The sequence below is a fragment of the Neoarius graeffei genome, chromosome 3 (genome assembly GCF_027579695.1).
Source record: "Neoarius graeffei isolate fNeoGra1 chromosome 3, fNeoGra1.pri, whole genome shotgun sequence".
In the NCBI taxonomy this organism is placed as follows: Eukaryota; Metazoa; Chordata; class Actinopteri; order Siluriformes; family Ariidae; genus Neoarius; species Neoarius graeffei.
In genome coordinates, this window is record NC_083571.1 from 96319320 (window position 1) to 96463498 (window position 144179).

A 144179-nucleotide genomic window follows, 5' to 3' on the forward strand; every position below is an offset into this window, starting at 1 on the left:
CCCACTGACAGTTACATCATTCTGTCGCTAAATGAACAGCTGATCACACCGAGGTGCTCGCTGACCGCCGATATTTATTAGTTTGGTCCTGCGTTTCCTTTCCTTCTCAACATAAGATATTTTCTTCTCGCTTTCTGCTACTGTCGTCGGTCTTCCACTTTTCATTTGCACACTCACGTGTGCACAATGCCTTGCGCAAATGGGGAAAGCCCACCACGTGATGCATGACGTAGTGTCTTGAATTGGGTCATGATGATGAAACAGGAAAAAATAGCAGAGAATTTAGGGCCACGTGGCCTTAAATTCATTCATTGTTCTATTAAAAAAACCTAATAAAATTGGAAGTCTGTGATTTGAACTCAGTAGCTTTCAGTCCACTAAACAAAAATAATTGGGTGTCAGGGAAAATTGTTTTTATGACCTAAACTTGAAAAATCTGAAAGGCAGTCGACCTTTAATAATTTAACAAGTGTATCTTTGACATATCATTGTGGTATAAGAGGAATAAAATATTTCTGTTGGGCTACATCGCACATCATGGAGCCTTTTTCTATTACACCATGTCCTGTTGTGTTTTATTACTTACTTTTAATATTCACTAAAGCTGTTGAAAATAAATGTGCAATGAATGAAAAATGTATATTCAAAAGTTACACCCACTGTCCTGCCTTTCTGTATGTTGCCTTTCCTAGTCTATGTTGCAAACAATACAACAATGAAGAATGCTAGCCACTGACAGATACATTTGATTTCTAAAGGATGACAGTAGTCATTTTGGGGGAACACAAGCAAATTTGGCTATCGTCATGGGAAACGATCAAACATGTTGAGTGTTTTTTAATACCCCGCTCTTTGTTGACACTTCCTTCTGGCCACCCGGCCCTAGCACTGGGCCATGTTGGCCCAGAGCGCCACCCTTATCAGGGATGGCGTACCGTGCTGGTGGTTGACAGCAGGGGCACGTACAGTGGAGATCAGATAATGGTATCCCTGTTTAAATAAAGCACGGGCGGCTGTAAAGTGGGCTCGGAGGAAGGCTGCATTCTGCTTCTATCACAATGGAGTCATTCTTTAGGCCTGGGGCAGAATAATATTGCCCTTCTGAAGCGGGTGGCACAGGAAGAGACGGAGCTCCCAAGGGAGTTATCCGAAACCCCTGGCCTTTATTTATGGCCGTTCGAGCACTGGCATACAGTATGCACCCATGGGAGAGCTCAGGAATCACAGCCTGACCAAATGGCCTGACTTGTAGAATAGACCTTGGCTGCATTGTGCTTTTATCAAGGCCTTGTGACTGCGGCTGTCCAGACTGCTGGATTGTTGTACTTTTGGCATCTTATGAAGGTTTCTGTGCCGCTATACTAAAGGGATTATTCTTGGCAATGGTTGGGAAAATTTGGAGGTGTGGTTTTTAGAGCAAATAATTGATTAGTGTTTGTGATCTTGGGCTTCTGCGAAGGTTTTTTTGCTTCTTTGTCTTTACATGAGATTAAAAACACTAAAGATGAGCATCAACACAGAGCTGAAAAAAATAGTCATTATAGGTCACCGTTTTAGCTTGGTTTTTTTTTTTCTTAAGAGTCCTGAATGAGTCTCAACTGTAAACCTCAGAGAGGCACACAGTCTCTTCTACAGTCCTGAGACACTGGGCCATGAGGATTTACTGTAAATGCCAAGAATGACTGTGTTATGGCTAACCATGAGATTTCCGAAATGACCAGTTGCTTTATGAGTACCCAAAGGAAAAACTGACAATGAACAAAACCACTATGAATAAAAAAGAAGCCAATGTTCAAAGTTGAATTAAATTCAAAAGGATGTGACATCCACAATGGTCCTCTGTGAGATCTGTATAACACGCCAAACTCATTTGTGTTAAACAATTTGCATATCCTTATAGCACGGCACCTGATGCCACCACCTTCACCCTCTAATGTATGTGGATTTGCTGTCTTTTCTTCCATTTTTAGCTTATAGAGATGTTTTATATAGCTCCAGGGGACATTTTCTCTCTCTGAGCTCAAGGTGAAAATGAAAGCTGATAGATCAACAAAGGTGTGAAACTCTTCTTTCACACTGCTAATGAATACAACTCCTTAGTGATTAACAGTAGATCTGTTTCCCGAATTATCTCGGTGTCTTTCATAAACTTCTTTGGTTAATGAACATAACAGTCTAAAGATGTTTTGATCCCCACATCGAGAAGTAACAGCTGGCATGTGGAAGGGGATGAAGCTTGCTTCAAATGAGCCCAGGTTGACATAGAACAGAAACCCATGCTATTGTTTTATTATGACTGATAACTCTTGTGCTGTGCCTGTGCTGACTTTGCACACGTCGAGCTCTTCATCTGCAGTCGATCACATGACTGTGCTAGAGTGTGTCATTAACATACCACCGCCTTGACAAAAGCAGTAATTATTATTCCTAGTCTGCAGTTAATGAGACCAGCTGCAAGTGAGGCCCCTCTGTCATTGTCCCCAAACCCCCTTCATATACAGCACTACATCCCCTCCCACGCCCCACACACCAACCCCCCCAAACCTAACTTGGGCACATAATGGACTCTGGAATTAGAGACAGGGCTCACATGACTCTGTCATTCCTCTACGCCTGAACAGTTGGTCTAGTGTGTCACATAATCTACTATATACTACACTTCTTTTCCTGGTCCTCTTTTCCACTCTAGCTCTCATCTTCTTCCTCCTACTCCTCCTGCTCCGCCTCTTCATTATACCCTTTCCCGCCATGTATGCAGACTACACCCTCCATGCAGGAGCTCAACTTTTGGAGATTGGGTTACGTGTCATTAACAGTGTCTCTGTAGACCCATTCAAGCAAGTAATTAGCAGGGGAACGTGCATTCCCATGGTGATGCAGGAACCAAGCCACCACTCAACACACACACACACACACACACACACACACACACACACACACACACACACTTCAAAGAATCGAGCCTAACATCCATTTATGTCCTGACCTAACTGCACCAGCAATTTGAGTGACCATGGCTGCATATCTATGTACAGTTGAGTGCAGAAAAAAAAAGACTTTCAAAGCAGTCAAAATATTGGCTCACTATAGCAGAAAGCGGGGACACCTGTCTCTTTTAGTAAACTAAAAGAGAGATCAAAGTTCAATGGGCTTGTCAGCTCAGTGGCCATTAATCCCCACTGACTGCTGTCACTTCTGCCTGATATGTCTCTCTTTCACTAAAAATATCATGTATACCTTCATAGTGGCACCCAGGCCTGCACTGGAGATACATATTTGTCCTTTGTTCCTAACTACACTCTATCTAATTTCTATTTGGTTCTTGATAGAAGCTGGATGGGAGTTAGTACCTTGAGACAGAATGGGCCCTGGGTGGAGTGGTAACCATTCTTGCACCAAATAAAGAGGCGAAAGCGAGAATTTCTATCCTTGTCTAGGTAACACATCTGCAACTGGGAGAACAATAATAGCTCTGCCTGCAAATGCAATGGACAAAATAACAGCAAAGGTTTCCATTACAAAGGCCTTGGATGGACAACAGGCCTGCTGCTTTGAAGGCCTATTCACAAGAGGTGAGTTCCACACGGATCAAGTTGCCTTTATTTTGGCCCTACCTGGAAACAGAGGAGGGATAGGACCTCATTTGATGTGACAGGCAATTGCAAATCTTAACCTGCCCTCTGCTGCACAGCCACACCTGTCTGCATCATGTCAAATACATTGAACAATTTTACACTTACTCCTTTGAAAACCTTTTGGCTCACAGTGCGTAATACACATTACGCAACTACAGTTATGTATGTATATGTATATATAAAAACTGTAGTTGAGTCTGACTCTGTGTCAAACTGATGGCAACTGATGGCAAGCATATCTATGACTCTGTGCCAAATTGATGCGACCATTACCGGTATGTTTGGGTAAAGTTTGGGTAAAATGTTGGTTTTAGTCCTACAATACATTCCTCAAAAAGGGCGTAGAAGAGCAAATTAATCCATCAACGTGTAGCATTCAATTTATTCCGGACCATTAAAGACGCCGCCTTCCGCGTAGAATCATACGTCATCCTCGCCGCCATATTGGATAGGTCAAAGCAGAGAATAAAGATTAGCTGCGTTTAACTGTACCAACAGGTTTGCCGTCCAAACGAGATCACATAGGATTACCTTTCACAGGTGAGACTGGAAAAATACTTTTCATTGTATTTGGTCATTATAATGTAATTTTGCGAACAGATTTTCCTGACTTTGTGGCTAATATGAAGTCTCGCGCATAATAGCTTATGCGCATGCGTCCTTACTTCTTCTATTGTTCTGGTGTCTCCGAAGGGACCGTCTTACAGCGTCCCTAGAGGTGTGGCATGTGTATTGCATCGTTTTCAGCAAGCGTTGCGTTGCCATATGGACCTGATATTTTACTGATCGTTGCCCATTTGGACGCGATATATTTTTAAATAACATCTCGTTGCCGTTGTCGTGTGGATGTAGCCTTCATCAACCTGGAATGACCATCACTGAACAGAGGAGGTGGTCTGAGACACCACTTATCAGCCACCTACAATGCAGTCCTTGGCACACTTCCCAGAAAACTGAATACACATCCACACCAAGAGCTGACTTCGCCCATGTTTGCATTAGACCATATCAGCGGATCATCAGATTAACGTTTTTAAAACGATTAGTGTGCACACAGCAACACCAATACACGATTTGCGTGCACACAGCAATACCAATACACGGATACGCTCGGCTCCGCAGGCATCCTGCGCTCCAAATCACTCCGCCCTGAACAGCGAGTGCCCTCTGGAGGGTGCGCACTCCGGCCTTGCGCAGCTCACAGAGCACGCGAGTGAAGTGAACAAGCTGTGATTCGGGACTGAGCCGCTGTGTGTGTGATCCCAGCGCACATCACTTACCACTTGCAAGTGGAAGGATGGCAAGCCTAAAGACAATCATAACTACACAATGGGCAGTATTTGCATCAGTATTTGCAGTATTTTCATACTTTTATACTCTTTAATGAAAGTTGATACAAGGTGGAAGTCCGCGCCGTTTTTCAGCAGTCGCGTCACATGACCAACGCCAGCGAATCAGGAAGGTGGATGTCACAGTGACGTTGTCCAATGAGACGCCAGCTAGAGCTCAGCATAGCGTATCCGCGTATTCTGAATGTTTACACAGCACCGGAGCTGACACGATCTGGATTGAATACGTGGACGCTGGCGGATTCCCGTTTCCCGGCGTTTCCAGGCGGTTTAATGTAAACGGACAGTGCATCCGCGAAGAAAACGAGACAGATACGGTCTAATGTAAACGTAGCCTTCAATAACTTGCACGATGGCAGAGAGAGCCAACGACCCACAGATCACCCTAACAACTCTCTAGGCTGCTAATACTGTTCACACCCGGTCCCCAGTGACCTACACCTACAGGATGACTTAACGACCCATGTGACCTCAACGACTCTCCTTAGAGTTGCTTTTGATCCACTAGAGGATAAATACCTGGAACTCCCCACTAGTCAGACAGAACTGAAGAAGCTTTTCGGATGAGAGGTGAAACATCTTCAAGAATTTCAAGCAAGTCCAGTTGCCTTTTTTAGCACCTACGCTTTCGCCAAGTCATTTGTGTCACCCTTACACACAAGCTTCATTACTAATGAAATTGTTTGAATAAATTACTAAAGACATAATTTGAATGAATTTAAACCAGCTTTTCAGTATAATTAACACAGCACACCTACATTTATGTTGTCAATCTTTCTTTTTTGAATCATTGGCTATTTAAAATCCAAGCTTTAAACAAACACTGGATGAAAACAGGTAAGTATCTGAAAGTGGTGTGATATTTTTGACCTCATTTGTACACATCTTGACATGGCGACTGGCTGTCGAGACCTTGGTCTGCTAAGGATGCCATGTCAAGCTGGACACCATGGGAGCGCTAACAGAAACGCAGCAGGCACCTTAGCTAAGTGCATTCCCAGAGGCCGTCTTTCTCTTATCCATGGGCATGGCTAAATCCCTGCTTGACCCTGACTGATAAGCTCATGGTGAATAAACTGCTGTGAGAGACAGGGGAAAAGACAGGACTACAAAAAGACAGAGAAAAGAAGGGAATGTTTCAATGACCCTGGGATGTGGAAAGGCCTCCTATGGTCTGGCTTGCGTTGTAGAACCATGGAGGCTAATTTGGAATGACAGGATGGGTAGATGGACAGTATCGCCTTGGGGTGCTCACATGAGACCAAGCTTAGCATTCTACTGCGATCCCTTAGCTAAAATGATATTTAAGATAAGATATGGGAGGTCTTATGGGGAGGCCTGCAGATGATTGGGCACAATGATCTCATGGCTATTTTCGTTCACCTTTAGTGGATATGGGAGACCGGACACATTTACAACACAGGTTCAAACTTTGCCCCACATAGAAAAGAGTCAGTATAATGTCATATAAAGTAAATTTTAAAAACCACTCTTTTTCTGTCAGTTAGTTGAAACTCATATGTATTTATATGTATTTGTGTACTTCTATTTGTTACATTTCAGTGTCAGTGCTGTTTCATATACTTAATATAGCTCACCAATCAGCTCATCAGCTCTCGTATACTATTCTCCTCTCCTAGTGAAGTGCCTTGCACAGTAAGGTAAGACAAACAATGTTGTGCCCCATCGTGTTGTCTCTCTGGACTTCCAGACCTGATGCCAAGTGGTGTACAAAAGTGCCACAGACCTGATGGGTATGGAAGTTGCCCCACAGTGACAACTGACTTGCCGAGAGATGCCATCCGTTGGCTATTTGAGTGGCTCTTCCACATGCCATCTGGTGGTGTGCCAATAAGCCTGTTGGGTTCATCTGCCACATTGCACCCTGCTGCCAGTGCCTTATTGGTGATGTACTATTTAACTTAACCCATAGCTGGAACCTACCACTCCGGGTCACAGCGGACCTGGAAGCAATGGTGATTAAGGGGTAACTCCACTTTCCCCAATACTCAAGTCCTCCTGGACCTGAGACTCACCACCAGTTGCAGTTTAAAGTCATAGTGGTAAGAGTACAGACTGGAAGGTAAAGAGGAGTTACATTTAGAAGCTTGCAGTCATTTCTCAAATCTATTTTAAAAACAATCATTTTGACTGCTTTAAAAGATAGGTATCTAACACACTATATAACATATTTAGTTATAAAAGAGCACTCACCGGGCGAGGATGCTGCAGTACTTGAGGTTGTGGATTGACATGAATCTTGTTCGATTGACTCTGTGATCATTTGGGAAGATTCTTCAATAATTTTGCATTTCTTTCTGCACTCTGTAAGCCTAGCATTTCAAGATACCGCTTGAGTACCATCTTTGATTTTGTTGTGGCCCATATTTTGTGTTGGAGCCCAGCAGGGGCGCCGCCAGAAATTTTGGGCCCCATGAAAGATTAGAATTTTGGGCCCCCCAACTTTGCCCACCCTCGTCACAATTTTGATGCATTTAAATGAACTCCATACTCAGTAGCCTTACAAATGTTACCCATAAAAGACAGGAAACATCTTATTATAAATTTATTTTGAAGTGGCACGGAGTGACATTTCAATTTGATCAATTACGTACGTATTTCTTCATATGTTGTAACCTCTATCCCTCTTTTATGTGTGCTGCGCTTTCTCCAGCTCCTCAATTTGAAACCAATGGTTTAGAATGTGTGAACATTCCACACACGTAACCATGTCAAACACTTGACTGGTGTCCGTTATTAGCAACACTTTAATCTAGCAAACTGTATATGGCGCTCGCTCATTAAAAACTTCAATCCTAAAGCATTTATGGGTTGTATTGCTGCTTACCTCCTTCTCCAAAGGGGGGTTCAGTGGTTTGGTAGGGTGGAGGTCCCCCTGAGGCTGAATCTGTGCATATTTAGGGCACCCCATTAGTTATGAAACTGGTTATTAGCACTAGTTATTAGCACCAGCATAACGTAATATTTCATCTTGTTTATCACACAAGTCAGTTCAGTTATTAAAATGGAAAAAATGTCACTGTACAAACTGTAAAAGTGTTCTCTTGATAGGCTAATCCAACCACGTTCATACTGTTCATTTACCATTCGCTAATATTTTGAACACACATGTGAGCGATAGCTACCTTTCTTTAGGAAAAACTGAGTGACCAGTTGCCTGCCTCTGCGGTCCCTCTCAGCTTTCAGCTGCCTTTCTTTACGTTTTTGACAGCCACTCTTCATATTTAGCAATCATAGACTGTACGCACTCCACTGCTGGCTGGCTGCTGCACCGCGACACAGCAGCAAGTAGCGTTGCACTCATAGACATATAAACATAGGCGCCGCATTGAGCTGGTGGCCCAGTTGTTGGGATACGTCAGCGTGTCCGCCATATTTGATGTGGCAAATCTTCCCTGTAAACCAATGCAAGTAAATAGACTGAACTTCATAAAGCCCCTTTCTACAATAATATTTAACTCGATGCCTTTTATTCACCCATTAAGACACACACATATATTTGGGAAACAAACAGGCATCAAAACAACATATATAACTTTTAATGTGATGGTTATAAATAGTGTGCGAAATACCTGTCAATATTCCGTGGGAGGTGTGACATAAATTTCCTCAGCATGCAGCAGGCCTATACCGGAATCAAGCTATCGGAAACTTGTTTTTTTTTTTATTCCGCTGCTACTATCGTAGGCTACTAACGATATCTACACATCAAGGCATGTTTTGGAGCTCAGCGGGGATCATGTAGAATAATGTGCTGTGCTTATGCTGCTGAAGCTGTGCCATCTCCGCATCACTTTCATTAAATGCCGTGCAGATAGGCTATAAAATGTCTCCAAAAACAATTTTTCCAATATACAGTGCTATATGGAAAAAAAATTCAATTAAACCATATTACAATGGGATTGCTCCATGTGATTGCTTCACAGTCTGACATGCTTCCAATCTCTTCTATTTTTGAGTGTGCCATCACCATCTGACAGCTGGTGGTGAAATTGGTTGGGTGGGCTATGAAATAAATTATATTATATTCGTTGTTTGGAGACAGGTTTCACCGAGCGGCTATTATGCGCGAGACTTCATATTAGCCACAAAGTCAGAAAAATCTGTTTGTAAAATTACGTTATAATGACCAAATACAATGAAAAGTATTTTTCCAGTCTCACCTGTGAAAGGTAATCCCATGTGATCTCGTTTGGACGGTAAACCTGTTGGTACAGTTAAACGCAGCACATGAATGAGGCATCTTTATTCTCCACTTTGCCACATCCAATATGGCGGCGAGGATGACATATGATTCTACGCGGAAGGCGGCGTCTATGTTTATATGTCTATGGTTGCACTGATCAGCACACAGATTTAACGCATCGCGCTTCTACCAGAACTGGACCGTACCATTTTGCAAAAGGGGGAGGGTTAAATGACAATATGTTGAAGAACTCAAGAAATAGACAACCTTGTTAAATTAGCTCATTTTACCAGATGGAATATTGCATTGTTGTTATTTCAAAAGTCTTATTAAAAGCATATTATCAGCCCCTTAAAGGGCCCCATGGCAGTGCTGGGCCCCTAGAATTGTTCTAACCCCCCCCCCCCGGCGGCGCCCATGGAGCCCAGTCTGGATCCGTAAAATTGTAGAGAAATACTTGTCATTTTTAGGGCATACCTAACAACGTGTTTTCTTTCTCTCTCTCTTCCCCCCCACCCAATCTGTCCCTCTGAGTTACATGTTGATCCTGGGATTGAGATGCTGGCCTCTTCTGCCCCTCGGACCTGCTTGATCCATCCTGGTGCCCTGTGTCTGGTCGGAGTTTTATCGCACCGGTCCTGTGAAGGACGGCCCCATGAGGAAAGTTGAGGGTTATACCTGTTAAAACTGTTAATATTATAGTCAGGCTGTCTGTTGTTGCCCAAATGAGGATGGGTTCCCTTTTGAGCCTGGTTCCTCTCGAGGTTTCTTCCTCATGTCGTCTGAGGGAGTTTTTCCTTGCTACCGTCGCCACAGGCTTGCTCATTGGGGATAGATTAGGGATAAAATTAGCTCATGTTTTAAGTCGTTCAAATTCTGTAAAGCTGCTTTGCGACAATGTTTATTGTTAAAAGCGCTATACAAATAAACTTGATTTGATTTGATTTGATTTGATTTAGAGATCAGCTGGTTTCCTTAATGGAAAGAAAAAGCGAAATAAAAGCATCATCATCATCAAAACTTATATCCGGCTCTTTTTAAGATTAAATAATTGTAGAAGCCTTTGATTGTCGGCTCATGCACTCAATGATCACAGCTTTGTCACGTTTCATAGCGGCGAGTTTCTGCACGACCAGGCTATTAAACGATCCAATATTTCTTGTATATTGCAATTTTTCATTAATAACTACTTCATAGCACTTACCACTGATAAACTGTTCACTGCACACTCGTATGGTATTTGCTTTCTCATCGCTTAGATCAGCCTGATTTACATTGGACAGCAATTGATGTCTACACTCCGTGGACAACTCTTTTGTTTTTTATTCCTTGATTATTTATAATTGCTAGAATTCTAAAGAACTTATAAGTCTCCTTGTCTCAAATAGATTTGTGCCCGTATCCAGTTACAGCACAAAGAGTCGGCATAGTGAAGAAACACAAGGAATTCTTGAGTGTAAAAACCTCTCAAGCATATCTTCCCTTTTCACTCACGTGACCTTCGTAAACGCGACCGCCATTTTGGACATGAAGAAATAACGGTTTATGGCACAGACCCTTTCGGTTCTCGCTCATCTAGCTGCTACAATGACTGCTTAGACTGCAACAATAATACCTAACACACATTTAAGTATCCGTCGTAAAGACGTGAAACTCGTCGAGTGACGAGTGTGTTCATTGATAAGCTAACACAATCTAAAAGTAGACATACCATCACACTGCCCTGGCGCTGTGTACAGTTTACCTTCTATGGTTTGTGCACTCACTATTTGCCATTACTTTCTCCAACCCAGTGTTCGAACTATGCTGATATTTTCGGGGGGTCCCTTTTTTTCCCTTGAGGGGGGGGTGCTTGCGCTTGCGCTTGTCTCAGAGCGCAGATCTCCAAACACATGAGAAGCCTATCTTACGCACATATCACACGGACTCCACACCTCCACACACGCATCGTGTCTGAAGTCATAACTCATCAGGGGAAATCGTGTCCGCATTGGCATGTTCAAAAAACAACCTCGCGTCAACAATGATACCACACGCAAGAAAAAAAAAAACAGTCAGGCTACTCAACACATCTGATCCACAGCAGCACCAAAGCATCACTGGAAATCATGTCAACAACCAATCTTCCATTTCAACACGCGTCAACAAACAAATGGCACCACAAACATGAACGAATCGGTCAGGCTACCGATTCCAAACCCACAGCAGATGAATAATTAAATGCATCTTACCTTAAAGCAGAATTGACCACAAAGGAAGTCTGTTGGCACACTTCCTTTCTACTAGTTTGTGTCCCCAACCTGGCAGCAGCAGTCGTTGTCATATCGGTTTATTTTATCTTTGATGTAAACACAACACTTCGGATATGCAAATGCTTCCCGTTACACACGATTGCTATGTCAATAAACATCATTTTGCCAATATTTTAGAGACCATCCATCTTCTCCTTTGGTCAGCATCTGTCGGGATCCGATAAAATGATAAATCTTGCCTTGTATGTTGATGGTTACTACATCCAGGTGCACAACAATATAATGGCATGATGGAAGTCTTGCTGAAAGTAAAAACTTTCTTTGATGGCTATATTCCTTTCGATGCTTCACCGTCGTTCCTCGTTGTTGGCTGTGGTAGACTACTGGTAGTACATGTCCAAAATGGCGGCCGTGTTTGTCGTGACGTCACGTGAAAAGGGTCCATAGTAAATGTGCACTGCGTGAGTTTGTGCATATCCTCCAACATGGCCCACTTCTGGTTCAAAGCCTCAAACATAATTAGCTATAATGTCACGTGAAAATGAAGAATAAAAGATATATACACCCTAGGAATATCTACCTATTTGCCAGAAAGAATCCAAAATGGCGAGGCATTGACTGAAAAGAAGTGATTTTTGTTGAACTGCTCATTAAGGCTTAATTAGTCCATAACTTCATTAATTATTGTAATTAAGCAAATCTGGGTAGAAGTTATATGCACCCTAGGTATCCCTATGTTCATGCCAGAAAGAATCAAAATCAGTAAAGAATTGAGAGAGAAGAAGCGATTTTCATGAAATGTGGACGACGCCAGACGGACGACGGATGACAGGCGGATGACGGACAACACATGATGGCATAAGCTCATCGCCTGCCATCCAGATGAGCTAATAATAGTGAAAAAAATTACCACTATGAAGTTATTAGAATTTATTAAGCTTTGGACACACTTGGCATTGTCGCGGTGACCTGCCGCGAGGAGTGTCTGAACGCAGGCTCACATGATTGACAGCTGCCTCCGCTACTCCTTGCTACGTTGAATCGCAGTGCTACATTGCCAGCGCACGGCTTGGCAACACGCTGCGCTGAACAGGTGAAGCCAATCACAATGCTAATTAGCAGGGCAGTGGTCTTTCTAGAACAATAGGCAGAGTTGGCGTTCAGTCGTCAGTTTGTAACGAAGCAGCAGCACAGCAGTTGCAAAGAGAATTCGCTACTAACACAAACTTTACAGCACATTGGGGAAAAAAAGGATGGAAAAGGCTACCGTTACTAAGCCCACTGAACTTTTTTATCTGCAAATGCAAACGCTGCGCTCGCAGTAATCCGTGGGCATGAGAAATGTTTGTTTCTTACCTGTGTTTGGTTTAATGGTTTAAACTTCTCAATCGCCAATACAGTCAGGCAGAATCTCTGGTGTTTGCATGTTTCCATATTTAGTAAACTTATAGCTTGCTGGTAGTTGCTAACGTGTGTCCTTCGTTTCATTACATTAGTTTAATTTCATTAGTTTCCTTTCTCAGTGGCGTGCATTATCTTCAGTTAAAGTGCACAAACTGCCTGTTAAAGGGCTAATGGTTAAAACGGTTAGATGTAAATGGTTAAAATATATTTAGCTTACCTTATACTTACCTTGTTGCCTAATTAACTTGGGCTTTGTTGTGGAAAAACAGGCATTTATTCATACATGCTGAGTGTAAATAATGAATCATTGAACAATGGACTTTTGTTAATCATTTTATTTTTGTGTTTGTATGGTTAAAGGCTTTCACCTTCTACTTCTTCTTCTGAAAAAACCTCTACTATACTTCTACTACTACCACAATTCTGCTACATGCCAACTTTCTACTACAATGTCAACTCCACTGAAAATCAATAAAAAACACAAGACAAGTGGAATCCTGTGTCCGAGTCCTTCCCTTTCAAGTGTGGGAAACCCATGATGCTCACATACACTTGACAGGCATCTACGTAACAAGCTTCATGTGGGAACTTCACCGAGTGCTCAGAAATGGTAATTCCAGCAAGTGCTAATAGAGGCCCATTCGGACAGGCATCACACTGAACCATGCTTGAACATTCGCATTGCAGGAGGAGCAGTGAACAGGATAGTTAATGACAGGGTTCCCAAGGGGCTAGTTTAAATACACTCCACCACCACCACCAATATCTTGGTTTTGTTTCAGCGAATAATCAGATCTAGGGCGGCACGGTGGTGTAGTGGTTAGCGCTGTCGCCTCACAGCAAGAAGGTCCAGGTTCGAACCCTGTGACTGGCGAGGGCCTTTCTGTGTGGAGTTTGCATGTTGTCCGCATGGGTTTCCTCCGGGTGCTCTGGTTTCCCCCACAGTCCAAAGACATGCAGGTTAGGTTAACTGGTGACTCTAAATTGACCGTGAGTGTGAATGGTTGTCTGTGTCTATGTGTCAGCCCTGTGATGACCTGGCGACTTGTCCAGGGTGTACCCTGCCTTTTGCCTGTAGTCAGCTGGGATAGACTCCAGCTTGCCTGCGACCCTGTAGAACAGGATAAAGTGGCTAGAGATAATGAGATGTTTTCACCATTGATGCATGTGCTCACTTTCCAACATGGCCGCTGTTGTTATTGTACTCTGAAGGCAAACAAACGACTTCAAGAACAAGCACGATAAGTTGTGCCAAACAAGGCTTTAAACCAACGCTTACCCTGGCAATTATCAGTCATAGATTTCCTTCTAACACTTTTACATCTGGGCGGCACGGTGGTGTAGTGGTTAGCGCTGTCGCCTCACAGCAAGAAGGTCCTGGGTTCGAGCCCCGGGGCCGGCGAGGGCCTTTCTGTACGGAGTTTGCATGTTGTCTGCGTGGGTTTCCTCCGGGTGCTCCGGTTTCCCCCACAGTCCAAAGACATGCAGGTTAGGTTAACTGGTGACTTTAAATTGACCGTAGGTGTGAGTGTGAATGGTTGTCTGTGTCTATGTATCAGCCCTGTGATGACCTGGCGACTTGTCCAGGGTGTACCCCGCCTTTCGCCCGTAGTCAGCTGGGATAGGCTCCAGCTTGCCTGTGACCCTGTAGAAGGATAAAGCGGCTAGAGATAATGAGATGAGATGAGATGAGACTTTTACATCCAGGTCATGGACCCAGCCACTGGTGAAAAAGTTGTGAGCCTCCATGCGCTTGTGGTTCTTGAACTGCTTGCGTGTGTAGAACGACATCTGTGCGACCAAGTAGTTTGAAATGTCTACTTCTGTTATGGCCAGTAAATCTTTAAAATCATAGGAAAAATCTTTCTTCTTGAGTGTATAGGGATCTATATTTTCACATTTTTATATTTGTTGCCAATATCTAGCTTGAACAGTGGGTTCTAAGGTCTTGTAATAATCTGAGAACTTGCATACGCATCTTGCCTCCAAGGCCGCCATATCAGAATGTTGTGAATGAAGTGGGAATGAAGTGAGGCCGCACATCAAAAAGTCACATGATTGCAACCCAGCAATCCATCCATTCATTTTGGCATATCACGACAGTGACGTGGCCGCTCTGACAGCTTCGGCCATCAAAGTCTCTAGGGAACATTACAGTAGTGGTTTCCCGTTGCCTTCTACTGTATTATTATAGCGGTTTTCTCCTCTCAACCATTCACACACACATATATTCACACCTATGGACAATTTAAGAGCCACTAATTAGCCTAACCTGCATGTCTTTGGACTGTGGGGGGAACCAGAGCACCCAGAGGAAACCCATGCAGACACGGGGAGAACATGCAAACTCCACACAGAAAGGCCCCCATCGGCTGCTGAACTCGAACCTAGAACCTTCTTAACCCAGCAACATCTAGACTAAATTTGCCAGGAAAATGAGTACCAGCAGCACACTGCAGGGTTTTGGACCTTTTCGTGTTGCTAAATGCTACATCATTCCAATTTTGGGTCCTCCTGCTTCCTTCTCATTTTTCCCTTGACCTCTTGAGAACACCATGGACCCTTCTGTGTGTCTAGAACTTATCCAGCCTTCAGAGTCAGTGTTCCCCTCCCATAGCGCTTATCAGAGCCTACAGTCTGGGCTAATCGGGCCAATATCAATTGACCGGGTGGAGAAGAAAAGCCAATGTTCCCTTCCAGATTCACATTGTTTCATTCTGCAGTGTTTATTTAGATGTAAATCAGTGGGCAAAAGTGTTACATCCTGCTTGTGTATGGAGGGTGGGAGTCTCAGCCTGCAGAAAAAGGAAACTGGCCAAAGAAGATTGTGACTTGGGGAATGTTTGGGACAGAATACTATACTGCATTCTGAGTGACATCATCTCTTTTCCCCCCAAGGTTGGGCATCCTGGCAGTGACACACCTTCCCCTCCACTCAACACCTCTACACGTCCTCAGTTCATGCTGCTGAATGTTGAGACTGCAGTAATTAGTATAATTATAGGCAAACCCAAAAACTGTGCCACGCAATATTATTTCAGCCCTAATATGTGGGGAAAGTGGCACACCCAAGGGTCCCTACCAAGTTAATTTCCTTTCTTAACAACCCATTTTTATTCAGTGTTCGTCAAAAGATCTCATTTGGATTAAATGAGAACTTGCTTGCAGCTGAGAGAATCGTGGCAAGTTGGAGGATGGGTGGAACAGTTTGTGTGGGAAAGAAAGCCTTCAGAGGTAGGACTGGTAGCTGGCTATTATTAAGTAAGCAGGATAGGGAGTGGAATGTGTGGACCAAATGTATTGTACTCTGTCCTTCAACAAGGACTGAAGTGTACTGATTCAAAGACTGATATCTTGAAACTGCACTTATGGTCACAGAACACACATATATAATTTTTTTAAGAGAATTTAAAGAACCCATGCAGTAAAGAAATAAAAGGTATGGGTGTTAATAAATAAAATAATTCATGCTGCATCAGGAATAACAAAAATTAATATCGTATTATTTTAAGCATTGCGGTAATCATTGTTAAGATGCTTCTATATTGGGTGTCACGGTGGTGTAGTGGTTAGCACTATCGCCTCACAGCAAGAAGGTTCTGGGTTTGAGCCCAGCAGCCGACAGAGGCCTTTCTGTGTGAAGTTTGCATGTTCTCCACGTGGGTTTCCTCCGGGTGCTCCGGTTTCTCCCACAGTCCAAAGACATGCAGGTTAGGTTAACTGATGACTCTAAATTGAGCGTAGGTGTGAATGTGAGTGTGAATGGTTGTTTGTCTCTATGTGTCAGCCCTGTGATGACCTGGCAACTTGTCCAGGGTGTACCCCGCCTCTCGCCCATAGTCAGCTGGGATAGGCTCCAGCTTGCCCGTGACTCTGCACAGGATAAGCGGCTACGGATAATGGATGGATGGATGCATGCTTCTATATTTCAGAATCCATCATTCCACTTTTCTCAACACCATATCATAACAAGGATGATTTTGGTTATATCATGTACATGGTGCTAATTAGTGTTTATAATCTTTGTTTAGGGTGGTACGGAGGTGTAGTGGTTAGCGCTGTCGCCTCACAGCAAGAAGGTCCGGGTTCGAGCCCCGTGGCCGGCGAGGGCCTTTCTGTGTGGAGTTTGCATGTTCTCCCCGTGTCCGCGTGGGTTTCCTCCGGGTGCTCCGGTTTCTCCCACAGTCCAAAGACATGCAGGTTAGGTTAACTGGTGACTCTAAATTGACCGTAGGTGTGAATGTGAGTGTGAATGGTTGTCTGTGTCTGTGTGTCAGCCCTGTGATGACCTGGCGACTTGTCCAGGGTGTACCCCGCCTTTCGCCCGTAGTCAGCTGGGATAGGCTCCAGCTTGCCTGCGACCCTGTAGAACAGGATAAAGCGGCTAGAGATAATGAGATGAGATGAATCTTTGTTTACGTACTAAGCCATGTTAACTAGGTAGCAAACGTGTCTTTGGTGAGAAACTTTGGGACTTGAAGGGAAAACTTTTGTCTGCACACAGACGGATGGATTCATTCATGAACCATCATCCTCGTCATCATCATCATCAAACCTTTTATAATAGCATGTTAGAGCTCATAAGCTGGCGTTTCATACCATTTAACCTTCAGGCAAAAAAGTGTACCAAATGCATCCTTCATTTCATTTTGATTTCTACCTTGAATGTTCCCTGGCAGAAACTGGGCCAGTTAAACCTATTTTCAGCTCTTCCTCAAAGGGACAAGAAGATGAAGTGCCTTGGTGTGGTATAACAGCTAAATGCATTTCTTCATACATTAAGCCATAGTGTGCTGCAGTTTAGAGGAAGACCACATTCAACCTGGCGAACATTTAACAAGACATTTAACAAGAATCCTGGTGCTACAGGTCCTTTAAAAGCTCGCACTTCCAGGTTCTTGAAAAGTTTTACCCAAGTGCCATTGGAGAAATAAACCTTTCCATGATCATGAGTACAATAACAACACAGTAGATATCCTGGAGGTGCAATAATATACTGGATATGTGCAATATTATTTCAATATATGCAATATTTGTTCTTCTTTAATACCCCACTGTTTAATTTTTATATTTATCTATTGCTGTTTTATTTCTTTTTTTTATATAGTATGTAATGTGTTTACTTGTCTGTGCCTGTTTACTGCATATACCATTGGAGATACCTAATTTTTGTTGCACATTGTGCAAGGACAATAAAGGCATTGAACTGAATTGAATTGAATCCAAAACATGTGTTTGGCAATGCAACGTTCAGAGAGGCTGAGCAGGAGTAAAGGAGAAAGTGTAAAAAGTGAATGAATTAGAGACTCCTCAGAAAAGAGTGGCTAAGCTTCTTCAGCTGGTTTTGATGTACCATAAGGTATATGGTCAGATAAGAATCCTGGAGTACCATGAAATAACTTATCTCTACTCTTTTAGAAAAGCCAGAGCTGTCAAAATAAACTAAAAACCTGGCAATCACGGGCATACTTTATGCTTTGTGTTTTTCTGGCTGATAGCATACAAACTAATGACTCAAGAGAGAAAAGAGAGTGAAGGCAGATTTATAAGAAGAATATCATTTATTATGCATTTCATGAGTTTGAATAAATACCATTTCTATCCTAGTGAACAGTGGGTATAAAAAGTCTACACACCCTTTCATGTGATATGGCAACCAACAAAATTCAAACAAACAGAAAAGTTTCAGGGAGGAAAAAAAATTATATTCAAAAGTAATTATTTTCAAACTGTCATCGGTGAAATGATTTGGGTTAACCCTGAATAAAAATCTGTAGGATTTTCTTTACATCTTGTTTTCTTCTAACTGATAAAGCCATGTTCAGGAAAGAGCTTACAAAGCATGTATGGGGTCTCATTGTCAAAACGTATTGATCAGGACAGGCGTACAAAACAATTTACGAAAAATTAGATGCAGCATTAGAAAATTAGAAGAAGGTGAAGAAGAAGAAGAGGAGGAGAAGAAAAGAATTAAATTTCAAAAATCCTTTATTACAAAAGTTAAAACACTACAGATATACAAGAATCTCACTGTCATTTTTTTCAAAAAAGATGTTTTTAAGTAAGATAGATAGATAGATAGATAGATAGATAGATAGATAGATAGATAGATAGATAGATAGATAGATAGATAGATAGATAACACACAGAGGAAACAAAACATATTAATCAGTAGGTATAGAAAACTCTAATAAGTTATTAAATTGCACCTTATCTTCTATGACAATATACAAAGCTCTTTTCTGACACTGTATATTCTTGGAAGTTTCAAGAATATATGGTGTCAGAAGGTGAAAAAGAAGAAGAAGGAGAAAAAGAAGGTGAATAATAATAATAATAATAATAATAATAAGAAGAAGAAGATGGGCGGCACGGTGGTGTATTGGTTAGCGCTGTCGCCTCACAGCAAGAAGGTCCGGGTTCGAGCCCCGTGGCCGGCGAGGGCCTCTCTGTGCGGAGTTTGCATGTTCTCCCCGTGTCCGCGTGGGTTTCCTCCGGGTGCTCCGGTTTCCCCCACAGTCCAAAGACATGCAGGTTAGGTTAACTGGTGACTCTAAATTGACCGTAGGTGTGAATGAGAGTGTGAATGGTTGTCTGTGTCTATGTGTCAGCCCTGTGATGACCTGGCCACTTGTCCAGGGTGTACCCCAGCTTTCGCCCGTAGTCAGCTGGGATAGGCTCCAGCTTGCCTGCGACCCTGCAGAACAGGATAAAGCGGCTAGAGATAATGAGATGAGATGAGACGGTTTGATCAATTTGAACAACCTAAAAACAATGCCAGAAGGCATTTTTCATCCGAGCAACACACCTTCTCCGTACAAACGCTTTGTCAACTGAGCTTCAGTAGACCACCAGCTAAAGTTTTGAGGTGGATGTGACGTCACGTGAAACCCAAGAATAGTGTTAGACACACCAGACTTGTACCGTATTCGAGTCCAACTGAACCAGTGGGTATGCAGTTATCACACTCATTAAACGAACTGGATTTCGTGGGTCAAACGTGCTCGGGCATGTTACGGCTCACCTAGTGTGAGTATGCCCTTACATGCTTGGATTTGTTCCTAATTTCACATGAATCACATTATATTCAGGTCTTTACACTAATGGGTATCAAGGTTCTCTAGCACTGACATGCTTACGTGACTAAGAAATAAGAGATGAAAAAAATGTGAGCATGCATAAACATCACTCAGAGGGTTGGTGTGGTGTGTTATATGACACCTTAAAGAAGTGTGCCAGTGTTGGCGGGAAAGAGGGCGGGGTGCTGAAGGCACGAGCCGCACGTTGCTTCGTTCACGTGCCAAATGTCCCTCAGGTCACGTTCCGGGCGGGAACAAAACCCGCGGCTTTTTAATTCCTTTTAAGGAAATGGTGAAGAAGGAAAAAAAATATTAGTGCAAAAAAAAAAGTGCTTTTTTAAAATTTGGTTTGCACATTCTCGGCCTCAGAGTGAGCTCCTGTTACGGTGTAAAAGTAAGTAAAATTTATTAATATAGTGCTTTTCCCAGACAAAACAGTCACAAAGTGCTTCACAATAACAGAATATTTAAAAGGCTAAAACACAGTAACATAATAACACAATGAGACTTAATGAAGCAATAGGTATACAATGTTAACCAAAAGCTAGTTTAAAGAAATGTGTCTTTAGCTGAATAGGTAGGGCATTCCACAATTTAGGGGCAACTGTCTCAAACGCACAGTCACCACTGGTTTTTAGACGAGTACGTGGGACAGACAGAAGGTTTTGATTGTCAGACCTGAGAGAGCGTGCCAATTATGTGAGGGTGAATTAAGTCTGCTAAATAGGCAGGGGCCTGGCCACATAGTGTTCTATAGGTGATAGTGAGAATTTTAAACTGAATCCTGTACTGTACAGGAAGCCAGTGAAGGGAGCTGAGAATGGGAGTGATGTGGGAATATCTGCTTGATTTAGTAAGTAGCCTAGCAGCAGCATTTTGAATGGACTGTAAGCGAGAGAGGACAGATTTGTTAAGGGAAGAGAAAAGAACGTTACAATCATCAATGCGGGAAGAGATGAAAGCATGAAGAAGCATCTCTAATTCTGTGTAAGACACCATAGATCTCAGTTTACTAATGTTACGCAGATGAAAAAAATATGATTTGGTTAACTGTTTGATATGTGTTTCAAAAGACAAGGACTTATCAAAAGTCACCCCTAGGTTTCTCAGACTGGACCGAACAAAAGGTGAATAAGGCCCGATATTCTGTATAATCTCAGGTGTAACATTATCAGGAGCAAATATTAACACTTCTGTTTTACCAAGTGCTCAGCTACAAAAAATTTCCTGCCATCCACTCCTTGATGGCATCTAGGCAGAGCCTTGACGCCTCCTTGGGTTTAAAATTAAAATGAAGTTGTAAATCATCTGGATACATATCTCATCTCATTATCTCTAGCCGCTTTATTCTGTTCTACAGGGTCGCAGGCAAGCTGGAGCCTATCCCAGCTGACTACGGGTGAAAGGCGGGGTACACCCTGGACAAGTCGCCAGGTCATCACAGGGCTGACACATAGACACAGACAACCATTCACACTCGCATTCACACCTACGGTCAATTTAGAGTCACCAGTTAACCTAACCTGCATGTCTTTGGACTGTGGGGGAAACCGGAGCACCCGGAGGAAACCCACGCGGACACGGGGAGAACATGCAAACTCCGCACAGAAAGGCCCTCGCCGGCCACGGGGCTCGAACCCGGACCTTCTTGCTGTGAGGCGACAGCGCTAACCACTACACCACCCCTGCATATATACAGTATGATCTCATCTCATCTCATTATCTCTAGCCGCTTTATCCTGTTCTACAGGGTCGCAGGCAAGCTGGAGCCTATCCCAGCTGACTACGGGCGAAAGGCGGGGTACACCCTGGACAAGTCGCCAGGTCATCACAGGGCTGACACATAGACACAGACAACCATTCACATTCACACCTACGGTCAATTTAGAGTCACCAGTTAACCTAACCTGCATGTCTTTGGACTGTGGGGGAAACCGGAGCACCCGGAGGAAACCCATGTTGACAACATCCAAACTCCGCACAGAAAGGCCCTCGTCAGCCACGGGGCTCGAACCCGGACCTTCTTGCTGTGAGGCGACAGCGCTAACCACTACATCACCCCTGCGTACATACAGTATGACCTCATCTCATCTCATTATCTCTAGCCGCTTTATCCTTCTACAGGGTCGCAGGCAAGCTGGAGCCTATCCCAGCTGACTACGGGCGAAAGGCTGGGTACACCCTGGACAAGTCGCCAGGTCATCACAGGGCTGACACATAGACACAGACAACCATTCACACTCACATTCACACCTGGGGGAAACCGGAGCACCCGGAGGAAACCCACGCGAACAACATGCAAACTCTGCACAGAAAGGCCCTCATCGGCCACGGGGCTCGAACCCGGACCTTCTTGCTGTGAGGCGACAGCGCTAACCACTACACCACCCCTGCATACATATGATAAGTGATATTAAAACTTTATAATATGACCCAGCAGTAACATGTACAGAGTGAAAAGGAGTGGGCCCAGACACACACACACTGCTTTATGCAGTAACAGCGTTGTTATTATTATGTACTTCACGGGCTTCCGTAGACATTACATTTAGCCAGAGTAGGGCTGCGGTTGAGCTTGACTTGTCTGTTTTGGGAACCCTGGTGAGGAAGCGTGCGTGTGTGTGTGTGTTTGTATGTGTGTATTTGTATGTGTGTGTACTGCATGTGTGTGTGAACCATGGAGCACATTAATAATATTCAGGTGGTTCCGTGCAGCAGCTCGAATTATCTGAAACCGTTCACGGTGCATTATAGCCAGGTGAGTCGGAAATACAGCTCACTCGCACACTGTCATCTGTCAAACTCCAGGCATTTTAATACCCAGCCCCCATCTCCCTCTCTCTCTCTCTCTCTCTCCCTCTCTCTCTCTCTGTGCTGTTATTGGGAAACGGCGTGTTTGTGCTTGAAGCCATACAGTATTTTGTTTAACCGGAGGTCGACCGGTTGCTTTTGCGCAGTGTCGTAAAAATGTCGCTAAAAAAAACCCATTGAGCTTTAGCTTGGTTAGCACCGTGCTAGCATAAGCTACAGGGGGAATCCCTTTCTCTCTCCTTTACTCTGTAATATCCAGGGGTTATAAACATGCTAACTAGTTAGCATGCTGGAATAACGTCTTGGGTGCATGTAAAGAAGTGCCGTAAACCAAAACTGGCTTAAAAACAATACAGTGGTGCTTGAAAGTTTGTGAACCCTTTATGACCAAAAACAGAAGCACCCAGGTCTTAAAAGCACCCAGTTAAATAAATGAGACAAAAATATAATACTTGGTCAATTTTATTTATTGAAGAAAATGATCCAGGATTACATATCTGTGAGTGTGTGAAGCTCTAGGATTAGGAGTTAATTTAGATTGTGAAATTAGATTCAGGTGTTTTCAGCCAATCAGGTGTGAGTGGGCGGTTACAGTGAGAAGGTCCTGGGTTCGAGTCCAGCAGCTGGCGAGGGCCTCTAAATTGACTGTAGGTGTGAATGTGAGTGTGAATGGTTGTCTGTGTCTATGTGTCAGCTCTGCGATGACCTGGCGACTTGTCCAGGGTGTACCCCGCCTTTCGCCCGTAGTCAGCTGGGATAGGCTCCAGCTTGCCTGCGACCCTGTAGGACCGGATAAAGCGGCTAGAGATAATGGATGGATCTATCAAAGTGGGCGGCACGGTGGTGTAGTGGTTAGCGCTGTCGCCTCACAGCAAGAAGGTCCGGGTTTGAGCCCCGTGGCCGGCGAGGGCCTTTCTGTGTGGAGTTTGCATGTTCTCCTTGTGTCCCGCGTGGGTTTCCTCCGGGTGCTCCGGTTTCCCCCACAGTCCAAAGACATGCAGGTTAGGTTAACTGGTGACTCTAAATTGACCGTGAGTGTGAATGGTTGTCTGTGTCTATGTGTCAGCACTGTGATAATCTGGCGACTTGTCCAGGGTGTACCCCGCCTTTCGCCCGTAGTCTGCTGGGATAGGCTCCAGCTTGCCTGGGACCCTGTAGGACCGGATAAAGCGGCTAGAGATAATGGATGGATCTATCAAAGTGGGTGGCACGGTGGTGTAGTGGTTAGCGCTGTCGCCTCACAGCAAGAAGGTCCGGGTTTGAGCCCCGTGGCCGGCGAGGGCCTTTCTGTGTGGAGTTTGCATGTTCTCCTCGTGTCCGTGTGGGTTTCTTCCGGGTGCTCCGGTTTCCCCTACAGTCCAAAGACATGCAGGTTAGGATAATCGGTGGCTCTAAATTGACTGTAGGTGTGAATGAGAGTGTAAATGGTTGTTTGTCTCTATGTGTCAGCCCTGCAATAACCTGGCCACTTGTCCAGGGTGTACCCCACCTCTCACCCATAGTCAGCTGGGATAGGCTCCAGCTTGCCTGCAACCGTGTAGGACAGGATAAGTGGCTACAGATAATGGATGGAAGGATGGATCTATCAAAGTGGGCAGCACGGTGATGTAGTGGTTAGCACTGTCGCCTCACAGCAAGAAGGTCCTGAGTTTGAGCCCAGCGGCTGACCAGGGCCTTTCTGTGTGGAGTTTGCATGCTCTCCTCGTGCCTGCGTGGGTTTCTTCCGGGTGCTCTGGTTTCCCCCACAGTTCAAAAATATGCAGGCTAGGATAATTGGTGGCTCTAAATTGACTGTAGGTGTGAATGGTTGTTTGTCTCTGTGTCAGCCCTGCGATAACCTGGTGACTTGTTCAGGGTGTACCCCGCCTCTCACCCATAGTCAGCTGGGATAGGCTCCAGCTTGCTTGCGACCCTGTAGGACAGGATAAGCAGCTACAAATAATGGATGGATGGATGGATGGATCTATCAAATGCCGTTTTTCCACTACAAACACGGCTGAGCCGTGCCGTGCCGAGTCGAGCTGAGTCGAGCTGAGCGGGGCTGTTGGAGTTGCATTTCGACTACAACCGCGCTGAACCGTGCTGGCTGGAAGTGGGTGGACACATTGGGTGGAGTTAGCGAAAGTGGGTGGACGTCACGTGATGTCGTTAAGCAGCGCAAACAGTGACATCAGTGACAGTGGCGGAACAAGTCAGAGCCGGGCCGGGGGCGGGGCAAATGACCGGGCCCTTTATTAAAGCTTATCATAACATCATTTTAGGCTACAAAATGTCCGCAACTGCGGTGTTTACCAATTTCAACACTACCGGGTGCAACTATGTTATTTAGTACATCAAGTCCTTCAAACGAACATGTAACTCAGAAACAAAAAACATTAGGATACTGTACATGGCTCATAATAAAACATCAATAGCCTATACTGCGCACATTATTTGAAGGGCATACGAATGAGCGCTCAGAGTGGTGACAGGAAGAGTCAGAAATAAAAGGAGGGCGGTGCAAACCTCACTGAATGCACTGTGTTTACCAATTTCAACACTCCGGGGTGCAACTATGTTATTTTGTACATTAAGTCCTTCAAACGAACATGTAACTCAGAAACAAAAAAACATTAGGCGACATACTGTACATGGCTCATAATAAAACATCAATAGCCTACTGCGCGCATTATTTGAAGGGCATACGGCGAGCCTTGCGCTCCGCGAACTCGTCCACGATGCTCTGTATGTCACTGATTCAGTGAGCTTTTAAGCGGTAGTCTCACGACCCGGATAGTAAACAATAAACATGGAGGACATGGAGTCGTTAGTGTTGCTGGTCTTGGTGCTGTGGCTTGTTGTCACCGACAACGCGGACAGATACTGGCAAGAGCGTATAGATGAGGTGAGGCGCATAAGGCTTCAGAAATTCTCGTAATTCGTAATTCTTCTTCTTCCGGGTTTGCGGTGTTTACAGATCCCAGCGCGCTCGCGGGGCGTGTGTGGGCATGTGAGGACACTCCTCCTCACCAATCAGTGCACAGGGGAGTGTCTGCTCACGCCCCCAGCCTCACTCGGCACGGCTTGGCTCGCTTCAGCCCCACTCCAAAACGGTGCGAGTTTTAGGGGCTAAGCAGGGCTGAAACGAGCTGAGTCGTGCTGGTTTTTGGTAGTCGAAACGCGAGCCGTGTCGGGCTGAAGTGAGCTGAAGCGAGCTGAAGTGAGCTGAAAAAGGGTAGTGGAAAAGGGCCATATGTGTCAGCCCTGCAATGATCTGGCAACTTGTCCAGGGTGTACCCCGCCTCTCGCCCATAGTCAGCTTGGATAGGCTCCAGCTTGCCCACGACCCTGCACAGGATAAGCGGTTACAGATAATGGATGGATGGACATTCAGGAATGACAATGAAACTGCAGTAGTATGAAGACTCGAAGTCTTCAGATTAACAGTTGTACAATACAGCACTTTAAGACCATTATACTGACTGGCTTTCCTTTTTATTGTTGTTTGTTTATTGCACATACAAGAACAAAATTGGCTTTAAATAGAAATAGAACAAATACAAAGACATGCAGGGGAGGCCTGAAACATGATGGTTTTTCTTGGACCTCCTCTTATTAAAATAAAAATGACAATATTAAGGTCAACTTGTATCAAGCATAAAAAAAGTTCATAATTAAAGTAAATGATCAATAGATAGCCGGGAAAACAAGCATACAGTTTGCTCCAAGCAAATATATGAATACATGGTAAAATAACATTAACGACATCGATTTGCTGAATAAAGTAATCGGACTAAGCTAAAGATCAACTTGCTGAACAAATCTAAAATTTAACATGAAAACATCGTCAATTATGAACAATTAATTGATCACAAGGATTTGGAAAGATGGATCAGTGTAATTTTGAGGTTGGATTATTCAAGAGTTCCTTTATCAATTGCTTTTTGAAAAGGGGCAGCAACGTACTGTGTTTTATAATAATTTTTTTTAGACTATTCCATACAAAGGGTCCTCTATACATTAAAGTAAATTGTCGCTGATTAGATTTGGTTAAGCCAGTATCTCACTGGGCTGCGACAGCTTGCGACAAATTGCGAACGTCATTCGCGAGAGAGTTTCAAAAGTGTCTTGAACCATTCGCGGGGCTTCTCAATTTCCTCGCATGAGTCGCAAAGTGTCGCTCCTTTGTCGCTGAAATTTTGAGCATGTTCAAAAAATTCGTGCGACAAAATTTCTCTCAAAATAGCCGCAGATGCGTCGCTGGTGTCGCAAAGCCGTCACGAACCCTTCTCAAGTCAGTTTCCGTGAAACAGGAAGTGCGAGTGTATGGGTAGTATCTCACTGGGCTGCAACAGCCTGCGACTAGTTGGAGACGCAACAATTGCGATAAAATATGCGAATATCAATTCAGTGTGATTCCAAGTGAAAATTGTCCCTAATTCGCATATTTTATTGCAATTGTTGCATCTCCAACTAGTCGCAGGCTGTCGCAGCCCAGTGAGATGCTACCATTAGAATCGGTCTTAAGTTATTGCACTGTCTTGTGTTGTGTTTGTGGATATCTGAGTTAAATGTGACGCTATATCTGTAATGTGCTGGTAAACATGAACTTCCATAGATGATTTTGTGAACACAGAGGCTAATCTGTAATTCGTTACTGTCGTTTATTGTTAATACTTTTAAATCATGAAACAAATTTGCTGAAGGGAATGTACCGTATTTCACTTGATATGTATTGTGCACGCTGGACAAAGCTAGTCTGTACCCATGTCGTCAACGCCGCTGGAAGTTCCCACTGCGCAGTGCATGCTGGGATTTGTGAAAAGCGAGAATGGAAAAAATATATATAGGGTGCCTATATATATATATATATATATATATATATATATATATATATATATATATATATATATATATATTTTTTTTTTTTTCAATCTCAAATAATCATACTGCTTTGGAGCCATGACCTGTTTATTACTGAACTTACAAAACACATGCTGTAGATTCAACATATTTGCATATTCATAATAAGAACTCATCTCATCTCATTATCTCTAGCCGCTTTATCCTTCTACAGGGTCGCAGGCAAGCTGGAGCCTATCCCAGCTGACTACAGGCGAAAGGCGGGGTACACCCTGGACAAGTCGCCAGGTCATCACAGGGCTGACACATAGACACAGACAACCATTCACACTCACATTCACACCTACGGTCAATTTAGAGTCACCAGTTAACCTAACCTGCATGCCTTTGGACTGTGGGGGAAACCGGAGCACCCGGAGGAAACCCACACAGACACGGGGAGAACATGCAAACTCCGCACAGAAAGGCCCTCACCGGCCCCGGGGCTCGAACCCAGGACCTTCTTGCTGTGAGGCGACAGCACTAACCACTACACCACCGTGCCGCCCCCATAATAAGAACTGAATATTAATATGTTGTATGCATATGCATGAATAAGAATATTTCCTAGTTTGTATACAATCGTAATTGGATTCAAATAGAGATTAAATTACTTTCTGCTTGTTTTTAAGGTTTCAGTTTAACCCATTAACCTGTCAATGAGGCTTACAGTGTAATAGCTAAATAAATAACTATTGCAATGATGACAGTATTTTTAGTGGTTGGTCTTGATCTCTACTGAAATTCATTAAATTAAAAAAGATGCTATTATGACTCCAGTTGTGAGAGTTGTGGACTCACTGAACCTGTAAAAGGGCTTGAATGTCATGTTTTACATGAAAAATAGCATTTGCATGAGAAAAAAGTGCAAGTGTATTTAAAGGGGGAAAAAAACCAGCAACAAAAACCCACCTCAATGATCTGAATAACACAAATGACTCCGTGACCTTTGCGGGAGCCTGTAAACATATTTTGGATCCTCTTCTCCATAGCAGCACGTAATTTTATTACCTCGCCCGCGACGGAGTAAGCAGGGCGAGGTATTATAATCAGTGTTGGTTTTTTGTTTGTGTGTGTGTGTCTGACTGTTAACAGTCTAGTGCCTAGACGGTTGCACCGATTGGCTTCAAATTTTCAGGGTAGGTGGGCAATGGTCCGTAGATTACCTGATTAAATTTTGGGGGTAATCAGGTCAAGGTCACCAGAAAGGTCAACCTTTCGTTCAAAATAATATACAGTGGCTATAAAAAGTGTACACACCCTGTTAAAATGATGGGTTTTTCTGATGTTAAAAAAAATGAGACCATGATAAATAATTTCAAAACTTTTCCCACCTTTAATGTGACCTATAGCCTGTACAATTCAATTGAAAAACAAACAAATCTGTTAGGGGGAAAACATAAACCTACAATAAGCTGGTTGCATAAGTGTGCACACCCTTAAACTAATACTTTGTTGAAGCACCTTTTGATTTAATTACAGCATTCGGTCTTTTTGGGTCGGAGTCTATCAGCCTGCCACATCTAGACTTGGCAATATTTGCCCACTCTTCCTTGCAAAAGCGCTCCAAATCTGTCAGACTGCGAGGGCATCTCTTGTGCACAGCCCTCTTTGGGTCACCCCACAGATTTTCAATTGGATTTAGGTCTGGGCTCTGGCTGGGCCATTCCAAAACTTTTTTGGGGTCACTGTCATGCTGAAAGATGAAACTCTTCTTCAGCTTTCTTGCAGACACCTGAAGGTTTTGGGCCAAAGTTGACTGGTATTTAGAACTGTTCATAATTCCCTCCACCTTGACTAAAGCCCCTGTTCCAGCTGAAGAAGAACAACCCCAAAACATGATGCTGCCACCAGCATGCTTCACCGTGGGGATGGTGCTCTCTTGGTGATGTGCAGTGTTGTTTTTGCGCCAAATATACCTTTTGGAATTGTGGCCAAAAAGTTCAGCCTTGGTTTCATCAGACCATAACACATTTTCCCACATGCTTTTGGGAGAGTTGATGTATTTATTTATTTATTTATTTTAATTTAGCCGGGCCTGGATGTTTTTCTTTGACTCTACCTCATAGTCCAGACATATGGAGAATACAGGTGATTGTTGCAACATGTAGTACACAACCAGTACTTGCCAGAAATTCCTGCCACTCCTTCAGTGTTACTGTAGGCCTCTTGGCAGTCTCCCTGACCATTTTCGTCTTGTCTTTTCATCAATTTTGGAGGGACGTCCAGTTCTCGGTAATGTCACTGTTGTCCCATATTTTCTCCACTTCTTGATGACTCTTCACTGTGCTTCATGGTATATCTAATGCCGTGAAAATGTTTTTGTCCCCTTCTCCTGACTGATACCTTTCAACAATGAGATCCCTTTGCTGCTTTGTAAGCTCTCTGTGAACCCTGGCTTTTGCTGGAGGATGCAACTGAGTAAATGTCTGAACTTTATTTGGGGTTAATCAGAGTCATTTTAACTGATGGCAGGTGTGAACCCAAAAAGACTGAATGCTGTAATTAAATCAAAAGGTGCTTCAACAAACTATTAGTTTAAGGGTGTGCACACTTATGCAACCAGCTTATTGTACTTTCTAAAATTTTTTATGTTTTTCCCCCTAACAGATTTGTTTGTTTTTCAGTTGAATTGTACAGGTTATGGGTCACATTAAAGGTGGGAAATTTTTTGAAATTATTTATCGTGGTCTCATTTTTTTTTTTACATCAGAAAAACCTCTAATTTTAACAGAGTGTGTAGACTTTGTATATCCACTGCATTTTCCATTAGAACTCAAAAACGGTTGCCGATACACAAATGTTTACTATTATGAGCATATAGGAACACTCCTATATGGCCTTTCATTTGGCACCATGATGTTTGACCTTGAGTGACCTTGCAAGGTCAAACTCAAGGTCACGGATTTTCACAGGGCTGTAACTTGAAAACAGTTGACAGTAGACAGATGTTTACCATTATCAACTTATAGGACGTGGCATATGGGCTTTCATTTGGCAACATGACCTTTGACCTTGAATGACTTTGAAATGTCATACTCAAGGTCATGGATTTTCATAGGACTATAACCTGACAGCTGATGATTGAGAAATATTACCATTATCAACATATAGGCATAGAATAAGGTGGCATGGTGGTGTAGTGGTTCGCACTGTCGCCTCACAGCAAGAAGGTCCGGGTCCGAGCCCAGGGGCTGACGAGGGCCTTTCTGTGTGGAGTTTGCATGTTCTCCCTGTGTCTGCGTGGGTTTGCTGCGGGTGCTCAGGTTTCCTCCATGGTCCAAAGACATGCAGGTTAGGCTAATTGGTGGCTCTAAATTGACCGTAGGTGTGGATGTGAGTGTGAATGGTTGTTTTGTCTCTAGGGCCAAGTTTACATTAGACCGTATCTGTCTCGTTTTCTTCGCGGATGCACTGTCCGTTCACATTAAAACGCCGGGAAACGGGAATCCGCCAGAGCCCACGTATTCAATCCAGTTCGTGTCTGGTCCGGTGCTGTGTAAACATTGAGGATACGCGGATACGCTGTGCTGAGCTCTAGCTGATGTCGTCATTGGACAACGTCACTGTGACATCCACCTTCCTGATTCGCTGGCGTTGGGATCACACACACAGCGGCTCAGTCCCGAATCACTGCTCGTGCGCTTCACTCGCGCGCTCTGTGAGCTGCGCAGGGCCGGAGTGCGCACCCTCCAGAGGGCACTCGCTGTTCAGGGTGGAGTGATTTGGAGCGCAGGAGGAAGCGCTGAGCTGCACTGAGGTTTATTTACACATTTCAACCTCCTTCAGGCGCTTAAACTCAGTGAGAACATGAACATCACAGCCAGGTGTGTTTATCTGCTGGAGAAGGTGTTCGCTTGCCATCCTTCCACTTGCAAGTGGTGAGTGACTTGCGCATGCCCGATATGCACTGGGATCATGTGACGTGCCGTCTAATTAGTCATGTGATTAGCATATCCGTGTATTGGCGTTGCTGTGTGCACGCGAATCGTTTTAAAAACGTTAATCTGATGATCCGCTGATTCGAAATAATGTAAACAGGGCCTATGTGTCAGCCCTGTGATGACCTGGCGACTTGTCCAGGGTGTACCCCACCTCTCGCCCATAGTCAGCTGGGATAGGCTCCAGCTTGCCTGCAACCGTGCACAGGATAAGCGACTACAGATAATGGTTGGATAGGTATAAAATAAGTGCTGCTGGGCGAGGTTTGTTTTGCCTGGCAACACTTGTTTGTTTATTCATTTATTTATTTCTACAAATAAAAATTTTGCATGCGTTTCAGCTATTCTCGTTCTTGGTTGTTTTTAATAAGGCAGTAAAGGTTTCGCTTATGTTTTTCACTATGGAAGTCCCCAAAGGTGTTTGCTATTATAATCACACTTTAATCTTTTCCATAATAGGCTATTTTCTGTCATTGTAACCTTTGTCATCTGTTCACGAATGCATTCCTGTTAACAAATTTATTCCTCCCTCGCTATTCTCCGAGATGTCAGAGCTGCAGTAAACTTTTCAGCAAATCCATCAACATTTCCTGATATAACGTCTTTTTTCCTCCTGTTGTCCTGACATGCATTAAGTGCCCGGGTTTTGTGGGGCACCTGCTGTCGCTTCCTCTCTGATTGTTGTTCTCCATCTGTGCTTGGCACTATGTGCATTTTTAACTGTGTAGTAATGCTTCCTCTAAAGTAAGAGCGGCAATCCCCAGGTCGAGGCCTATTGTTTTTTTGCGCGATGTCTTAGTCAGCCGCATCCGGCGCTCGATGCTGGCATGGATGGAATGCATTGCGCAGTCACACTCCATGCTCACGGGACTCTCGCTCATTTTGGTAATGCAGAGTCAAAGATGTGATGCACGTCGTACAAGGAAATCACTCCCAGGCCACATGTCCTGAAAGACCAAAATTTCAAATTGCTGTCACTGGAAAAACTTTCGTACGTGGGGCAGGCCGTGTGTAGATGATGTTGGGCAATCAGCTAATGATATCATATGTGTGACTTCTGTGAAAAATGGAAAGATTGTGAAAGATTTTGCACAAGACCCAGAGGAAGTTCAGAGTATAGTGAATTTTTTTTTTTTTTAAGTTTCAATATTAATTGAAAATATCAAATGAAAGTTGGAAGGATAATCCATAAAACTGTGAGTTTACTGTGAGATGGATTGACACTGTATCAAAAGACCATCGCCATTCAGTTCTATAAGAAAAGAAGGGCATTTGGTCATTTCATTGTCTTATAAGAACCTACACTCCTTCTCTCTAGTTAGTAGTCGTTTTAGTCTAGGTTACTTTACTGTAGTAGAGTTATGAGGCCACGAGCTCAGTAATTTTAGTCATAATTGACAAATGTTCAAAGTGAAAGGTTGCTGTGGGTAATATAACTGGGTAGTGCCGCAGATAGTATTGCCGTCTCGCAGCTACAGCCCCCCCAGTTCGATCCTGAGCTCGGATCCTGTTCGGAGTGTTGCATGCTCTCTTTGTCCACATGTATTTCCTCCTCGGGTTTCCTCCCACTTTCCAAAAACATGCTGGTAGTTTGATAGTTGTGATGTGAGCTGGCGTGGATTTAAGGGGGGGGCGCACCCGGCGTTTTAGTGTTGCAGATACTGAGATATGCCCGCCATTTTTTTATTTAATTAATAAGGTTTTTAAAAAAATAAACAAGATAAATTATGTGAGATTGAGCTGAAGAGTCTAAGGTATAAATTTATATTTAATAGTAGCCTGGGCCCGCCCATCCTAAGCGTGACGCAACACGAGGGCCTGTTGCGAGCTTAGTTTGGCCAGGCAAGCTATCTACAGCTCTTCCAAGCTCCCGAAAAATCAGGAGCCAATCAACTTTGAGCATCTCCAACGGCCCTGGGTAGAGGTGTGTTCAAGGCAGTGACGTAGTAGAACTGCGACCGGAAGCCATAGATTGTTTACAGAATCTATGCCGGAAGCGCTTCATTCACTAGAAACATTATGAACATGGAGCAAGTTCTCATTGAAAAGTTCTCATTGAAAACGGAGCATAGAGCAGCCCTGGAGGTATTTATTGAAAGGAAGGACGTTTTCGCCTTGCTCCCGACCGGCTTCGGGAAAAGTTTAATCTACCAGTTAGCCCCGTCGTGTCACATACGTCAGAGGAAAGAGTGATGTGATTGGTTTAAGCTTCGTCACAGCCTTTTCTGGCTTCGACCTGTAGCAAACTGAGGCATTTCAGGGAGGCGGGTCAACCATGCACTTTGGGAAACGGTTGGGCTTAATATCTTTGCCAGACCAAATGCTCGCAGAGCTTTGAAGTCGCGTTAGCCAGACTAATTTAATAGTAGGTCTTAGCTTAGTTTTTTTCACTCGTGACACAAATGCAGTGAAAAGCAAGCTGGGTGAGTCCTGTTAGATTTTAACAGGGCGTGGAAACTTTGTGCATCGACATAATAACGTACCGTATTTCTGGACTGCACTGTAGACTACAAGTAAAGGGTGTGCGCCATGCTTTTATGTTTATGGTATCGTTCACACGCGTGTTCAGAAGCAAAAATGATAAGACATTGCACAGGCTTACTGCGTACAGACACCCAAATGAGGATGGGTTCCCTTTTGGGTCTGATTCCTCTCGAGGTTTCTTCCTCATGTCGTCTGAGGGAGTTTTTCCTTGCCACTGTCGCCACAGGTGTGCTCGTTGGGGATAGATTAGGGATAAAATTAGCTCATGTTTAAAGTCGTTAAAATTCTGTAAAGCTGCTTTGCGACAATGTTTATTGTTAAAAGTGCTATACAAATAAACTTGACTTGACTCGATGTGTTGGCTGCCCGGCTACTGCTCGTATTCATTAATGGGGTATCCCTGTACTTACTATGAGTGTGTGTTCATGGTACCCAGAAATGGCCTGGAGTGCCATCCATGATGGTGTATTCCCACCTCACTCCCAGTGTTCCAGGGATAGGCTCCAGATCCACTGTGACCCTGATCAGAATAAAATGCTTACTGGAGATGAGTGAATATTAAAGTTAATAAGAACAGGGCTGGCTCTGACTTTGATGATGTCATAGGCATGACTGACATTGTCAAACTCTGTCAGCCTGGGATGTTATAACACACTCTGTCATACTTGTAATTCACAACGAATCTCTTGGCTTGTACAGGAATTATCCACTTAGTTCACTCCTGTTGCCTTAGCGTACGTCACCTACATCACCATTTCTCAATCACTGGGCCACAGCCCATTAGTGGGCCGTAAAGTGCCATCTTATGGGACGCGATTTTTATTATTTTTTTTCAAGTTGAAGCTAATTTTTACTCGTAGTAGGGTACAATTGCTGGGTTGCATCCGACGTCACATCCGCTTCATTAAGCTACAGTCACACTACAGCTCGCGATGCTTTTCGATGGGTTATCAATGAAAATGAAGCATTTTGGTGGCGATATGAATGAATGAACCCTTTATTATCACTGTACTAGTGAAATTGACCATCAACCTGTCCTTACATACATACATACACATAATTGACAGAGGGGGAGTAGACAGGACAGGAAGACAGGGAAAAAAGAAAATTACAGAGTAACAAAAGGAAAGGAGAGGAGAAGAAAAGCAACCCCCACCCTATGCTCCTGTGAGGAGTACAGTGTGGGAGCATTTAAAAAAAAAAACCTCAGCACATAAGCACAAAAAAAACCACAAGTACACTTTACAACATGAAAACCACATAAACAAGTACACATTACAACATGAAAACACGGGATATCAGGGGTAGTGGGGGGGGGTAGGGGGAGAGGGGAGGAGGTAGAGGTAACCCAGCGCAAGCAAGCAGCCGTCCGCTCCTGCAGCCATGAGGGCGCTGGTCACACACCCGCTTGTCACACTGGGGGTGAAAGCGACGAACGCCGGAAGTGGGGGAAGGAATACGAGAGAGAGTCTAACAGCAGTGTTCTCCAGGGGAACTGTTGTCCCAGCAACGACCTTGGCCAAGGCCAGTGCTGGCTAGGGAGCCGAAATAGATCAGATTGGAATTTGTTTGGTCTTAGCGAGCAGACGCATTCTTTTGTACGCCTACGCCGCATGTCCACTATGTCCATCTTGGTCTCCAAAACTATCTAATTTCCATTGCAAAGCCGAAATACGCGTGATATACACGCAAGCTAAAAGTTGTGGTCACACTTGACTGTCACGGTTTTGCGCACTTGAGTCTGGCACAGCTTGAGCGGCTGTGCTCGCTTACAGAGCACGTTGAGCGTACTCTTGGGTCCCAGTCGTTATGGGAAACACCTGATACTGATTTGAGCGCAACCAACATGCACAGATACGGACGCTGTTTTAACAGAAGCTTTGCAAAGGATTATCATTATCACTGTCACGTTTGTTTCTAGCCATGTTTATAACGCTGTTTAAATACTCTGCTTTCTGTTTTCCTTCCGTTTTTGTAAATATCACACCTGGTAATACACACTCTTCCTGCACTTGGATCAGTCTACCGCCGTCTAGCTTGTAGTGTCCTGATCCCCAGATCTTTAACCCAGTTACATATAAAAAGTTATACAGCTCCATGCTCTTCCAGGTTTTCATCTGTGTCCCTGTGTAGAGTGATGTCTGCAGCACCAGGTAGTTTGAGATGTCGGGGAACTCAACGGATGAATAATTTTCCAACTCGTAGGAAAAACCCTTCTTTGTTAGCGTGTAAGGATCTATCCTATTGAGTGGTTTCTGTATCCACTTCTTTTGCGTGTACTTCTTGGTTTTAATAATTTGCTTGTTTGCTGTACACAAACATGGCAATAAGTTCTTGTGTTAATCGCCCAGACTCCACTTTTGCATCATTAATCCCTTTTGACTGAGAATGCCCAGCATGAATGGTTTGGCTTCTGGCACATCCATACAGTTTTAAATACAATACCTACAATTAAAAACAGTTTGTTTTTCTCATCTCATTATCTGTAGCCGCTTTATCCTGTTCTACAGGGTCGCAGGCAAGCTGGAGCCTATCCCAGCTGACTACGGGCGAAAGGCGGGGTACACCCTGGACAAGTCGCCAGGTCATCACAGGGCTGACACAGAGACACAGACAACCATTCACACTCACATTCACACCTACGGTCAATTTAGAGTCACCAGTTAACCTAACCTGCATGTCTTTGGACTGTGGGGGAAACCGGAGCACCCGGAGGAAACCCACACAGACACGGGGAGAACATGCAAACTCCGCACAGAAAGGCCCTCGCTGGCCACGGGGCTCAAACCCGGACCTTCTTGCTGTGAGGCGACAGTGCTAACCACTACACCACTGTGCCGCCCAGTTCATTTTTATTGCATTTATTTAATTCCTGGGCTCCCATCTGTAACAGGGAGTGATGTTACATCACTTTACAATAGATTATTAGATTCTAATAGAATAGATGAGCCAAAATAATTGGGGATGTTTTTTAATGGGCCCCGATTCGTTACAAGTATGAATACGTGGGCCTTGAAGCAGAAAAGGTTGAGAACCCTGACCTACAGCACAGCTTAAAAGGAGGGAAAAGGTGCCTCAAAAGCTAAAATCAAATAACCTTACATAGTCTTTTTTCATCAGGAGCTGCATTAGATAAGTGGCAGCTCCCCCTCCTCTTCGATTTTGCAGCAGCCACAGCAGCCGCAGCACTGAGTCAGTGTGCTGTGCCACCCACATGTCCCTGCTGGCACTGTGTACCCAGAGACTGCTGCTACCAATGTCCTTACAAACTGGAATCCTTCATACTACCATCATTGTTTGTGAAGCTTGGACCACCTGAACACAGCACTCTCAACTGGGGTCTTCGGCTGTCCGATATCCAGTGCCTTTTGTCACTTGGGGGCAAGTCTACCAACAACTAAGGCGACCAAATTAGCTATTTCTCACACAGTGGAAATCCATTGCCAGACATTCATTTCAAGGGCCTTCACTATGTGTATGAAGGGCTTGATTTATTAGTTTTGAGAACTGGTCCAAGTTTAGATATCTCGAGTAGCCTTTCTCATCTCATTATCTCTAGCCGCTTTATCCTGTTCTACAGGGTCGCAGGCAATCTGGAGCCTATCCCAGCTGACTACGGGCGAAAGGCGGGGTACACCCTGGACAAGTCGCCAGGTCATCACAGGGCGTAGCCTTTCTCGTTGTAAAACATTTCATTAATTATATTTAGTATTTCTGAAATGATTCCCTGCAAACTTCCAGTATATGAGCAGACACAGCAAGCTGTTTTTGGTCACAGCATCTCAGGTACAGTACTCATTAAATGCTGCCCCACTGGTAGATTATGTCCTAATTAATTAGTCGACACATTGGATAATGAAATTTGTGTCGCACAGAGCTCCCCGAGTGGTTCTCATGCGAACCTGGGATTTGCTTATGGCTTGTAAGCCAGCAGCTGAGCCAACATGGTCAACTGCTCCAGCTGCCAGCCTGCTGCTTTAACCACAGGGGTCTGAGCCAGAGAGAAGGGGTATCAAAGAGAGCATGTTGTGGAGAGGTGGGAGGAGGTGGTGATGGATTAGGACTGGGGCCGGTGGACGGACAACAGTACAGATCAGGTGGGGAGGAACAATGGGGGCAGACACGCTGGAGCGAGCAAAGGGTGAAGAAGACAAGGAAACGTGGTGGTCATTGGTCATCAAGCACCAGATTGTTGAGTGTTCGTAACGGGCAGATGTTTGTGAGAAGGAAGAGAGATGAGTAAAATAGCAGATCTGGATGGACTGAGCAAGATATTTTCCCATGGGATGGGCACCATTCTGGAACACTTGCATGTTCACAGATCAGAAGGAAAGTATCGTAGCTGATGGGGATGTCTGAGTAGATGATATTCTGAGATGTCAGATGGCTGTTGCACTGAGCCTTGTTAAGGTCATTCTAGAGAGCTCATGCACAGGTGGTCAGTGGGGTCAGCGATGTCCTTTGACCTCTTCTGATGATGGGGCGTGTGCTCTTTTATTGACATGCCGTTAATCAGTTGCGGTGAAGGAAAGGTGAGATGCAGAGCTGCTGTTCAGTTCTGTTGTTTTGGCCATCAGCTTGTTAAGGCATGGAAAAGTGTCTGAGGGTTTGGTGTTTTTTTTTAAACACCTTGTGTCTTGTGTTTTATTAGTGGTTATAACAGCCTTTTCTAGTGTATTAGTTATTACTCTGGATCTCTCGTAGGACTTGCAGGGGGAACGTATCGCCAGCGCCACCCATCTTACGGGTGCGAGTGAATAAAATAGGCATGTCTATTTCTCAACATTGTATGACCTTCGTTTGCTGGTAACCTCAAACTACTTCCTCAGCCTGTCTGAGACCTACGAGCTATATAATGGTGAGAGCTGTGTGGCAACTAGTTCGAGAACATTTTCCCACTATGTGGAGTAGCTTCGGCCATGTAGCCGGGCGTTTTCAGTCACCGCTCATGGCATTGTATTTATGTCCTGTGTATCACTTCCCTGTGAGATTACGGATTGTTCGTGGGAACAATGACTTTTAGGGGCTCTGAAAGACTTCATAAATCACTCACTTGGTAATATAAAGTAGAGTTGTCTTTCTTTGGATAGTGCTGTTGTAGTAAGTCTTTGGAAGAGAACTGATCAAAATCTTTATCACGTTTTTTTTTAAACCATCTTGTAGGTGAAGCTCTAAATTGTTAGGAAGTGGTGGACAAGGTACCGTAGCATGCTCATGGAAGGGTCGATATGGTGGCCCAGTATCCCTAAGCTTTTGTCCCGCACCATGGTGGTATGAAGGTTAGAGGATGAAGGTCTAATTTGAGCATTCACACCTGTAGCATGGTGTAGAACAAGAGTAGATGTGTATAAGGGGGCGTGGTGGCAAAGACAGCAGACGGACGCAGATTGAACTCCCTCTGCTCTGCTCTGTTCTTTCTTTTATTCCCGATTCTGTTCTCTGGTGCTCAAGAGTTGAGGTTTGAAACCCACAAATCCCTTTTAAGCTCTTCTCGGCCTCCCTATGTAATTTAAAAGCACACACACTTATTTTGTTTCAGGAAAAATTGAATGTTTTTTCCTCATTTAGTAACCTCCTTTCCGTTCTGTACTATAGTGCTCATTAATTTCTACACAGAGTCCATGTGTTTGTCGAGGCAGCTTGTGCTCAATAAGCAGGCGTCCTCTGGTTGTTTATACAGCGAGAGGTTTGTTTGATAGCTGTTAGGTTCTGTTACACTGGTTGCTACTTGATGTAATGAAAGCCGTATTGTTTGCCTTAGTGATCTGGCCTGTTTATACTGAAGCAGTGCACAGACTGTCATTAACCTGCGTACACAAATGAGATGGTGGGTGCCATTGTTGGTCTGGTTGTCTGGAAATGTGTAATTGCTCAGGATGAGACAAAGTTGGCTGGATATCAAGATGTCCATGGAAACGCCCATATTGGTCAACTCAGATTTGCTTCTGGACACTGTCTGTTGCAGGGGTGGACTATCAAATTCATATCATGATATTTTTTCATGATCCAGATGATAATGATATGATGCCAAAAAGTAATAAAAATGTTGACCTACTACTACTACTAATAATAATCTCATCTCATTATCTCTAGCCGCTTTATCCTGTTCTACAGGGTCGCAGGGAAGTTGGAGCCTATCCCAGCTGACTACGGGCGAAAGGCGGGGTACACCCTGGACAAGTCGCCAGGTCATCACAGGGCTGACACATAGACACAGACAACCATTCACACTCACATTCACACCTACGGTCAATTTAGAGTCACCAGTTAACCTAACCTGCATGTCTTTGGACTGTGGGGGAAACCGGAGCACCCGGAGGAAACCCACGCGGACACGGGGAGAACATGCAAACTCCACACAGAAAGGCCCTTGCCGGCCATGGGGCTCGAACCCGGACCTTCTTGCTGTGAGGCGACAGCGCTAACCACTACACCACCGTGCCGCCAATAATAATAATAATAATAATAATAAGTGTTGCCAGGCAAAACAAACCTCACCCGGTAGCACTTATGATGAATATGAAGGAAGATATCGTGAAAAAAATAGGTACCCTTTGAGTACATGTGGCTACTGCTTATAAATAAAATTGTTTTCTGATCCCATGTCCATACAGTAAATATAGCGTATATATTTACTCTGAGTCAGTAGCCACAAAAATGAAGTGTAATCCAGAAATGAATAATTAAAAAAAAATCACAGACGTAAAATACACCAAATGTCTGTACTTTATATTATTCTACTCTTACCTCTTACAGTTTTCAAAACCGAAACCTCCGAACCGAGGCTGACATACACACGCTGTCACCATGACCAAAACTCTTATTTCCTGGAAATGGCCCGGCGCTAGAGCTCAGTGGAACGCACTTTCCCTCTGTAATAAGCATAAAAATGTCTGAAAGCGATTTCTTTAGTCTCGTCCATTTATTCCGAATGGTGAACCGAATTGTGTACACTCACCGTCCATTTTAATTGGAACACGTGTATGCGCAGTGCCGTTCTGGTGATCCACATGCACAGTGCGCGATTGTTACACTCTTACATATGAGTGTATGAGGCAGTAGCTACCAAAACCTTGACCGGATGACCCCCAAAATGTTGGAGGTTCTATTTGAGACCAGTGCCCAACTATCCTGAAATTTTCATGAAGATTGGTCTAGCCGTTTTCCCGTAGTATCGTTAACAAAAAAAACAAACAAACAAACCCGACCGAAAACAATACCTCGCCCCCTGGTGAACTCCGTCCCAGGTGAGGTAATAATAAAGAATAATGCATATTCAGTATAATATTTGTATTTTTATTACCCATGTATCTCACTGTAGCCATTTATTGTACTCAATTGACGTAATATTTCTAAAAATAATTTAAACTAATTTTTTTTTTTTTTAGCTGTTATTCAATCTGAATCTGCTCTTAAGCCCGTTTTGTCTCAGATCACAGTGGTACTGTGTCCAAAATGCTGTCATCCTAAAGCTAGATGGCCTTTCGATTTCATAAAATCGGTGGAATTTAGTTCCCTCTGAAATTTGGTCATTGTGTCATTGTTTATTTCTGTAATATCTCAAAAAAAAAAAAATCCCCAGGCCATTCTGTGGCTGGGAAGTGATTTAATTTGAGGGGATTCCAGCAAATAATGTGCATGAAATCTCTCGCTTCAAGCAGACAGAGGAAGTCCGTGTGCGCATGCGCAGGTTTAACCTTCTTTTGGGTTTTACGGCAGCTGGCATCCACAGTGTTGCATGACTGGCACAGGTTTATCCTTGACCGTGCACTGACACTTCCATCATTCTGTCGCTAAACGAACAGCTGATCACACCGAGGTGCTCCCTGACTGCCAATATTTAGTAGTTTGGTCCTGCGTTTCCTTTCCTTCGCAACATAACGTCTTTTCTTCTCGCTTTCCGTTACCGTAGGTGGTCTTTCACGTTTCGTTCACACGCTCATGTCCTCCATTTTTCTCTCCTGTTTCAAATTTGTATCCCACAATGCCTTGCGCGAACGGGGAAAGCCCACCACGTGATGCATGATGTAGTATCTTGTATTGGGTCATGGTGAAGCAGGAAAAAATAGCGGAAACTTTAGGGCCACGTGGCTTTAAATTCATTAATTGTTCCATTTAAAATAAAACTAATAAAATTGGAAATCTGTGATTTGAATTCAGTAGCTTTCGGTCCACTAAACAAAAATAATTGGGTGTCGGGGAAAAATTCTTTTTATGACCTACACTTGGGCGGCACGGTGGTGTAGTGGTTAGCGCTGTCGCCTCACAGCAAGAAGGTCTGGGTTCGAGCCCCGTGGCCGGCGAGGGCCTTTCTGTGCGGAGTTTGCATGTTCTCCCCGTGTCCGCGTGGGTTTCCTCCGGGTGCTCCGGTTTCCCCCACAGTCCAAAGACATGCAGGTTAGGTTAACTGGTGACTCTAAATTGACCGTAGGTGTGAATGTGAGTGTGAATGGTTGTCTGTGTCTATGTGTCAGCCCTGTGATGACCTGGCGACTTGTCCAGGGTGTACCCCGCCTTTCACCCATAGTCAGCTGGGATAGGCTCCAGCTTGCCTGCGACCCTGTAGAACAGGATAAAGCGGCTAGAGATAATGAGATGAGATGAGACCTACACTTGAAAAATCTGAAAGGCAGTCTAGCTTTAATCGACTTGGACACCGACACCACGCACAACAGCTATTAAACTGTCTTTTGCACGGTACAGTTGTAGTTTCATGCTGCAAAAACTACAAAATATAGTAACATTGCAGTGTATTCCTATCATTTAAACAGTAGACGGGTGTTATTTCAGCCTGCTGTGCTGTAACGTTGTGCTGCCTGGCCTCAGTTAAAATCTCGACTTTGTGTATGAGTGAAAAGTCTCATTAGAGTGGTAATGCATCTTTATGATAATAATAATCTGACTGGCATTACAGGTATTTAAACTAAACTATACTAAACAGATATGATAAATCAGTGCAAGAAAGCTCATGAACAAATGCTCACACGTTATCCTTTTTCCCTTTTAAAATATTGTAATAAATGATGTAATTGTCCAGAACCAATGGGCTATAAAAAGACAGGAAGACAAGCATGTCCAGCATTTTCGGTTTAAGGGGAGTAGGAGAGGGCGTAATAATATTGCCAGCTTTGAGGTTGGGAGCCACATCATTCATGAAAATTGGATTGTAAGGGAAAGTTTTTGAACAACTGCAGTGACCATTGCAGGGGAGAGAGAGAGAGAGAGAGAGAGAGAGAGCAGATGTGCATTTTAATCACCTTCTAACTGTCAACACTGTTAAAGTTATTTGTTAAGTGTTAGATTTACTTTGTTGTCAAGTGTTCGATATGCTTCTTTCGAGATCGGATTAATGTTGTTTGGGTCAAAATCATCTTTCGTATTTCTGTTTCGGCCAAAGGAAAAAAGCAGTTTGTGACTGTTCAAAAGTTGTCCCTAATTAAATATAATAAAGTGATGTTAAATATGTACCTGTCTAATATTTCAGTTATTCCACAAAATCGAGTCGTACATGAGCTGATAGCTGATGAGACGCGTAGCATCGAGTTGGCTATAAGCCATGTACGACGAGACTGAGTGGAATAACTGTTTTATTCTATCTATATTCACTGGATTTTGAGAAACGGAGCATTTTTATTTTTTGCAAATTTGATCAATAAAAACTTTATACAAAATGTCTTATAAAATCGTTTCCGCTTAGAATGTAAACAAACTGGCGAAATGACAGTAGCAATTTGTGTAAAAAAAACAAAACAAAAAAATGCTTTAATAATAATTATTGAGGGCGGCACGGTGGTGTAGTGGTTAGCGCTGTCGCCTCACAGCAAGAAGGTCCTGGGTTTGAGCCCCGGGGCCGGCGAGGGCCTTTCTGTGCGGAGTTTGCATGTTCTCCCTGTGTCCGCGTGGGTTTCCTCCAGGTGCTCCGGTTTCCCCCACAGTCCAAAGACATGCAGGTTAGGTTGACTGGTGACTCTAAATTGACCGTAGGTGTGAATGTGAGTGTGAATGGTTGTCTGTGTCTATGTGTCAGCCCTGTGATGACCTGGCGACTTGTCCAGGGTGTACCCCGCCTTTCACCCGTAGTCAGCTGGGATAGGCTCCAGCTTGCCTGCGACCCTGTAGAACAGGATAAAGCGGCTACAGATAATGAGATGAGATGAATGAATAATTATTGACAAATAAAAAAAAAAGATATGTTCATACCATCAAATACTTTTATTCCATATTTTGTTGCCTTTTTGCCTTTGGCTTCTTCACGATATGGTAAAATCCATAGTGTGGCACTGCGTCGTGCCAGTATTCACTTTAAAGAGGAACTAAAGTCATTTTTAAACTTGCTTTATTTCTTAATTAACGTGTTATTCAATTACGTTTTCGGTTTTAGTAACCTTATATCATGACTCGTATTGGCATATTATATTACACTTATCGGCCTTTTCGGTTTTTAGCCATGTTGAATGTAGTTCGTATGATCCACGGCAGGCATCACTTATCCGCGCGATCTTCACGAGACTTGTGCGAGACTTCAAATGTGAAGTGTCCGTGCCGCCATTTTGAAAACTGTTTACACAGCGGCCAGATCGCCATATCATTCCAATTTAGATTAATTTCGGGATTTGCCAGCTTCATCGGTGATGGAGCTTATTCCATATGACTTCGAACCAACGTGGAGTAGAGAAGAGTTGGAAAGACAACAGGATAAGGACTAGTCTGTCGCGCTGGTATTTACACTACCGTTCAAAAGTTTGGGGTCACCCAGACAATTTTATGTTTTCCATGAAAAGTCACACTTTTATTTCCCACCATAAGTTGTAAAATGAATAGAAAATATAGTCGAGACATTTTTCTGGCCATTTTGAGCATTTAATCGACCCCACAAATGTGATGCTCCAGAAACTCAGGTGGGGTTTACATTAGACCGTATCAGCGGATCATCAGATTAACGTTTTTAAAACGATTAGTGTGCACACAGCAACGCCAATACACGATTCGCGTGCACACAGCAACGCCAATACACGGATACGCTCGGCTCCGCAGGCATCCTGCGCTCCAAATCACTCCGCCCTGAACAGCGGGTGCCCTCTGGAGGGTGCGCACTCCAGCCCTGTGCAGCTCACAGAGCGCGCGAGTATAGTGCACGAGCAGTGATTTGGGACTGAGCCGCTGTGTGTGTGATCTCAGTGCATATCACTTACCACTTGCAAGTGGAAGGATGGCAAGCCTAAAGACAATCATAACTACACAATGGGCAGTATTTGCATCAGTATTTGCAGTATTTTCATACTTTTATACTCTTTAATGAAAGGTGATACAAGGTGGAAGTCCGCGCCGTTTTTCAGCAGTCGCGTCACATGACCAACGCCAGCGAATCAGGAAGGTGGATGTCACAGTGACGTTGTCCAATGACGACGCCAGCTAGAGCTCAGCACAGCGTATCCGCGTATCTCAATGTTTACACAGCACCGGACCAGACACGATCTAGATTGAATACGTGGACGCTGGCGGATTCCCGTTTCCCGGCGTTTCCAGGTGTTTTAATGTAAACGGACAGTGCATCCGCGAAGAAAACGAGACAGATACGGTCTAATGTAAACCTGGCCTCAATCTGCTCAAAGGAAGGTCAGTTTTATAGCTTCTCTAAAGAGCTCAACTGTTTTCAGCTGTGCTAACATGATCGTACAAGGGTTTTCTAATCATCCATTAGCCTTCTGAGGCAATGAGCAAACACATTGTACCATTAGAACACTGGAGTGAGAGTTGCTGGAAATGGGCCTCTATACACCTATGGAGATATTGCACCAAAAACCACACATTTGCAGCTAGAATAGTCATTTACCACATTAGCAATGTATAGAGTGCATTTCTGATTAGTTTAAAGTGATCTTCATTGAAAAGAACAGTGCTTTTCTTTCAAAAATAAGGACATTTCAAAGTGACCCCAAACTTTTGAACGGTAGTGTACGTCATTACTGTCGCACAATTAAAACATGGCTGGTGGGTTTTCAAAATAATAAATACATGCATGTATTTTTGTGATAAATCCATATTATACTGAGCACATTTCCCACATAATCCTCACTAAGGTTTCAGACAGCGCTACAAAATGGCGTCCCTACTATTATAGTGCTCCGTATAGTGAGTAGGGAGCGATTTCGGACACAGGGAAAACTTCCGGCTTGATTACGTCAGCATTCGAAGGAGGGCGCGCGCGTCTTTTGACAACGTTGGCAGATGTTGGTCACTTTGATTTCCGCTGTACGTTTTACTTCCGTCCGATGATGTCTCGCACAGGTCTCAACGAATCTCGTTTATGGCCATTTGACATATGGACTGATTTATTACATAGCGTATTTCAAACACTCATAACTTGCTACAGCAGTGACAAAATAGTTGTCAGAAATGCATTCCTATATTTAATAAAATGAGAGAAATAAAATTATGATAAAAAAATGTGCCTTCAGTTCTCCTTTAATAGCGGTATAACTCCCAGCCCTTGTCAATTATAGGTTTGCGACAGATAATCATGCAGTGTTGGTCTGAGGACTATCATCTGCTCTTATCCCTTATAAATTCTGAGCCAGTCCAACAGTGTTCTAGTTGGTGCTTTGAACTCATCAGCTAGTCCATCTTTCCTCTCATGCGTAATGTCTGCAGGGGTTTAATTGCCACCTGCACTCTTCAGCCACACACTCAGTTAGCATCTCGGTCCCCATGAATACTCATTTCTAATACTGGCTGAGTGTGATTGCCTGGTGGGGATGAAGTGTGATGAGGGCTTTAAATCCTGAGAAGTTGCACAGCACATGGTGGGAATTAAGGGCCCTGATTGTAAACGGCAGCATGCTGACAATTGAATTCATGACAGCTGCTGGGGTCACAGCATTATAAACGGGGAGATGATGGTAATTAGACTTTAGGCATCCAAAAGTACAAGGCCTACCTCGCCTACCATCCCCTTTCACTTCTGATCCTTTATTGCAAGTAGGACCAGGGGAAGAACATTAAATTTGAGGTCTTATCTCCCCCTCCCTTTTTGCCTTCTAATCTCCATCGTAATCAATGTCTTTGGGGATTCCCAGGGTCCCAAAGGGCTTTTCACACTTACCTAGTGAGTGACCCTGATAATGAAGAGCCCTACCATCTGCACATGCACCATGCAGAGTCTTTGGCCTGCCTGGGGGTAGACAGGAAAGCCTACAAAAGAAACTGGTACTTCAGCAGGTCGTTGTGGGCTAGTGTTCCTCAGCAGTGATGTAACATGGTGCAGTTCTAGTGATCAGCTTGACCAGACAAACCAAAGTCCGATCATGGATTATGGGCGGTTTGGTTGGAAATTAGAGCAGTGGTGGTTTCATCCACCTTTTTATGTCAGTGTACACTTTGCACGCAAGAAAGTTGTTTTTGCTGAACTGTTATGTTAGATAGAGCGGTCACAATACTAAATGTTTGACTTTGATACCAGAGTCAGGTATATTGTGATATCAAAATAATGAGTAAGAAAAAAATATGCCTGGATCCCATTGTTTGGACCTGTATTTTTTTTTCGTACAAGTTGAGGGCTTGAAATTTCTCAAGCACTTGGTGTGTGCATCTCAGTTTAGCACATGCGATTTCATTCTTCTATAATAAAACTGTTATATCGATGTTGGTATATTTAATATCTTAGAATAGAACCATGTACCATGTTGCATGACTGAAAAGGTAGATGGAAAGTTGATGGAAACACTCAGTGTTTGAGTTTTTGAGCTTTCATTGTACATTTTGGCAAAATTTCAATTTACAATAGCAATTTTTTTATTTTAAACTGGACGTCCTTCATTGGCTGCTGACGTCGTACTTGCTTAAAAATATACTAATTGAAAGAGAGCGGCAAAGTTTGTTTGTTTGTCTTGAGCTAACGTCACCATTTCTCGACGGATTTTCACCAAATTTGGCAAGTAGGTCTGGGAATGACCTGGAATTTTGCAGATATAAACAAAATTCATGTACGGGGGCACGACATCCACCCACCTCCTCCCTTAATGCCTTTCACGTTACATTTATCAACACAAACTCTCGACAGATCTTCACTAAACTTGGCATGTAGGTACAGGAGATTGCCAAATTGTGGCTGAACTCAGAAATTCCATATTTGGGCCCCAAGGGGTCCCTGGTGGGCCCCTGGGTGGTGGATGTTTGGATTTTTATTTGTCTTGGGTTAACATCACCATTTCTCGATTGACCTTCACCAAATTTGACATGGAAGCCTGGGGGCAACCCAGAATTTTGCAAAACCCGGGCAACCTGCTAGTATATCATATTTAACAGTTCTTCTACGAAATCAAGTTGTACGGCTGTAAGCCATGTATGATGGGATTGGGTGGAATAACTGTTTTATTCTATCCACATTCACTGGATTTTGAGAAACCGAGCATTTCTATTTTTACCTTTTGCAAATTAGATAAATAAAAACTTTACCCAAAACGTCTGACAAAATAATTTCTGCTTAGAATGTAAACAAACCGACTAAATACTTCCTGAAAAAAAAAGATGTTCTTACCATCAAATACTTTTATTCCATATTTTGTTGCTTTTTTTGTATTTTTGTGGGTTTTGTTTTCGAGTAGAGTTTTTATTTCGTCCTCGGTTGGTGCAGCAATATGCGCCACCATTTTGTTTTTCTCTACTCATGGTATATGAGCTGATATCCTAGTAGTAGAGTAGCCAATCAGAGCGCGCGATTGCTCATATCCAGTGAATGCGGGTAGAATAAATGTGTGTGTGTGTGTGTGTGTATGTATATATATATATATATATATATATATATATATATATATATATATATATATATATGAGAGAGGATATTACATGGTTGTGTGAAGATATGAAATTTATCTTCAAGTGGTGAACATCTTCATGAGTGACCGAAGCGAACAAGTGAAATATTTTTCAACATGAGAAGATAAACTTCATATCTTCACGCCACCATGTAATGTTCTTTATATTATATGGACACATCCACAAAAAAATGCACAAGTTAATCAAAAGAATTTAAATTTTGAATCATTTAACCATTTTGACAACGTGCTTCCAGTCAGCGGGAAAACACTGGAGTGAAATATCAGGAATTATTATACATACAGGACACTATTTAAATGGATTAAAAGCATTTTTTTTTTTTGCGGTCCTGTTTCCATCAGATCCTGCGCTCTGATTGGCTGGCGAGCGGGTCCGTATCCTACGATACGGACCCCAGTTATGGACCCCAGTTATGGACCTCTGGCGACTCGCTTGTTCACAACAACAACAAACATAGTAGCAGTTTTTGTCAACATCTATCTTTTTTTAATAAGATTTATTTATAAGATTATCAAAAATCTTATAAATTTTTGCCAGCATTTCTCAGGAGAATAGCATTAATTTTACATCATGGATAGCGATAACGACAGTCTTCACAGCGAAAGCGAGTTTTACTCCCCTGAGGAAGAAGAAATAAAAGAAAACATTACAGGAGAAAGCTAAAAACCTGTAACTTGCTAACACCGAGCAAAAACATGTCTGAATCCTGAATGACTCAGTTTTGTATAAATAGGGGATGACATAGGCAGCAAAATGTAGTTTTTTTCCTGCCATGGAAGTGCACTTGTATACCGAGGAGGAAGCCATTTGCATTACAGCCGTGAATGAGGATTCAAAATGGCGGCTCGGCTCGGTTTTCCCTTTCGGGCGCTCTCGTTTTCTGTTAGAATTTGGTAAAGAAAAAAATTAAAATATTATTTTCCAGCTTAAGGTCGGTCCGTATGGTGAAATACCGTGACCTCGGCCTTGAATACTGACCTCGGCCCAGAGGGCCTCGCTCAGTACTTTCAAGACCTCGGTCACGGTATTTCACGATACAGACCTCCCAGCTGGTAAATAACATATATATATTCCCTTCTAGCAGGTTTCATTCATTTGGTTTGATAGCATGCAATATCGTTATCATATCGCTTATCCTACACATATTACATCACTCTACTCAATGAAGAATGAGCGTTGAATATGGTTTATGATATTGCATGGTTGTCAAGACAACATGACGTCACAAATGTGACAATTTGTATACAAACATAGCCACCAGGTTTGCTTTGTTATATACAGAAGATTTTAAGAGAATTTTGAAAGAGAAAGACCCGTTGAACACCCAAAAGGAATGTGTATGTATAATAATAATAATAATAATAATAATAATAATATTGGCTGGCTTTTTTTCATGGTATATCAGATATATTCCATTCAGCTAGCATGATACTGAACTCGTCTTCGACTAATTATCATGCTAGCTGAATGGGAAATATCTGATATACCATTCAACACCAACCAATATTATTTAATTATGTCACTCAGCTCTGCAATGTATTTTGTTTGAAAAATGTGAGTTTTTCAACAGGAGAAGATAAACTTCATAACTTCAAGCCAACGTCTGATTTTCTTTTTATTATATCGACACATTCACAAACAAAGTACACAAATTTATCAAAATAATTCTTCACTTTCCTCGCGAGTGATATATAGACATATATATGATTCGCATGGGACACGAAGACTAGCCCATATGGTCCAATCCCACAGAAGAACTATTGTAGCACAAACTGCTGAAAAAATTAATGCTGGCTAAAACAGAAAGGTCTCAGCATGAACTTTTTCAGCACTTTGTGCTACAGTAGCTCTTCTGTGCTAGTCTTCATGTCCCATGCGAATCAGTGAGCCTTCGACAACCATAACCCTGTCACCGGTTCACCGGTTGTCTTTCCTTGGACCACTTTTGCTCGGTACTAACCACTGCATACTGGGAACACCCCACAAGATGTGCCATTTTGGAGATGTTCAGACCCAGTCATGTCATGTCAAGTTTATTTTTATAGCGCTTTTAACAATAGACATTGTTCCAAAGCAGCTTTACAGAATTTGAATGACTTAAAATATGAGAGAATTCTATCCCTAATCTATCCCCAATGAGCACGCCTGTGGCGACGGTGGCAAGGAAAATACTCCCTCAGACAACATGAGGAAGAAACCTCGAGAGGAACCAGACTCAAAAGGGAACCCATCCTCATTTGGGTGATGACAGACAACGTGATTTTAACAGTTTTAACATGAAGTCAGTTTTGTTGATGGTATAACTGTTCATTAATGGAAACTTGAGTGCAAAACTGTTCATGACAACTGCAGTCCTAAAGCAAGCAAGTCAACTGTAGTCCTCAATCATAAAAGCATTACTGTAAAGGCCAATTTATGCTGACAACCCAGTCCTCGCAGATGGCGTCGCAGACGGTGTCTGCGTAGCCCCCCCACCTTCGCAGACGCTCTGCGCGCACCTCCCAAAAATTGTGACCACCGCAGAAGCCTCGCAGACAAGAGGGCTCTGATTGGTCCACTCTACATCCGCTGTACACGCACTTCCGCTTCCCTACTTTCCCGGTTTGGTTTGTTTTCACGACCGCCATTTTTAAAAACACGAGGGAAGATGGAGCAGCACGAAGAGCGGTTGATCGAGGAAGTGAGGAAGTACGTACATCTATACGACTCCAGTTCTAGTCATTATAAGTAACCGGAGGATAAACACTCCACTAACCACACCCACCAACTACTCCTAGCGATTTTGCGACTTCGCGCCCCCTTGCGTTGTGGCGGTGAATAACATCGCGCACGCCTGTTATTCCCCGCTCAACGATAAATTACAACTGTCTGCGAAAAGCTACGGTATCTGCGAAAGCCTTGTCGCAAGAGCATGCAGAGGCCTTTAGAGTCCAGAGCGTCTTCCAAGCATGACTTTCAACTGTCCATATGGGGCCGTCCTCCACTGGAGCGACGTGATGAGACTCCAGCCAGACATAGGGCACCAGGAATCAGCACTTTGCTGATCCATGTCATCTCACCATCACAGTCTGGCCCTTGTCAAAGTCACTCAGATCCTTACGCTCGCCCGTTTTTCCTGCTTCCAGCGCGTCAACTTCAAGAACTGACTGTTCTTTTGCTGCCTAATATATCCCACCCCTTCACAGGTGTCACTGTAATGAGATAATCAACGTTATTCACGTCACCCGTCAATGGTTTTGACGTTATGGCTGAACGGTGTATACTGTACTTTTATAGTGTGATGCACTTTGCTGATCCATGTGATGTCCTTTTCCACGTGGCAAAACATACCTTTTGTTCTCATTTTGCAACCATTTACAAGAGAACCAAATGAGAGTAGGTTTATTTATGATGAACCGGACACAAGTGCATGTTTTGTACAGTACTATTTGTTCTCACATGAAGTGAACTCACAGGGGTTAAAGGAGAACTGAAGTCATTTTTAAACTTGCTTTATTTCTTAATTAACGTGTTATTCAATTACGTTTTCGGTTTTAGTAACCTTACAGTATATCATGACTTGTATTGGCAACTAATTGCAGTTAAATATTAGACTTATCGGCCTATTCGGTTTTTAGCCATGTTGAATTTAGTTCGTTTGGCCCACGGCAGGCGTCGCTTATCCGTGCGGTCTTTACGAGACTTGTGCGAGACTTTGAAACGTGAAGTGTCATACTCAGCATCTTATGTCACATTTATTCCACCAAATGAACTGTTTTTTTCCAAACGAAATATTGCACAAAAAGGAGTTTAAATGATGATCACTGCTTACTTTTTTCAAACTTTCCTGATTGCTATCAAAACAAACAAAACTTCCGTCTTGATTACGTCAGCATTCGAAAGAGGGCGCGCGCGTCTTTTGACAACGTTGGCAGATGTTGGTCACGTTTGACAGTGGGCTTAAATTTGATAAACAGATTAGTTCTGTTGTTAGAACGAGCTTTTTTCAACTTCGTCTCTTGGCCAAAGCGAAGCCATTTCTTAGTCGGCAGGATCTCGCGAAGGCAATTCATGCATTTATCAGTTCGAGACTGGACTATTGTAATGCCCTATATGTTGGCCTCAGCCAGTCTTCAATTTTACGTCTTCAACTTGTACAGAACGCTGCGGCCTGATTTTTAACAAGCACGTCTAGACGTGAACACATTCCTGTGTTGTCGTCACTCCATTGGCTTCCAGTTTGTTTTAGAATTGATTTTAAACTTCTGTTTGTTTTTAATGCCATCAATGGCCTGGCTCCCTCTTACCTGTCTGAGATTTTAACTATTCGTGATCATGGTAGGGCCCTGCGTTCTTCGGGTCAGCTTCTGTTAGAAGTTCCAAGGTCGAGATATAAACAGTGGGGTGATCGTTCTTTTGCTGTCGCTGCTCCCAGACTGTGGAACAATCTGCCCCCCCGACATTCGCACCACTGTTGATCCCGGCCTTTTTAAATCAAAGTTGAAGACCTACTTTTTTAGATTGGCATACAATCCTGACTAGGGGAATCTTGTTTTTGAGGGGTGCTTCGTTTCGTCTGTTTTATTTCATGTACTTCTGAAAGGCTTTTGGTAATCTGTAGCATGTTGGCACCTTCCGCAGTCAAAACCTGTTTTTTATGTATTTTGGTGTTCTGTTTTATGGCTTTGATGTAAAGCACTTCGGGTACCTTTTGGTTATTGTAAAGGGCTATATAAATAAAATTTGATTGATTGATTGATTGATTGATTGATGGCGGCACGGTGGTGTAGTGGTTAGCGCTGTCGCCTCACAGCAAGAAGGTCCGGGTTCGAGCCCCGTGGCCGGCGAGGGCCTTTCTGTGTGGAGTTTGCATGTTCTCCCCGTGTCCGCGTGGGTTTCCTCCGGGTGCTCCGGTTTCCCCCACAGTCCAAAGACATGCAGGTTAGGTTAACTGGTGACTCTAAATTGACCGTAGGTGTGAATGTGAGTGTGAATGGTTGTCTGTGTCTATGTGTCAGCCCTGTGATGACCTGGCGACTTGTCCAGGGTGTACCCCGCCTTTCGCCCGTAGTCAGCTGGGACAGGCTCCAGCTCGCCTGCGACCCTGTAGAAGGATAAAGCGGCTAGAGATAATGAGAATGAGATGATTGATTGATTGATTTCCGCTGTACGTTTTACTTCCGTCCTACGATGTCTCGCACAGGTCTCAACGAATCTCGTTTACAGCCATTGCTTTGACATATGGACTGATATGTTACATAACATATTTCAAATACTCATACCTTGCTATAGCAGTGACAAAATAGCGAACAAAATGCATTCCTATATTTAATAAAATGAGAGAATTTTGATAATAAAATATTTGTCTTCAGTTCGCCTTTAATGAGGGCTTGAAGCAAAAGTACTTGTTTGACACTGGCCCAAGGAGAAAGTACTTGGAAAGGTCTCTGGCATTGTTTGATGATGCAGCAAGATCTTAGGGCAGTAATTACAGAGGAGTTCTGTAAACCTAAGGTTCCACTTTAAAACTGTTTTCTCAGCCTTAAGGCCTCACTTGGATTGTGCTTTTCTTGTAAGAGCATGCGGCTGGATGACGGTCTGTGCATCACTTACACTTTCCAGGCGTGTCACGTCGGCACCGCGTCTTCATGCTACTGACGTACCAACTCTGTATGAACTTGCATGTCTTTTCCTGTCGTGAGTCTGCTCTGGTCAGCTGTCATGATCATCACAGTTAGAGAGCGGTAATGGTTTTGCTTTTTGTGGAATCTGATCCCACAACCTGATGAAAAGCAGTCATGCTTGCATCACAGTTATGCAGCTGTACTTCCAGGTGCCAACTGATACAGAAATGCCTGAGTAAATTACACGAGACCTCCGCTTTGTATACCTACAGTAAGTCTGTGGGTTGGCATGTGGACTGTAGACCTGGAAGTGTCCACTTGGAAGCTCACCAGCTATCTTGTCTTGCAACCCCATATCTAAACATGCCTACTTCCACCACCACAACTATGTACTCAAGTACGCACATGCCAGTGATGGGTCGTTTGTATCCTTACTCACTTTGCCCAGTGGGAAGAAATGATGGATTTCACGCCTACACAAAAATGTGTGGCTCACTTTGAAGCATTGAGGAACAGGGTAAACACCTCTGCCCTGGCGTGCATTACGACAGGCATTTATTATAAACCTTGATTCCTTGCAGCCTCGAAGGTTCGTGGAAATTAGCACAAGCAAAAGGTGTGCAGTCTAATTTTAAACGTGTCGCGATTTAACACCTTAAAAAAAAAAGCTGCATAATCCAGTCAAAGAAACGTGTTTAATTAAGAAAATCACAGTTTGTAGGTATAATTGACCTTTTTTAATTGAAAGCTTCTCTAGTTTTCCTCAGTGTAAAACATCACAGCTCTCATGAAGCTCTGTTTGAGGGATTTTGGTCATGTCTGTGTTAAATGAGACTATTTGCAAACGTCTGACATACATATGCAAATTTTCCCTCCAAAAGCGCCAGCTTTAGAGCCAAAATTTGTGTTATAAGCACGAGCAGCAGTGACCCCGTGGGCCTCTCTGGCTGCACGTTGCTTACTGAAGCTTCATGCAGAGTCACTCTCCCTGCACTGTTGTTTTAGTCCAGTGCCTCAGGTTAAGCATGAACGTTTCCATTAATGGAGATTTGCTATTTATTAACCCAGCTCTCCTGCCACTCTGATTGAGTAGGTCATGCTCAGGGTGTTAGGCCAGGACAAGGGGCTGCAATTTTAAAATTGGCAAAACGTCTGTTTTCAGGTTTTAGTGATTGTCCATGTCCTACGAACCAACCCAGGCATTACTAACTGACTAGACATTACTAATCAGTGCAGCCATTTTAAACCCAGAACCACCTGTTGTTGTGTTTCAGGTACTGTTTTGATCCTGAAAAGATTTTCACCGCTTGCATTTAAAGTTGTCGTCAAATTGTTGACTAGATTGAAATCAGATTGCTGAACATGCGTAACACTCAAACAATCTACCTGTGGGGTTTCTCAGGGTTCTCTAGAAAATCTGAAGCAGCTGCCTAAAAAAAAAAAAAAAGTCATGGGCAGCTCTGGAATTTATGGCGGCAAAGCCTCTGTAGCGCGCCAAAGGCACGCTAATGCGCTGCGTTACCACTTTAGCACCGCGTTAGCATTAGGGTGGCTTTGCCGCCACATTCCAGAGACGCCTACAACTTCTTTTTTTTTTAAACCGGCTGTTTCACATTTTCTGGCGGGGGGGGGGGGGGGTCTGTGGGTGTGCCACTTGAAATTTGTGAACCCTTTAGAATTTTCTATATTTCTGCATAAATATGGCCGAAAACATTTTCACACAAATCCTAAAAATAGACAAAGAGAACCCAGTTAAACAAATGAGACAAAAATATTATACTTGATCATTTATTTATTGAGGAAAATGATCCAATATTACATATCTGTGAGTGGCAAAAGTATGTGAACCTTTGCTTTCAGTATCTGGTGTGACCCCCTTGTGCAGCAATAACTGCAATTAAACGTTTCCGGTAACTGTTGATCAGTCCTGCACACCGGCTTGGAGGAATTTTAGCCCGTTCCTCCGTACAGAACAGCTTCAACTCTGGGATGTTGGTGGGTTTCCTCACATGAACTGCTCGCTTCAGGTCCTTCCACAACATTTCGACTGGATTAAGTTCAGGACTTTGACTTGGCCATTCCAAAACATTATTCTTCTTTAACCATTCTTTGGTAGAACGACTTGTGTGCTTAGGGTCGTTGTCTTGCTGCATGACCCACCTTCTCTTGAGATTCAGTTCATGGACAGATGTTCTTACATTTTCCTTTAGAATTCGCTGGTATAATTCAGAATTCATTGTTCCACCAATGATGGCAAGCCATCCTGGCTCAGATGCAACAAAACAGGCCCAAACCACCACCATGTTTCACAGATGGGATAAGGTTCTTATGCTGGAATGCAGTGTTTTCCTTTCTCCAAACATAACGCTTCTCATTTAAACCAAAAAGTTCTATTTTGGTCTCATCTGTCCACAAAACATTTTTCCAATAGCCTTCTGGCTTGTCCACGTGATCTTTAGCAAACTGCAGACGAGCAGCAATGTTCTTTTTGGAGAGCAGTGGCTTTCTCCTTGCAACCCTGCCATGCACACCCTTGTTGTTCAGTGTTCTCCTGATGGTGGACTCATGAACATTAACATTAGCCAATGTGAGAGAGGCCTTCAGTTGCTTAGAAGTTACCCTGGGGTCCTTTGTGACCTCACCGACTATTACACGCCTTGCTCTTGGAGTGATCTTTGTTGGTCGACCACTCCTGGGGAGGGTAACAACGGTCTTGAATTTCCTCCATTTGTACACAATCTGTCTGACTGTGGATTGGTGGAGTCCAAACTCTTTAGAGATGGTTTTGTAACCTTTTCCAGCCTGATGAGCATCAACAACGCTTTTTCTGAGGTCCTCAGAAATCTCCTTTGTTTGTGCCATGATACACTTCTACAAACATGTGTTGTGAAGATCAGACTTTGATAGATCCCTGTTCTTTAAATAAAACAGGGTGCCCACTCACACCTGATTGTCATCCCATTGATTGAAAACACCTGACTCTAATTTCACCTTCAAATGAACTGCTAATCCTAGAGGTTCACATACTTTTGCCAATCACAGATATGTAATATTGGATCATTTTCCTCAATAAATAAATGACCAAGTATAATATTTTTGTTTCATTTGTTTAACTGGGTTCTCTTTATCTACTTTTAGGATGTGTGAAAATCTGATGATGTCATATTTATGCAGAAATATAGAAAATTCCAAAGGGTTCACAAACTTTCAAGCACCACTGTAAATGAAGTGAGCATACCATTGGAGTTTTTGATCTCTCCATTCGACACCGAGTCCCGCTGAATGTTTGTTTTTTTTTTTCTTTCTATATTTAGAAAGCTCTCTAGTCCCCCCCACCCACCCCCCGATGATGAATTACTTTTTGTAAATTAAAAAAAAATGCGATGTCCTCATTTCGTTCAAAACAATTTGCACATCCAAAAACGCAACAAAGCCTTCCCATACTAATCAATAACAACTAACTCAACTGAATAAAGCTCTACAAGTGTGCCCCGTCATGGCGGCGTAGTTACCGTTGCTACGGGGTCACGTGATGGTGCAAAGCCTCTATTGGTATAAATGGCACGACTTGTATGAACTGCACTATGAGTCAGTAAGTAAATGTATACATTTATTTCTGTAAATGGACAAGTTAATGGTGACGCTGAAATTTATCTCTGAAAAATATTTTTACTTAAAACAATCGTATTTAGTTCAAATAACACCCCGCCCGCCCGCCCGCCCGCCCAACTACTTCAAGTAGTTTTCTTAAGAAAAGCATTGAGGAGCTCAGACTATTTGGAAACTATTTAGATGGAGCTTCCTTGGTGAAGCTCCATCATGAAGCTGATTTAGAAGATGGCAAGGATGCAAATACTGTTAAGAATTAAAATATAATTAGGTTGAAACCGTTTAACACTTTTCTCTGTCACTGCATGATTCCATGTGTATGTCACGGTGTTAATATCTTCATTATTGTACTAAAATAGTAAAATATGAAGAAACCCTTCTATGAACAGGTAAATACTTTTGTGCCCTTTTAATAATTTGCATGTAAAGTAATTTACAGATAAAAGTTCTTACACTCATTTGCATTGGGGTTTAGGCTGAAGAATATTGGCAGCTGTGGTGAAAAGACATGAAGCTCTTGCATCAAGAACACACATTTTTTCCTTAGAACATCACTCCATTCAGGGATCATCATCCTTATCAATGACTTCCTCTTGGCTCCTGTTCATGCTCGTTTGTTTCAGCAGGAGTGTCATGACTTCTGTGTCCTCTTGCCTCACCGACTCGCACGTTAAGATCTTGGTAATCAGCCATTCAAATTGATGTGCTGGAGATTCTTTATTTCATTTGTATACAGTACCGGTCAACAGTTTGGACACACCTTCTAATTCAAAGGGTTTTCTTTATTTTTATTCATTAACCTCCTAGGGCTTAGCGGTCACATGCGTGGACAGCACTTTATGGAAATTCGGAACAAGAATCCACATATGTGGACATACTTTTTCTCTAAAAGTACATCTCATCAAAAGATGATGCTTTAGTTTTTATTCTAATCAGGTTCTAATAAGCCCAAATAGCAAAGAGAAATAAAAAATGCATGTAAAAAAACCAGCTTGGGCCTTAGGAGGTTAAAGGACACGTCATGTCTTCAAGTACACTACCGTTCAAAAGTTTGGGGTCACCCAGACGATTTTGTGTTTTCCATGAAAAGTCACACTTTTATTTCCCACCATAAGCTGTAAAATGAATAGAAAATATAGTCAAGACATTTTTCTGGCCATTTTGAGCATTTAATCGACCCCACAAATGTGATGCTCCAGAAACTCAATCTGCTCAAAGGAAGGTCAGTTTTATAGCTTCTCTAAAGAGCTCAACTGTTTTCAGCTGTGCTAACATGATTGTACAAGGGTTTTCTAATCATCCATTAGCCTTCTGAGGCAATGAGCAAACACATTGTACCATTAGAACACTGGAGTGAGAGTTGCTGGAAATGGGCCTCTATACACCTATGGAGATATTGCACCAAAAACCAGACATTTGCAGCTAGAATAGTCATTTACCACATTAGCAATGTATAGAGTGCATTTCTGATTAGTTTAAAGTGATCTTCATTGAAAAGAACAGTGCTTTTCTTTCAAAAATACGGAAATTTCAAAGTGACCCCAAACTTTTGAACGGTAGTGTATTAATGATGAACTTTCGTTTCTCTGTACTTAGTTGAGCGGTTCTTGACATAATATGGATGACTACAGTTGTAGAAAAGGGCTGTTTACTGTATTTTTATTATTTATTATTTGCTGTTTGATCTCAAATGCATTACGAAAGCAAGAAATTGCACTAATTAACTTTAGACGAGGCACCTGTTAATTAAAAAGCATTCCAGGTGACTCCCTCATTAAGCTGGTGAAGATAACGCCAATAGTGTGCAAAGCATCATCAAGGTAAACAGAGGCTACTTTGAAGAATCTAAAATATGCAACATATTTTCTTCTTTTAACTTTTGTTTACTACAGAATTTCATTAATTTTTTTCGCGGTGCAGTTTCCATCAAATCCTGCACTCTGATTGGCTGGCGAGCAGGTCCGTATCCTACGGTACGGACTCCGGTTACGGGCCTCTGGCGACTTGCTTGTTCACAACAACAACAAACATAGTAGCAATTTTTGTCAACATTTATTTTCGCATTTCTCAGGAGAATAGCATTGATTTTACAGCATGGATAGCAATAACGACAGTGTTCACAGCGAAAGCAAGTTTTACTACCCTGAGGAAGAAGAAATAAAAGAAAACATTTCAGGAGAAAGCTAAAAACCTGTAACTGCTGCTAACGCCGAGCAAAAACATGGCTGAATCCTGAATGACTCAGTTTTGTATAAATAGGGACTACATAGGCAGCAAAATGTAGTTTTTTTCCTGCCATGGAAGTGCACTTGTATACCGAGGAGAAAGCCATTTGCATTACAGCCGTGAATGAGGATTCAAAATGGCGGCTCGCCTCGGCTTGGTTTTCCCTTTTGGGTGCTCTCGTTTTCTGTACGAATTTGGTAAAGAAAACAATAAATGTATTCATACATGTCAACCCCTTTGGGCGTCCACCTGTAGTATCGGAGGAAGAAATCCATAAAATCAACATAAAATCCTTATAGCCTTTGAATCGCACCAAACTTAATAAATAAATAAATATAACTTGCCTGAGAACTTCATCCAGCATGTCGAAAATCGCCTCGCCCATGCCGATATTGCACACAGGCATGTCTATGATTCTTGACTTCGCCCCTCTGTTTATCTCGAAGGTCCGCACCAAAACGGCCAGTCGCTTGTCCGTCTTTTTGTCATTGGATTCGTCGATCATCAAGGAAAATGGCGACGTCCGGCAGTGCTGGATGATCGGTAGCAGGGTTTTTTTTCTAGAAAAATTTAGTATGAGGGCGCTCACCATGGCGAGGGAGCGAAGCGGGGGGGGGGGAGATGGTGCCGGTTGTTGTCCCCCCCCCGCCGTGCAAAGCCTTTGAAAAATGCTTCAATGGGACATTCTGAGGCTATCTGAGAGGGAAATTGTAACAAATTGTCTGTCAACATTGAAAAAGAAAGAAGTAATCTTCTTCTGCCCCGGACAGTCTTTGGCTTTCTTCCGCTTCGTGCCGCGGGATGACATCTTTAAATGCCCAAGTGTCAACAAAAACAACTCGCGAACTACTTCTGTCAAAAGCTCCCGCGCCGGTGGGTGAAAGGTCATTCAGTCTCGAGAAATCTCGCTCTACAAGTCAGCTGACCTTGTATGTAACCCATGTCAAATCTCGCGAGAGCAGCCGCGACAAGTAAACAACTAAACAACGTGGTGCCTCAGTCTGGAAAACGCCAATTCAGATTGTTTTTGCACCGTCTGGCGGTGTATCTACTATGATTGGAATATTTTTGGATCAGTTATAACGTATTTGATGATCAGACACATTGTCACGTAGTGTTGCTGGGATGTTTTCACGGAGTCGGTAAGGGGGAGCACGCCGAGAGTAAGAGGGCGTAGCGCCCCTGTTCCCCCGTTTAGACGAAAGCCTGGGTAGTGTAGCTTCGGGGGCCAAGCTCTTTTTGATTATTTGCGTTGTTTTGGTGCACCTACAGCTGATAGATTTCGCAATCGTACTGTCCGTGCAAATTCGCGGCAACAGTTCTGTCAGGTGGTCCGCAACGGCTAGCGGCAAATTGTGCTGAGCAATAAAATTACAGATCGTAACTTCTGCTCTTATTACACTTGTTGGTTGATCATCGGTCTTAGGCTTTGCAAACATCGTCATTTGCGGCTGATTCTGTTTCTGGTGCAAATTTCGCTGATGTAGTTTGGACCTCATGTGTTCCCTCACGTCGTAAACTCCAGACGCCGCAACTTTTATATCTCGCACACAAACTGTGCAGTGCGCATACTCCTCATTTTTCGCCTGAACAATGACACCATTAAATGTCTCCTTCCATTCAGGAAGATACCGCCCGCCGTATCTCATTTTCTTCCTCGGTGTTCCCATTCTTTCACTCAGCAGACGCTATTCAAAATCTCTCAGGTGTAAACAACGTCGCCCTGCACAATGAGAAAATCGTTCGAACAATGACCGTTTGGCGCGTTTAAATGCAGATCGTGCGCATGACCGGAACGAGCGAAGTGTCGCAGTCGCGATACTGCACGAGGCTTGAGGAATAAACATCCAGTTTCACATAGTCTGGGTTATCTGCCCCTGCATACACGCTGTTCTTTGTCTATAAATCGAGCTTTTGTATGTTTTTGCGACGATCAGCTGACGATGTTCAAGTAAGATACACAAAATAAATTTAGGTCAGAAAATACTGAAAATCCGTAAGACTTTGTTTATACGCCCGTACGCCCTTGAAATGAGCTAAAATCCGTATAATTTCCGGACAATCCGTATAGGTTGACATGTACGTGTATTATTTACCAGCTTAAGGTCGGTCCGTATGGTGAAATACCGTGACCTCGGCCTTGAATACTGACCTCGGCCCAGAGGGCCTCTCTCAGTACTTTAAAGACCTCGGTCACGGTATTTCAGGATACGGACCTCCCAGCTGGTAAATAACATATATATGTACTATGTTATTTCATAGTTATGTCTTCAGTATTGTTCTACAATGTAGAAAATAGACAAAATACAGAAAAACCTATCAATGAATCCAAACTTTTGAGTGGTACTCTACTGTATATACACCACAGTTACTTGCCAAACTAAAAATCTATTGTATAGTCATCTAACTGGTAATATTCTGTTCATATTCTATTTATATAATTAAGTGTAAACTGTCGCACGATGGTGTAGTGGTTAGCGTTGTCACCTCACGGCAAGAAGGTTCTGGATTCAAGCCCAGTGGCTGACTGGGGCCTTTCTGTGTGGAGTTTGCATGTTCTCCCCGTGTCTACATGGGTTTCCTCTGGGTGCTCCGGTTTCCCCCACAGTCCAAAGGCATGCAAGTTAGGTTAATTGGTGGCTCTAAATTGACCGTAGGTGTGAATGTGAGTGTGAATGGTTGTCTGTGTCTATTGCCGCTTTTCCACTACAAACGCGGCTGAGCCGTGCCGTGCTGAGTCGAGCTGAGCGGGGCTGTTGGAGTTGCATTTCGACTACAACCGCGCTGAACCGTGCTGGCTGGAAGTGGGTGGACACATTGGGTGGAGTTAGCGAAAGTGGGTGGACGTCAGGTGATGTCGTTAAGCAGCGCAAACAGTGACATCAGTGAGTTTTTAAGCGGTAGTCTCACAACCCGAATAGTAAACAATAAACATGGAGGACATGGAGTCGTTAGTGTTGCTGGTCTTGGTGCTGTGGCTTGTTGTCACCGACAACGCCAACAGATACTGGCAAGAGCGTATAGATGAGGCGAGGCGCATAAGGCTTCAGAAATTCTCGTAATTCGTAATTCTTCTTCTTCCGGGTTTACGGTGTTTACAGATCCCAGCGTGCTCGCGGGGCGTGTGTGGGCATGTGAGGACACTCCTCCTCATCAATCAGTGCACAGGGGAGTGTCTGCTCACGCCCCCAGCCTCACTCGGCTCGCTTTGGCTTGCTTCAGCCCCACTCCAAAACGGTGCGAGTTTTAGGGGCTAAGCAGGGCTGAAGCGAGCTGAGTCGTGCTGTTTTTTGGTAGTCGAAACGCGAGCTGTGTCGGGCTGAAGTGAGCTGAAGCGAGCTGAAGTGAGCTGAAAAAGGGTAGTAGAAAAGGGCCATATGTGTCAGCCCTGCGATGACCTGGCGACTTGTCCAGGGTGTACCCCGCCTTTCGCCCGTAGTCAGCTGGGATAGGCTCCAGCTTGCCCGCAACCCTGCACACAGGATAAAGGCCAATTTATGCTGACAACGCAGTCCTCGCAGACGGCGCCGCAGATAGCGTCTGCGTAGCCCCCCCACCTTCGCAGACGCTCTGCGCGCACCTCCCAAAAATTGTGACCACCGCAGAAGCCTCGCAGACAGCGTCGCAGACAAGAGGGCTCTGATTGGTCCACTCTACATCTGCTGTACACGCACTTCCGCTTCCCTACTTTCCCGGTTTGTTTTGTTTTCACGACCGGCATTTTTAAAAACACGAGCGAAGATGGAGCAGCATGAAGAGCGGTTGATCGAGGAAGTGAGGAAGTACGCACATCTATACGACTCCAGTTCTAGTCATTATAAGTAACCGGAGGATAAACACTCCACTAACCACACCCACCAACTACTCCTAGCGATTTCGCGACTTCGCACCCCCTTGCGTTGTAGCGGTGAATAACATCGCGCACGCCTATTACTCCCCGCTCAACGATAAATTACAACTGTCTGCGAAAAGCTATCTGCGAAAGCCTTGTCGCAAGAGCATGCAGAGGCCTTAAGCGGCTACGGATGATGGATGGATGGATACATGGTCCTGCTTATTCTGTGATCATTAGTCATCTCAACACAGCTTCAGTGACTAATCAATATCATTAAGCTCTTGCAGTTGCTTATACAGAACACAGATTGTGCACAAAAGTACTGAAAATCATTGCCCAGTTCATGTGCAGCCTGTTTGCTGTGTAGGTGACATCGGTCTATCAAGTATATGCACTTCTGCTTCCTGCCAGTATGTTGGAGTCTACAGTAAACACTGAGAAATGTTCATGCTTCTTCTGTGCTTACATTATTATTCGTTGAAAAATTCTGTATACTTCGAGATGAGCTATGATCTGCATACACACTTCTACGTGAAAACCTACCGGTAAATACACAGGCTAAACACACAGTCACCAGCTCAAAAATAAAAGCTCCTGCATGTCTGCTCTTGTGGCCTGCGTGCTTTACTGAATCTGTATCTCAAGTGATCGAACATACCAGCATGGTGTTTCGTTTTTATCTTGCATTCACTGTAGCTTGTTCACTGGATCAGTGTATACCCCAGCGAAACATTTTATCATTGTTTTGTCAGTTACGATAAGCCAGACTAAAAGACATTTACCACCCTCAATAAATGCCAACATGGAGTTGACATTTGTTCATGTTTGAGTTTATCACCCAATAAAGTTCCAGTTTTAAAACACTCGCTTTAATTAGAGCACAGGGCCTCATGCACATTTACTTTGATTCCACACTTAATTAGCGAAATACAAACACGACTCTCACCAAGTGAGATGTATCTGTATCTTTAACCCTTGCATCATAATCATTTTAATAACCTACATACAGTACTGTGCAAAATTCTTCGGCACCCTATTTTTTTTTTTCATGCAAACTTTGTTATAGATTTCTATTTTATGACGTCTACATTATCGAGTCAGTACAAAAACATGTTAGAGTTCCAAACGTTCGTTTTCCAGCACAAAATTAAATGTTACAGAAAAAAAAAAAGTTTGTATCTGAGCAGCGTATTACATAAGAGAGCACTTTTCAGATTTAAAAAGAAAACATAATGAAGGCTGCTGGGTTTTGGTGCAAAATGAAGAAGCGAGTGTGACAGTCAAAGTGTCCAGAAGAACTGTGGCTGGTTCTGTAAGATGCTCAGTAAAACCTACAGCTCATTTCCTTATCAAACTGCACTCATTGTATCTGAGACTACTATTTTTTAAAGCAAAGAGTCATCCAGGCCTGTAGTACTCTAGTCCGACTCGTGCCCTAATTTTAAGGACTCGTGACTCGACTTGGACTCGAGCACTGACGACTTGGACTCGGACTCGTGCATTAACCGCATTCGGACTCGTAAATTGGAGACGAGGACTCGGATTTTTTCTTTATTTTTTGTAACATGCCATAATAATTTGGCATAAGATATTTATATCTACACTACCGTTCAAAAGTTTGGGGTCACTTTGAAATGTCCTTATTTTTGAAAGAAAAGCGCTGTTCTTTTCAATGAAGATCACTTTAAACTAATCAGAAATCCACTCTATACATTGCTAATGTGGTAAATGACTATTCTAGCTGCAAATGTCTGGTTTTTGGTGCAATATCTCCATAGGTGTATAGAGGCCCATTTCCAGCAACTCTCACTCCAGTGTTCTAATGGTACAATGTGTTTGCTCATTGCCTCAGAAGGCTAATGGATGATTAGAAAACCCTTGTACGATCATGTTAGCACAGCTGAAAACAGTTTAGCTCTTTAGAGAAGCTATAAAACTGACCTTCCTTTGAGCAGATTGAGCCCATGTTTACATTAGACCGTATCAGCGGATCATCAGATTAACGTTTTTAAAACGATTAGTGTGCACACAGCAACACCAATACACGATTCGCGTGCACACAGCAACACCAATACACGGATACGCTCGGCTCCGCAGGCATCCTGCGCTCCAAATCACTCCGCCCTGAACAGCGAGTGCCCTCTGGAGGGTGCGCACTCCGGCCCTGCGCAGCTCACAGAGCACGCGAGTGAAGTGCACAAGCAGTGTTTTCGGGACTGAGCCGCTGTGTGTGTGATCCCAGCGCATATCACTTACCACTTGCAAGTGGAAGGATGGCAAGCCTAAAGACAATCATAACTACACAATGGGCAGTATTTGCATCAGTATTTGCAGTATTTTCATACTTTTATACTCCTTAATGAAAGGTGATACAAGGCGGAAGTCCGCGCCGTTTTTCAGCAGTCGCGTCACATGACCAACGCCAGCGAATCAGGAAGGTGGATGTCACAGTGACGTTGTCCAATGACGACGCCAGCTAGAGCTCAGCACAGCGTATCCGCGTATCTCAATGTTTACACAGCACCGGAGCTGACACGATCTGGATTGAATACGTGGACGCTGGCGGATTCCCGTTTCCCGGCGTTTCCAGGCGTTTTAATGTAAACGGACAGTGCATCCGCGAAGAAAACGAGACAGATACGGTCTAATGTAAACTTGGCCTGAGTTTCTGGAGCATCACATTTGTGGGGTCGATTAAATGCTCAAAATGGCCAGAAAAATGTCTTGACTATATTTTCTATTCATTTTACAACTTATGGTGGTAAATAAAAGTGCATACATGTCAACCTATACGGAATGTCCGTATTTTATACGGATTTGATTCAATAAACGTAGTATACGGGCGTATAAATAAAGTTATACGGATTCTTTAAAAAAACTTCAATATTTATTTAGAGCTATAATCAATTCCCACGATGATAAAAGAGCGCATAACATTTACAAACGTACAGTACTGTACACCACAGACAGCCAGTAAAGAGTCTTATGAAATCGTGCGATATCTTGTGGTAACGAGACTTTGTTCCACTTTTGATCATGCGCACAACGCATTGCGAGAATCCCGCCAACCGTGAAGTCATAGACATATAAACATAGACGCCGCCTTCTTTGCGTAGAATCATACGTCATCCTCGCCGCCATATTGGATGTGGTAAAGTGGGGATTCTTCAGCCGTCTCTGGTATAGCGTCTAGACAGTAGCCGAGAATAAAGATGCCTCATTCATGTGCTGCGTTTAACTGTACCAACAGGTTTACCGTCCAAACGAGATCACATGGGATTACCTTTCACAGGTGAGACTGGAAAAATACTTTTCATTGTATTTGGTCATTATAACGTCATTTTACGAACAGATTTTCCTGACTTTGTGGCTAATATGAAGTCTCGCGCATAATAGCCGCTCGGTGAAACCTGTCTCCAAACAACGAAGTATTTCCTTCGTAACTACGCTGATAACACTTTGTGTTTTTGTCAAACATTGGAGCTTTGTATTCATTCTGAAGGTTTATTGTTATTAATATTGAATAAAAAGTAACTGGGATATATCATTGTTAATTATCATTTAAATTTTAGGTAAATTATTTTAATTTGCATCTTATACAGATTTTATAAGGGAAATACGGATTTTGGAGGTTGGTTATACAGGTTTGATTGACCAAAGGTTGACATGTACTGTACGAAAGTGTGACTTTTCATGGAAAACATAAAATTGTCTGGGTGACCCCAAACTTTTGAACAGTAGTGTACATTAATTTTTGTACTAATTTCGTGTAAGAGTGTCACACCTGCGCGCCTTGGCGCACGCATCTCTCGGGCTAGACTCTTGGGCGTGCTCCATAAACCACTCGCACCTGCACAGGATTAAGGCGCAATCAGTGTGCCTATATAAAAACTGTAAAAACACACTTACTTACTTTGCGAAGTATTGAGTTGCCTTGCTGACACATTACCGAGCCTTATTTCCTTGTTTGGTTTCCTGATCCCTGATTTTCTGTTTCTTGTCTTTGATTTTGCCGAGTCTACGATACCCTGTTTGTGCCTCGCTCAACCTATTGCCTGTTTCACTGTTTTTACGATTTTGCCTGCCATTCTGGATTGTTTATCTGTCTTCACTTGTATTAATAGACACACCTTCTGCACTTACATCCATCTCCCAACCATTTCTGACAGAATACTTCGCACTCCCTGATAAAGAGAACGTACATTCACCTGCTCATACGCCATGTTCACGAACAAACTGTTAATGACTCTAAAACAGCCATCGTCAAATGGTGCAGTTGGAGTCTTGTTCTCGGACTCGACTCGGATCAATAGTGGACTCGACTTGAAATTTTTTTTTAATGACTTGGACTTGAACACCGGGGACTCAAGACTAGACTCTGACTCGAGGTTTAGTGACTCGACTACAACACTGGGGTCATCTCACATGAAATATTGACTTTGTTTCATTCATTATGGCTTACTGCTGCTTTTATAATATTTTTTAATGTTGAAACATTTCATTTAATTATTTTTGAAGCCATTTTTGGTCTCCAGCATTTCTTTACATGTGCCTAAGACTTTTGCACACTACTGTATATGGAATGAAAGTATTTTCATTCACTCTCATTCCTTTTGGACCAATAGCCACTTAGGCCAAGTTTACATTAGACCGTATCTGTCTCGTTTTCTTCGCGGATGCACTGTCCGTTTACATTAAAACGCCTGGAAACGCCGGGAAACGGGAATCCGCCAGGGTCCACGTATTCAATCCAGATCGTGTCTGGTCCGGTGCTGTGTAAACATTGAGAATACGCGGATACGCTGTGCTGAGCTCTAGCTGGCGTCGTCATTGGACAACGTCACTGTGACATCCACCTTCCTGATTCGCTGGCGTTGGTCATGTGACGCGACTGCTGAAAAACGGTGCGGACTTCCGCCTTGTATCACCTTTCATTAAAGAGTATAAAAGTATGAAAATACTGCAAATACTGATGCAAATACTGCCCATTGTGTAGTTATGATTGTCTTTAGGCTTGCCATCCTTCCACTTGCAAGTGGTAAGTGATGTGCGCTGGGATCACACAGCGGCTCAGTCCTGAATCACTGCTTGTGCACTTCACTCGTGCGCTGTGTGAGCTGCGCAGGGCCGGAGTGCGCACCCTCCAGAGGGCACTCGCTGTTCAGGGCGGAGTGATTTGGAGCGCAGGATGCCTGCGGAGCCGAGCGTATCCGTGTATTGGCGTTGCTGTGTGCACGCGAATCGTGTATTGGCGTTGCTGTGTGCACACTAATCGTTTTAAAAACGTTAATCTGATGATCCGCTGATACGGTCTAATGTAAACCCCACCTTAGATTTGTGGGTAACCGACTGCCCTGACTGTCTTAATTGGTCTTGTGCTTGCATGTACAGTGGTGCTTGAAAGTTTGCAAACCCTTTAGAATTTTCTACATTTCTGCATAAATATGACCTAAAACATAATAAAATTTTCACACAAGTCCTAAAAGTAGATAAAGAGAACCCAGTTAAACAAATGAGACAAAAATATTATACTTGGTCATTTATTTATTGAGGAAAATGATCCAGTATTGCATACCGTATCTGTGAGTGGCAAAAGTATGTGAACCTTTGCTTTCAGTATCTGGTGTGACCCCTTGTGCAGCAATAACTGCAGCTAAACGTTTCCGGTAACTGTTGATCAGTCCTGCACACCGGCTTGGAGGAATTTTAGCCCGTTCCTCCATACAGAACAGCTTCAACTCTGGGATGTTGGTGGGTTTCCTCACATGAACTGCTCGCTTCAGGTCCTTCCACAACATTTCCATTGGATTAAGGTCAGGACTTTGACTTGGCCATTCCAAAACATTGTGACTTGGCCATTCCAAAACAAGTGGTCTCAGATGAATGACTTAACATTTTTGTCCACACAGAATCCTTTAAAATGACCCACAAATGAACGTATGGGGTTCATTTTGTGGTCCGCTTCATTTGTGTACTGTGAAAACGAAGCAATGTTGGTCCACTTCACATTTTTGCTTTATGGATAAAGAACTTGTGGGTCGCTCCAGTTTTATGTCACCTAACAGAACTTAAGAAATTACAGTGTTGAGTACACTGTAAAATTTGAGAAGTTCAACTTACTTAAAGAAATTCAGGAAACCAGTTGCCTTGGAATCTCATCTCATCTCATTATCTCTAGCCGCTTTATCCTGTTCTACAGGGTCGCAGGCAAGCTGGAGCCTATCCCAGCTGACTACGGGCGAAAGGCGGGGTACACCCTGGACAAGTCGCCAGGTCATCACAGGGCTGACACATAGACACAGACAACCATTCACACTCACATTCACACCTACGGTCAATTTAGAGTCACCAGTTAACCTAACCTGCATGTCTTTGGACTGTGGGGGAAACCGGAGCACCCGGAGGAAACCCACGCGGACACGGGGAGAACATGCAAACTCCGCACAGAAAGGCCCTCGCCGGCCACGGGGCTCGAACCCGGACCTTCTTGCTGTGAGGCGACAGCGCTAACCACTACACCACTGTGCCGACCTTGCCTTGGAATCGTTAAGTAAATCCAACCATTACCTTCAAGTCATGTTTACTTAATGACTACTATTTAAGTTTACTTAAAGCATAGTTTTGTTCACTCGGTTGAGTTGAGCTTTTCCTACTTTAAGTCAGGTAATTGTAACTATTACTTTCAAGTTAAATTTACTTCATGCTTTTTATTTAAGTTTACTTTAACTAGCATGTACACATAAACGGTCATTTCTAAGTGTTACCAATCTGTATGACCCAAATTAATGTGACTTAAGAAGAGAGTCCTGCTTACCTGATGATAGAACTCAGGAAACCGATTGCCTTAGAAAAATAAAGTAAGCACAACAAAGAAGTACTTTTTTTTTATTTGAAACAAAAACTAATTTCAGTCTAACTGAAGAGTTTTTATCCCCCGCTGGCCAAAAGGCCCGAAGGGGGATTATGTCGTGGTGATGTCTGTCCGTCCTGGGAAGGGTATTCACCTTCTGAAATCAACTCCTCTCACAATTTTTAGAGGAATTTCACAAAACTTGGCAGGATTCTTTGTTATATATCGGTAATCCGCATATTGTAATTTCGTTAAATTGGGTCACATTTTACCAGAGTTACAGCCCTTGATTAATAAAATTAAAATTTGACAATTTCATGAGACTGTGTTGTCCTTCTGAAATCAACTCCTCTCACAATTTTTGGAGGAATTTCACCAAACTTGGCAAAAGCCACTGTTATATGTCGGTAGTACGCATATTATTATTTTGTTCAATTCGGTCGCGTTTTACCAGAGTTGCGGCCCTTGATTAACAACCTTGTACTTTCACAATTTCATGAAGGTGTACTTGCCTTCTGACATCAACTGCTCTTACAATTTTTGGATGAATTTCTCGAAGCTTGGCAAAAGGCCTTGTTATATGACGGTAATACACATATTGCAATTTAATTTAGTTTGTGAAAATTTTACCAGAGTTTTGACCCTTGATTAAATAACTTGTACTTTGACAATTTCATGAGGGTGTACGTTCTTCTGAAATCAACTCCTCTCACAATTTGTGGAGGAATTTCACCAAACTTGGCAAAAGGCTTTGTTATATGACAGATACGCATATTGAAATTTCATTTAATTTGGGAAAATTTTTCCCAGAGTTATGTCCTTGATTATTAACAAACTTGTACTTTGGCAATTTCATCAAGGTGTGCTTGCTTTCTGAAATCAACTTCCTTCACAATTTTTATCCCCCGCTGGCCGAAAGGCCCAAAGGGGGATTATGTCATGGCGATGTCCGTCTCGGAAAGGGTACTCACAATCTGAAATCAACTCTTCTCACAATTTTTGGAGGAATTTCACGAAACTTGACAGGATTCTTTGTTACATGTCGGTAATACGCATATTACAATTTCATTCAATTCAGTCACATTTTACCAGAGTTATGGCAGAGTTGCCAGTGGGGGATATTGTGCTCTCAGAGCACTTGTGCTAACGTTACCAGCAGCACACATCTACTGCAAAAGTGCATTTTTCAAACTCTGCAGTTTTGGCCTCAAGTCATCGACCCCCAGGTTCAACATGGCCCTTTGAATGAGGTCAAAGGTGTTCTTTTTTTGGGGGGGGGGGTCCAAATGAAGGTTATAAATTAGTCCAAAAGTCAGGCAAACAGCTTGAGCGTGGGTTCCGAGGTGATCTGTCCTGGTCTCTATTTTCACATGTAAAGTTGCAAAATTTACATGTCCACTGCATTAACGTTATCTGTCTTCAGTTTGTCTTCAAGCTGCAAGAAAAAAAAGAGAGAAAGTCTCAAATATGGATTCAAAGCCATGTATTTGTTAAAAGCCATACATAAAACAACTACTTTCAGTGCTCATATGAGGTAATGGGAACTAATATTGGCCAAATGAATGGTTTTCTTCAACAACTCACCTGAAATAAAGTTTAACCTAAGAACCCCTACAGTGAGTCCCATATAAAGTAACTCTGACTTCGTGAAAATCGACTCACATTATTTCCGGTACCGAGAGAGAAAAATTCTGGCTCCATACCTGTAGCAGCCTGAACAGCACACACCTACACAAGTGGTGTGGAAAACATGTACCACCAAGCCCTATAGTTTTTTTTTTTTTTAAATATATGCATAATCAATTACCACTTCAAGTTAGCTGAATAAAAATGTACGTTAACAAATTTTTTTAGCGGTTAAACCGTAGATATATCGGCTGTTATTCTGTGTGGTGTGGTATCAGCTAACTTAACTAGCATTAGTTACTATTCGCATTAGCCAGACATGAAGTTAATGTGTAATTAATTTAATTACACGGAAATTATTGTTGTTCATAGAAAATATGACCTGTGAGTAATTAAACCATAGTTAAGAAATGTGAATTAGTATTTCAGTTGGTTAATTTACTGAAATATTCAGAATTCAGCTTCAGGATTTTTGTCGGGAAGTGCACACGTGCACGCACATTTTTAAGAATGATTATCATGAAAAGCTAAATTGATTGTAAGTGTTCAAATCATTAGAGCTTTTGTGGTAACAGAAGCGCTTTTTTTTTTAAAATATGCAAACCAAACTAGAACGGCGGCTACAGATATCGGCACCTTAACGAACTTTTGGCCGTTGCAAAAGTAGAAAAGACTTTCAATGTGTAAATTGTGCATGAATAATTACTCAAACTTCCACTGGAAAAAAAAATGAGTTGATTCCCGGTTACTTAGCGTATCAGATCTCCTTTGTCCACAATTATCGACACCTTTGTCCATAGTTATCGACACCCAGATGATTATTTATTAAAAAATAATAATAATAATCGGTATGTGGTATTAAGGTAACAAAACATAAATTTTATTTAAAATTTCTTTTACACAGACTTATATTTAGTACAAAATATCTCTTATATAAATATATCGATGTCGTGCTTATGTACACTACCATTCAAAAGTTTGGGGTCACTTTGAAATGTCCTTATTTTTGAAAGAAAAGCACTGTTCTTTTCAATGAAGATCACTTTAAACTAATCAGAAATCCACTCTATACATTGCTAATGTGGTAAATGACTATTCTAGCTGCAAATGTCTGGTTTTTGGTGCAATATCTCCATAGGTGTATAGAGGCCCATTTCCAGCAACTCTCACTCCAGTGTTCTAATGGTACAATGTGTTTGCTCATTGCCTCAGAAGGCTAATGGATGATTAGAAAACCCTTGTACAATCATGTTAGCACAGCTGAAAACAGTTTAGCTCTTTAGAGAAGCTATAAAACTGACCTTCCTTTGAGCAGATTGAGTTTCTGGAGCCGGGCGGCACGGTGGTGTAGTGGTTAGCGCTGTCGCCTCACAGCAAGAAGGTCCGGGTTCGAGCCCCATGGCCGGCGAGGGCCTTTCTGTGCGGAGTTTGCATGTTCTCCCCGTGTCTGCGTGGGTTTCCTCCGGGTGCTCCGGTTTCCCCCACAGTCCAAAGACATGCAGGTTAGGTTAACTGGTGACTCTAAATTGACCGTAGGTGTGAATGTGAGTGTGAATGGTTGTCTGTGTCTATGTGTCAGCCCTGTGATGACCTGGCGACTTGTCCAGGGTGTACCCCGCCTTTCGCCCGTAGTCAGCTGGGATAGGCTCCAGCTTGCCTGCGACCCTGTAGAACAGGATAAAGCGGCTAGAGATAATGAGATGAGATGAGATGAGTTTCTGGAGCATCACATTTGTGGGGTCGATTAAATGCTCAAAATGGCCAGAAAAATGTCTTGACTATATTTTCTATTCATTTTACAGCTTATGGTGGGAAATAAAAGTGTGACTTTTCATGGAAAACACAAAATTGTCTGGGTGACCCCAAACTTTTGAACGGTAGTGTAAATGAGGAAGTAATTCTAATGTTTGTGAACAAATGAACTGATAATGTTTAACCTGCGTCAGAAAATCTTTTGTTCCACTTTCTAAGTATTTTCGTAGATCACATTTTGTTAATCATTCATTGTTGTTTGTATTAATTTCTAGTTTTGTAGTTTACCAAAAAATGTCAACAGGCATGGAAAATCCAGGTCAAAGGTCGCATGTCATTCCTTGAACCAAAATATAAAATGTCTACTGATCTTGTAATGTGTGTGTGTGTGTGTGTGTGTGTGTTTACCAGCTGGGAGGTCTGTATGGTGAAGTACCGTGACCGAGGTCTTGAAAGTACTGACCGAGGTCACGGTATTTCACCATATGGACCGACCTTAAGCTGGTAAATAATATATTTTTTTTTTCTTTACCAAATTCTAACAGAAAACGAGAGCTCCCGAAAGGGAAAACCAAGCCGAGCCGCCATTTTGAATCCTCATTCACGGCTGTAATGCAAATTGCTTCCTCCTCGGTATACAAGTGCACTTCCATGGCAGGAAAAAAACTACATTTTGCCGCCTACGTATGTAGTCCTCTATTTATACAAAATTGAGTCATTCAGGATTCAGCCGTGTTTTTGCTCGGTGTTAGCAACAGTTAGAGGTTTTTAGCTTTCTCCTGAAATGTTTTCTTTTATTTCTTCTTCCTCAGGGTAGTAAAACTCGCGTTCGCTGTGAACACTGTCGTTATCGCCATCCATGATGTAAAATTAATGCTATTCTCCTGAGAAATCCTGGCAAAAATTTATAAGATTTTTGATAATCTTATAAATAAATCTTATTAAAAATAAAGATAAATGTTAGAATAGATAAATGAGATCCCTTTGCTGCTTTGTAAGCTCTCTGTGAACTTTTGCTGGAGGATGCAACTGAGTAAATGTCTGAACTTTATTTGGGGTTAATCAGAGTCATTTTAACTGATGGCAGGTGTGAACCCAAAAAGACTGAATGCTGTAATTAAATCAAAAGGTGCTTCAACAAACTATTAGTTTAAGGGTGTGCACACTTATGCAACCAGCTTATTGTACGTTTTTTTGTTTTGTTTTGTTTTTTGATGTTTTTCTCCCCTAACGGATTTGTTTGTTTTTCAATTGAATTGTACAGGTTATAGGTCATATTGAAGGTGGGAAAAGTTTTGAAATTATTTATCGTGGTCTTATATATTTTTTTTACATCAGAAAAACCGGTCATTTTAACAGGGTGTGTAGACTTTTTTTTTAATATGCACTGTAGTTCCCTTTTAGGTCCACTTTAACATCACTGAGTTTGGTTCATTAAAAAAAAACGTATGTGAAAACACCTCGAAATGGACCAAGTGTGAAAAGATGCTGTGAGATTTTTTTTAAAAATGCTCTTTGTAAGCATGATCATTCTTTTAAGTAAATAGTACTTTAGTTTGGAACATGTAGCATTTTTATTCACTTCTTACTTTCATTATGAATAACAAGGTCCGCATGGAATATTTCAAAATGCAAATGATTTTTCTTTTTGTGTTCTGCGAGTATTCTGGCAGGTGCAGAAAATGTAGATATGCTAAATGTAGGGGTTTTGTAAATAAAACACTGGTGTGATCAAAATCTCATCTCATTCATCTCATCTCATTATCTCAAGCCGCTTTATACAGGGTTGCAGGCAAGCTGGAGCCTATCCCAGCTGACTACGGGCGAAAGGCGGGGTACACCCTGGACAAGTCGCCAGGTCATCACAGGACTGACACATAGACACAGACAACCATTCACACTCACATTCACACCTACGGTCAATTTAGAGTCACCAGTTAACCTAACCTGCATGTCTTTGGACTGTGGGGGAAACCGGAGCACCCGGAGGAAACCCACGCGGACACGGGGAGAACATGCAAACTCCACACAGAAAGGCCCTCGCCGGCCCCGGGGCTCGAACCCAGGACCTTCTTGCTGTGAGGCAACAGCGCTAACCACTACACCACCGTGCCGCCTGTGATCAAAATATTTCTTTAAATTTAAAAAAAAATGTTTAATCTTAATCCTTAAATCTTAATCACACTGCGAAAAGAATATAACAATATAACAACAGTAAAATCAATTTGTTTATATTGTGCCAAAACATGAAAAAGTAACCTAGTCATCAATTTTTACACGCAAAAATGTTCACATTTTGGATTTTTTTTTCCCTTTACAGAATGGAACAAAGAAGTCGTGGGATTTTATGCGAACTCATGACAGGTAAGTGTTGATTTTGAAGTCATTTTGTACATTGGGCAATTCTTCAGCAAAGAGGCCAGAATTATGAAATGATTGCTTGTCAGCTCAGTGATATTGCTCAAGTATGGAATCCAAGGCAAAATGTACCAAAAACCATATTTAAAAAATCATCACCCCAGTCATAGCAATATCGCTTCAGAGAAATCTTAGTTTGAATTTTAAGAACTGAAAGTTCAATTTTTTTGTTCTGACGTAATTCTGTTACTGACTTTTCTTTCCTCGTGGAAGGTTTTGTGTTCAGAGTTAAACATAACCGCTTTTTTTTTAAAGGTCCCATGGCATGAAATTTTCACTTTCTGAGGTTTTTTAACGTTAAAATGAGTTCCTCTGACCTTCTTAAGTCACCCCAGTGGCTAGAAATTTCATAATGTGTAAACCAAACTATGCCCATCATTTGAGAATGGCGCGTCAAAATGGCGCGTTGATAAACTCTTCCCTTTACTACGTCAGCAAGGGAGATGATCCCCACGCCCCCCCTCTGGATTCCCACCCACTGTATGAATTGCCCGCCCAGTTGTAGTGAGGAGACCATAGAGGGAGGACACAACAACATGGCATCACCTAAGCGAGCGAAACATGGAAATTGCGCTGTACATGGATGTGACAACACAGAAAAGAGTCTGTTTTTACTGCCGACGGGAGAGCCCCTGAAGACGCAGTGGCTTAATTTTATTTACTTCAATAATACGCCGTCGAGTCTACCTAAGACGGTGTATGTTTGTTGGAAGCATTTTCCTGAGGAATGTTTCCACAACTTGGGACAGTACAGGGCAGGTTTTGCACATCAACTGTCACTGAAGCCTGGGTCCGTACCAAGCATCCCTGCCGCATCAGCAACAAACACCGAACAAGTGTATAACTGTTAAGTCGTTTTGCCGTGTTTTAAAATCGGTTGCACGTTAGCCTTGCAATGGCTACATTAGCTGTGCAGCTAACCGCTTCCTGCAGTTAGCCAGGTACTCTGCGCTACAAAACCAAAAAGCATGCAGCATGCTCTGTTATAATAGCCAATCAAAACAGTTTTTACAAAGACACCCACATTTTTTTCTAAGTCACTCGTTCATTTTATTTGTTTGTTTGTTCAGTAAAAAACGAAACATTTGTTGAATTTATTTTATTTCCTCGCGTCGCACCTTAATGACGTCAGCGCGCGGTATTTTTCCCTTCGCGGTTTGTTCCTTCTCTCTCGCCATAGTAAGACACCCACATCCGCTTGTTCTGACCCACTGGAGGTAGCGTCACAGTGCTGTTAGCCAATCAGAGGTAACACGTTTACATGTCATGAATATTAATGATAAGACCCGCCCCCACCCTCTACCCTTCCCCGCCTCCTGCTTCTCATTAGCAAAACGACGCACTGGGAAAAGCGCTGAAATGGGGCTTTCTCCCAGGAGGCTATATCTACGTGCTGAGGGTTCATTTCGAGAAAGGCTGCGGATATAACATCCGGAAGCCTCCACGAGCCCGTTTAAAGCATCAACAAACCACCATGCCATGGGACCTTTAAGGGTCAATACAGTGTGAAATTTTTATTTAATACCATCTATCTTGAGTACTGCAACTAAAAAAGTTACCACATTTTGCTGTGAATGTCATTGCGTTACCGAAGAACTACCCTCTTCCACAGACTGAAGTGTGTTAGAAGCTTCTGCTTGAAGCATCTTGGCTTAATGGCATATTTAAACATCATTCTAACATATTATTGTCTTTTATTCCTGAAAGCTTATCACGACTGTCACACAAGTGGCTGGGCCTCGCCCTGATTTCTCTCTGTTTAGCAGCAAAACATTTTCATTTTAAGCGAGTTCGTTTTCTTCTGAGGACAGATGTAGGCGTGATAACTCGCCATCACGGCCGCTTATCGTCATGCCTTTGGTCATAAGGAAATGGGGGTTTTCGTTGGCTCTACTAACCTCTTTAAGCATATCATTTGATTTATAGAGCTGCTGCTTTTACTGTGCACATGTAAATCAAGTTGGGGTTTTTTTGTTTGTTTTTTTAATGCAAACCGTTTGCTATAAACCGAGAGATAAGAAGCAGCAACAGAGACCTGGAATCTCTCACCTCGGTGCTAGAAGAGGAAGTTAGCTGTTGTACTTCAGGATAGCGCTACCTTTGAGTCCTCCAGATGTGATAAACCGTTCAGCAGTAAAACTGGTGATCCTGGTTCCCATAAAAAAGAGCCCACTCCACCCAGAGGACCCTGCAGTTGCCCTTGGGCAATTGCACTTCAGAGCCTCCCAGTGCTACCAGATATCATAGCTGACCCCTCATATGGGGCTTGTTAACTTTTTTATTCCCCCAAAAGTTGAACTAAGCTCCTCTGTGGATAGTGCATATCAGAGCTGACAGATGTTGTATTTTTGTATGAAAAGGTGAGGAGTTTTGTTTATTCAAGGAAACGACGGGAGGCCAGAATAAAGTGTGGGAGAGAGAAGACTGACTGACTGATTATAGAAAGTGATTTATTACTGTTTCAGGTATAGGGATTTGCCAGGAGTAGGCGTTGATGGTTAATAAAGGAAAATACAGACATTGCGTGTGAGAAGAGGCTGAAAGAACCAAACCAGAGGTGCGGGACTGCTGGATGAATAGAATGCAGTGTTATTTTCATTACACTTTTTTAAATACAGATTGTCTCAAAGCAGCTTTACAGATCTTCAGTGAACAACTCAAGGATGATAGTGATATGGAAAAGGCCCCTAAGGTGGGGTTTACATTAGACCGTATCAGCGGATAATCAGATTAACGTTTTTAAAACGATTAGTGTGCATACAGCAACGCCAATACACGATTCGCGTGCACACAGCAACGCCAATACACGGATACGCTCGGCTCCGCAGGCATCCTGCGCTCCAAATCACTCCGCCCCGAACAGCGAGTGCCCTCTGGAGGGTGCGCACTCCGGCCCTGCGCAGCTCACAGAGCGCGCGAGTATAGCGCACGAGCAGTGATTTGGGACTGAGCCGCTGTGTGTGTGTGATCCCAGCGCACATCACTTACCACTTGCAAGTGGAAGGATGGCAAGCCTAAAGACAATCATAACTACACAATGGGCAGTATTTGCATCAGTATTTGCAGTATTTTCATACTTTTATACTCTTTAATGAAAGGTGATACAAGGCGGAAGTCCACGCCGTTTTTCAGCAGTCGCGTCACATGACCAACGCCAGCGAATCAGGAAGGTGGATGTCACAGTGACGTTGTCCAATGACGACGCCAGCTAGAGCTCAGCACAGCGTATCCGCGTATTCTCAATGTTTACACAGCACCGGACCAGACACGATCTGGATTGAATACGTGGACCCTGGCGGATTCCCGTTTCCCGGCGTTTCCAGGCGTTTTAATGTAAACAGACAGTGCATCCGCAAAGAAAACGAGACAGATACGGTCTAATGTAAACTTGGCCTATGATTGAGATAAGGTTGAAGAAACACTGAAAGGGAATGACTGTAGTAGTCAGTGGCATTTATTTGGTCATATGCATGGACTTTAGAATCTTTTGGTGTAAAGACTTTAAATACAAATACTATTCTGACCGAGTCACCGTGTATGCACCATTGTTGTAGTCGAGTTACTAAACCTCGAGTCCGAGTCCAGTCACGAGTCCCCAGTGTTCAAGTCCGAGTCATTGAAGAAAATTTCGAGTCGAGTCCGACACAAACCCCGCTATCAACAGGGCAAATAACTTGAGAGAGGGTTAACACTAGCTAGTTCATCGGTCAGCAAGCAAGCCCCGCTATCAACAGAGCAATGAACATAGCGTGTCACTTCCTTCTCTGGGTGGAGTCTTACCAAATGACGATTGAAGTTCGAGGTCGTCCCCGTCGTCTCCCTAATAGTTCTTCTACATATGGAGTACATAGCAGTGCACTTTTCCCACTGCACAGGAAGTCTGTATAAGCAAAGCGGACAATCCTAGGGGCTTCTCTCCAGGCATTTTAGCGCTGTTAATGTTATTTTGTTCCTGAACATGACATGTGAACGTGCATTCTCTTACATGAAAGGAGTATACAAATTAATGTAGATATAAATATAAATATCTTATGCCAAATTATTATGGCATGTTACAAAAAATAAAGAAAAAAATCAGAATCCGAGTTATCAGTGCTCAAGTCCAAGTCAAGTCACGAGTCCTTAAAATAAGGGCAGGAGTCAGACTCGAGTACTACAAGCCTGGTATGCACCATTTTTAAACAGTTTTATGACTATTGCACTTTTCCATTTTTGTATTTAATAAATTATTTTACTACACTGTTTGGCCTGTTGAAGTACGATTTTGTTTTGTTTGGTGCAAGTTGTGGATTTGCAAGAAAGACATGGGGTGGAAGGGTGGAAGAGGGGATGCTGGAATTGAAAGGTAAAGCCATTAAGAGAAGCATCTGTTCAGGTCATTAGTGCTCCTGCTGCAGTCCTTTGTGAGCACTCTGCTGGTCCTTGGAGGTAAGAAGCCCAGAGAATTGGTGTCAATTGTCCTTGAGCCTTAGGGGTGAGAGAGAGAGAGAGAGAGAGAGAGAGGAGATCTTCAGATCTACTTGCTTACGTAAATGCAAGGGCACTAGGTGGATCAGATAACTCGACCAGTATGAGCACGGCTCAAACTGTCACATGGCCTCGTCTCTCTTCTCCTCTCCATTCATCTCATGCCACAAAAGTGAAAGAGTGCTAATGGAGGACAGGTTTAACGATGTGTGAAATCTCCTGCGTGCCTCCGTGGCAGCATTTCTCTCTTCTGCCAAGTGCAACAGCGTGGTGTGGGATGCTGAGACATGCTGGGACGCGCCGGTGCACTGACCCAGCAGATGCACAGTCTCTGCGGTTCAGCTGAACCCAAGCTCTCCCAAGAGGCAGAGGGAGGGAGTCATGGGTGCTGGGAATAGCAGTTCTTCCTGCTTAGAGAAGGTTCAGGAGGGTGAAGATGTGGTCAAGTGAGATGGAGGCTCTTAAAATGGGACCTGGCCCTCTTAATCAGGAGCACAGACACAAATGATTTATGGTGTCTCCAGATAATGGGCTTTCCTCCCAGACTCTTTAATTGTGCATGTCTGCATGCATGTATCTGCTTGTTCTTGGGTAGCCTACATATACTGAACACTTGCTTCTGGTCTTCAGAGAGCATATATTTAGGGGTGAAGTCCACTTGCATGTCTGCATGCTTCCTCGAAGTAGCCAGGCGGAATGGTAATATCCAGTACTGATTTCACTATGGGAAAATCAGGATAAGGCTTCCTGTTTCTATAGACACTTATCCGGTTTCCCAACAGGGTGTACAGGAATCTGTCTCCACAGCCTTCAAAACAAATGCGCGCACACACACACACACACACATAACCCGGTCAGTCATGGCTCACCTAACTTCTCAACAACCTTCTCAAGGAGACAAGTGGCTCTTAGGCCCATCCTCAAGCAGTTGGAGGTCCTGGATGGGCAGAATAAATGGTGCCTGTGGGAGAGTAGTAGCTATGGATGGATGGATGGATGGATGGATGGATGGATGGATGGACGGCTTGACCTCTTGCTCCACAGAGTGATTAGTTTTCTCGCAGTTCACCAACAAATGCCTGGCTGTCCTGGCATGCTTTGCTGGATTTCTTTTCTTAGCTTGCTGAAATCCTATTATACTGAGATTCCTTAGATGCAGGTATTTATTCTCCTCTTCCTGAAGTATTAGCCTCTGTCTAAGACCTAGAGCGAGGAAACAGGACAATAGACAGAGTGTTAATCCCGTGTGAATGTGTGAGCTTGATGGAGAAAGGTTTGGGCGCATGCACATGGCCTTTTCCTCAACAAAAACATGATGTAGAAACACTGTTGAAGAAAGCTTTAGCCTTCACCTTAACTAAAAGATCTTCACTTGCACTCAGACTCCTAGTCAAATGCTTTATATCAGGGATCCCCAACCTTTTCTGCTTTAAGGCCCACATATTCATACTTGTAACGAGTCAGGGCCCATTAAAAAAGATCCCCAATTGTTTTTGGCTCATCTATTCTATTAGCATCTAATAATCTATTGTAAAGTCTATTAATGGGATGAAACATCACTCCCTGTTACAGTTGGGAGCACAGGAATTAAATAAATGCAATGAAAACAAACTGTTTTTAATGGTATTTAAAACTGTATGGATGGGCATTCTCAGTCAAAAGGGATTAATGATCCAAAAGTGGAGTCTGGTCCATTAACACAAGAACTTATTGCCATGTTTGTGTACAGCAAACAAGCAAGTTATTAAAACCAAGAAGTACACTCAAAAGAAGTGGATACAGAAACCACTCAGTGGGATAGATCCTTACATGCTAACAAAGAAGGATTTTTCCTACGAGTTGGAAAATTATCCATCCGTTGAATTCCCCGATATCTCAAACTACCTGGTGCTGCAGACATCGTTCTACACGGACACACAGATGAAAACCTGGAAGAGCATGGAGCTTTACAACTTTTTATATGTGACTGGGTTAAAGATCTGGGGATCAGGACACTACAAGATAAATCCTGTATCATTTTATGCTTGGCTAAGGAGGAATTTCTGGGCTTTTGTACGCTTCTTTGAGAAGGTTGCTAGGATGCTAGAAGTTTTGGTATCGGGTGCAAACAAACCACAGCCACTTGATTCTCAGTCCTCCCTGCTCTTCTCTTCCGGGTAAATCATTAACAAAGAACTGCAGAAACCCCTTTAAAGATTTGGGTATTAAGCGTATTATATACGTGTTAGTTTACAATATGATGACCACGATCAAACAGTAAACAAAAACACATGAGGACTTAAGCTTCTCCTGAACTTCAGAACATCACGAAATAACGGAAAATGGCAAGAAAAGTGGCTTGCGAATCCACATGAAATAAATCGGAGGAATTTACAAACCTTTCACAAAGTGATCACTGCAAATCCGAGCGTTCTTCGACTCGGCTCCCTTACATCACAGCGAAAGGTTCAAGAGCCACCTTTCTTGTCATCTTTCGGTAAAATCCTTTGCTCTTTCACCCTTTTCAATCGCCTCACAAGCCTCTTTTCCACCAAAACAGTTCCAGGGCTGGTTCGGGGCCAGTGCTTAGTTTGGAACCAAGTTTTCTGTTTCCACTGACAAAGAACTGGCTCTGGGGCCAGAAAAACCGGTTCCAGGCTAGCACCAACTCTCTACTGGGCCAGAGGAAAGAACCGCTTACGTAAGCGGGGGGGCGGAGTTGTTAAGACCAACAACAATAACGACCGCAAAAGATCGCCATTTTTAAGCGACGAGAAGCAGCAGCTGTACAAATGCGAAGTCATCCATTATTATTATTATTGCTGCTGTTGTTGCTGCTGCTTCTTCCGTGTTGTTTTTGCTTCGATATTCGTGCCAAGGTTTATGCAAATGTAGCGATGTAACTGACGTATACAACGACGTAACTGACGTATACAGCGACGTAATGACGTGGCTTCCCTTAGCACCGTGAGCTATGGAAAAGCAAACTGGTTCTCAGCTGGCTCGCAAGTTTAACGAGTTGTGAACCAGCACCAGCACTGGCCCCGAACCAGCCCTGGAACTGATTTAGTGGAAAAGGGGTAACGGAGAACCCGGAAGAAACTTTTATCAGTTTCACGGTTTGTTCGATTCGAGCACCCCGAAACAAAGCAAGCGTAAGGAGTTTTAATGACTCGCAAAGCACCCCAGTGATGATAACGCTTTGTGAACAGTGAGCTCAGCTGACCACCACTTCATGTCTTGCATATCTAATGAGGTGGATGTGATGTCGGATGCAACCCAGCAATTGTACCCTCATAAAAATTAGCCTCAACTTGGGGGGAAAAAAAAATCTGTGGCCCTCGAGATGGCCCAGTGGTTGAGAAACACTGCTGTATACTATATCCTCATGAGATGTCCAAACTCTTTTCTACGTTTCTTCTACGGTTCAGTCTTATTACTTAACTTCGGTTAGGGAGAGTCTGATGTCAGATGCTCAACATTCTTTTGTCTTGAGACATGTTTGATTTGGTTTCACTAGAACAACTGTTCATTGTTGCTTTCATTATAGTTGTTCATCACTTAAGACATTTAATAAGCAGTGCTCTGTTTATTTTTCTTTTTCCTCCTTTCTCTCTCTCTCTCTCTCTCTCTCTCTGTCTCTGTTCAGTGTCTCTGTGCTGATCTTCAATACCACCTCTCATTGCTTCATCCTGGTCAAGCAGTTCCGCCCAGGTAAAAAAGAAGTCATCTTTAATTGTAATAAAAATAAACCTCACAACTCTCACCTCAGAACTAAATCAACTCAAAACACGCTGCTATTATTCATACGTTTAATGCGTTTGAGTGTTTTTCATTCATAGACAGATCAGTCCTGCTTGCAATCCTCAGTGTAAAATGTCAGGCAAAGGTCATAGTAATAAAGCCATCTGGGCTCACTTCTACATCTGGATGCAGAAAAGGAGACTCTAGTCATCACTGCTGCACTCCTCCGCCTCCTTTTTAAAGAGACAGAAGCAGCAAAGAATCGTGTTCGTAGACTACTGCTGTTTAAAGCTACGGTCACACTAGAGCTCGCGATGGGTGGCGTTTTGGTGACGATGCATGGCGATATACAGGCGAGCTAAAAGTTGTGGACTTGATCGTTTCGCCTTTGTGCGCTCAAGCGGCCACGCTTGCTCACAGGACCCAGACATTATGGGAAATACCCGATGCTGATTTGAGCGCAATTAGCACACGCATATAAGGACACTGAGGTGGGGTTTACATTAGACCGTATCAGCGGATCATCAGATTAACGTTTTTAAAACGATTCGCGTGCACACAGCAACGCCAATACACGGATACGCTAATCACATGACTAATTAGACGGCACGTCACATGATCCCAGTGCATATCGGGCATGCGCAAGTCACTCACCACTTGCAAGTGGAAAGATGGCAAGCGAACACCTTCTCCAGCAGATAAACACACCTGGCTGTGATGTTCATGTTCTCACTGAGTTTAAGCGCCTGAAGGAGGTAAATAAGTTGAAATGTGTAAATAAACGTCAGTGCGGCTCAGCGCTTCCTCCTGCGCTCCAAATCACTCCGCCCTGAACAGCGAGTGCCCTCTGGAGGGTGCGCAGTCCGGCCCTGCGCAGCTCACAGAGTGCGCTAGTGAAGCGCACGAGCAGTGATTCGGGACTGAGCCGCTGTGTGTGTGATCCCAATGCCAGCGAATCAGGAAGGTGGATGTCACAGTGACGTTGTCCAATGACGACGTCAGCTAGAGCTCAGCACTGCGTTTCCTCATTCCTCAATGTTTACACAGCACCGGATCAGATGCGAACTGGGTTGAATACGTGGGCCCTGGCGGATTCAAGTTGTTCCGCCTGTGGAGTCGTTTCCCGGCGTTTTAATGTGCACGGACAGTGCATCCGCGACGAAAACGAGACGGATACGGTCTAATGTAAACACCACCTGAGGCTTTGCAAAGTATTATCATCATCAGGTGAGGCTGTGCCGTGCCGCTGTGTTGATGAGGTTCCCGCAAGCATCGGGGACATGGATTGGAGATAAATACATCTCAAAAGGCTTGAAGAAGGTTCCCCAAGCTTCGGAAAATATTCCCAAATCCATCTGCAAGTGTTTGCTACTTAGTTCCAGTGCATGCATTGAAATTTTTCACAACGTTTTTGGCCACGCACAAGGCGGAGACATGACATAAAAAAAAAAAACTCGCGATGCTCAGAGAACAGGCACAGTGTATTGTACGATTGGTGGCAATGCGACCAATTTTTCATCAAGTATTCGCAAACCCATCGCGGGCCTAAGGTCTACCACATGTATTTGGACATTAATGCTTGTAGCTACATCTGCATTTATCATAGCTGCAGCATGCAGCTTTTTCTCTGAATGGATTTGTTACTGTATGTCTTGCATAACAGAATTATTGGCACCCTTCATGAACATAAAAATTAGTATTTAGAGGCAGCAATAATTTTGCCTCTTGTTTATGAAAGATTTTTTTTTAAAATATGAGTGTTTTTTTTTTTTTTTAGAATAATTGTTTGAGTCAGAATAGTTTGTAATGTTTTTCATGCATTTTTGCCTATTCTTTTGATGGGTGCCATTACTTCTACTGAAGTTTATACTGTACATTCTGAAGTTTGTCCATTAATTGTACTGGAGTTGACCGTGTAACCTGAAAGGTTGTTTTTTTGTTTTTGTTTTTTTTTTCCCCCCAGAAAACTGGTATTCTTGTCAGATTTGACTTATCTAATTAAACCTCACTATGCTGTGGTCGTTACTGAGCATGTCAGAGTTCAGCTCATACGGAGCCACCTGGCAGCATCAGTTATCTTTTTATAACTGTTTGCAGAAGGCGGTGCTGTGCATTAACGTTAGGCTAATTAAGCTGGCAAATGATTAAATCTTGCTTTATATTTCCCATTTTGCACAATAAAACAAAAACGACTGTAATTGTAGATCTGCGCGGTAATTAAACATGTTGATGGATCACAGTCAGCCCTGATACAGTTGCGTGTACACTCGAGTTCACAGTGCTCGCTGTCTTGTATGAAAGGTCTTTGGAAACAATGGTTCTCTCATAATGGAATATTTTTCAAGTCATAAGTGGTCATGCAAGTGAGGAGTTTGCGCTGCAGTACGTGAGGTCGTCGCCCTGCGCCGTGCCGCACCGCTATTGTTCCTCACGCGCTAGCCAGGGACGGCGCCCTTCTCCTCAGAATGGAAGGAAGGTCTTTCATTGAATGGGACTTCTCCTTTTTCCCTGTTTTCTCCTCATGTTTTGAACAATACATGGAGAGAAGTCTGGTCTTTTGTGTGAGGTAATGGTGTTGGAACAAAGCCTCTTGAACTTGATTGTTTGTATGTCTTTTGCCCCACTTGCAGGAGTCTAACTGTTTGATGGGATTTGGAATGAGTTAAAGGAGATACGCAGAACCATGGCCTCACTTTCGTTTATAAATGCCTTGAGACCTCAAGAATGGCAAAGGAATAGTTTTAAGCGTTAACAATGAATCTAATGTAGTAATTTTTACGATTAAAGTGATGTATATAGGTAGCGGTCTGAGTGAATGACCTTGACGTCCGTAACGTCACAGCAGGAAGGCTATCGGTCTCATCGCCATTTCCACTGTACTAAAACACAGAGCTGACTGCAACTCCGATCCTCCATTTTGAGCCAATTTATCGCCGTGCCATGTAGATGTGTTGCTGGCCGGTGCAGCAACACGACAGAAGGTGGATTTACGTTGCATTTATGGCCCAAGAATGTTCAAACTGCAAAGATTCGGACACGTTTTGCGAGAAGTTCACGGGCACATTGGGTGGCTATGAAGTGGTCTCTCCTCTGCTCTGCTCTGCTCTGCACATTTTACTGAAGATTTGTACGAAACCTCTGATCTGTTGAGGAGCGTTGGCTATAAGCCCATATTGAAAGAGGGTGCAGTACCAACAATTAAATAAAACTACAAGAAAAGGATTTATTTTATTTATTTATTTTTTAAAAAAGGAATGTAAGTTCAGTTGCACCAGTTCTCCCGGAGTGTGAGCCGAGGGTTGTTGGTAAAACCCGGGACGGAATGGGACGGGACATATTATTGCTCGGGCAGTGACCTCCCCACGGTTGTTGCTAAAACCGGTGACGTCCTGTCCCGTCTCTGGTTTTAGTAATTGCCTGAGCCGAGCAGTAATGGCGGAGTACTGAGTATAGAGAAAATGGAGAATGAGTGGAGCAGCCGTCTGATTTCTCCGCTGGACATTGCTGCCATCTCGCCCTTCCGTGGAAGAAGCGAATGAACAGAGAACTGAACGAACAACTGAAAGTCAGATTGTTTCAAAACAACCGGCCACAAGGTCGGCCTTCAAGAAGCGAGAACACAGGCGGGTAAGCTCCGCCTCTCATTTGGATGCAAAACAACAAAAACAACTCATTGTTTACCTGTATTTAGATTAATACATGTAACTTGTATTGTGTGTTTAAGTTACCGGTATAAGATTATTTAATTTGCTTCAGAATGTGATTGTCTCGGTTCATCTGATTATTTAATTAGCCTTTTACGTTTTATCAGTGAAAATGCATGCATGTACATGTATGTTGCATAAGTTATAACACCCATCCTGTTTTAATGAGAGTCGACCCACAATCAATGAAGTCAAATCAGTCTTAGTTGAGCAAGTCGGTAACGCTATTTCTTACTTTCACCATAAATTTTTATTTATATGGCTTTGGTCTATAGCTGTCAAAGGCCTCGGCCTTAAAACCGGTTACCGCTGTGACGTCACGCACTCAGGGCTGGCTGGCTCAGCGGGGCAGCTCGAATGCCAACTTTGCAGTCGATTTTAACTCTTGAAAATATATTTTTTAAACTCCCATTTATGCAGCATACAAGAGTCAAGAATGGTGATACTATCCATTCAGAAATTTATTTAAAAATAAAGGTTCTGCGTATCTCCTTTAAGGAGACAGTCATACAGGATTAAACCTGTATGACCTTAGTAAAGGGGTTTCCTCAAATTTTTTTCTTTCTCAGAAAACTTTTCAATAATTTGGTCCGTTTGAGCTGCCTAGTTATAAGCTTCAATACTTTTTAGGTCCACTTGCGTTATCTTCCTACTGCTGTACATTTCTATCCTGCCAACATGTTATGTGCTTGCTCCGCAGCTGTGTACATGTGTGAATGGGAGAGAATGAAACTCGCACACGCTGACCCAGAAGGAGCACAGGGAAGTGATGACCGTGCCACGGCTGCCCCAGAGGAGGAGCAGGAGGGAAGCGAGGAGGCCAGTCGCCCTCACCAGCCCCCAGCTTCAGCAGGGGTGACGTATGAGCTGTGTGCTGGCATCGTAGACAAGCCGCATCTCTCCCTGGAGGAGATCGCCTGCCAGGAAGTGCTAGAGGAGTGTGGTTATGAAGTTCCTGTCTCCAAGCTAAGGAGGATCACATCATACAGGTGCGGCTCCACACCCTCTCGACACGCAGGTGTTAATATTTTACCTAAACCTTAACATTCAGTTAAGCGCAGGGAGCCGTGACTGAAAGGCAACTCTAAAGCAGCGGCCAAAATGAGGCAAGTTTACAATATCTGTGGTGTCATTTTTAAATATGCATCAGGTAACAATAAAAACAAAACAGTGAGACAAATATCCAGGGTGATTGCTAGTTAATAACTAGGGGCTCCTCTAGTTTGCTTATTACAGAAAGAAGAGATGGGTGGCACGGTGGTGCAGTGGTTAGCGCTGTTGCCTCACAGCAAGAAGGTCTGGGTTCGAGCCCCGTGGCCGGCGAGGGCCTTTCTGTGCGGAGTTTGCATGTTCTCCACGTGTCCGCGTGGGTTTCCTCCGGGTGCTCCGGTTTCCCCCACAGTCCAAAGACATGCAGGTTAGGTTAACTGGTGACTCTAAATTGACCGTAGGTGTGAATGGTTGTCTGTGTCTATGTGTCAGCCCTGTGATGACCTGGCGACTTGTCCAGGGTGTACCCCGCCTTTCGCCCGTAGTCAGCTGGGATAGGCTCCAGCTTGCCTGCGACCCTGTAGAACAGGATAAAGCGGCTAGAGATAATGAGATGAGAAAGAAGAGATCACCACTCTTTTGTTGCCGAGGGGGTCACACTTTTGAGGTTGACAAATTTGCAGGTCAAAGTTCACTTAAATGACCTTGCAAAGTTAAAAGGACCTTTAGCAGAAATTGCTTTTTTCGATTCTTGTGATGTTTCTCATTTGAGTGAATTGGCTTTTTTGCCAAGCAAATTTTGTGTTTGTTTTGAGCGCTACTTAAAGCCTAGGTCACAACCCGGACGTACGATTTTTTGGCCGTGCGATTTTTGGCGTTTCCCAAATCGCTGCGTGTTTTTTTGTTCATGGAGAAAGACGCACGTTGGCCGTAAGTTTGTCTTGCAACCTGAAAAAAACGTAAGCGCCCGTAGAGTTTGTTTGACATGACAAAGAACCTCTGCGGCCGGTCTGCGGCCAGTCTACGGCTCGAAAATCAGCACGTCACACGTGCGTTTCCGTGCGTTTCTTGCGTTTTTTGCACGTAGGAGCATGTATGGCCGGTTGTGACCGAGGCATAACACAAGCCAGACATTCACTAATTAGCAATTTTGAAAAAAAAAAATGGAAAAGAGAGATTTATTAAGGTAAAATTACATACAAGTAGGACAATATACTAATGTACAATTAAACTAAATACATGAAACTAAAACCAAGGCAGGCTTATACTCATAGTGCTCGAGTCCAGGACTCGTGACTTGACTTGGACTTCAGCACTGATGACTTGGACTTGGACTCGGACTGGTGCATTAATTGCATTTGGACTTGTAAATTGGAGACGAGGACTCTGATCTTTTCTTTATTTTTTTGTAACATGCCGTAATAATTTGACATAAGATATTTATATCTGCATTACTTTTTGTACTAATTTCGTGTAAGAGTGTCACACCTGCGTGCCTTGGTGCATGCATCAGATAGACTCTCGGGCGCGGTCCGGACAGCGTACGCCTACCAAGCGGACTCTTTCGTGTGCGCCGTAAACGACTCGCACCTGCACAGGATTAAGGCGCAATCAGCGCGCCTATATAAAAACTGTGAAAACACACTTACTTTGCGAAGTATTGAGTTGTGTTGCTGATGCATTCCCGAGCCTTACTTCCTTGTTTGGTTTCCTGATCCCTGATTTCCTGTTTCTCGTCTTTGATTCTGCCGAGTCTACGATAGCCTGTTAGTGCCTCGCTCGACCTATTGCCTGTTTCACTGTTTTATGATTTTGCCTGCCATTTGGGATTGTTTACCGTCTTCACTTGTATTAATAAACACACCTTCTGCACTTACATCCGTCTCCCAACCATCTCTATTCATACATGACCCATCAAATATTTAGACACACCTACTCACACCATCCATTTTGGCATATCACTACAGTGACATGGCTACTCTGACGGCTTCACCCATCAAAGTGTCTAAGGAACATTACAGTAGTGGTTTCCTGTTGCCTTCTACTGGATTATTATAGACATTTTCTCTTCTCAACCATTCACACATTCACACCAGTGGACAGTTTAGAGCCATCAATTAGCCTAACCTGCATGTCTTTGGACTGTAGGGGAAACCGGAGCACCCGGAGGAAACCCACGCAGACACGGGGAGAACATGCAAACTCCGCAAAGAAAGGCCCCCGTTGGCCGCTGGGCTCGAACCCAGAACCTTCTTGCCACCGTGCTGCCAATTAGAATAATAGGAAAGAAAATTGTACAGCGATCACACAAGCCATAAGACAAGTTTTAGATTATTGATGCTTCTCCAGCAGTCTGAAAGATGTTCCCACAAATGCTGAGGATTATTGGATCCTTGTCTTTAGTTCTAAATTAAAAGTACTGATTTATTTTACATACATTTAAAAAAAAAAATTTATTCATACAAGTCGTGAACTTCAATATTCAAATTTGCCTTCAAAGCAAATTTCACCTGTACTGTAGGTCATAATATCAAGATTATTAAGAATGTTAATTTAAACAGGCGTGTACAAACATTTGACTGAAAGATTTATCGAGACGAGTCAAGACGGAGAATCAGTGACACAACCGAGCGTGCTGTTATATGAAAAAACACACCCGGAGGCGTTTTATTCCTCTTATACCACGTCGTTTTGTAAACAGTTAAAATTTTTATTGATTAAAATATCACGTTCTACTTTTTATCTATTTAGACTTACATTTAAAGGAGAACTGAAGGCAATTTTTTTTATTATCAAAATTCTATTTATCTCGTTTTATTAAATATAGGAATGCATTTTTGATAACTTGCTATAGTAGTGACAAAATAGCTATGAGTGTTTTGAAATACGCTGTGTAACATATGGTCAAAGCAATAGCCGTAAACGAGATTCGTTGAGACCTGTGCGAGACATCGTAAGACGGAAGTAAAACGTACAGCGGAAATCAAAGTGACCGACATCTGCCAACGTTGTCAAAAGACGCACGCGCCCTCTTTCGAATGCTGACGTAATCAAGCCGGAAGTTTTGTTTGTTTTGATAGCAATCAGGAAAGTTTGAAAAAAGTAAGCAGTAATCGTCTTTTAAACTCGTTTTTGTGCAATATTTCGTTTGGAAAACAGTTTTCAAAATGGCGGCACTGACACCTGGCTGACACTTCACGTTTCGAAGTCTCGCACAAGTCTCGTGAAGATCGCACGGATAAGCGACGCCTACCGTGGACCAAACGAGCTAAATTCAACATGGCTAAAAACCGAATAGGCCGATAAGTATAATATTTAATTGCAATTAGTTGCCAATATGAGTCACGATATAAGGTTACTAAAACCGAAAACGTAATTGAATAACACGTTAATTAAGAAATAAAGCAAGTTTAAAAATGACTTCAGTTCTCCTTTATGTTGTGGTCAACATCAGTGTCTCACATTTTCTAGATGTTAATAAGACAAGCAATGCAGCTTGTTACTGAGAAACAGTAGAAACTGTCATTTTCAGATTTTCGATGATGGTTAGGTCAGAGGCTTGTGAGCACCATGGCAAAACCCTCAGCTTGCACCTCTTGAGGTCGGCCTTTGTGGATTTTGAGGTGTATTTTTAGGATCGTTGCCCTGTTGTAGAAGCCATCCTCTTTTTATCTTCAGCTTTTTTACAGGCAGTGTGATGTTTGCTGCGGTGGCACGGTGGTGTAGTGGTCAGCACTGCCGCCTCACAGCAAGAAGGTTTGCCTTCGACGGGGGAAGTTTGCATGTTCTCTCCGTGTCTGTGTGGGTTTCCTTTGGGTGCTCCGGTTTCCTCCCACTGTTCAAATACATGCAGATTAGGTAAATACCACTGGGGTTGCACAAGCCAGTGCATACTTGGTGCTGATCCCAAGCCTGGATAGTTTGGGAAGGGTTGGATCTGGAAGGGCAAAACCTGTGCCAGATCAGATAATGTGGATCATGATGATCCGCTGTGGCGACTAGGGCTGGGTATCACCAGATACCTCACGATACGATACTATGGCGATATTTTGCCCACGATAACGATAATATCACGGTACAGCGATTCTGCGATAATCGATATATTGCAAGAAATTTCAACCACATCACAATATCTGTGTCACTGAAGAAAATCAGAATTTATTGACCACTGTAAAATTACATTTCACATACTTGCCAGACATATATTTGTCTCTATTCCACTGCTGGCAAAACCAAGAGTTGCTTCACTACAACATACAGAAAATTCCCATTTCTGTACTAGTATTCTCAACTTTTCTGTAAGCATGGACACATCAGTGCTGCTTAACAAGCAGAATCAAATTGTTTTATGAAAACTTAAAACTTGCACTGCAGACTGCACATACATTTCAGTGCTAACACTAATATCAATTTGTTCTTTGTAAACTTGAGAACATATACCGGAGAACATTTAACTTGTGCTTATTTTGCAGGAACAACACACTGTCTGAAACACATTGAAAAGTGCAGTAGGCATCTTAATTGGAGCATCTTAATTTAATTGGAGCGAAACAGGTTTTGCAAAGTGCATTCTCTTTGTCCGGCTCACTGTTTTTTTTTTTCTCCTTTCCTTTGGAATCCAAAGTGCCTCCAAACATCTGCCTTAAAGTTCGGCGGCGTCTCTAGGTTTATGTTAACAGCCATGCTTGCCTGTTTTTTTTTTCCTCACTGCAACCGCCGGGGAAAAAGAGAAGACGAAGAGTGCCTTGCAGTGAGGTAGCGGCACAGCGACACCTCGCGGAGCGGAGGTGCGGAAGTCGTACTGGATTTACAACCCGTCTGAAACATGATTTTATTATTTGAAAAAATATCGATATTCAAATTTTGAGCATCGATATTGAATCGGAAGACAAAGTATCGCGATATATCGCCGTATCGATATTTTTGCACACCCCTAGTGGCGACCCCTAACAGGAGCAGCCGAGAGAAAAGGAGTGATGTTCCAAGAATTTGCTGGTATTTAATTCAATTCATTCTTCTCTCTACCAGTGAAATGTCATTCCCCGCACCCCGTGCCTCTGGTTGCAGCACAAGCCCAAAGCATGATCAATCCACCCCCGTGCTTAACAGTTGGAGAAATGTTCTTTTCATGAAATTCTGCACCCCCCCAAGATACCATTGCTCATTATGACCACAAAGTTCTGTTTAACCTCATCAGTTCACAGGACTTGTTTCCAGAATGCATTGTTCAGATATTCCTTTGCAAACCTTTGACGCTGAATGTTGTGGTGAGGACGCAGGAAAGGTTTTCTTCTGAGGCCTCTTCCGTGAAGCTCTTATTTGTGCAGGTGTCACTGCACAGAAGAACAGTGCACTACCACTCCAGAGTCTGCTAAATCTTCCGGGAGGTCTTTTGCAATTAAACAGACGTTTTGATTTGCCTTTCTCACCATCCCACGAACAGTTCTCTCATTTTCTTGGTCTTCCAGGCCAACTGCCATTTCTTAATTACATTATGAACTGAGGAAATGGCTGCCTGAAAATGTTTTGCTATCTTCTTATAGTCTTCTCCTGCTTTTTGGGACAAGGTTTGAGGAGTCAAGGTATTTATAAAATGGGCGTATCAGACGCTCACTGGCTGTGCTGTGAAAATTGTGCATGTAGACACTCATCTAAGTTTCCAAACCTGTCATAGCTTAACTCTTGAATATTTCTATATGAGTATGATCATTAAAAAACTTATCTCTGCTTTCCAAAGAAATTTATCTTATTAAGGTTTATTCAGTACTTTGGAAGTAACAGCAGGTTGATGCACTCCCTGTTCGCGTGATGTCGGTGCTTTTTGAGTCAGGGGAAAGCGGTCAGGCTCTCTCTCTTCTGATCGGGTTCCAACTGGATTACTGATGGATATTAATCAGATAACTTTTATAGGGATGTTCTGTAGCTCTCACTGTTTCTGATGACACATTTAGCAAAATTTTCCGTCTGCTAGTTTTGATGTTATGATTCACGGGAGATTTTGAAGTGAGTTTTCATAGCTTTACCTACTTTTTTTTTCAAATAAAATGATTCATGTAAATAAATAACTATTTTAGAATATAACTCTTGTTGTTTTGATGAAAAATATTGAGATCTTAGTGGACGGAATGATATTTAAAAAAAACGGAAGTCAGAAACGTGAATGTCAATTTCAATTCAGTTATTTGGGATTTTTTATTGGATGTGGCTCTCACAGTTTTTTCGAGGTTAGCTTTGAAAGCTGTGAATATTAATTGAAATAATAATTTATATTATGTCATATAAACACTAGTAGGCCCTACTTTGAAATACAAAGGCAAACAGCATAAAGAGGGTATTAGAAATATTCTTTTATTTCTTTTTTTATTTTGATAGAGAATGGTAGATGTGAATGACATTCAGTGTTTATTTATACATATTTTATAATTAACATTGATTTCTCCTTCTTTGTGATGTATAAATGAGAGTTAATATCAGCTTTATATCGCACAAATTGAGTCATTTGGTGAAACTTTGAAGAAGAGTGTACCGATTTCACAGTTTACCTAATTAGCATAATTTATACTAATTAAATATTAATTTGCATAATTAATTTTTACTGATTTTTCAAACTTTGTATTCAGTGTACAACCATCTATGTGCCTGCCAATTTCCATGTAAATATCTTGGAAAAATAGAAATGTTATTAAAGGAGAACTGAAGTCATTTTTAAACTTGCTTTATTTCTTAATTAACATGTTATTCAATTACGTTTTCGGTTTTAGTAACCTTATATCGTGACTCATATTGGCAACTAATTGCAATTAAATATTATACTTATCGGCCTATTTGGTTTTTAGCCATGTTGAATTTAGTTCGTTTGGTCCACGGCAGGCGTCGCTTATCTGCACGATCTTCACGAGACTTGTGTGAGACTTCGAAACGTCAAGTGTCAGCCAGGTGTCAGTGCCGCCATTTTGAAAACTGTTTGCTTCCCAAATGAAATATTGCACAAAACCGAGTTTAAATGACGATTACTGCCTACTTTTTTTCAAACTTTCCTGATTACTGTCAGAACAAACAAAACTTCCGGCTTGATTACATCAGCATTTGAAAGAGGGCGTGCGCGTCTTTTGACAGCGTTGGCAGATGTTGCCCTGTATCAGAAATCGCTCCCTACTCACTATATAGGGCACTATATAGTGAGGACGCCATTTTGTAGTGCTGTCCGAAACCTTAGTGAGGATTGTTTACACCCGATATAGTGCACTCTAAGTATTCCACAATGCATCACGAAAAGCAGTGTACAACAATGGTCACTAACCAAAGCAATATATCCCATCATGCATTGCAGTTGTGCTGAAAGAAATCAAATTAAAAGTCTCAAATTTGATTTAATAAAAGGCAGCGGCAAAGAAGAAAGTATTCAGCCTTGATTTAAAAAGAACTGAAAGCTGCAGGTACTTTGTATTGATTAATGTGGGAAATGCGCTCAGTAGAATATGGATTTATCACAAAAATACATGCATGTGTTTATAATTTTGAAAACCCACCAGCCGACTGATCTTGCATGTTTTAATTGTGTGACAGCAATGACGTAAATACCAGCGCGACGGACTAGTGTCCGAAAGGTTGTTTTTTGTTTTTGTTTTTTTGCCATTTTACTAATGAGCTCACTATATACAGTAGTCCTCTATATAGTAATTCCCTATATAGGGAGTAGTGAACAAGTGAGCGATTTCGGACACACGGTTGGTCACTTTGATTTCCGCTGTACGTTTTACTTCCATCCCACCTTACGATGTCTCGCACAGAGGTCTCAACGAATCTCGTTTACGGCCATTACTTTGACATATGGACTGATGTATTACAGAGCATATTTCAAACACTCATAACTTGCTATAGCAGCGACAAAATAGCGATCAAAATGCATTTCTATATTTAATGAAATGAGATAAATAGAATTTTGATAATAAAAAAAATTTGCCTTCAGTTCTCCTTGAAGAAAAAATATTTGATCTCATTCGTTAATGAGGCCCATTTTAGACCATGTGATCCTCAAACGGAATATTACAGCAGTTTTCTAAAATTTAAGCTGTTTTTTTTTTTTTTCAATCTTTGATTTGTAATATCTCAAGAACGGATAGGCATCTTTTAATTCTGTAAAAAGTATGTTGTTTAGCATTAATTTCTGAATTCAGTGAGAATCAAGCAGTTTGGATTGAACTTGAATTTTCACCTAATATGCCTATATATAAAGCTTAATGATGATTGTGAACAAGCCCTAACTTGGAAAAGCTGATTTAGCTCTGAGACCTTGGTTCAAGTTATCTGAGAGCTCAAATATCATGGGGTTCCCAACATTTTTTGAATGGTCCTCCTTTTCTTTTTTCCCCACTCTGAAATTGTACAAAGCAAAAACGATACGCTAATCTTGCTTACGACGTTGAAAAGAATGTTTCATCCCTAACTTTATGCCTTTTGGAGATCAGTTCATCTTCTCTGTACTCACTGAACTAACACAGTAACAGAAATTTTGACCGGGGTGCCCAAACTTCTGCATGCTCCCGTATGCGCGGAGAGAAATAAACGTAGTGTAATGTGTCATTCCAGACACACACCCATGCACTCACCCAACTGAGATCAAGATCTAATACAACCTATAATCATAGATTTGATTGTGTACAAATATTTGACAGACGTTTTGCATCAAACAATGTAGCAGATGTCTTGGGCTTATTAGTATTAAAAGAAAAAAAGAAAAAAAACTCCGTTCCTTGTACTCGATGTTCCGCTCACTTAGTAATCCTTCAGTATTAGCACTTCAGAGAGCCATTATGTGAATAGGTGAAGTGTGGGGTTAAACACACCTCTCGAACACTGTCTGGAGCACCAGAAAGAGACATTGTTCTTATCAGCCTTGGATGAGGAGACGGTCATAAACCCTTACCGTCTTTTATGTGTGTTTGGTGGGTGCACACGAGAGAGAAGGAGCATACACACCTGCTTATTGCCTCTGATGATTACCCTCACCCACCCGGTTCTAATCCAGTGTGTCATTACATGGAGTCACAAACACTCCCTCAGACCAACATGCTATCATAAACACATACGAGTGCACATTTACACACACACAGACACACACACAGATGCTCAACACCTGCTGTTTGGGCCATCACGAGCACTTGCAGGCCAGATGGAACACCTGCTATGTGTATTCAGGGGCGGTTCAGATTATATGATGCTGTATTGGATAATGTCTGTGGAGTGCAGGTAGGTATTGGAATGTTGGGTGAAGATGTGAGCCGCATTGTTAGGACACGGACCTTTCTTTGGATTTCCCAGTTTAAGTTGTGAATGTTTTGTGTATTGCTCAGAAAAGGAACTTTTGTAAGATAATCATCTCATCTCATCTCATTATCTCTAGCCGCTTTATCCTTCTACAGGGTCGCAGGCAAGCTGGAGCCCATCCCAGCTGACTACGGGCGAAAGGCGGGGTACACCCTGGACAAGTCGCTAGGTCATCACAGGGCTGACACATAGACACAGACAACCATTCACACTCACATTCACACCTACGGTCAATTTAGAGTCACCAGTTAACCTAACCTGCATGTCTTTGGACTGTGGGGGAAACCGGAGCACCCGGAGGAAACCCACGCGGACACGGGGAGAACATGCAAACTCCACACAGAAAGGCCCTCGCCAGCCCCGGGGCTCGAACCCAGGACCTTCTTGCTGTGAGGCGACAGCGCTAACCACTACACCACCGTGCCGCCCGTAAGATAATCAGTGTTGCATTAAAGTGGTATACCTTACTAACCAAGGTTCAAATGGAGAGAGAGAGAGAGAGAGAGAGAGAATTCACTGAAAGACCTTTTTAAGGCAAAATGGTACATTCTAATAGTCTGGCTAACGCGACTTCAAAGCTCTACGAGCTATTGGTCTGGCCAAGATATTCAGCCCAACCATTTCCCAGAGCCCGTGGTTGACCCGCCTCCCTGAAATGCCTCAGTTTGCTACTGGTCGAAGCCAGAAAAGGCTGTGACAAAGCTTAAACCAATCACATCACTCTTTCCTCTGACGTATGTGACGCGACGGGGCTAACTGGTAGATTAAACCATAGACATCCTATTATTAAACTCTTACCGAAGCCGGTCGGAAGCAAGGCGAAAACGTCCTTCCTTTCAATAAATACCTCCAGGGCTGCTCTTTGCTCCGTTTTCAATGAGAACTTCCCGTTGAATGCTTTCAATACAGCATTCGTGAATGAAGCGCTTCCGGCATAGATTCTGTAAACAATCTATGGCTTCCGGTCGCAGTTCTACTACGTCAGTGCCTTGAACACGCCTCTACCCAGGGCCGTTGGAGATGCTCAAAGTTGATTGGTTCCCGATTTTTCGGGAGCTTGGAAGAGCTGTAGATAGCTTGCCTGGCCAGACTAAGCTCGCAACAGGCCCTCGTGTTGCGTCACGCTTAGGATGGGCGGGCCCAGGCTAACATTCTAATGCTTTTGCAGCAGTCCAGATATTTTGAGATACATACATTCATGTAGCTGGAATTCATAAATCATTATTTATTTCCTTCCATTATTTCATTTACATAACGAAGCTGACAAGAGTGCTCTGAGAGCACAATATCCCCCGCTGGCAACTGTGCCATAACTCTGGTAAAATGCGACCATTGAATTGAACAAAATTGTAATATGCATATTACCGACATGTAACAAAGAATTCTGTCCAGTTTCATGAAATTCCTCCAAAAATTGTGAGAGGAGTTGATTTCAGAAGGTACCCTTCCCCGGGACGGACAGACGGACGGAAATCGCCACGACATAATCCCCCTTCGGGCCTTTCGGCTGGCGGGGGATACAACTTGTGAGGGAAGGTGATTTCTGAAAGCAAGCACACCTTGATGAAATTGCCAAAGTAAAAGTTTGTTAATAATGAAGGGCATAACTCTGGGAAAATTTGCCCAAATTAAACGAAATTTCAGTATGTATATAACGGTTGTATAACAAAGCCTTTTGCCAAGTTTGGTGAAATTCCTCCACAAATTGCGAGTGGAGTTGATTTCAGAAGAATGTACACCCTCATGAAATTGTCAAAGTACAAGTTATTTAATCAAGGGTCAAAACTCTGGTAAAATTTTCACAAACAAAATTAAATCGCAACATGCGTCTTACCATCATTTAACAAGGCCTCTTGCCAAGCTTTGAGAAATTCATCCAAAAATTATGAGAGGAGTTGATGTCAGAAGGCAAGCACACCTTCATGAAATTGTGAAAGTACGAGGTCGTTAATCAACGGCCACAACTCTGGTAAAATGCGATCAAATTGAACAAAATAACAATATGCGTACTACCAATATACAACAATGCCTCTTGCCAAGTTTCGTGAAATTCCTCCAAAAATTCTACTTTGAGAACCAGTGATGGAGACTATTACTATTACATCAACTTATTAATTAGTCTTCCTTTTGAAACACTTAACAACAGCTGTATATTTAACTAGTGGTTGTGGTCTAGTGATATTACTATTCAAATAATGTTATATTTATGGCGTTTGGCATACGCCCTTATCGAGAGCAACTTTAGTTTAACCCATTGGTGCTGGGATTTGAAATACAGTGGTGCTTGAAAGTTTGTGAACCCTTTAGAATTTTCTATATTTCTGCATAAATATGGCCTTTGTTTTGGCTTTTATTTTGCACTACATTGCCTTTAATTTGTATTATTTCTTCCACCTATTTATTGTTGTAATTTGGCATTCATGGTGGGTGGCCAACTAAGAATTTCATTATGTAAGAGGACATGTTCCTTACTGTGCATATGACAATAAACACTTTGAAACCTTGAAACCTAAAACAACATCAGATTTTCACGCAAGTCCTAAAAGTAGATAAAGAGAACCCAGTTAAATAAATGAGACAAAAATATTATACTTGGTCATTTATTTATTGAGGAAAATGATCCAATATTACATATCTGTGAGTGGCAAAAGTATGTGAACCTCTAGGATTAGCAGTTAATTTGAAGGTGAAATGAGAGTCAGGTGTTTTCAATCAATGGGATGACAATCAGGTATGAGTGGGCGCCCTGTTTTATTTAAAGAACAGGGATCTATCAAAGTCTGATCTTCACAACACATGTTTGTGGAAGTGTATCATGGCACGAACAAAGGAGATTTCTGAGGACCTCAGAAAAAGTGTTGTTGATGCTCATCAGGCTGGAAAAGGTTTCAAAACCATCTCTAAAGAGTTTGGACTCCACCAATCCACAGTCAGACAGATTGTGTACAAATGGAGGAAATTCAAGACCATCGTTACCCTCTCCAGGAGTGGTCGACCAACAAAGATCACTCCAAGAGCAAGGCATGTAAAGGAGTCCTTTGTGACCTTGCCGACTATTACACGCCTTGCTCTTGGAGTGACCTTTGAAAGGACCCCAGGGTAACTTCTAAGCAACTGAAGGCCTCTCTCACATTGGCTAATGTTCATGAGTCCACCATCAGGAGAGCACTGAACAACAATGGTGTGCATGGCAGGGTTGCAAGGAGAAAGCCACTGCTCTCCAAAAAGAACATTGCTGCTCGTCTGCAGTTTGCTAAAGATCACGTGGACAAGTCAGAAGGCTCTTGGAAAAATGTTTTGTGGATGGATGAGACCAAAATAGAACTTTTTGGTTTAAATGAGAAGCGTTATGTTTGGAAAAATGAAAACACTGCATTCCAGCATAAGAACCTTATCCCATCTGTGAAACGTGGTGGTGGTAGTATCATGGTTTGGGCCTGTTTTGCTGCATCTGGGCCAGGATGGCTTGCCATCATTGATGTAACAATGAATTCTGAATTGTACCAGTGAATTCTAAAGGAAAATGTCAGGACATCTGTCCATGAACTGAATCTCAAGAGAAGGTGGGTCATGCAGCAAGATAACGACCCTAAGCACACAAGTCATTCTACCAAAGAATGGTTAAAGAAGAATAAAGTTAATGTTTTGGAATGGCCAAGTCAAAGTCCTGACCTTAATCCAATCGAAATGTTGTGGAAGGACCTGAAGTGAGCAGTTCATGTGAGGAAACCCACCAGCATCCCAGAGTTGAAGCTGTTCTGTACGGAGGAACGGGCTAAAATTCCTCCAAGCCGGTGTGCAGGACTGATCAACAGTTACCAGAAATGTTTAGTTGCAGTTATTGCTGCACAAGGGGGTCACACCAGATACTGAAAGCAAAGGTTCACATACTTTTGCCACACACAGATATGTAATATTTGATCATTTTCCTCAATAAATAAATGACCAAGTATAATATTTTTGTCTCATTTGTTTAACTGGGTTCTCTTTATCTACTTTTAGGACTTGTGTGAAAATCTGATGATGTTTTAGGTCATATTTATGCAGAAATATAGAAAATTCTAAAGGGTTCACAAACTTTCAAGCACCACTGTATACCTTCCGATCAGTAGTCCAGCATCTTAACCACTGAGCTGCCATAGAAATAGTGCAGTAGAACATAGAATTAGTATAATTGGTTTCAGACTATGGATTTTATAATTATTGGAATGCCACAAATGATATTTGGTGAATCTTCCTCTGGAGAGAATAGTAGCACTGTACGAAAGTGTGTTAGCACCGTTGTAGGTTTGAATAAAAAATAAATTAATTTGCAAGGGAAAAAAAAAACAGCTCAGAAATTCTAAGATAAAGAAGTCACAAACTGTCACACTTCCCTGCTTCCTGGCTGCAGTGCATTCAGGGAAATGTAGGAGAAAATCTTGGCGCATTTTTTTTTTTTTTTATATTGTGTGGTCGAAGAGGAAAGACTGTATTTCCTATAGAAAAGGAGAAACATTTATTATTCGTCACATGCACACTTCAAGCACAGTGAAATTCATCCTCTGCATTTCACCCATCTGAAGCAGTGAACACACACACACACACACACACACACAGCAGTGGGCAGCCACACCAAAGCGCCCGGGGAGCAGTCAGGGGTCAGGTTCCTTGCTCGAGGGCACCTCAGCCCAAGGCTGCCCCACGTCAACCTAACTGCATGTCTTTGGACTGTGGGGGAAACCGGAGCACCTGGAGGAAACCCACGCAGACACGGGGAGAACATGCAAACTCCACACAGAAAGGCCCTCGCTGGCCACTAGGTTCGAACCCGGAACCTTCTTGCTGTGAGGCGACCGTGTTAACCACTACACCACCGTGCCGCTCTTGGCTCAGCTGTGGTGTCTGTGGTGTGATGGTGTTGATCCAACCTTGCAAAGTGAAGCGATCTGGTTCCTTGACGAAAACGCAAATTTTCCAAGTCTTTTTTTTTTTTGCTTGTAAGTTTGTGACTTTTTAATCTCAGAATTTCTGATTGTTTTTTTTCATACATTTTTTACTTCTAAATCTTGAAATTTCTTATGTTTTAATCTCAGAATTCCTGTCATCCCCCCGGAGTTTTTAATACGCCACTGTCGCACTGAGTTCGAACGAATTTATAAAAAATGTAAAAGGATCTTGGACATTCCTTACTAAAGGGCATTTCACTCTCTTTAGATACAGTATATATTTTTTGTTCATGCCTGTCAACTCCTTCAGTTTAGTTTTTAATCACAGTTAAACCCAATGGGTCGTTATGCTGTTCAAATACCATTCTACACCTAAGACTACGTTCAGACTGCACCCTGAAACGACCCATATCCGATTTTTTTGCCCATATGCGACCTGTATCCGATTTGTTATTGACAATCTGAACGACACAGATCCGATTTTTTTCACATGCGACCCAGGCCGCTTGGATATGTGGTCCTAATTCCGATGCATATCCGTTATTTTCACATGCGACTGCAGTCTGACCGGACAGGTCACATTCATGCGACCTACACATCATCAACAAGAGACAAACGTCACTATTCTGCGTTGGCTAATCCCGCCTCTTTGGTGGAAAACAACAACATTTGGACAGTTTTCAGAATTTAAATTGACTTTATAGAATTGATCAAGCTAATGGTGGATTTGGTAGGGACCTGGATGTTTATCTGTTAGCCTGATTAAATAAAACAGTTTCTATAACTGATTTATAACTTAAACCATCCTGTATTACAAGATTATAAGATTGTTCTGGAAATTTCCAGTAATTTGACACCTTCGGTCTCATTAGTCTGCTGCCCACATTAATCAGATTATTGTGTGAGTTCCGCCGCCGCCACAAAAACCACATCGCCAGGTCTCGCCTCATCTCCATGCTTTACTTGCAAACTTGAAGAGTGCGCTTTTTTTTGGTTTACGTATTACGTAGATGTGCTTATTACGTGTCAATTTGCGCATGCGGGACACTTTTGGGTCGTTTTCCATTCATATTGGAGATCGCATACAAGTCTCATATAATTGGTAATGTGAACGGCCTAACAAAAAAATCGGATTTCACAACAAATCGGATATGGGTCATTTCAGGTTGCAGTCTGAACGTAGTGTAAATCTTGCCTATTTGCTTGAAAATGTGCCAATAATTTTGGAGTTAACTGTGTCGTGGTGCATTTCTGAAAATGTAAAATGGTCTTGTTTTCATTATTATGTATATATTTTTTTTATTCTTCTGGTCTCAGAAAGCCTGGCAAATGGTTCATAGGAACATGCAGTATTTGTGTAGTATTTGTCTTGTCTTGCTTTGTGTATTGTCTTAAATTCTCGGTAGGTGGGTGTCACAATAACCCCCATACCCCCATGTAACAGTACCCAGTATGTGCTTTTAAACCGTACATTCTACATGGCGAGCTTATGGGACTTCACATATGCAGGCTCTCACAAACGCTTCTGTTTGGTAAAGGCTTCCATTCTGGGATTTTTTTCAAAAAGTTATCTTGAAAATATGTTTCACTATTTCCAAAACAGTTCGATTCCATTATGGTGACCTTTAGAAAGGTGTATATGGGCAGTGGATTTTCTCTCGTTTGTAGACTTTGGATTGGCCGCTGTGAGCAGATATAAAACAAGGTGTGAAATTCCACTGGAATGTTAATAAATTCAGTGTTGTATTTTGCAACCTCAACCCACACATTGTGGTTAGATTTAACTTGGATAAGAAGGTGTGCTTTTTTTGTGTGCGCATGTGTTAGAATGTAGTTGTGTACTCCTTGGTATGTTGGTACAGAGCAGAAATGTATGATTTTTAATCTTTCATGTTTTCTAAGCATATACAGTGTCTTGCAAAAGTATTCATTCCCCTTGGTGTTTCTCCTGTTTTGTCGCATTACAAGCTGGAATTAAAATGGATTTTTGGGGGTTAGTACCATTTGATTTACACAACATGCCTACCACTTTAAAGGTGCACATTGTTGTTTTATTGTGACACAAACAATAATTAAGATGAAAAAGCAGAAATCTGGAGTGTGCATGGGTATACCCCCCCCCCCCCCCCTTTTGTAGAGCCACCTTTTTGTTACAAGTCTCTTGGGGTATGTCTCTATTAGCTTAGCACATCTACCCACTGGGATTTTTTGCCCATTCCTCAAGGCAAAACTGCTCCAACTCCTTCAAGTTAGATGGGTTGCGTTGGTGTACAGCAATCTTCAAGTTATACCACAGATTCTCAGTTGGACTGAGGTTTGGGCTTTGATTAGACCATTCCAAGACATTTAAATGTTTCCCTTTAAACCACTCCAGTGTAGCTTTAGAAGCATGTTTAGGGTCATTACCCTGCTGGAACATGAACCTTCATCCCAGTCTCAAACCTCTGGCCGACTCAAACAGGTTTTCCTCCAGAATTGCCCTGTATTTAGTGCCATCCATCTTTCCTTCAGTCCTGACCAGCTTTCCTGTCCCTGCAGATGAAAAATATCCCCACAGCATGATGCTGCCACCACCATGCTTCACTGTAGGAATGGTGTTCTCAGGGTGTTGGGTTTGCACCACACATGGCATTTCCCATGATGGCCAAAAAGTTCAATTTTAGTTTCATTTGACCAGAGAATCTTCTTCCATGTGTTTGGGGAGTCTGTCACATGCTGTTGGGCAAACTCCAAACGTGTTTTCTTCAGCAATGACTTTTTTTCTGGCCACTTTTCGGTGGTACGGTGGTGTAGTGGTTAGCATGGTCGCCTCACAGCAAGAAGGTTCTGGGTTCGCAGCCGGCAAGGGCCTTTTTGTGTGGAGTTTGCATGTTCTCCCCATGTCTGCATGGGTTTCCTCCGGGTGCTCCGGTTTCCCCCACAATCCAAAGACATGCGGTTAGGTTAATATGAAATGGCCTTGGGCTGAGGTGCCCTTGAACGAGGCACCTAACTCCTAACTGCTGCCCGGGCGCTGTTAGCATGGCTGCCCACTGCTCTGGGTAGGTCAAATCAAATCAAATCAAGTTTATTTGTACAGCGCTTTTAACAATAAACATTGTCGCAAAGCAGCTTTACAGAATTTAAACAACTTAAAACATGAGCTAATTTTATCCCTAATCTATCCCCAATGAGCAAGCCTGTGGCGACGGTGGCAAGGAAAAACTCCCTCAGACGACATGAGGAAGAAACCTTGAGAGGAACCAGACTCAAAAGGGAACCCATCCTCATTTGGGCAACAACAGACAGCCTGACTATAATATTAACAGTTTTAACAGGTATAACCCTCAACTGTCCTCATGGGGCCGTCCTTCACAGGAGTGGGGCGATAAAACTCCGACCAGACACAGGGCACCAGGATGGATCAAGCAGGTCCGAGGGGCAGAAGAGGCCAGCATCTCAATCCCAGGATCAACATGTAACTCAGAGGGACAGATGGGGGGGGAGAGAAAGAAAACACGTTGTTAGGTATGTCCTAAAAATGACAAGTATTAAATCTGTGTGGTAGGCTCGCAGAGACGAGAGTCTTTACATCAGGCATGACGCACAATGGCATGTTAATATGGTAAAAAATATATCATGACCTGCTCTGGCTGGATGCTTGATTGGGTGATGGGAGCACACTCCTCAGCAATGATGAGATGCAGATGGGACCCTTAGGCCTGGCCAAGACAATTCAGTTACATTTCACCGGGTCTGGGACATGCGACAGAACGTCTGACGGCCGATTCCCTGCAGGCTACGATAGCCAGTTGAGGTCCCCACCGTCTCCACCAAAAGATTTCCTGTTGACTCCATGTAACTCAGAGGGACAGATTTGGGGTGGGTGGGTGGGGGGGGGGAAGAGAAAGAAAACACAGGTGGTTAGGTATGCCCAATGTCACCTGAATAAGTAGGAACAGTATACATATTGCACCGAGTACAAGCAGGGACTCCGGCAACTAACTATGACAGCATAACTAAAAGGAGAGAGCCAGAAGGTAACACAGGCATGAGGGAGCCCCGGGACATAAAGCAGCCAGCCACTGCACCGTCAACAAACTCGAGTGAGCAAGCGAGTGGGGACTGACAGCATCCATACATCCCAGTTTACCAAAACACTCTATGTCTGAGGACCCTCCAGATCTACTCCTTTACCTCATAAACACCATTAACAAAAGGCTTGACTAAACAGATATGTTTTCAGCCTAGACTTAAATGCTGAGACTGTGTCTGATTCCCGAACATTACTTGGAAGGCTGTTCCATAACAGTGGGGCTTTGTAAGAAAAGGCTCTGCCCCCTGATGTAGCCTTCACTATACGAGGTACCAGCAGATAGCCTGCACCTTTTGATCTAAGTAGGCGTGGCGGGTCATAGAGGAGCAGAAGTTCACTCAGGTACTGTGGTGCGAGACCATTTAGTGCTTTAAAGGTCAATAGTAGTATTTTATAATCAATACGAAATTTAATTGGGAGCCAATGCAGTGTGGATAAGACAGGCGTGATGTGGTCATATTTTCTAGTTCTAGTAAGGACTCTTGCTGCGGCATTTTGAACTAACTGGAGCTTGTTTATGCACTTATTGGAACATCCAGACAGTAAGGCATTACAATAATCCAACCTGGAGGTAACGAAAGCATGGACTAGTTTTTCTGCATCATGCAATGACATTAAATTTCTTATCTTTGCAATATTTCTGAGATGAAAGAAAGCTATCCGGGTGATGTTATCAATGTGAGTTTCGAATGAAAGACTGGGGTCAATAATCACTCCGAGGTCTTTTACTGCTGCACGTGAAGAAACAGAAAGGCCATCCAGAGTTACTGTGTAATCAGAAAACTTACTTCTAGCTGTATGTGGTCCTAGCACAAGTACTTCAGTCTTGTCAGAGTTAAGCAGAAGGAAATTTATAAGCATCCAGTGTCTAATGTCCTTAACACATTCCTCAATTTTATTAAGCTGGTGTCTCTCATCAGGTTTTGCAGAGACATACAACTGTGTGTCATCAGCATAACAGTGGAAACTAATACAATGTTTACGAATAATATCGCCCAAAGGTAACATATATAGAGAAAAAAGCAGTGGACCCAAGACAGAACCTTGTGGAACACCAAACTTTACCTCGGTACGTCTAGAAATATCACCATTTATATCGACATACTGATAACGATCAGTTAGATAAGACCTGAGCCAGGAGAGGGCCATTCCCTTAACTCCCACAACATTTTCTAGTCTATCCAGAAGAATGGAATGATCAATGGTATCAAATGCTGCACTAAGGTCAAGCAACACAAGTAGCGAGACACAGCCCTGATCAGACGCCAACAGTAGGTCGTTTACTACTTTAACCAGTACTGTCTCTGTGCTATGATGAGGTCTAAATCCTGACTGATACATTTCATGGATGTTATTCCTATGTAAATATGAGCATAACTGCTGTGCCACAGCTTTTTCAAGGATCTTGGAGATAAAGGGGAGGTTTGATATTGGCCGATAATTGGACAGCTGACAGGGATCAAGGTCAGGTTTTTTAATCAGGGGTTTGATAACTGCTAGTTTAAAGGATTTGGGTACATAGCCAATCATAAGAGAAGAATTTATTATTTTTAGAAGCGGTTCAATTACTCCAGGCATTATCTGTTTGAATAGATGTGTCGGTAAGGGATCTAGTACGCAAGTTGAGGCTTTTGATGTAGAGATTAATGAGAGTAATTCAGTTTCTTTTAGGGGAGTAAAACATTCTAACTGATGATCTGATACAGTTATATTGTTAACTACAAGGTCACTTTCATTGTCTAACCTTAAATTAGTAGTTTGAATTTTTTGTCGGATATTCTCAATTTTGTCATTAAAAAAATTCATGAAGTCGTTGCTACTACATACTGCAGGTGTGCATGTGTTGATAGTGGACTTATTCCTGGTTAATTTTGCTACAGTATTAAATAGGAATCTAGGATTATTTTTGTTATCTTCTATTAGGGAGGAGAGATATGTTGATCTCGCAGCACTAAGAGCTTTTTTATACTTCAGGAAGCTCTCCTTCCACGCCAATTTGAACACTACCAATTTTGTTTGACGCCATTTACGTTCCAATTTTCGAGTGGTCTGTTTTAATGTGCGAGTGTCATCATTATACCAGGGTGCTAATTTTTTGTCTCTGACCATTTTCCTTTTTAGAGGAGCTACATTATCTAAAGTATGGCGGAATGTTGACTCTAAGCATTCAGTTGCCTGATCGAGTTCTGCAGGGGCTGACAGTGACCCAATCAAAGTTGACAGCTCTGGGAGATCATTTATAAAGCTCTGTGCAGTAGTTGACGTGAAAGTACGTTTAATACAGTAGCGTGGTGAGGTGCATATATTATTACTCAGACATATTTTGAATGAGATGAGACAATGATCTGAGATAACTTCAGACTGTGGAAGTATGACTATATTGTCTACGTTTAATCTGAATGTTAGTATTAGATCAAGGGTGTGACCACCATTATGGGTCGGTCCTATGACATTCTGCTTAATCCCGACTGAATCTAAGATGGACACAAACGCTGTTTTTAAAGGGTCTTCTGGGTTATCAAAGTGAATATTAAAATCTCCGACAACTAAAGCTTTGTCTAAGGAAATAACCAAATCTGAGATAAAATCTGCAAATTCAGAAAGAAACTCAGAATATGGCCCCGGGGGCCTGTAAATAATAAGCAATGGAATTAACTGGGTAGACTTATTTTTTGAGGCTACATACATTATATGAGTATGAAGAACTTCAAATGTATTAAATTTATAACCAGGTTTGTGTGTTACACCTAGATAATCGTTATAAATAACCGCGACGCCTCCTCCTCTGCCAGTTAGACGAGGCTGGTGTATATAACTGTATCCAGGAGGACTCGCTTCATTTAATGCTATATATTCATTTGGCTTAATCCATGTTTCTGTTAAACACAGTACATTAAACTCCTGATCAGTAATGAGTTCATTAACCATTAGCGCTTTAGATGTAAGAGATCTAATATTTAATAGCCCCACCTTTAGATCAAAGGTGCTGGCAGCAGCTGTACAGTCAGTCTGATCTAATTTTATATTGATTAGGTTACTGGAACAAACTCTCTGAAAATTTCTACCTTTTTGTTGAGCTCGGGGAACAGACACAGTCTCGATGTGGTGGGCCCTGAGTGACGACTCTGTGCAGCTAGCAGACAGTCGGTTTAGCCTGTTCGTCTGCTCCCTGGCCTTGGCTCTGGATTGTCAGAAATTAACTAGGCCTGTTCTGAGACTATGACCTATGCTGCAGGAAATGAGAGCAGCACCTTCCCGAGTGGGATGGATACCGTCCCGCCCTAACAGGCCAGCAGTGCCCTCAAAATTAGCCCAATTATCTATAAAGCCCACACTGTTTTCAGAGCACCACCTGGACAGCCAGCAGTTCAGCGACCATAACCTGCTGTAAGCTACATCGCCACGCCGCATTGGGATGGGGCCAGAGCATACTACAGCATCGGACATCGCCTTCGCTAATTTAAACACCTCTACAAAGTTACTCTTAGTAACCTCAGACTGACGAAGGCGTATATCATTAGCTCCTGCATGGATAACTATCTTTGAGAACCTGTGCTTGCCTAGGACCCTAAGATTACCTGCTATGTCCGGCGCCCTGGCTCCCGGTATACACCTGACTAAAGCTGCTGGTGCCCCTAAAGGCTGAGCTAATTTCACGTGCCGTATGATAGAGTCCCCTATAACCAGAGCTCATTGCTCACGTGTGTGCACGCATGTGTGTGTGCACTGCTTCAGATGGGTTAAATGCAGAGAGGAAATTTCACAAGTGTGTGATGAATAAAGTTGTGCTTTCTTTCTTTTCCATAAAGCCCTGCTCTGTGGAGTGTACAGCTTAAAGTGGTCCTATGGACAGATACTCCCATCTCCACTGTGGATCTTTGCAGCTCCTTCAGTGTTATCTTTGGTGTCTTGGTTGCATCTCTGATTAATGCCCTCCTTGCCCGGTCTGTGAGTTTTGGTGGGTGGCCTTCTCTTGTCAGGTTTGTAGTGGTGCCATATTCTTTCCATTTTGCTAAAACGGATTTAATGGTGCTCCCTGGGATATTCAAAGTTTGGGATATTTTTTATAACCCAACCCTGATCTATACTTCTCCACAACTTTGTCTCTGACCTGTTTGGAGGCTCCTTGGTTCTCATGTTGCTTGCTTAGTCGTGTAGCAGAGTCAGGGTCCTTCCAGAACAGGTTGATTTTATACAGACATCATGCGACAGATCATGTGACACTTTGATTGCACACAGGTGGATCTTAATAGTATAGTATAGTTTTATTTCGGTCATTTTAAGCACATCATAAGGTACAATACTTTCATTTGATCAATGGAATTCTGACCGAAAAGGTATAGGCTGAAGCCTTGGCTTATTGCGCCTACCCTTCTTACTTTTCATTTATATATCAAAAGTAAGTAATGAAGACAAAAAAAAACAAAAGGAAAAAAAATGAGAAGGCGAAAACAAAATGACAGATACAGTAATAATAATTTACATTTACAGAAAAAAGAAAGAAAAACAAAACCAAAAGAACTTAACAAGACCTCACGAGGTATCATCTTCCACTGTATGCTATTATTTTTATACTAAAATTTAAATACCAAACAGTATAGCGTACTGTTTCAATTTGATATCGCAATTTTTTTTTAAATATATACATATCTTATAGTCTGTGTTTCAATTATTAATCATATATTTAAGAGTAATATAATAGTACCTTGGTTATGTATATATTAAATAATACATATTAGCATAGTACATAGAAATAATACAACCCCGATTCCAAAAAAGTTGGGACAAAGTACAAATTGTAAATAAAAACGGAATGCAATGATGTGGAAGTTTCAAAATTCCATATTTTATTCAGAATAGAACATAGATGGCATATCAAATGTTTAAACTGAGAAAATGTATCATTTAAAGAGAAAAATTAGGTGATTTTAAATTTCATGACAACAACACATCTCAAAAAAGTTGGGACAAGGCCATGTTTACCACTGTGAGACATCCCCTTTTCTCTTTACAACAGTCTGTAAACGTCTGGGGACTGAGGAGACAAGTTGCTCAAGTTTAGGGATAGGAATGTTAACCCATTCTTGTCTAATGTAGGATTCTAGTTGCTCAATTGTCTTAGGCCTTTTTTGTCGTATCTTCCGTTTTATGATGCGCCAAATGTTTTCTGTGGGTGAAAGATCTGGACTGCAGGCTGGCCAGTTCAGTACCCGGACCCTTCTTCTACGCAGCCATGATGCTGTAATTGATGCAGTGTGTGGTTTGGCATTGTCATGTTGGAAAATGCAAGGTCTTCCCTGAAAGAGACGTCGTCTGGATGGGAGCATATGTTGCTCTAGAACCTGGATATACCTTTCAGCATTGATGGTGTCTTTCCAGATGTGTAAGCTGCCCATGCCACACGCACTAATGCAACCCCATACCATCAGAGATGCAGGCTTCTGAACTGAGCGCTGATAACAACTTGGGTCGTCCTTCTCCTCTTTAGTCCGAATGACACGGCATCCCTTATTTCCATAAAGAACTTCAAATTTTGATTCGTCTGACCACAGAACAGTTTTCCACTTTGCCACAGTCCATTTTAAATGAGCCTTGGCCCAGAGAAGTCAAGTCTAGTTGTATAGCACTTTTAACAATAAACATTGTCGGAAAACAGCTTTGAACGACTTAAAACATGAGCTAATTTTATCCCTAATCTATCCCCAATGAGCAAGCCTGTGGCGACGGTGGCAAGGAAAAACTCCCTCAGATGACATGAGGAACCAGACACAAAAGGGAATCCATCCTCATTTGGGCAACAACAGACAGCATGACTATAATATTAACAGTTTTAACATGAAGTCAGTTTCGTTGATGTTATAAACCCTTCATTGATGGAAACTTGAGTGCAAAACTGTTCATGACAACTGCAGTCCTAAAGTTAGCAAGTCAACTGTAGTCCTCAGCCATAAAAGCATTACTGTAAGAGTCCAGAGCGTCCTCCAGGTGTGACTTTCAACTGTCCTCATGGGGCCATCCTCCACAGGAGCGATGCGATGAGACTCCAACCAGACACAGGGCACCAGGATGGATCAAGCAGGTCCGAGGAGCAGAAGAGGTCAGCATCTCGATCTCAGGACCGACATGTATCTCAGAGGGACAGATTTTGGGGGGGGAGAAAACACAAGTTGACGTCTGCACTTCTGGATCATGTTTAGATACGGCTTCTTCTTTGAACTATAGAGTTTTAGCTGGCAACGGCGGATGGCACGGTGAATTGTGTTCACAGATAATGTTCTCTGGAAATATTCCTGAGCCCATTTTGTGATTTCCAATACAGAAGCATGCCTGTATGTGATGCAGTGCCGTCTAAGGGCCCGAAGATCACGGGCACCCAGTATGGTTTTCCGGCCTTGACCCTTACGCACAGAGATTCTTCCAGATTCTCTGAATCTTTTGATGATATTATGCACTGTAGATGATGATATGTTCAAACTCTTTGCAATTTTGCACTGTCGAACTCCTTTCTGATATTGCTCCACTATTTGTCGGCGCAGAATTAGGCTACGTTTACATTACGTCGAATCAGCGGATCATCAGATTAATGTTCTTAAAACGATTCGCGTTTACACTAAAACCGTTAGCCGTGCACATAGCAACGCCAATACGCGGATACGCTCGGCTCCGCAGGCATCCTGCGCTCCAAATCACTCCGCCCTGAACAGCGAGTGCCCTCTGGAGGGTGCACACTCCGGCCCTGCGCAGCTCACACAGCGCGCGAGTGAAGTGAACAAGCCACGATTCGGGACTGAGCCGCTGTGTGTGAGATCCCAGCGCAGATCACTTATTACTTGCAAGTGGAAGGATGGCAAGCCTAAAGACAGTCATAACTACACAATGGGCAGTATTTGCATCAGTATTTGCAGTATTTTCATACTTTTATACTCTTTAATGAAAGGTGATACAAGGCGGAAGTCCGCGCCGTTTTTCAGCAGTTGCGTCACATGACCAACGCCAGCGAATCAGGAAGGTGGATGTCACAGTGATGTTGTCCAATGAGACGCCAGCTAGAGCTCAGCACAGCGTATTCGCGTATTCTGAATGTTTACACAGCACCGGACCAGATACGATCTAGATTGAATACGTGGACGCTGGCGGATTCCCGTTTCCTGGCTTTTCCAGGGGGTTTAATGTAAACGGACAGTGCATCCGCGAAGAAAACGAGACAGATATGGTCTAATGTAAACGTAGCCTTAGGGGGATTGGTGATCCTCTTCCCATCTTTACTTCTGAGAGCCGCTGCCACTCCAAGATGCTCTTTTTATACCCAGTCATGTTAATGACCTATTGTCAGTTGACCTAATGAGTTGCAATTTGGTTCTCCAGCTGTTCCTTTTTTGTATCTTTAACTTTTCCAGCCTCTTATTGCCCCTGTCCCAACTTTTTTGAGATGTGTTGCTGTCATGAAATTTCAAATGAGCCAATATTTGGCATGAAATTTCAAAATGTCTCACTTTCGACATTTGATATGTTGTTTATGTTCTATTGTGAATACAATATCAGTTTTTGAGGTTTGTAAATTATTGCATTCCATTTTTATTTACAATTTGTACTTTGTTCCAACTTTTTTGGAATCGGGGTTGGACACAGTATAGTACCATAGTGTTACTGTATTATTCATTTATAATTAAATTGCTGTTTTACTTATTTTACTAACTGTAATGTCATTATGTTACTATTATTACTTTTATTATTATTTCATACTAATGCTCTGTATTTATCTACTATGTTAGCTTTGTACATTTTTTTTAATTTATTAATTGAGCTACACTTTTTTTAGTTCATCATCTAATTTGTTCCATAAGTTTACTCCTTTAATAGATATACATTTATTTTTACTGTTGGTTCTGGCTTTAGTTTTTTTTTCAAGTTGTTAGATTATACAGGCTCTCTCTAGGCCTGAACAGCTCCTGGATACAGTATGGAAGCAAATGGTTGTGTGCCTTATACATTATAACAGCAGTGTTGAGATCCACAAGATCATGTAATTTTAAAGTGTGTAATCTAATGAAAAGTAGATTTGATGGTTCATAGTCGTCTGTTTTGTTGACGATTCTTATGGCTTTCTTCTAGAGTAAAAATATTGGGTTGATATTTGTTTTGTAGTTGTTCCCCCATACTTCCACACAATAGCTAATGTATGGGAGCACGAGAGAGCAATACAGTATGTTCAGTGATTTTTGATAGTTTTCATTTTACACATAGCAATTGTTTTGGATGTTTTTGTCTTAACATTATCTATATGTGGTTTCCAGTTAAGTTTATTATCTATAACACCACCCAAAAATGTATTCACAAACACTTGTTCAATTTCTACATCATTTATTTTGATTTTAATATGATTGTTAGTTTTTCAATTGCCAAATATGATAAATTTTGTTTTGCTTAAGTTCAAAGACAGTTTATTAATATTGTAAGCTCATTTTCTACTGTATGTGGGAGCTGCTCTAAATGTTTTCCCGAGCAGTACAACGAACTGGTATCATCTGCAAACAGAATACAATTCAGGTGTTGTAGTACATCACAGAGATCATTTATGTACGTAATAAACAGTTTGGGTCCCAGTACAGAGCCTTGTGGGACTCCGTACACGATTTTTTTTTCCATATGTGAGTTTATACTGTTAATATGTACATATTGATGTCTGTCACTGAGAGAGCTGTTTAACCACGCAGGAGCTGTACCCCTCACACCGTATCTTTCCATTTTTTTCAAGAGCAACCCGTGATCGATGGTGTCAAATACCTTTCTCAGGTCAACAGAAATTCCTACAGTATATTCCTTGTTATCAATTGAAGTGGAAATTGTCTCCACTAGTTCCATTACTGCCATCGAGGTGGACCTATTTGGTCTAAAACCATACTGGTTTTAGTAATTTATTCAGTAATTTATTCAGTAATTTACTCAGTAAATTATGCATTTCTATGAAATCGTCAAGCCTACTAACAAACAATTTTTCTAAGATTTTTGAAAATTGAGAGAGCAAAGAGATGGGTCTGTAGTTGGTAAACTGGTATCTGTCTCCACTTTTGTAGATGGGAATTACTTTATCGAGTTTCATTTTGCTTGGAAAAATACCGGTTAGAAAAGATTGATTGCAGATGTATGTGAATGGTGTTACTATACTGTGTATTATATCCTTGATCAGTGTCATATCTCTGTCAGTGCAGTCGGTAGACTTCTTATTTTTAAATTTTGTAACAATTTCCAGGATCTCGCGATCATGTACACTTCTGATGAATATGGAGTTTGGATTCCGAGTGATAATACTTTCATTTATGCCACCTGTTTCCCTCGGTTTAACAATTTATTTTGCAAGGGAAGGTCCAACATTTGCAAAAAACTTGTTAAATTCATTTGCTATTTCTGTAGTGTTATTTATAATTATATTATCTTTAATAAACTGATTTGGATAGTCAGTACTTTTTTAATTAAACTATTAAATATCTTCCAAGTTCCTTGAATGTTGTTCTTGTGCTGTTCCAACTGCTTATAGTAATATTCCTTCTTGTTTAATCTTATGATACTTATTAGTTTATTTTGATATGTCTTATATCTATTTTCTGCTTCTTTAGTTCTATGTTTCATATATAGTTTATATAAGATGTTTTTCTTTTTACATGCCTTTTGTAATCCATGGCTTATCGAGTCTACTTTTATTTTTAGCTGAAGACTTTCTAAATGGGGCGGCACGGTGGTGTAGTGGTTAGCGCTGTCGCCTCACAGCAAGAAGGTCCGGGTTCGAGCCCCGTGGCCAGCGAGGGCCTTTCTGTGCGGAGTTTGCATGTTCTCCCCGTGTCCGCGTGGGTTTCCTCCGGGTGCTCCGGTTTCCCCCACAGTCCAAAGACATGCAGGTTAGGTTAACTGGTGACTCTAAATTGACCGTAGGTGTGAATGTGAGTGTGAATGGTTGTCTGTGTTTATGTGTCAGCCCTGTGATGACCTGGCGACTTGTCCAGGGTGTACCCCGCCTTTCGCCCGTAGTCAGCTGGGATAGGCTCCAGCTTGCCTGCAACCCTGTAGAAGGATAAAGCGGCTAGAGATAATGAGATGAGATGAGACTTTCTAAATGGGCAGTGTTTGTCATAAAGCTTAAGTAAGGTGGACAGAAAGGCCTCATAGGCCTGACCTGGGTCGCCAGTGACATAGACCTCATCCCAGGTCTGTGTACTCAGATCCACCTTGAGGGCACCGATGGCTCCAGGTGTTCTAAGTCTAGTCGACTTGTGATTGTGCGTATTAGTTTTATTTTCCATTCTGATAAGTTGTTGAAAAATGCCAAAAACAGGAAGATGATCACTTATGTCATTTATGAGTAATCCAGCTGTGACTTGGCTTTCTATTAGATTTACAAATATATTATCTATCAGTGTGGCTGTATCACTTGTAATTCTGCTAGGTTTAGTAATAACTGGGAATAGACTATTGCTATACATTGTACTGATAAAATCTGTTGTTTTAGTGTTTCCATGAGGATTTAACAGGTCAATATTAAAATCCCCACACACAATATGCACCTTATTGTTTATATTACCAAACACGCTATCTAATTTATGATTAAATATATCTAGACAAGGGCGGCACGGTGGTGTAGTGGTTAGCGCTGTCGCCTCACAGCAAGAAGGTCCTGGGTTCGAGCCCCGGGGCCGGCGAGGGCCTTTCTGTGTGGAGTTTGCATGTTCTCCCCGTGTCCGCGTGGGTTTCCTCCGGGTGCTCCGGTTTCCCCCACAGTCCAAAGACATGCAGGTTAGGTTAACTGGTGACTCTAAATTGACCGTAGGTGTGAATGTGAGTGTGAATGGTTGTCTGTGTCTATGTGTCAGCCCTGTGATGACCTGGCAACTTGTCCAGGGTGTACCCCGCCTTTCGCCCGTAGTCAGCTGGCATAGGCTCCAGCTTGCCTGCGACCCTGTAGAAGGATAAAGCGGCTAGAGATAATGAGATGAGATGAGATATCTAGACAAGATCCCGGTGTTCTATAACACACAAGTGATGATTGTATTTTTTGATTCTACAACAGCAATTTCGATACTTGGGTATTCCATAATTCCATCAATAGTGGTCGACATACTCTTGATCATATTACTTCTTAGAGCTGTAGCTACGTATATTGCAACTCCTCCTCCTCCTAATCAACTAACTATGTGGCTTATGAAGTGAACTGGTTGGACCAGCTCTTATTTAGGGGTTTCATACGAAAGGGGATGAATACTTATGCACACTCCAGGTTTCTGGGGTTTGTTTTTTTTTTATCTTAATTATTGTTTGTGTCACAATAAAACAACAATTGGCACCTTTGAAGCTGTAGGCATGTTGTGTAAATCAAATGGTGCTAACCGTCCAAAAATCCATTTTAATTCCAGCTTGTAATGCGACAAAACAGGACAAACACAAAGGGGGATGAATACTTTTGCAAGACACTGTAACTCAGATGCAATTCAGGAAGAGGAAAAGCTAAGAAAGTGTTTTTCCAGTCCCAACATTTCTCAAATACCTTCTGGGATCCAAAGCTCTGTGGGTGATCTCCATAGTGAAATCTCCTTGACAGAGTCTCAGGTGAGCCAACGCTTCAGGCACAGCCCTGCTTATTACCACCATCTGTGGTCTTCGAGGTATCTTTGAAGGCCTAAAGGACTGACAAGGTCCCAACCCATCATTCCATAAAAGCCCATATACACTGTAATGATCTTGTGGTCCAGAAGCTACCTGACTGGCTGCGAACTCCAGATTGTTGTCGATCTGCATAAATCTGTTTCTGTTCTGTAGGTAGAGCTTCAGGGCTGTTTCCAACTCTATGCATAATATTCAACACTCCTCCAGTTCTTCTTTAAGAGATTGAATAGTAGCCTGAAAGCCCTCCATATCTGGTTGCCCAAGGCATCATAAGAGCACTCAGTTGTGTAACACTGATCCTATGGAGGGTAGCACAGTGGCACAGCAGGTAGTGTTGGTGTCCCATAGTTCAAGGTTGCTGTGCCTTTTGAGTTGTCCATGTTCTGTCTCGGTGGGACGGTGGTGTAGCGGTTAGCATTTGTTGCCTCACAGCATGTTCAGTTTGCATGTTCTCCCCATGTCTGCGTGGGTTTCCTCCGGGTGCTCCGGTTTCCCCCACAGTCCAAAGACATGCAGGTTAGGCTAATTGGTGGCTCTAAATTTACCGTAGGTGTGAATGGTTGTTTGTCTCTATGCGTCAGCCCTGCGATGATCTGGCGACTTATCCAGGGTGTACCACGCCTCTTGCCCATAGTCAGCTGGGATAGGCTCCAGCTTGCCTGCGACCCTGCATAGGATAAGCGGTTATGGATAATGGAGGGATGAATGGATGTTCTGTCTGGATTTCCTCCTTTTTTTTCTTCCAACCTCTCAAAACCACATACAGGTAGTTGGATTTGCTCCTCTAAATTACCCCACCCCAGGGTGTATTCCTGCCTTGTTCCTAGGATAGGTTCTCTATCCACCAGACCATGACCAGCATAAAGCAGATACTGAATGAATGAATGAATTATAAAAGGATCAGCAGGCTACATTTTTTTTTCTGTTTTTTTTTTTGGGGGGGTTATCCATCACTTATGGCCTAATGGTTAGAGAAGCAGTTTTGGGATCAAAAGGTTGCTGGTTTGGACCAGCAGGAATGGCTCAAGTGCTCTTGAGCAAGGCACCTAACCCCCAACTGCTCCCCAGGTTGCTCTGGGTACATTGTATGTCACTCTGGATAAGAGCGTCTGCTAAATGCCTATAATGTAATATTTCCATGAACAGAACATTTCTGTGACATCTGGCAATTACCTGAAATCGTTGTTTGCCCCACAGGTCAGGAGTAGGAGTTACGGGTGCCAAGCAGACCATGTTCTACGCAGAGGTGTCCGACGAGAACCGCGTTGGTGAGGGTGGTGGACAACCTCAAGAAGGCGAGCTGATCGAGGTGGTCAAAGTGCCCCTGCATGAGGCCATGACTTTCGCTTATGACGAGAGCATCCCTAAAACCATGGGCGTCATTTTTAGCTTCATGTGGTTCCATAGCAACATGGCACCCAAGTATAAAATCTCCACTAATGTGTAATGGATGACAGCTGCTGTTTCTTCTAACCTTCTAAAGCAACCTGTACGTAACTTTGTGTTCCTTTTGAATTGAATACTGTATTCTTAATTGCTTTCCACTTTTCTTCCTCTGTTTCAGACTTTGCCTCAAACTAATGTTAGCCATAATTCCTCCTTGGTAGTAGATGAATCCCAGAACACAATAATAGTAATTGTGAATTTGTTTCGTGATATTGTATCATTTGCTTTTAATGAGACGGTTATTAACTTTTTTTTTTATTATTTATTAAATCTGACTGCTCTAAGAAATCCTATAAATCATGGCTGGTAAAACTATACACGTTTGAAGATGAGGTTAGAAGATGAAGTTCTTCATAACATCTACATAGGAGGTTTGGAGGAAAGAGGTTTGGGGAAGTACTGCATGATGTATGTATGTACAGTGGTGCTTGAAAGTTTGTGAACCCTTTAGAATTTTCTATATTTCTGCATAAATATGACCTAAAACATCATCAGATTTTCACACAAGTCCTAAAAGTAGATAAAGAGAACCCAGTTAAACAAATGAGACAAAAATATTATACTTGGACATTTATTTATTGAGGAAAATGATCCAATATTACATATCTGTGAGTGGCAAAAGTATGTGAACCTCTAGGATTAGCAGTTAATTTGAAGGTGAAATTAGAGTCAGGTGTTTTCAATCAATGGGATGACAATCAGGTGTGAGTGGGCACCCTGTTTTATTTAAAGAACAGGGATCTATCAAAGTCTGATCTTCACAACACATGTTTGTGGAAGTGTATCATGGCACGAACAAAGGAGATTTCTGAGGACCTCAGAAAAAGCGTTGTTGATGCTCATCAGGCAGGAAGAGGTTACAAAACCATCTCTAAAGAGTTTGGACTCCACCAATCCACAGTCAGACAGATTGTGTACAAATGGAGGATATTCAAGACCATTGTTACCCTCCCCAGGAGAGGTCGACCAACAAAGATCACTCCAAGAGCAAGGCGTGTAATAGTCGGCAAGGTCACAAAGGACTCCTTTGTGACCTTGCCGACTATTACACGCCTTGCTCTTGGAGTGACCTTTGAAAGGACGCCAGGGTAACGTCTAAGCAACTGAAGGCCACTCTCACATTGGCTAATGTTCATGAGTCCACCATCAGGAGAGCACTGAACAACAATGGTGTGCATGGCAGGGTTGCAAGGAGAAAGCCACTGCTTTCCAAAATGAACATTGCTGCTCATCTGCAGTTTGCTAAAGATTACGTGGACAAGCCAGAAGGCTATTGGAAAAATGTTTTGTGGACAGATGAGACCAAAATAGAACTTTTTGGTTTAAATGAGAAGTGTTATTTTTGGAGAAAGGAAAACACTGCAGTCCAGCATAAGAACCTTATCCCATCTGTGAAACATGGTGGTGGTAGTATCATGGCTTGGGCCTGTTTTGCTGCATCTGGGCCAGGACGGCTTGCCATCATTGATGGAACAATGAATTCTGAATTATACCAGCGAATTCTAAAGGAAAATGTCAGGACATCCGTCCATGAACTGAATCTCAAGAGAAGGTGGGTCATGCAGCAAGACAACGACCCTAAGCGCACAAGTCGTTCTACCAAAGAATGGTTAAAGAAGAATAAAGTTAATGTTTTGGAATGGCCAAGTCAAAGTCCTGACCTTAATCCAATCCAAATGTCGTGGAAGGACCTGAAGTGAGCAGTTCATGTGAGGAAACCCACCAACATCCCAGAGTTGAAGCTGTTCTGTACGGAGGAACGGGCTAAGATTCCTCCAAGCCGGTGTGCAGGACTGATCAACAGTTACCGGAAACATTTAGTTGCTGTTATTGCTGCACAAGGGGGTCACACCAGATACTGAAAGCAAAGGTTCACATACTTTTGCCACTCGCAGATGTGTAATATTGGATCATTTTCCTCAATAAATAAATGACCAAGTATAATATGTTTGTCTCATTTGTTTAACTGGGTTCTCTTTATCTACTTTTAGGACTTGTGTGAAAATCTGATGATGTTTTAGGTCATATTTATGCAGAAATATAGGAAATTCTAAAGGGTTCACAAACTTTCAAGCACCACTGTGTGTGTGTATGTGTGTATATATATATATATATATATGACAAGCAAATCCAGTTTTGCCAGAAAAGACAGATATTTGTTACATGAGTAATGCACTACATAGTATAGCTAATGGGCAGCTACCAAACTTGTCTTTTATTAGTGCAAAGAATAGCCAAGCATTTGCAGACATCTCAGGTCTAACACAAACTATAAAGCATTCAGGGTTAGAAGCAATGCTCTTTTATTCAGTACTTAACATCAAACTGGCATGTCTTTAAATAGTTCTCATTTAAAATTGAAAAAGAAATCAGGTTTCTTCATTTGGGGTCTGCTATTGTTAATACAAACACACACACACACACAAATCAGTGTACAAAATTAAACATGCAATCCCATGTTTGTAATTTTTTCATTGATTTTTGACACGACGTCCAGGCTAACTGCTAGTCCTGAATGGCTTTTTAGAAACTATTTGATTATAACAAATCACGACTGGAGCTCCTTAATAATTGCAAAAAAAGAAACGTCCGTCTGTCCATCCAACCGTTATCTATACCGCTTATCCTTGAGGGTCACGAGGGAGCTGGAGCCAATCCCGCGAGAGGCGGGATTCACCCTGGGCAGGTCGCCAATCTGTTGCAGGGTTAAGACCAAGACGAACAATCACAATTCACATTCATTTCTACAGGCAGTTTTGACTAGCCAGTTTACTGCATGTCTTTGGATTGTGGGGGAAACCAGAGCACCCGGACGAAACCCACGCAGGCCCGATGAGAACATGCAAACTGCACAAAGAAAGGCCCCAGTAGGCCACAAGGTTCAAATCCAGAACCTTCTTGCTTTGAGTCGAGAGCGCTAACCACCGTGCCGCCCCTAAAATAAACGTAGTCGAGTAAGTAATTGAGCGATTAGCACTTATACTTTTAATATCATCTCTGTGTTTCGTTCTAGAATTAGAAAGCTACTCTGGAATAATTCTTATATGATGGAGCTGAATGAGCTCACCTGGGGAACACTTTTTAAATCCAACATGCAGCATACATTTAAAACAATCTACTATTAGAGTAACTTATTCTGAGCACAGTAAACAATTTACAATGGCATTATAAATGTCTCTTCAATCGTGACAACTAACGTTGTGATTGTCCTCACCGATTAATACTTGAAGGCCATAAATACATAGTGTTTATTGTATTTTGCACACACTGTATCTGAGGTTTCTCTTTCAATCTGATCTTGTTAGATATTTTAATGTTTATATTGTTATTGCCTCATCTGTGATGATATTTATACTACACTATGCCTATTCGGTACATCTTCTGGGACGAAAAAGGTCGTAAGCCATTTGACACCGCAATCGTCTATTTGACTGTTTTCAGCTATTTTAGATTTTCATTTAAAAAAAAAAAGGTTAAAATGACGACTGCTTCAGCTACTGGATGGGTGTGAAATATTTTCATTGTATCTAAAGTCAGTGTTTTGTTGTTTATGCGGCAACAAATACAAGTAAGCCATTTGAAGCCGTGAAGTATGAAATAAGGTTTTGTATATTTAAAAAAACCCTACATTTTTATCAATAACTGCTTATTGAGTGAATTTGTCTTTGCAATAAAAACAATTTAAATGTAGAAAAATACAAACATAAAATTGCATAATGTAAGAACGCATAGTATACTTTAACGAAGCTTTTGGATGGTACTATTTATGACCGTATTAACATTCATTGTTTTAGCATTATAACCTAAATACTATATGCTAAAGAAACACTGAATGCATATCGATGAAAAGCTCAAGTTGTGCTCTGGAAAGCGTAGTGATGTCCTTTTAAACCTCTGATCCTATCCTATTTTTATGTGATTGTTGATCGTTTCGTACTTTTACTCGAAAAAATAAACTCATATCTTAGTAATATTGTACACCAGTGGTTCTTTCTACTTGATTTTAATGTTAATATCATCAAGAAAAAGTGTTTACATGAAAATTGTATTTGATTCTTTGCGTGCTGGATTATTTTTTTTTTTTTATCCCATTAAATGTATTCTATGCAGTTGAATTATGTATCGTATCGTGATGTCTTGCATGTGCTTGACGTGGATATTAATCTGGATTGAGTATACGTAAAAAAATAAAGATGAATAAGTCTATTCAGAGTTACTCTGATTGATTGATTAATTAAAACATATTTACGCATTTACTGTAAAGACCTGTAATGCACCGATTATGAATGTGCACTATGAGTCCCTATTTTGTATTTTATTCAGTATCATGACTTTTTTTTTTTTTTAATGTTTGCTTGCAGTGTACTACAAGGACATGATGACATTGTGAAAGTGAAGATTTGCTGACATGTGACTTACCCTCTCTACTATGTTGTCTTAATTTAAACAGGGCCAATTTGTCAGGTCCCCATTCTCTAGCATCGTTGTCCTGGGGCTTAGACGAAGCTCGGTGTTACTGAACGCTCTCTGTAGGACCTATGAGAGAGGGCGAGTCGTCAAGGTGATGTTTGTGTTCAGCCCTTTTCTATTAGGCGCAGTGGTAATCATTAGACTGTTACTGACGGATGTCCAGAGCAAAGGATTGTGGGGGTGGGACAGGTGGTTGGGGAGAAGGGACACAAATAATAGCATCGAGTAACTAAGTACAAGTACCACAGCTTTGCTATAGCAACAGCACGGCACAAAACAAGTCACACAATGAGTGTGCATGAGGGAGGGCAAAGGAGCACTTAACCATGTCTCCTTTGCCTGCTTGATTTATTTTCCACTTTGCTAAGTGTCCTTGGTCTTTAAAAATGAGCTTCGCTGGTATTTGCTATGTATACATATCTTTTCTCAAGGCCATTTATGCATTTTTGTTTTGTTTTTTTAGGGCTGTCGTGTGATTAAAAAAATTAATCGAATTAATTACATACTCTAAGTAATCTAAATAAATTGCCGGCATCAATTTTTGCTGTGAAAGTATCTCAAAATATTTCAGTTCAAATGAATTTTGGCAGATGAGTGAATCAATGAATAATCAATCAACATTATAGACTTTAAAACTGTTGGGTGCAGGCATCAGTGTAGCGCCTGGTGTCAGTTTTTAGCGTGGTTAATGCAAATGACTGACGTTTTCACTCACTGTCAATGACGTGCAGTAACACCGAGGTAATTGTGATTGCTAACTGAAGTCCGCTGATCCCCAGTCAGCGCGATATATTCAGCTCCCGCCACTACATCATCTGTTGTTCTTTTTTCTGTGTCGTAAAGCCGCTGGATTTTGGACACAATTGTGTTGCTCGATGGCGGCTTATAAGTTGTGTCAGAAGATGCTATCTGTAAAGCTTCTGCTAACCCCCTGTCCTCTATCACCGAAAGTGGTCTGCAGGCCATTGCAATCCATTTAGCAAGGGAGTTAGTTAGTCGGTCACAGGTAGACTTGCCAAGTTGGCGTCTGAACGCCTGGTCGGGTGTGGCTTGACAAGGCTGGCTGCTAGCGTTAGCATCAAGGGGTGTGCTAGCTCGTACCTCCGGGTTTGCTCCTAAATGCTTTGCGTTGAGGTGATATTTCAGACTTGATGAATTCCTATGGTACGAAAAGTCCTTATTGCAGAGAATGAAGCTCCTGTCAACAATTCCATCTGGACATCTCATCTCATTATCTCTAGCCGCTTTATCCTTCTACAGGGTCGCAGGCAAGCTGGAGCCTATCCCAGCTGACTACGGGCGAAAGGCGGGGTACACCCTGGACAAGTCGCCAGGTCATCACAGGGCTGACACATAGACACAGACAACCATTCACACTCCCATTCACACCTACGCTCAATTTAGAGTCACCAGTTAACCTAACCTGCATGTCTTTGGACTGTGGGGGAAACCGGAGCACCCGGAGGAAACCCACGTGGACATGGGGAGAACATGCAAACTCCACACAGAAGGGCCCTCGCCGGCCACGGGGCTCAAACCCAGGACCTTCTTGCTGTGAGGTGACAGCGCTAACCACTACACCACCGTGTCACCCCCCATCTGGACATTTTTTTTTTAAAGTAAATGTTCCATTCACTGGACCAAGCAGTGTGTTCTCGTCTGCCTCCTTCATTTTACAGTCACTTGTGGCCAGAACAGCACTGGGTCAAAAGTCACTATGGAATGTGATATAATCAGGATTATTTTTTTTCTGTGATTAATTGATTGAAATTAAAGCATTATTTTGACAGCCCTGTTACACCCCCCCCCCCCCCCCCCCCCCCAAGTTGGTCAAAGTCCCTTCCACACCAGGATCTGGTCTTCCCAGGCAGTCTCCTGTCCCAGTACTAACCAGCTCCTTGAGGCGTGGCACTGATCTCCGTTTCTATAGCCCTCGGCCTCTCGCCTATATAGCTAGGGTTACAGTCAGGGGCTAGTCCTCTGGTAACTGTGAGAGTTTGACTCCTTACTCACATCTGTATTGCAGTGTGCCTTGCCAAATGGCAGCAGGTACCATTTTTATGATGGTCTTTGGTATGATCCAACCGCGAGTAAAACTCGTGATCTTCCGATTGAGAGGCAGACACGCTAACCACTAGGTCAACTTGCTGTTTATCAAGTTGGACATGACACTAAAAGTAAACTCGAGTCCTGATTAGCTTAATTAGTTTAACTGTTTAGGGAACATCTTTATCTTTATACAAGCCTTCTCCGTACTCAATTAGTTTGGTTAGTTTTCATAAAGGAAGCCTTTCTGCACCATTGGCTGTTTTTGTATTGGCATCTGAAATATAAGATAAGACCCTTGCAAATACTATGACCTGTACAAGGCAGAAGGTACTTCTTTTTACCTTGCTAATTGAGTTCTCTCCTATTGTCCAGTAAATGTTTGTTGGGTTTGATAGGATCTTTTTGGCCCCATATGGACAGTTGAAAGTCACACTTGGAGGACGCTCTGGACTCTTACAGTAATGCTTTTATGACTGAGGACTGCAGTTAACTTGCTAACTTTAGGACTGCAGTTGTCTTAAACAGTTTTGCACTCAAGTTTCCATCAATGAAGAGTTATAACATCAACGAAACTGACTTCATGTTAAAAATGTTATCACGTTGTCTGTTATCACCCAAATGAGGATGGGTTCCCTTCTGAGTCTGGTTCCTCTCGAGGTTTCTTCCTCATGTCGTCTGAAGGAGTTTTCCCTTGCCACCGTCACCACAGGCTTGCTCATTGGGGATAGATTAGGGATAAAATTAGCTCATGTTTAAAATCATTTAAATTCTGCAAAGCTGCTTTGCGACAATGTCTATTGTTAAAAGCACTATAGAAATAAACTTGACTTTTTTTTGGTAAGCATAGAATGGCCTATAGCTCTTATGTAGTAGATCATGCTGTTAGGCACATGTCAATAACAGTGTAGGCTTTGCATTTCAGGTTATGTCTGAAAACCCTGACTGATCACTGACCATCATCCCTGCCCACGACGCCACTGATATCCAACAGATGCACGTTTCATGTGGATCAGTCGTTTCAACTGACTGAAAAAGGCAGGCCTTGAGCCTTTGAATAACTAAATCAAAGTTATTTGTTGGCACACTCCAAGAAAGTCTCCAGAAAGACTTTCACGTTAATAGCCACATATCCTGAGGGAGTCGTGTAATAGCAGGAAACCAGACGTGTGCTTTAGCCTTTTTCCAATGGTTACCAGCCATTTTTTTCTTTCCTTTAAAGTAGAATACTTGTCAATGGATACAATGCTTTATATGTATGCCAAAGAAAGGCTACGACTGGTAGTGCTTCATTTAGCAGGGATAAATTGACTTTTAACTTAGTAAATGGTACTCCATAGCACCATTATTATTCCTTACTGCATGGTTGCCAGCTTTCTTTGGAACTGCTGAATCAGTGAGTTCCTTGCTATGTCAGCTGGCTGCTTTCTTGTCAGTATGAATATACCTTTGCGCCAGATGAAACTGGGCATATTTTTTGAAACCTATAATAGGTCTTGCTGATGGATGAGTAAATAACACCAGCATAGATCCAGGTGCTAATAGAAAAATTTGTAAGGTAAGAGTTCGTGAAGGTAAGATCTTGTCAGAAGGAGGCGGAGCAAGTTTGTTCCAGCGAAACTCAGTGCTGACGGAGGATATCAGGGTCGGCTGCCAGAACTGAATTCTTGAAAACTGCATAATACCACTCAAGTGTCAGCTCAACCTGCTTATTATTTTCTGATAGAATAGTTAGAAAATGGCTTATCATTTGCCAATCGCTGCTGAGCTTTTAACTTATTATGTTACAGGCATTTAGGAGACGCTCTTATCCAGAGCGACGTACAACGTACCCAGAGCAGCCTGGGGAACATTTGGGCATTAGGTGCTTTGCTCAAGGGCACTTCAGCCATTCCTGCTGGTCCAGGGAATCAAACCGGTAATCTTTTGGTCCCAAAGCTGCTTCTCTAACCATTAGGCCATGGCTTGCCCCCCATTTATAAAAACTGATAAAACTCAAGCTTAGTCATCGTTCATGGTCTTAACTACTTTACCTCATTTGGCTTTTTCTGACTATGTCCTACCATGCAAAGCCACTCCCTGTAACCAAAATCTGCCGAGATGCCAAATCCTTGTGGTGAAGTCTTTCAGACTGACTAGTACATGGATGCTCTCTGAAGGATGCATTTCTTTCAGTTATTACAGCAGATGCAGATGGAAGATTCCTTGCAAAAGATTGATTTTATCTGTCTTGACTGATAACCACCTACTGCATTCCACAAAAATTCTAAACCCCAAATAGTGCTGCTTGAAGGACTTGTTGCCAGGGAACAAGATGGCAGCAGGTCATAACACACCCCCTCACAATGTTGTTCAATAAGATGCACATCTTCCTGGCTGCCTCTGTGTCAGTAAAAGCGTATGCTAACCTCCAGCAACCTCCTTCTCCAGGACAAATGCTTTGGTCTTATCTTGGTACCCAATTACAGGTGTATTTCCAGGAACAGGGTTTAAAATAGGGCAATGAAATAGGGTAGTCCCCCATTCCCACTAAACACACATGACGCCTGAAGCTGCTACCCTGATGTTACCATCCTGCCATCCGTAACCTTACTCTGTAACACGGACTGTTTCAAATCTACTGAAACATAATTATTCCTCAAGAAGCACAGTTTTAATAAGTTTTTAAGTTATAGGCGCAGTCCACATTCAGTTGGGTAAAAATCGATCAGGTCAGAACAGGTCATCATTTATTTCAAGATACAATGCAATGATATTTAGAGAGTAAGTTCTGTGTTAATGTTTTATGCAGCGCTTTCCTCTGAATATGAACATCTGTGAGCTCATGTGTGCAGAACAGGGCAAATAACACTTCCCTCAGAGTGTGTTACACTACCATGTGATGCAGCATGAGCAGCAGTTCAAAAAAAAAATGTAGTTGATTGGCTTCACATGTCTCAGAAGTATACAGTATGTTAGCCTTCACGTTCCTTGGTTGGTAGCTGTTGTATGATATGGGAGAGCTGGCTGGTGGGCGGGTGGGAATTGGAATTGGCAGGTGTCCAGATTGTGGAGAAAATGTGGATTTTTAAAAGAAAAAAAATATGGTGAGAAGTTATGGGCAGCTTCTGCTTTGTGCTCGATAACCAGCCTCACCCACTAAAGACTCTTGGCAAGGAGTTTTGGAGTTGATGAAATGGGGAGATAGTCAGTGCAGAAATGTCATCACTGGTAGAGAAAACCAGATGGGAATGAATAGGAAGTTAAATAGAATAAGGTGGAGCCTTTCTTGGCAGCACGGTGGTGTAGTGGTTAGCACTGTCGCCTCATAGCAGGAAAGGTCTGGGTTTGAGCCCAGTGGCCGACGAGGGCCTTTCTGTGTGGAGTTTGCATGTTCTCCCCGTGTCTGCGTGGGTTTCCTCCGGTTTCCCCCACAGTCCAAAGACATGCTGGTTAGGCTAATGGGTGACTTTAAATTGACCGTAGGTGTGAGTGTGAATGGTTGTTTGTCTCTATGTGTCAGCCCTGCAATGATCTGGCGACTTATCCAGGGTGTACCCCACCTCTTGCCCATAGTCAGGTAGGATAGGCTCCAGCTTGCCTACGACCCTGCGCAGGATAAGCAGTGACAGACGATGGATGGATGAAGCCTTTCTTCCATTCTCCTTCACCCTTTTGACTATTACATAGCTCTCAAGTTGACTAATATGATTGGTGTTTATGGGTTTGTCCATCCATTATTTGTAACCACTTACCCTGCGCAGGTTTGCAGGCAAGCTGGAGCCTATCCCAGCTGACTATGGGCGAGGGGTGGGGTACACCCTGGACAAGTCGCCAGATCATCGCAGGGCTGACATAGAGACAAACAACCATTCACATTCACACCAATTAGCCTAACCTGCATGTCTTTGGACTATGGGGGAAACCAGAGCACCCAGAGGAAACCCACGCGGACACCGGGAGAACATGCAAACTCAACGCAGAAAGGCTCCCGTCGGTCACTGGACTCGAACTCAGACCCTTCTTGCTGTGAGGCAACAGTGCTAACCACTACACCACCATGCTGCCCATTTATGGGTTTGCATTGAATGAAAACATTGCTAGAAAGACAGACCATAACATCTATATGCTGCAATATTTCCAATAGGACACAGCGCTCAGGCCATCAGGAACACTCAGAAGCGATATAATGTAAGATACTATTATTACACACGTCAGTCAAGAAGGCACTTGGACAGTCAGGAGGCTGAAGGCCAGGGGCTCAAGGAGTCTATTTATGCATATGCCTGCTTAACTGTTCTTACAACTTTTGTTTTTTAATCTTAAATTGATATAAGCATTTTTGTTTTTGTTTTTTTTTAATGGCAATACCACAGATAACCATGTAAATGAAATTCTGATGAAATAGTTATGAGCCATCCTTGCATGGTCTGGAGCACAAATTCTACCGGAGGTTGCTGAGGAGCTTTATGTGTAATCCGACACGTGGACCACTTACAGCTCGGCCATTGTGCACCAGCGTGAGAGGCCATCTGTGCGGCTGGCTACGGGCGGCCGCCCCCTTTCTCCCGGCACTCCCAGGTGTGACCGACCCTTTGAAGTGCACTGAGCATTGTACCCACCACTGGAGTTGTGACCCGCGGACAAAAAGAAGGAGGACACCTAATATGATTCCACCACACTGTCCATCTGTATGCAAATGAGAGCATGGTGCCTATATGGGGATGGAAGAACCTGAGCCAACTGCCCATTCGCTGTCCTTCAGGCCTTTCAACTTGGAAACAAGGGCCTGTATAAGTGGCTGGTCAAGTGGTTGCTCTGCGAATCATGGTCAGATGGAGAATATGAGCCATCTTGATATCTGTGGGCAGATTCTTCTCATACAGTTCTTCTTATACTTACACAATTCAATGTAAGAATCCTCTAGTTTTTGATCACAGCACACCTCATTCACAATTGATCAACTGATTCCCTCTATTCTCAATCCAACTCAAAGAAAAATGCAAACCTCAAAAATGATGACTCATCTGACTCTCTGGTAGAGATACTACAGGAGATTAGCCATGCTCTGATTTAGAGAGGGATAAAAGGAAAGGATTCTGCTTATCTACAGATATTTATGAGGATTCACAAGCCACTCTTCCTTGCATCAGTGCCGTACATCTCCACAGGGGCCACCGCTCTCTTTTATTCTTAGTCTTAGCATTAAGAGCTGAAAGTGGTGATTCTCTGGTGTTCCTCATGTGCTCTTGTACCCTCTGACTTACTGAACTCTCTCTGAACCACAGGACGGATGTCGAGCTTGGAACGGGTTAGGATATAAACAAGCCAAGCAGATAGGAGAGCCACCATCGTGGTTCTGTAGTAGGATATCCTGGATGAGTGCATGGGATTGCTGTGGGACAGCCAAAACATGTGGAGATTCATACACACTGTTCAGAAGAGTAACCACCATGATGTCATCCACAGGACGGACATCCTGTCTTACTAAAATTAGCTGTAATCAGTGTATGACTTAAAAAAAATAAAAAAGTTTTGTCAAGTGTAATGTTATGACTGTGTAGCAGGATAAAATGGCCCACAGATAAAAGCTAATGGATGCCCCCAGCTTACACTTTGCTGTGATTCTTCTTGCAATTTCTCAAGAAGAGTACAAATAACGTAGGTTTCTTCTATTAAGCATGCTAAAGGTATATTTTACAGAGAATACAGAATTGTGGGAAATGGAAAATGACATCTACCAAAAATACATGAATGGTGTGATGAGCTATGCGGTTACTAATTCACTCTTGAATTAATGCAATGAACTAAGTGCTTCTTCATTCACTCAGCAAAATGCTGAGAAACATGATTGACTCTAAAGCATAAGCGCATCTCTGTTACTCTCCTCTTCAGTGAGTGACATGAAATGGAGGCAATGTGCCTTTCTGGTGGCATAAACATTTTAACTAGAGCAATTACACATCTCGGTTCTATAACATATACACCAATACTTCCGTTTCCCATCAAGCACAGCATTAGAGTAATTCAGTAGCATGAATAGGGAGTCTGAGAAATATTAATACGTGATTCAGTTCTCATGACTGAATGCAAGTTTCCAACCCCGTGGTTTTGAAATACGTAGATATAAGTAGAATTTTACCATATCTATACAAATAACAAGAATCCCAAGAGTAAAATGTGCAAATTACGGTATCTCAATACGACAATGTAAAACATTAGGCAAAATCAACAACAAAAAAATTATCAACCCCCCCCAAAAGAAGAAATAAATACTTTGTTATTAAAGGAGAACTGAAGTCATTTTTAAACTTGCTTTATTTCTTAATTAACGTGTTATTTAATGACGTTTTCGGTTTTAGTAACCTTATATCGTGACTCGTATTGGCAACTAATTGTAATTAAATATTATACTTATCGGCCTATTCGGTTTTTAGCCATGTTGAATTTAGTTCGTTTGGTCCACGGCAGGCGGCACGGTGGTGTAGTGGTTAGCGCTGTCGCCTCACAGCAAGAAGGTCCTGGGTTTGAGCCCCGTGGCCGGCGAGGGCCTTTCTGTGCAGAGTTTGCATGTTCTCCCCATGTCCGCGTGGGTTTCCTCCGGGTGCTCCGGTTTCCCCCACAGTCCAAAGACATGCAGGTTAGGTTAACTGGTGACTCTAAATTGACCGTAGGTGTGAATGTGAGTGCGAATGGTTGTCTGTGTCTATGTGTCAGCCCTGTGATGACCTGGCGACTTGTCCAGGGTGTACCCCGCCTTTCGCCCGTAGTCAGCTGGGATAGGCTCCAGCTTGCCTGCGACCCTGTAGAAGGATAAAGCGGCTAGAGATAATGAGATGAGATGAGATTCAGTTCTCATGACTGAATGCAAGTTTCCAACCCCATGGTTTTGAAATACGTAGATATAAGTAGAATTTTACCATATCTATACAAATAACAAGAATCCCAAGAGTAAAATGTGCAAATTACGGTATCTCAATACGACAATGTAAAACATTAGGCAAAATCAACAACAAAAAAATTATCAACCCCCCCCAAAAGAAGAAATAAATACTTTGTTATTAAAGGAGAACTGAAGTCATTTTTAAACTTGCTTTATTTCTTAATTAACGTGTTATTTAATGACGTTTTCGGTTTTAGTAACCTTATATCGTGACTCGTATTGGCAACTAATTGTAATTAAATATTATACTTATCGGCCTATTCGGTTTTTAGCCATGTTGAATTTAGTTCGTTTGGTCCACGGCAGGCGGCACGGTGGTGTAGTGGTTAGCGCTGTCGCCTCACAGCAAGAAGGTCCTGGGTTTGAGCCCCGTGGCCGGCGAGGGCCTTTCTGTGCAGAGTTTGCATGTTCTCCCCATGTCCGCGTGGGTTTCCTCCGGGTGCTCCGGTTTCCCCCACAGTCCAAAGACATGCAGGTTAGGTTAACTGGTGACTCTAAATTGACCGTAGGTGTGAATGTGAGTGTGAATGGTTGTCTGTGTCTATGTGTCGGCCCTGTGATGACCTGGCGACTTGTCCAGGGTGTACCCCGCCTTTCGCCCGTAGTCAGCTGGGATAGGCTCCAGCTTGCCTGCGACCCTGTAAAGGATAAAGCGGCTAGAGATAATGAGATGAGATGAGAATGAGATGGTCCACGGCAGGCGTCGCTTATCCGCGCGATCTTCACGAGACTTGTGCAAGACTTTGAAACGTCAAGTGTCAGCCAGGTGTCAGTGCCGCCATTTTGAAAACTGTTTTCTTTCCAAACAAAATATTGCATAAAAATGAGTTTAAATGACAATTCCTGCCTACTTTTTTCAAACTTTCCTGATTGCTATCAAAACAAACAAAACCTCCGGCTTGATTACATCAGCATTCGATTCGTTGTCTTTTGACAACGTTGGCAGATGTTGATCACTTTGATTTCCGCTGTATGTTTTACTTCTGTCCTACGATGTCTCGCACAGGTCTCAACGAATCTCGTTTACGGCCATTGCTTTGACATATAGACTGATATATTACAGACCATATTTCAAACACTCATAACTTGCTATAGCAGCGACAAAATAGCTATCAAAAATGCATTCCTATATTTAATAAAATGAGAAATAGAACTTTGATGATAAAAAAATTTGCTTTCAGTTCTCCTTTAACAAATGCCTAATGCTTGGTTCACACATTGGCGTTTCAGCCTTGCGTATGTAAGGTGTATCAGGATACGTGGCAGTAAGAAAGGAACGTCACAGTATCGCCAGCTTACGTAGCTAATACTCTAGGATGCGTAACACGATCTCCTTGGACGCCAGGGTGCGACGTATTTTTAAGTCCGCACTTAAAAGTCCGTAGCACATACGTAGCAGCTTTGATACGTCACGTATAGGCCATAAAAAAATAAAGCTACGCAGCAGAACTGTGCTTGAACACCTATTATGCCGTGCGAATGCTTTAGTTGACGTGTCTGATGAAGGTGGCTCCGGGGCTGGCTGGGTGGATGTGGCCGATGTCTTCCCTCTTCCCTTGCCCTTCTTGGGTCCTGACTTCTTTGCTGACATGATGCTTTCTTGACTGTGATGAATGACAATGAACGCAGCGTGGGGCCCCCTTTTATACCCACCTGTGAACGCCGCAGATACGCCACAGGTACACAGCAGCAACGTCACACGTAAGAACGAAACGCCACGCCAACGAAACGGTTACACCGTGGCAATGCATCATATGCCATGCATATGCCTCAGTACGCCATAACTTTACATCCCTTGAACCCCATACCAACCCCAGATATGCCACAGAAACATCACACCTACTGTGTGTACATGACAGGACTTTAATTTTGGACAACATATCCCCCATTTCTTGGCGTTTGACCCACACGCTGCTTATGTGGCAAGATATGAGACAGTGTGATAGTAGGTTAAGTTAAGAAGGATAGCCAAAGATTTGCTGAGCAACATGTCAAAAAAAAGGGGGTTAAAACAGTGCAACATGGGCAAAGAGTACAATCTGAATACTAAAATTAATCATCCAAAAACTCGGAGAATATGCAGAGAGCTTGGAGGCAGTTATAAAAGCAAGAAAGCAAGTGTGGAGATACAAGTTATGTAAGGAATACTGTAATGCATGATTGGGCATGCTGTTATAGGAAAAATCTCACAAATCTCTTTTTTCCCCCTCTTGCTCTTGTAGTAATTAAGACAAAAAAAATGCTGCTTGATATTAATTCATACATCTTCAGTAAGCGATTTATCCTGATCGGAGTTGTGGTGGATCTAGAGCCTATTCCAGGAACATTGGAAGCAAGGCGTAAACATACTCTGAACACCTGACCAATCAGAATCAAGTATTCGACATCAGAGAAGGAGATTACATTTTTTAAACTGCCATTTTTTTTTCATCTCATCATCTCTAGCCGCTTTATCCTTCTACAGGGTCGCAGGCAAGCTGGAGCCTATCCCAGCTGACTACGGGCGAAAGGCGGGGTACACCCTGGACAAGTCGCCAGGTCATCACAGGGCTGACACATAGACACAGACAACCATTCACACTCACATTCACACCTACGGTCAATTTAGAGTCACCAGTTAACCTAACCTGCATGTCTTTGGACTGTGGGGGAAACCGGAGCACCCGGAGGAAACCCATGCGGACACGGGGAGAACATGCAAACTCCGCACAGAAAGGCCCTCGTCGGCCCCGGGGCTCAAACCCAGGACCTTCTTGCTGTGAGGCGACAGCGCTAACCACTACACCACCGTGCCGCCCGCCATTTTTTTAAAATTAATTGTTTTTGGGGTTTTTTTTACTTTTGTGAAACCAGTAATCTACATTTCTTTTTCTTCTTTATCCTAAGGGTATGCAAATTTTTGCACTTGATTGTATGAGAACCTTATTATATGTCAGAATGAAATAATCACATTGTAAAACTTAAAGTGCCATTCCACTATTGGATGTATTCTTTGGCATAAAATACAATATATTTTATGACAACATGACTAGACAGAGAAATTTTTTAGCTTCAAAATAATATATCAAACATAATTTTTTGACAACGACAAGTATATTAATTTTGCGACCAAAGTCACCTACCCTTTTAATTTCTGCGCGGTAGTGAAACGTGATGTCATCGGCAGGTTCCCCTTCTTGTGTACCACGTCACGTGTGACGTGGCACAGATTATCAGCAATGGCGGATAGAACGCGATTTCCACTTGTCGATTGCTGTGCCGATATTCACCATCGACCGTCTCCTTTGGGCATCACTTGCTATTTTCCTTCGCTTCTTTTCCAAAGCTGACAATCGCGTTCTATCCGCCATTGCTGATAATCTGTGCCACGTCACACGTGACGTGGTACACAAGAAGGGGAACCTGCCGATGACATCACGTTTCACTACCGCGCGGAAATTAAAAGGGTAGGTGACTTTGGTCGCAAAATTAATATACTTGTCGTTGTCAAAAAATTATGTTCGATATATCATTTTGAAGCTAAAAGATTTCTCTGTCTAGTCATGTTGTCATAAAATATATTGTATTTTATGCCAAAAAAAAACATCCAATGGTGGAATGGCACTTTAAAGCAGTCTATGTTCATATAATGGACTTAATCCAGAATAGGTTCGCAAAAAATACACTAAATAAAATATAAAATGGCACTTTATAGCCTGATAGCATTTCATAAAGTTCTTTCATCCAGACGCTTGGCTTGGCTTGTCTAAAATCTGGAATGACCCTTGGAGTCAAGGTTGATTGGGCCCATTGTAAAAGCTCTAATTGTAAAGATTATTGTGTGGAGCGTTCTGCACCTGCTCCTGTGGAGAGAAAATGGGAGGGAAAGGCCAGGAGTGTGTCACAGTGTACTGGGGTTGCCTCAACGTTAGCCAGGACAACTTAACCTTCTTCAGCTCGCAAAGCACTCCACTAGCTACCCTGAAGAATACCCAAACGACATGTCCAAACGTGTTTACGCCTCTCAAATCTCAACATAATCTGCTGTCTCTGTAAAGGTGATTTTTGATCTGATAAGAAATGAAAATATACATCTACTTTTACTTTCTTGTGTCCTATCATTATCATATACTTCTTCTTCTTCTTCTTATACTTCTTAAATAAGAGTAAAAGTGAAGGGTTCCGGTTAATTTGCCCACAACGACACAGTCCTGCTATCTAGGACACTTTCACTTGATGCCCTGGGCAATATGCTTGACTTTGTATGTGTTCATCAGCCCCTAGTATACTGCACATGCACACACTGGGCCACATACTGTCCTAGGATGAATCTATTTGTGATCTTTGGGGCAGAAGGAAGCCATGTTTCCACAGAGATAAGGATGCACGGGCAAAGATGAGGGTGTGAGCAGCCACAGCTCGGTCAGGTGTTGGATGCCCCCATGTTCTGCTTCACTATAAATATGCAATGTTAAAGTGTAGGTAGTAAATGAGAGACACGCATGCAATCGATCATTTTACATATTTTAAGGCCCGGTCCCACTGCACTTACGGATGCAAAGAGGATGTAAAACGTAAAAAAATCTTTGCCATCCGTTGGAAAACGCTATGCATCCGTTGTGTACTCATTGCATACGTGCTTCATACGCTCTATCCATCGAGCATCCGTACACTGTGATTTCATCCGCGCAAAAAGTTTTGAGCTGCACGAAACTTTTAGAACGGATGAACTTTCCGCCGTGTACGATGTCAATCCGCGACATATACGAGCAATAAACGTTCTATGTCCGTCATCATCTGTTAAACGTCTGCTGTATCCTCTCTGCATCCTCTGGGCATCCTCGCAACTCACATCCGCTGCAGCTGAAAACGGAAAGAGGGAGGAAAGATAAGGTACATGAAACGTCTATTCATCGTTAGTAGCACGGAAATAGAACGGATGTAAGCGTATGCATCTCGTATATAAAGTATTCAAAACGGACAAAGCGTTTATATCTGGGATGTATCTCGTATATTTAGGATGTCTGGAGTATGTCTAGAGTATGTAGAAGGACACCTAGCGGACAATCGATATTTTGTATAAAAAGGGGGAGAAAATCATCTAGTAGTAGAGATGTATCGATGTAGCCGCCAGCACGTCTTTCCGCTTTATGCTGACGGCGTGCGTGCTGCATCCCTTTATATCCACGGAGCAGACGCAATTCATACCCCCCGCATGCGCAGTGAACGGTCTGCATCCGATATACATCCGCGCAACATCCCCTTTGTTTCTGTTAGGCGTACGTGATGCATCCCCTTCATCTGCTATGCATCCGCTCTTTCTGCTATGCGTCCGCTTCTCAGTTATCACCGGTAACCCCTTCGGAGCTGTCATCCACTTCCATCCGCTTTCATCCGCTAGGCTTCCTATGAACATGCGTTTAACATCCCTGCTATATACTACCCACGTCCGTTCTTTTCCGCTCTGTTTTCGCAAATTTTCGCCAATTTTGTCCATTTCTGGAGCGGATGAAAACGGATAGAGCCACCCCCGAAATTTTGCTCGTCCGCTGTGTCCTTTTTGCATACGTTTTGTGTCCATCGGCCAGTGGGACCGGGCCTTTAAGAAACAGTGCACCAGGCAGGGCGGCACGGTGGTGTAGTGGTTAGCACTGTCGCCTCACAGCAAGAAGGTCCGGGTTCGAGCCCCTTGGCCGGCGAGGGCCTTTCTGTGCGGAGTTTGCATGTTGTCCGCGTGGGTTTCCTCCGGGTGCGCCAGTTTCCCCCACAGTCCAAAGACATGCAGGTTAGGTTAACTGGTGACTCTAAATTGACCGTAGGTGTAAATGGTTGCCTGTGTCTATGTGTCAGCCCTGTGATGACCTGGCGACTTGTCCAGGGTGTACCCCGCCTTTCGCCCGTAGTCAGCTGGGATAGGCTCCAGCTTGCCTGCGACCCTGTAGAACAGGATAAAGCGGCTAGAGATAATGAGATGAGGTGCACCAGGCACGCAGGTTGAATTTAAGGTGGAAAACTAAACGAAGGACGACTTCATTGACAATTCAAAATTTTCCAAATGTCATTGGAAAATTCAAGATTGAAGCTGATAGCATGCCACAGGTGGAACATGAAGAGTCAGATTCTCTTTTGAATGGAAATGTGTGTGTTAAACGTCATCATTGTCACTGCTGAACCCAATCCGGGCTTGAGGCGAACCATGTTTGGCTGACTTGGCCAGAATTGCAGCGGTAGAGTGGCCAGTTCCTTTCTGTGCACTCACATACACACATTCACACCTACGGTCAATTTAGAGCCACCAATTAGCCTAACCTGCATGTCTTTGGACTGTGGGGGAAACCGGAGCACCTCCACACATTTATGTATGCCTGCGACCCGCTAGCGAGTGTTACACAGTTCTCTGTTCCTTCTCTTCTCCCTTAGCTTTTCATATACTTCGTTCCTTCTCTGGTCAAGGTTATCACAGACGCCACTCTTGTCTATTATTGACAGTAGATTTCCATATGTCAAGTACTTGGTCACACTTCAGGACATTCTTACAGGTGTCCTTAAAACGCAGCTTAGGTCTGCCCACTGGGCAAGACCCATGCGCTAGTTCACAAAAGAGAAGTTCTTTTGGAGGCATACAGTCGTTCATGTGGCAGACATGTCCAAGCCTACGCAAACGGCTTCTTACTAGCTTCAGTTCTAAGTCTTCAGTACCTGCACGCCTTTAGACCTCTTCGTTACTTACAAAGTGATCCCATTTGATCCCCAGAATAAGACGCTGATAACATTTGCTGAATTAACGGCAAGTTGGCCTAGTGGTTAGCGTGTCCACCTCTCAATTGGGAGATCGTGAGTTCTACTCATGGTTGGGTCATACCAAAGACCATCGTTAAAAAAAAATAAAAAGGTACCTACTGCTGTCTAGTAAGGCATGCTGCAATACAGATGCGAGTGGGGAGTCAAACTCTCATTGTTACCAGAGGACTAGCCCCCCCGCTGTAACCCTAGCTATGTAATCGGTGAGAAGCTGAGGGCTACAGAGATTGGCAGCACCACATGGCATGGGAAGGGACTTTAACATTGCTGAATTGTATGGAGCTGCCTGACTTTGTGCTGGTACAGAGTCCATGTTTCACTACCGTATATCAAGAGAGGTATTAGACATTGATTGATTGTATAAACTGACTTCAGTCACAACAGTGAGGTCGTGTGAATCAAGTACTCTTTTTCGCAGTCGTCCAAATGCACATGATGTAGCTTGAATACAGGATGTCAGTTCTTCCCTCATGGAGCAGTTGCTGGTGACATAGCTTCCAAGGTATTTGAAGCGGGTAACATTAGCTAGCTTAACACCATCTATAAAGAACTCAACTGTGTTGCTACACTGACATGGGGAGAACACGCAAACTCCACACAGAAAGGCCCTTGTCGGCCACTGGGCTCGAATCCAGAAGCTTCTTCCTGTGAGGCGACAGTGCTAACCACTACACCACCGTGCTGCCCGGGTGCAAAACACGTTTATTTCTCTACATGAATTATTATCTACACTTCCCTCTAAATATACAGCACTGCATAGTGCTGTTCATTATGATCCTGTAATACTGAAGCCCATGAGCAACTGGAGCAAACAAAACACTTAACTCCATCATGGTGTACAGTATTCTCTGAGGAAGAAGAAGAAGAAGAAGAAGAAAATGTGCCAAGGATCTTTTTGCAACAGAAGTGCATATTAGTCAAAGAGAGATGCAGTAAAATGTGCTACACCTTCTGGATGCACTGCCGAATTATGAATGGTGTCAATCACACTGGCAGTGTGAGAAATGCCCCAGGCTGGGTGCCAAGGAACCAAACCGGATTTGTCAATTCCTCAGGTTAAAGCAAAAATCAAGCAGAAACAACGCCATTAATGCCATTGTGAGCTGCCTTTGCACCCACACTGTACAGTTACTGATACTGTCATGTTGATGGATTTGCAGCTGAAGATTTAAACTTGCCGTTGTAAGCATTTTGATCATTTTTCTTTCATTACTCCAGGCTTAGGCTCATGCACTGAGTATTTAGCCTGAAATCACACTGATTGATGAATGTTGTCCACTGCTTACGGTGGGTCGAATGCTAATGAATCAGAGCTGAGCCGTTGGGGTGCTAACTTTCACAGTGACATATACGATATGTTCAGAACAGCTTGTCCAAATCCATGTACGGCTATAAATCTCAAAGATTCCCCGAGCAGTAGAGTATAATTATGGAAGTTGCCACAATCATTTTTCAACCATCAAAAAAAAGAGAGAAGAAGAGCGACAAACAATTATGATATGGTTATAAAGGTTTGTCTGGGTGAAGATAGAATGCCAGACAGAAACTTATAATACTGGGCTCATGTAATGACAGTGTCTGTGAAATAGGAGGCCAGGATTTATTGGTGCAACTTTGTTTTGAAAAATGGTGGCGACAAGGATGATGACCGGATGAAAAAAAAAAGTCCAAAGCTTGCAGAAAATAGGTAACACAGTGCCAAAGTTGTTGAGATATACTTACAATCATAATACAGTTTCTAAATACAGATTTGAACTGACCTCACAACCAAGAACCTAGACACACATTTCATTCTGGGTTCATGATTATAGTAGTCTACAATATTTACCATGATATAAAAATTTTTATAATTTACTTCTGAGGCTCTCAGATGATGCAACAGAGAAGCATTTGTCTTATCTTCAGGAGAACTTGAGTCCATCTGTGGCCAGAAGCCAAGGGAGTAAAACTGGCTGTGCTCTCCAGGTAGGAGGGAGACAGTACTGTCTCTTTTCGGTTGTTCACAGTGACACTAGTCAATCCTGGGTGCCTGTGAGCTAATTTATGCAGAACGGGGCGGATAGCATTTTCCTTTGAGTTTTATGATGCGGTTGGTTGGCTTCACATGTCTCGGAGGAAGCAAGTGTCAGCCTTCAAGATATCCAGTTGGCAGGTGACAGGAGAGGGCTGACATTCTGGACCCAATATGACCAAACGTTCCCTTTATTTTCGTTCCATTAGTGGAACTAGATCACAAAGAAGCCACACTTGCTTTATAATATGTCACCTAGCTGGTGAGCTAACTCACACTGATTTGTACGTTCCCCTTAAAGGTTAGTTAAAAGTTAAAGTCCTTCCCACGCCTTACAGTACCTGGTATTCCTAGGCAGTCTCCCACTCAAGTACTAACCAGACCCACTCTGTATGTGGCGCATCGGGCGGCGCCGATCTCCGTTTCCATAGCCCTCGGCCTCTCGCCTATTACATAGCTAGGGTTACAGTGGGGGGCTAGTCCTCTGGTAACCACGAGAGTTTAACTCTCCATGCACATCTGTATTGCAGCGTGCCTTGCCAGATGGCAGTAGGTACCATTTTTTGATGGTCTTTGGTATGACCCGACCGTGAATAGAACTCACGATCTCCCGGCGGACACGCTACCACTAGGCCACTAGTCGGTCTCCCCTTAAAGGTGCTTCTGGTAAAACCGGCATCCTCTCTTCCTTTTCATTTTCATCTGACGAACTTTCATATTTAAAGTTATATTCCTAGAACTAGGGCGGCACGGTGGTGTAGTGGTTAGCGCTGTCGCCTCACAGCAAGAAGGTCCGGGTTCGAGCCCCGTGGCCGGCGAGGGCCTTTCTGTGCGGAGTTTG

General features: G+C 42.7%; 1 protein-coding gene across 1 annotated transcript; it reads left to right on the plus strand.

Annotated features, from left to right (window-relative positions):
* Positions 1–22485: 22485 nt before the first annotated feature.
* Positions 22486–121574, plus strand: nudt14 (nudix (nucleoside diphosphate linked moiety X)-type motif 14). Its single transcript, XM_060917706.1, has 5 exons — positions 22486–22684; positions 76700–76743; positions 84893–84957; positions 89392–89680; positions 120861–121574. The coding sequence occupies exons 1-5, from the start codon at positions 22604–22606 to the stop codon at positions 121108–121110; spliced, it is 729 nt and encodes a 242-aa protein (XP_060773689.1). The 5' UTR covers positions 22486–22603; the 3' UTR covers positions 121111–121574.
* Positions 121575–144179: the final 22605 nt, after the last annotated feature.

Coding starts and splice junctions, on each gene's coding strand:
- nudt14 (XM_060917706.1), top strand. CDS start 22,604: ATGGAGCACATTAATAATATTCAGGTGGTTCCGTGCAGCAGCTCGAAT. Junction 22,685..76,699: donor TCACGGTGCATTATAGCCAG/GTGAGTCGGAAA, acceptor TTCCCTTTACAG/AATGGAACAAAGAAGTCGTG. Junction 89,681..120,860: donor AGGAGGATCACATCATACAG/GTGCGGCTCCAC, acceptor TTTGCCCCACAG/GTCAGGAGTAGGAGTTACGG.